The sequence below is a fragment of the Lagopus muta genome, chromosome 2 (assembly GCF_023343835.1).
Source record: "Lagopus muta isolate bLagMut1 chromosome 2, bLagMut1 primary, whole genome shotgun sequence".
Lineage (NCBI taxonomy): Eukaryota > Metazoa > Chordata > Aves > Galliformes > Phasianidae > Lagopus > Lagopus muta.
In genome coordinates this window covers 43,398,923-43,543,101 of record NC_064434.1, presented here as the reverse complement: position 1 = coordinate 43,543,101, position 144,179 = coordinate 43,398,923, and the positions used below count along the sequence as shown (strand labels likewise).

At 45.0% G+C, this 144,179-nt stretch overlaps 1 protein-coding gene and 1 long non-coding RNA gene across 2 annotated transcripts; one reads left to right on the top strand and one right to left on the bottom strand.

The window, feature by feature from the left end:
• The first annotated feature begins 3,043 nt into the window (after window positions 1–3,043).
• LOC125689903 (uncharacterized) lies at window positions 3,044–4,993 on the top strand. The gene is made up of 2 exons (XR_007375448.1): window positions 3,044–3,663; window positions 4,318–4,993. It is a non-coding gene; the product is annotated as an uncharacterized LOC125689903 (long non-coding RNA).
• A 42,568-nt stretch (window positions 4,994–47,561) lies between these two features.
• On the bottom strand, window positions 47,562–132,359 carry FOXO3 (forkhead box O3). Its single transcript, XM_048937635.1, has 3 exons — window positions 131,584–132,359; window positions 63,171–64,602; window positions 47,562–51,432 (listed from the first exon to the last, which is right to left on the bottom strand). Exons 1-2 carry the CDS (start codon window positions 132,163–132,165, stop codon window positions 63,205–63,207), a joined length of 1,980 nt encoding a protein of 659 aa, XP_048793592.1. The 5' UTR covers window positions 132,166–132,359; the 3' UTR covers window positions 47,562–51,432; window positions 63,171–63,204.
• Between the last annotated feature and the right edge of the window lie 11,820 nt (window positions 132,360–144,179).

Genomic DNA, 144,179 nt, shown 5'->3' with positions numbered 1-144,179 from the left:
TTGTGTGCACCTTCGCTTCCCCATGTCCCTGTTTACTCAGCCCTAATTGCAACTTTTGTATGTCCAGTGAAACTCCAGAGGTGAGCTGCTGTAACACAACTTCCAGTGAGTCTGCTTTACACAGTGACATAGTACTGTTTATCATTCTGTATGCCCTTTTTTAAGCATATATTTTATTTTTTTTAATGACGCTCCACATTCAGTCAGGTTATCAGTCAACTGTCCCTATGGCCCTCTTTGAACTGAAGTAAGCACTTCTGCATCATCCACCTTCCTTCCAGTGTTTGCTTCCTCTTACCTAGGAGACGGCAATCTTGTCTGCAATTATTTTTTCCTTTTTTATTCATCATGTTATTTAGGCCTTTTCTCTCCAGACCCTTCTTGAACTGGCAGTGTAGGAGTGAAAGATGGAGACTGCTGCAACCCTTGCTCTTCTTTAGAGTTATGTGACAAGATCTGGAAAAAAAAAAAAATACTGATCAAAATTTGAACACATTAAGACTTTGTTTAGCTTAAAAAGGAGAACTGATGGCACACGTGCCATTCTTCAAAATATGAAAAAGCTACTGTAAAAGGAAGGGAACAACTGTTCAGTACGTTGATACAAAAAGAAAAAAATTGAGTCAAACTTTCACCTAAGGAGGCAGAAGTGTACTAAGTTGAATACAGTAAGAAATATCCAGGGAGGTTCCCTCCTGGAAATCTTCTTTGAATATTCATGAGGAAAGAGATGGGGAGACTGGGTCTTACTACATGGTAGCAAAATCAAAGGACCAAGCAGATGAACTCTTCACATTTCTTTCTGTCCCCTAGGACTATGCCACAGAAGTGTATAAATGCGATTTTGAAAAATGAATCATGTTCCGCATGGCAGCTAAGGGTAAATGCCTCCCTTTTCTTTTCTTCCCCTGAAATGCTCTGTCCATAAGGTTAGTAAAGAAATTCTTTCCAATTCATATCTGATCATGAGATTAATTCCACGCATGTCAGAAAGATACAGGAACCAAGAGTCTAGATGAGTCTGCAGGACCACCATGAATACCCTGCCCATTTCTTGCTAGCACTGATCTGACATTCTAGAGAAAGGTGGCACTTCCAAATCACTCTAGAAATAATCAGCGTTACTACAGGAAAAAAAAATCAATCAAAAACAACAGGAATCATTTCTTTATGACAGATCCCTGGCACTAACACTGTTCAGTTTAGTACTGCCATGTGTTCAGCCCACTGCACCAGAGCACTGCTTTTATGGAACCATTTCCACTGGTCACCAGACCATGTGTTTGTCTGCAGCCACATCACTGCCATTTTCAAGCAACCAAAATGCCTGCACACACAAGCCAAAATCTATGCTCCCTGTGTATGTGCACCTACAGATTCAGAAACGTTTGCAGCCTGTCACCTGCTGTTTATGCATGCTTCTAGCATGAGGGACATGACAGTGCAGGGTGGGAGATGCTTGCAATTTGGTCACATCGTGGTTCAGTTTGGGTTACACAAAAGAGAAAAAACTGTGCAACAATCAGGGATGCAAGGAGGATTACAGGCATCAGGTGAGATAGCTGTTTTAATTCAACTTCTCAGCCTTTTTTAGGCTGAACAAAATGAGCTCCAGGACAGGTCTTCAGCATAGAATCATAGAATCCGCAGGTTGGAAAAGACCTTAAAGATCATCAAGTCCAACCGTGACCTAACCATACTAACCCTAACTAACAACCCTCCACTAAATCATGTCCCTGAACGTACTGAAGCGCAGAACAAATTACAAGACATTTTCTGCCAAGACAGACCAGTGCATTTGGATTTTGTTTTTGCTTATTTTCTTGTTGTAACATCACACAGTTTCAACTCCATCTGTGACTGCAGTGCTGAAAGAACAATAGAACGCAGAACACTTGCAGCTAGAATCATCCAAGTTTTAGCTTCCACAAGTCCTCTTTGCAACCCACAGAGCAGGGTCTGTCAGTAACAGGAGTCAGAAATGCAAAGAAGTTGGCCAGGTGGGCATACCACACTGGTACACTTTGTGGCCTAAGAGTACCAAGCATGCACCTTTCTTTAAACCACCATGATCACTTGAGACCTTCCATTCACAGCAGTCCTTCAGGATCAAAACCAGACAAATCTCCAGCTGATGGGATGTGTTACATGAGGCAGAGCTCAGGAAAAAAGCAGCATGGAGCTGTCAGGGGAAGGGGTTAGGAAGAGGTTCTTCAGAAGAAGGCAGCGGGCACAGAAACAGGCTGCCCTGGGCAGTGGGCACAACCCCGAGTGTCGGAGTTCAAGAAGCGTTTGGACAAAGCTCTCAGACACACATTTGACTTCCGCGTAGTCTTGTGCGGAGCCAAGAGCTAGACTCGATGCTGCCTGTGGGTCCCTTTCAACTTGGGGCCTTCTGTCACTCCACGAAGGTCCATGCGCTACACCACGGAGGCCATGGGGAGGCACTGGATGTCACTCAGAGCAACGCAAAGGTACTTTAAGGTAACCCCTCCCCCAAACAGTCGCACGAGTAGTTGCAACGCAAGCTGCAGCCCTTTCGCCCTCCGTCTAAGAGGTTTTCCGACGTGTCTTATCACAGAACTCCTACAGTCGGCGAGCCCACCGCCTCAGGCCTCAACGCTCACTGCGCCAACGCCCCACGCTTAACCCCCGCGCTCCAGCGTCCCCCCAAGCGAGCCAACGCCGCCGCGGATCAGCGGGGAGCGCGGGAAGGAGCGGTGGGAGGCTGACCGCTTTTCCTCACGCGGGGCCACTCCGGCAGGTGCGGGGAGCTGCTCACCTCCCCTCAGCACCGGCCGCCCACTGACGAACGCGGCCTGACAGGCGCGGCCCCCAGCAGCCCCCCTGCTCCGCCAACCGCCGCCCCCGCTGACATCACCGAGCTGGATTTAAATAGCTCCACAGCCCCGTGCCTCCCGGATACAGCGCTCCCCATTGGCGGAGCGGGCAGCCAATGGCACCGCTTCGCGACGCGCTCTCCACCAATGGCCGCCGCGCGCCTCCCCTGTCGCTAAGGGAGGGAAATACAGCGCGGGGCGCGGGCTGTCAGGTGCGCCCGGCACGCCGCCCGCCCGCCGGTGCGGCAGCCGCGGGCGGGAAGCGGGGAGATGGTTGTTTTGTTGGTTGTTTTTTTTCCTTCTTTCCCTTAATCCTTCCGCATGTCCTCCCCTCCCCTCCCACCCTCCGCTTTTTTTTTTTCCGTTTAACTTTTTTTTTTTTTTTTTTTTTTTTTTTTCCTGCTGGCTGAGGGAGGGAGGGGGTCTGCTGACAGCGGAGATTTTGCGCGTGGGGCCACGGCAGCCGCGCCCGTGGCTTCCCCCCCACGCCTCACCCCGCGCCGAGGGGAGCCACGGGGCTGACGAGCGGCCACGGAGGACGCCTGCGGCCGCCGGGGAGCTCCGCCGCCCTGAGCCGGAGCGGGCCGGGACGGGCTGCCCGGCCGCCGCAGCCGAGGAGGTAACGCCGCTGTGGGAGCTGCCGGAAGCGGGAGGCACAGCGGCCGCTTCCCGCCCTTCCCGCCGCCGTGAGAGGAGCGCCCGCGGAGCCCGCCCTGAGGGCCGAGCGCTGCGCCGGGCCCCGAGCTGAGGGCTGTGGAGAGGATCCCGCCCGCCTGGCTGGTAGCGGGCTCCCAGAGAGAGTGTCTGCCCTGCCGGCACAGCAGTGCGTAAAACATTTCTCCTTCCTGCTTCTCCCTGCGCATTTCTGTGGCTTGTCTCGTCCCCCTACCAACGGTGTCTTCACACACTACCTAAACATCCCACATTCCTCAGTGCGCACCTCATAAGGCAGCGAGCAGAGCGGGGCTGAGGCAGTTGGGGATTTCATCATGGATTCTGGCTGTGCTGTGCTGTGGGAGGAGATGCTGAACTTTGTGCCTCCTCGCTGCTCGTCTCCCCCTTCATCCCCAAACCCAGAGCAGGGCTTACGTCACAGTTCTGTGGGGAGATGTTTTTCTGAGATAAAAATTTCTATGCGACCAGAAACATTATTGTAGGAGAAGCTGTGAATACACTGGAGAGGCCCTGGTAAAATAAAATAAAATAAAAATCTGAAGAACGCCCCCCAAAAAAACCTTGAAATAGGAAATCTGAAGTGCATGCCATTTATGTCTTGGTGATATAATGAAGTTTGTGTTAGGGTTTCTTTTACTGTGGGAAAGGGGAGAGTGCAATGAGAAATCTTCCTTTCCCCCCTGCATCCCCCCCCCCGTATCCCTCTCCCTCCTCCCCCCCGTATTTCTGTTTCCCCCTTACCTGCTCTCCCAATCGGTGAGGATGAGGATTATGAAGTCTTGTTTCCCTTCTGTTGTTGCAGGATGCCTTGGGTGATTCAGAAATGAGCAGTGGGAGTGCTTGGTGATTTTCACAGGAGGAAGACAGCAGCCAGCAAGGCCCCGGCTCCCTGCCATCTTGAGCCCTTCCTGGTGATTTGCAGCAGCACAGATAAGTACGGAGCACTGAGGACTGAAGTCAGCGTTTGGACCTGACTTTATTTTAGTATAAATGACCACATGAGATTCATACCAATGAAGATATAGGAGTAAAATAGCAGAAGTACATAAATGCCTCTTCTAAAAGTGCAGTTTCGAGTATTTAAGGTTAATGAGATAGATAGAAAAGAGTCCTCTTCACGTGTGTTTATGTTTACATGTCCTAACAGAAAGTGACGCATTATCTTACATACCAGGTGTGTTTTGGATGAATCTCTATCACCCTATTGATATCAGGGGAACTGAATTGATTTAAATTAGTGAAGGAACTAACCCAGCTAAGTTTTAAATAATTGCAATAATATTCTCTGTCTCTTTCAGTCAGATTTGCCCTTCGTGTTTAGTTGTTTCATAATCCTGCAGCTCTCCATTTCATCTTTACAAGACCAGAATCTCTATTTTCCTGTGAACAGGGAAAAAAACCCACCACCGTAAAAGGCAGTCCTTTTATATTCCAATCTTTATTTCCTTGTTTAAATAAACTTAGGGCACAAAAGCTCATCCTGTTTTGTTTTTTTTTTTAAATAGGCCAATTTAGTTTCATTTACTTACACCGATATTTTATACAGCAAAAAGCTCTCAGAAGGAGAACGTGTTCAATGCACCAGAACCCTTTTAGGGTTTTGATAAAAGGCATGATATCACGAGTAACATCTCCACTTCTGTTATTTTTTTTTATATAGTAGCAACAAGATTGAATCACCATTTTTAGCTATTCTTCAGCAGAACTCGTAATCTATCAATGTGTCAGCTCAACAGCAGTTTTCTCTTCACACTAATGTGAACCAGAAGGTCCAGCTATCGTAGATTTTGACAATTTTATCTGAGATTGCATACATTGCAGAATTTTGAAGAAAATGAATTGTAGGACCTACTGTGTTTTTCTAAGCACGTACAAAACGTAAAACACGTCCTCGAAAACATTTTAAACTCATTTTACAGGATCACATTCCTAAGTTAGGTGTTTCATAAGCGTTAGGTTATAAGCACTCTGAAATAACAAGTGTAAAATCATATGTGGGTCCCCATATCTTTTTAAATGTCTCAGATTGCCCTCTATGTTGTTACATAATGCACCATAAAGAAATACATGCCTTCATTCTCTTTAAATCGCTCTGGCATGGATAGTGCTAAGCCTTCCTTCAAGTCCTTGTTATGCAAGTCCTTGCTACTGTTAATAGCTGTCAGCTCAGCGTGGTTAGTTAAAAAACAAGGTAACCACAGTTTTTGTGAAGCTCATTGCATTGCTGGAATTCACACTGACTCAGTTCCAGGTGCTTTGTTCCCTTTCTCAGCTATAAATTGAATTATTATGAGCAAACAGGTTTTTCTCCATTAGAAGAAAGTCCCATTCATTCCACTGCATCACAAGCTAATCTGCTTTTTGTTTAGTTGTGCCTATAAGTGTATTGTGTTATGAGTATCTGGATGTACTTCTGCAGTGTTAAATTGCAGTGAAATAGACCAGAATACAGTAATATTTTGAAAGTTTGTAAAAAAATAAAAATAAAAAAAAATGCAGACATATAACTAAGTTCTGAAAAATACCTAGCACAGTAAAAATTCATGACCAGTCTAACAGTTATTAGGTAACAAATAATCCATATAGGCACTAAGCAATATTATGTAAAGTGAAATCTGTGTTACACAGTATAAGCAGCATTCAAGTGAAATTCAGGCAATGTGTAAAGAACAGAAAAAAATAATTTTTACAGCTATGATGTTACAATTTTCTGTATTTCTTTACTTGGGAAGTGGAATTTTCCTCATCCTTTTGTAAAGGCACAGAATTAATAACAAGCACTTTAAAGAATCAGGTGCTTTGCCTGCTATTTGCTCTTTTATTTTTCCCCTCTGTCAAACTGATCATTTGCGGAAGAAAATCAGGAGAAACCGAGAAGGGTTTGCCAGTATCTTGGAGATCTTTCCAAGTAGCCTCTTCTTTAACAAGGCCTCAGATTTAAAGATACTGAAACAGGAATATCTCAACATTCATAATACTGCCTACATTAAGAAAAATTTTGCTCTCAGTTTATACTCGTGTGGGTATGCAGGTAGCAATTCAGTCAAGCATCACCAGGAAAGGACACTTCTTTCATATTCTAGTAACTGATCTATTAGTTTAACAATCCTCTGTGTCATTTTCCCTATTTTTTTTTTCCTTTTTGTTACTCTTGGAAATTTGGGGTGCTAGCTTATTTGTTGCTTTCCCTTCTCCTGCTAGCACCCATTTTAAAAGGCTCAGCTCTATTCTGCTCAGGTTGTGTTCTGACACATGGAAAATTTTTATATTCTTTTTGCAAGCAGTAGGGTGGTGAGAGAGAGGTCTGCACTATAAAATAGCAAACCTACTAAACTGTACTCAGTGGGAGATTAAATAAGAAAGAAGAGAATGGCCGAGGCAAGTCGTTTGTCGCAGGTGTTCATGCAGTCCTGTTTTTGGTTTTAAGCTGGATTCATCAAACGTGCTAAAGAGTAATTTTTGCCTGATATGAAGTTTCTATCCAAGGAGACCAAGTGGGTTCAGTTTAAACTGTGATTTGAAAATGTAAGGAAATGTTACCAGTCAGACACAGGAAAGTCGGGCTGTTTTTACAATCTTAATTCAATAGTAAGCAAAATGTATCGGAATTAAATTGCTGTGTAATGTAGTTACATTAGTTACAAAATCCCTTTGTGTACTAAGTACAAATATTTTACCATAACTGTCAGAATTCCATAGATGATAAAGGGTGCTTATGCTGTCAGAGGGTAAGCATGAAATGCCGACGTGATAACGTCTGATACCCAAATGGTGTATGCTGCTTTTGCAGTATTTCCTAAGTTTACAACGGAACTTCAGTAATAAAACTTAGTGAAAATGCATGAGATAAGCATGAATGTAATACGTGTTGGTTTTTATTTTTTAGATAGGCTGGTTATCGTATTTAATAGAGTAGAACACAAATGAGAAGGCCCAGAAATAAAAGCACTTTAAAAAGGGGATTTTGAAAAATTCACCATGTCAAACTCTTTCTTAGTTCTTACTAGTTTCTATCTCTTTTAACATATTTTCCCCTTTTTAAAGTTCATTTCTGTCTCTATTCGGTCAAAAATTCTGCACCCTTTTCCCAAAAGGGGAAGCATGCTATGGTTACAAATGCCTTCTGTTGATTGAAGCAGAATGATTTTTTTTCTTTTCCCAAATGAATATATATGTATGAATTTGCTAAACTTTTCCAGCTATGTTTACGTATGTTATTTCTGAGAAATGATGAGGGATGCCCGACTTACTGCAGCATACTACGATGTAGTAACTGTAGTCGAGCATTTTTCTTATTTGTAATCAAATATACAGAATTGTCAGCGTATTTGCTTTTAAGTACCTGGAAGCTGAATTAGAAACAGGATTTTTAATACAATGAATTTGACATTTCAGTCTGCGCTTGCTTTTTTCTTTTCTAAATGAGCGCTGATTATCAGAAAAATCGAGGCTTACATAATCATGCCATACATTTTTCTGCTCTTCTTTCTCTTCCTCCACTTTAGCCATCATTTCCCTCTGAAAAATGAAAATTTTTGAATAGAGAATTACTATGACATACTAATTATATACACATTTTCATGGGACTGCATAACCAGGCTATTTGTATGTATTTAGTAAAAGAAGGCCGTCAACAAAATATTACAACCTTGAGATGGCTAAACTTTAAAATTACAGTAATCATTAAATACAGCATTATCTTGTTGATGTGCCTGTCTGTGTACCACTGAGTCATTTTTCTTCCCTTGGAGAAGAAGGGTGCTTCTATTTATTCCTTCTTCAAGATAACAGAAATAAGAACGTCCTACCCCATTTTTTTTTTAATCGTCACAAAGCTGATTCTCCTTCATAAAGAAGCTGGTTTTAATATTCAGTTTTCAGAGGATGAGAAGCAATTGCTGTGGACAAATATATAGCAAATGAATTGAAGCTCTGTCCTGCTAGAACAATTACAAATTGAATTAATTACAAAGAACAATATTAAAATTTTAGCTAAATATGTTAACATGAACTCCTGCCCATAGGTGGCAGTCAGCTTTCACTATAGTAGAGATGCCAAACTTTTGGCTCATGATATTCATACTTATGCTGATGTAATTTTAATGGAGCATGCATATGTGTGTGTACAGAAGTATGCAGATCTCTGCATTGGGAGAGTGGGGAGAGGTAAAATTAACCCCCAGATTAATTATTGAGTATGAGTATTCTTTTACTATATACAAGCAAAGTAAATTCTCATTTTTTTGAGAGAAGTTCCAAGCAAAAACACACAATTTTTTATCAGTCTTGCTGATACTCACCTAAAAGAAGTAAAGAACACTCAGAAATGAGCAAACTTGCCTCTGCAAATTGAGTGGAAAGGCAAGTATGTGGCCAGCCTTAGACAGCATGACCTCATGCTATGCCCAGTCCTCCAAGCTACATTCCTATTTCATAGTTCTTTGTCTGTAAATTACAGAAGTGCTGGAATGATGATGTTGTATCCCAGAAATCCCAGCAATACATTTGGCAGATCCAGAAAAGATACTGGGAGCGAATGCATCCTCTCTGACATGGAGAGCTAGCAGCCTGCAATTCTCTTTCCCTTTGCAGAGCTTCCTTAGACACCCGTGGCAGCACTGCACAAGGGGAAGATGCTGCCAATGAGAGCAAAGACCCACTCAATTTTGCACTCAGCTTTTTTAGGGCTTTACATGGTTTATGAGTATTTCCTTTTGCAATGGAACTAAAGAGGCACTTGAGACCCCACCAAAACTGAAGGGGATAGAAGAAGCTAATAAGGTCTCAGTTTAAACCAAACAGAACTGGTGAAACTACATGTGACATACTAAGACAACAGAGCTCTCATGCGAAAGGAAGGCTGAAAATTAAAATTCCTGAGGAGGTAAAATCATATTCTTTTTACTGTTACAGCTACACTAGGGTACTTCTTAAAGATTAATCTAATTATACGTCAAGGTAGCCCACTGTATGCATTTCACAGAGGTCAGGAAGTAGCATTTTAAAAAATGAAAAGTGTGAAAAATATACAATTATTTGTTGCTACCAGAGTGTTCTACTGCTATGCAAGATTAAGGGCTCAGAATTGAACAGAATGGTGCAGTATTATTAAAACAGAAGGCCTGATTCTCCTTTTGCAAAAAAGGCAACTATACACACTGTTGTATAAGCTGAAGCAGTCGGTCTGATTTCATAGTTGAACAGGGTATTTTGAAGTGTATGCAACCATTACATGGCTAATTAGATACTTGCATATGCACAGCCCCATTTGCTCCCCCAACTACAATAATTATGAGGATTGCACTCCACGTTAATTTACACTCTTGTGTAACAGAATTGAATACAAGATAGCAGGTGGTGATAAACTGGCTGGTGGCAAATGTGTAAATTTGATATGCATTTTGAAAATCAAAGCTTTCATACTCAGTGCTGATCTTGACATGGAAAAGATGGGTGAAGAACTCCTCAGCCATCAATTCTGATCCCAGCTATTGCAGACAGCCATGTTGTACTGTGCCAGTTATCTGCAGAGGTATCAAACTCCATCTTGAAAGTACCTTTGTCATAAGGTTGCTCCTAATTTCCATTCCTCTAAATGGTTACAGAGTTCTGATAACAAGTAGTCAAAATCAGCTGATGCCCTTGTGTTCTGTAAACATCTTTGAATTCAGTGTAAATAACCTTTCTCTCTCCCTAAGGATAAAGCCCCTTCGATCTGTCACTCCTTGGGCATTCATAGATTGCTTTATTTTCACTGTTGACTGCCATAACCTTGTCAGCCTCAACTTTGCCCAAACAGCAGTGCTACACCTGACACAGAAGAGGATGCCTTTCCCCAGCCAATCTTTTAACCTTTCTTTGCACCTTTTACACTTGCAATAAATCTTTTTTAAGATGCAAGATTAGAAGTATGCATAGTACTCCATAGAAAATCTTCTCAGGATCTTTTGAGTAGCATTAACACCTTCCTATCCCTGCTGGAACTAATATTTTGATATTTAAAAACTCAAGTTATTCTTTGCAGACCTGCATGCTATCAGTGTCTCAAAGGCCTTAAGGACTGATTGAGACACCTGCTTTACTTTTTTTTTTCTTTTTATGGATACTGATAGCAAAATTCTTGTTATTCATTCCTAGTTTACAACCTTGAACTTTACACCATTACTGGTATTGCATGACAAGGGTGTCAAAAGACTTTTTATAAGAAGGGTGTCATCAGTTTCATCCAGGCCTCAGGCTTCCTGTGAGTTTTCTAGCACGTCCAGATTTGTTCTCTACCCTTTGCACAGCTATGGACGTGAGATAGTACACGCACCTGATATAGCGCAGGGCCTTGCAGACGAGCTAGCTTGGCTCATGAAGCAGAGTTGCCTCTAGTATTACATTACCTCAGGCACATCACAGTATGTTATTTCAGGTAAGTCTTCAGAAAGTCGTGCAGTACTTCTGACTCAGTGCCATACCCTGGCTTCATTTGACAGCTCTGGGAGCAAGAGACCAAATTTTGAAGGTTTTTCCTCCAGAATCAACAGAGATGGACTTTATTTTGCATTGTATTTTTCCTGTTGAACTTGTACTTTGATCTCCAGTTTACAGGTTATGCCTGTAAGAGTGAAGGTGGATCAGGATGCACAAGAGTTAAGCGGCACTCTTGAATAACTTGTAAAAACATGAATTATATTACGCTAGAGAATTTTGTCTGTTGTTCATAAAACAAAGGGCAGAAAACTCATATTATAAGCCTGATTCAGTGTCCTGGAACTTGGCACACACCAAACCCAGCAAAAGCTCCTAAGCGTGTTATTTCCATTGTAAAGATAAACCCCACTGGTCAAGTTTTCTTAGCTGCAGTGCATGCACAGAAATATATCAAACAGAATTAGGTTTTGTGCTCTTAGTTGTATGAAATTCCCCCTTTGCTAACAGTGCCTGAGATTTATGTCACCACCTGATCATACACTTAATTCCTACGTTAAGGTACTCAGTGAAAATAGTTAATAGTCTATCTAGGATCGTTCTCTAAGGAAGTCCAATAGAAGCCTGCCATTAGCTTGATAGTTCTTCAAAACCACTTGACAGACTTCCATTCGTTATTAGGGTTCATTTAGTAGTTGCTATCATCCGTGGCTGATTATTTTTTTTCAAACTAATATGCTAAAAATATTTCCCTGAAATCTGGTCAGATTAGGTCAACTTGTTGCCTTGATGTGGAAAGGTAGGTTATTTATTTTTTTATTTTTATTTTTTAATGTTTGGCTAATGTGGCATAATCAATTCTTAGGAAAGCTTTGTGACATTTTTCTTATTTTACATCGATCCTCTTTTATCCTATGCTTCCTTGATCCAATTTCTTGATGGGCAGTCTCAGTTTTTCTGGTTTTGTTTTGCTTTTCCCTAATATTGTGAATCAGTAGCTTTGGTTACATCTAAAATGCTATTTGAGATGGCTGCTTTTCTACTTGGATGCGAAGACTTATCTATGCAAGTTTTCCCACTCAGAAATTAAGAAAGTGGAAATAGGACTAATTTTTTGTGGTTTCACCTCTATCTGAAGGATTCACAGAGATGCTCACTCACAGAGATGGTGGTGAAATATGGATTTGCTTGGAAATTTGAGCATGTAGCTGAAAAGGCCAACAAAAATGAAGGCCTCTAAATCCTGCGGTTTGCTATGCCGGGATTTTTGTACTGCACTTCTAGTCCAGCCAAGGGCTGGTCATATATTGGAGATTTTATAAGTCTTCAAAAGAAAGTGAGCATGGCTACATGGCTGTAAGATTGCATCAAGTTAAAAATAAAACATTTTATAAAAACCTTCAGTTACATCCAAGAGAAGAAAACAGAAAAAAACATCTATCTGATGGGCTATATATACATGTATGTAAAAACAGGATGAAATGCATCGAAAGATGGGCTTGAGAAAACTTTTATTAGCCAACATGGTACATAGTTTAGCCATGGCTCTAGAGAAAGTTAAAGGTAACTACACTTTTAGACTTGTACAAAATCACTGTACAAATGAGTAAGTGTAACTCTGGGAAAGAAACAAGCAGCTTTCGTAAAATGGAAACAGTGCCCCCAAAAGTTCCTCTGTATGGGGAGAGGAGATCTGGTTCAAACACCTACAGGGAATTAAAATAAGATGTTCAACATCTTTTAGTAAAGCATCCCAAAGAAATGAGTGAAGTTCCCATTGATGAGCGCATGCTCTCATGTGCCCAGGAGACACATGAAAAGACAGTAAGTATAGGACATAAACAATTGCTCTCTTTTCACAGTGATGGCAGACAGCTAGCAGACTCCTTGCCTGCTGTTAAGCAGCATTCTCAAAAATATTTGGGAAAGGGGCATTAATAAAAGCTGCAAAGTTTACAGACCTCACAAAGGCCAGAGGAAGGTGGAGATATGATAAGTGTTGCCTTGAAAACATCCCTGTGCTGCCCAGAATTACAAAGAAAGGGAACAAATTTAAAAATAAACAAACAAAAGCATGGTCACGGTGCTATGTAAATCTTTTCTAAGCACTTTCTAAGCACTAGGTGTGTTTCTGCCTTTAGCATACATGCATAGCAGTGGGCATGTTTAAAAACATAGGACAATCAAAGCTAGAAAGCTAACTTCAGAACCTGCCGTACCAGGTGAAAACAACACTTTGCTCCACAGCCTTCTCCCCAGGCTTCAGAAGGGCCAAGAGGAAAAAAAAAAACAACATGAGAGAAGGCATCCCTGAAAACATGCTATGCAGTAATGAAGGTGGACTGTAGAACAGCATGTTTATGCTTTGACCTGTGAATGTCTTCCCCCCTATTATCCTCTTAGATCAAATCTACTAATAATTGTAAAGTAGTTGCAATAGCATACTGAAAATTGTTAGTCAGCAGGGAAGAGCTTTATCGCCAGAATTGTAACTCACACATGCAAAACTTGGGGTGAAAAAGAAGTGGCAGCAGGCTTTGCTAGTGTAGTTTCACAGATGAGGCAATTGGGAGTACCTTGATGGCCAGGATTAATCTTGTGATTAATCACAGTGTCACAGAATCATCACAGAATGGCTTGGTTTAGAAGGGACCTTAGAGCTCATGCAGTTCCAACCCCTTGCCACAACCAGGGCTGCCACCCCCCAGCTCAGCTACCCAGGGCCCCATCCATTCTGGCCTTGAGTGCCTCCAGGGATGGGGCACCCACAGCTTCTCTGGGCAGCTGTGCCAGCGCCTCGCTGCCTTCTGAGTAAAGAGCTGCTTCCCAATACCTAAGCTAAATCTCCCCTCTTTCAGTTTAAAACCATTCCCCCTTGCCCTATCACTGTCAGAACGTGTAAAAAGTCAGTCCCCCTCCTTAGTGATTATAAACACCCTTTAAGTACTGGAAGTCTGCTGTGAGGTGTTCCCAGAACCTTCTCTTTTCCAAGCTGAAAAAGCTCAGCTTCCTTAGCCTGTCTTCATGGGAGATGTTTTCCAGCCCTCTGGGCATCTCCATGTTCCTTCTCTGGTCCCACTTCAACAACTCTCCATGCCTTTCTTTACTGACCCCTGTGATCAGTACCTCTGTCTCAACTGTACTGGTGAAACATGCTAACAGCACAAGTTGTGAGTCACAGTCGCTACAGAAGAAGACCAAACTGTCTTTTTAAGGGGACAGTTGTGGTGATGAAAAGCAGATAAAAACGTACGTAGGTTATTCTTAAAATAATGTCTTCTGTGTATTTCCCTGGAAACTACGACTAAGAGCACAGTAACATTACTCGATAGAGCAAATTCTCAGCTTCAAAACCTTATTTTTCAACATAGTCACCACCATTAGCTGTGCATTTCTGCCAGTGATGAACAAGAGCTTGCATGCTGCACTCATAAAAATCAGCACCTCTACTGCCATATCTCCAACATCTACCTCTGCCATCGTGTGTCAACATAAGAGACATTACTTTCAGAGCAGCCCTCATATTTAAAGAGGCTGCCTGCACACGAGGGAGCTATGAAGAATTTCATCACCAGCTGGGAGCTTACACACTGGGCTCTACAGACAGACATGAGAATCTGAGAAGGTCACATAGTGACCCACAGGCCACCAGTGGGATATAGATGGAAAAGAAACAAAGTTTTTGGATATAACAAGTACGGATGAGAGATCTTCAGTACCAGATCTCATCTGCAGCAGCATTCGTTGTTCTGGTCACCTGAACTCAGGAAATGTCAAACAACCAAACACAGAAAGAGCTGTTCAGGACAACACAGAGCTTGTCTTAGAAAAACTAATTAAAAAGGGTTTTGGTCATCAACCCAGGAAAAGAAGGACATGGGGTGGGAGGGGAAGGGGGATGTTTTCAATACAAGTGAAAAAATTAAAGACAGGAAAAGCTGGTACTTAAAAAGCATAAGCATGACTAAAATTGAAAGTAGACACTTTTCAGTTCTGTGAAGGAGAAAGCTTTAAGAACTGCTTTTCAATAGGAGTAACGTTAAAAGAAATTGCTTTTAAATCAAGACTAAGTTAATGAATGGGATTATCTGACCTGGTTGTCTGTCCCAGGGGTGATCTTCACGCTTTGTTCTGCACTACTTAGGGTTGCAATCCAAACCTTTCTCCCCCTTTGCCCCAACGGGCTCTCCCTCTCATAGCTTTCCTCTCCCTTACTGCTCAGGCACCAGTGAGAAGCAGGGATGGGCACGCTGAGCAGAGCCTTCTTGAAACACAGGGAGAGATGATGGAACCAGTGTTCTGCCAACAGGTTAGCTGTATGCATGATGAATGCTAGCATTTTTAACCACTGTACAGTGGCAGCAAGCATTTTTAAGCACAGTGATCAATTTTGTCCTCTAGCATCCTGTTGAACATCAGTAAATATGTTATTAGGAGGCTTGATAGTGTGTTTCTTTGTAATCAAGGCCAAGATGTAGCCAGATACTCATCTTAATCTCTCCGAGCATATTTCTAATGATTTTTTACAGTGCCAGGAACAAAGGTCCCTGGTCTGAAGAGGGACACCTGCATGATAAAAGCAAATTACAATAAATAATATTGTGTTTATGATGTCAAATTGTCACATAAAGACAGTGGTAAAAGCTTGTAGTATAGGCTACTGCTAGAATCCTATTACTAAAATTGCTTGCTTTAAATCACTCTCAAGGTGCAAGATAGCATGTTCATTTGTAGACAATGCTTTCTCTTGAACATTTATATTTATATTTAACACCTTATTTATATTCTAGCAAGAAACCACTCACTACTGAGAGGAACTGTATTTTGAAATAACTCCATTGTATTGCAATATTTTTTATTATTGTCCTGTCCCATAAAGATATAGATAAACTTCCTTTCTGCTCAGTGAAAGTATGGGAAAAGATCAAAGCTCTAAACCTGGTGCAGAGTTGCAAGTAGGAGGAAAGAAATACTTACATCTACTGGCTCCTTGACTGCTTAGTCCTCTACTGCTTGGAGTAATTAGCCCATACTTCTACACTGTCAACTTTCTGATCATCTCTGCTGCAGGGACTTTGGTGCATACAATTAGACTATTCCAGTTTTTATTGTATTCATTTTAATTCTTCTGAATTTCCTACTGAACCTGAGAAATTCGCTGAGTTCTATCATATAGGTAGGCAACTCACAGCAATGTGTGCTGCAGAAATGGAGTTTTCATTGAAATTTATGCTTCTAGTCAACCTCACTAGACCGCTGAAGCATTTTGGCTTCCTTTGACCCATAGATTTGCTGGTGCTTTTTAAAATGGTTGAAACATTGGTGGAATCCTGGCTCCACTGCAGCAGTGCATAACATGCAGGCAGCTGCACTGAAATGAGCCCCACATGTCTGAAACTCAAATGAAAGCAGTTTGGGTAGCAGAATTGGCTTCCTGCAGTCTTCTCAACTTTTAACCTTAGAAAGCTATGTGATGAAGATGGAGGGAAAAAAAAAGCAAACATTTAACACCTTGTACAATGTAATCACAAAACTTTCCATTAATAATGAGACAATTATTAACTCATGTCCAGCCTTTTTAAAATTCTGTATTTACTATCATTGAAAGCACACAGGTTTTAGTCTGGGGGGGGCGGGGGGGGCATAGCATTGCACCTGAAAAAAACAAACAAACAAACAGTGCAACAGTTTTGCAGACAACTTGCTAATTTATTAGCAAGGTATTAGCAGCACTTGAAGTAACATACGATAGTCTAATTTCCAGTAAATCATTATTATCAACTATGAAGTAAATTCTCAATTAATTAGTAAAATCTTTGGACACTCATCTTCACTTTGCAGATCATTTCCCCATTTTAAGGAGACTGCAACATGTAAAATCTTCATTACTGCAATAACACACACACAAAAAAAAAAAAAAAAAAAAGGAAGGAATTGTTTTAGCAACAGTGATCCTTCCAGTGGAGTCCTGGAGGAGCCTGGAGACCCACAGACCAGAGCAGGACTCACATCACCCTACCCCAGCACCATGACCAGTTATGAATCTGGCGCATGCTGCCTTGACATTCCTTAACTTCCAGCTGGGTTCAGTGCAACTTGCAGGAAAACACCCCAACCCTCCTTTTGTACCAGGAAGCAAAAATGAATGAATTCTACAGACTGCAAAATCCAGAGTTCTGATTTGAAGGGTGCCACTTTCAAACTCTGGGGCATGGCCATAGAGATAAAAGCAGGGAGGGAAGAACGCAGCAATCTTCAGGATGTGTGGCATCATTATTCTTAGAACCTGTGGCAGCCTTTCACACTGCTCCTACCACATTTGATTTCAGCTTGAGCAATACCTTCTTTTTTTTTTTTTAGGGCAGAGAAATATTTTCCAAATTGCCTGAACATCACAGTATTTTTTAAAAGGTGTAATTTTCACCTCTTCCATTGACTACCTTTTGGGCAAGTCAGTAGCTCTCTTTTCCCTCATGCATTTGTCTGTGCCATAGGATAACTGTATTTGCCTGCTATCATGAAGTGCTGGAGGGTCCTGCAATTTACGTAGCTTCTGATTGTAGCTTATCTTGATAGAGGACTGTATCTCGGATACAAATATATTAATTTCCCTCCTGGAGAAGGATATTTTCTGGAAATAAAAGCCCATTTCTAATCATGCAGGGAAATGAGGGCAGCACAACACATCCAAGGCAAGATAAAATACTTGCAGTTTTAATATAAGATGCATGTGTAAGGATGTTGACTTAGCTTTTTGGAAGTCAAGGAAATATCAAAAGTGTTGATGTTCTTTGACTCAAATTATATGAAATCCCATTTCTAGTGGAAAACAAACAAAATATGACCCACCAGACCTGTTGCATATCTCAAAACACATTGCTACCTGTACAGCTTCTGGGAGATCTATATGTTAGCAACTGCGTATATAAAGGTAATTCTGTGGTGGAAGGTTTCCTAAATCAGGTTTCTCTATGGTGTAGTTTTCCAAAATGCTGTGTAGTTGGAAAGAAGACATTGGTTTCTTCTCAGACATGCAGGTACCCGACTGCACACAGACAAAATAAAGGGGTTTATCCCAGAACCATGCAATTATTGAATCATAGAGGCCTAGAATGGTTTGGGAGGGACTTCAAAGCCCACCCAGTTCCAACGCCGTGCCTTGGGCAGGACTGCTACCCACCAGATCAGGCTGCCCAGGGCCTGTCTAGCCTGGCCTGATGAAAGCACATGCCTTCCAACCTGCTGCTGGATTTTAACACCTTCGCTTAACAATGGATTTCATCATTTATAGCCTCACTGACCATGCCACAAGGGAATGGCTCACACTCCACACATCAGGGCATAGAACAAGGCATGAATGACTGAGATAAAGGAAGAGGCCAGGTCCTCCAGAGGCAGGACTGATCAGCCAGGGTCACCCACAGGCTGCTTATCTCCAGTGCCCTCCTTTGGAGGCAGATCTTGGCCTGTACAGACAGGCTGACCCTGAGTCCTCCATACTCCTCACACCTGCAAGCTCCCCAGCTGCCAAAAGCAACACATTTGTAAAATGCTTTTTGCCTGGGTAGCAGAGCAGTGAAAACTACCTCCCAGACTGCGTGTTGAAAATCCCAACAGATCCACCCTTGTTTGCAGCAATACTCCTCTCACTTCTTAACGTATTCATCCAAAGCAACCACCAAAATCCGTTAGTGCAGATCTGCTAGCAAAAAACCTTGGATTCATCTCACTTGTCTTTAAACACATACAGTACATACCTGCTGTCTGAAATCCCATTGGTGAGAGGAATAACTGCTTTTGTACCACCTCAGTCACCTCAGGGTCACCTCAGTCCCAAGTAGCAACCTGCAGCAGGTCACACTGCTTGTGCTTGGAGAGCCCATTTTCCCATTGACTGAAGGGAGGCTGTAGGATTTGCTCAGGTTACAAGTGTTCTGATGAGATACATCACAGATTTTTTTGTTCAATGGTTTCATTCTGTCTCATTTGCATCTGCTCTTTCTCACTATCACCAATGGAGTTGCACAAGCACCCTTAAAGTTTTGGTTCATTACTTCAGTATATTAATGAACCCTTATTTTTTTGCCTATATTATAATGCCCAAAAGCTGGTTTGGGGCACAAATACAAACATCCTTTTTATCAGATCTGCTTTCTCATCAGGGATACAAGAAGATTTCACTGGGTGCTGAACATATTTTATTCATTTCATAGATTTTAGTTTGCATCTGACAGAGCTATTTGTTTTGCTGGATTCTCAAAACTTCTGCAAAGAAGAAACAGTGCCTCAGGCACATCTTTCCAACAAACAAGCAAATGAACACAAGGGCTGGATCTCCAACACAGTGCTACTCTGCTGGCAGCAGCAGAATTGGGCCTCTTTGCACAAGCAAAAGAGGACACAGCCAGAGCTGCTGCAGCAACATCACTGCAGGTGAAAAGCAAAGGCAACATTTCCAGGATTTGGTCTGAAAAAGGATGCCTGCTGATCTGAGCACACACTGGCAGAACCTGGGGGTTGGGGCAAGTTCTGGTGATGTGAATTAAACGCCCTTTTATTCCCTTCTGCGGCTTAGCTATCCTTATTTCAGGGCTGTTGTGTAACTTCTACAGAGAAGGGAAAGAGCATTTGTTTCCTCAGATGCGCGCACACACACACACACACACACACACACACACACACACACCAGTCCCTACTTTATATGCAAGGAAAATCAGGGTAAGCCTGAGAGAAACAAGAGGAAAGTGAACGGCATTAACTACGAATGAACAGGACAGTCCTTACAAGGATAATTTTCTCCTTTTAAATCTGGTGCCCATATTAAAAGCTCTCCCCACAGCACGTGCAGGACTGATAGTTACTCAGCTGACAGCACAAACTAAGAGCAACCCTGGCACCAATGCAGAGGCAATATTTACAAAAGGATGAACTATTTCCAAACAATGTCTCCAATGTACTAAGCACAAACAGGCTTTTCTTCAGCAGCAAGCATGCATGTTGTTTCGTTCCAATGATTTTGTTCATCTACAAATGTATTCATTGTGGACAATGCAAGGAAAATGTCATTCTCTATTTATATCCAAGTTTCCTTTTGTCCTCTTTACAGCATCTCAGGGCGACGATGCAGAGGAGAGCCCTGCTCTAAGCCCATGCTGTTCTGCTCCCCATCTCCTCCTGAAGCCCTGGCAGTGCATAGTAGCAGAGGGTTAACAGGCTCTCTGAAGCAGATTTTTTCTGAGGAACAAAGATTGGTTTCTCTCCCTCCACTTTCCAGCAGAGAAGACCCGAGTCTTGCCTCTTGCTCCATCACTCAGAGCGCATAATGGCCTTGGCAGCGCAGGATGTGGTGGTAGCAGCATTCTGAGCTGCGTAAGTGGATGCACCTGGCACATCAGCATGAATAGGCTGTGTTAAGGCAATTCTCCCACAGTAATGTATGAAACCATCCACTTCATGAGCAGCCTCTCGTGATAAAGGCTGCCTTTCTGCCGGCTTGGATAAGTTCCCCACTATGGTCAAAACAGAATAATGGAAGACTTTGAAAGAAGAGCCCTTGCACGGAAAATAATTAATCTAGTAGTGGAGGAACAGGGAGAAAGATTTAGGGACACTTGAAAACAAAAAACAAACCCCAGAGTCCTGTGACTAAACTGAAGACTGGATACAGGCTTGCACTGTGTTTTTGTCCTGAAACAAATAACCTACCATGAAAGCACCACTCTTGGGCAGGTCGACCACTCTTTGGATAGAAAATGGGAACTTTATTTTAAATGACAGTTTAGGAAACATTTTTGCCTTTCGTGTATCCTGTGTTTTTCTCTAAGGTGGAAATTTCCAGTACTCTCAAGTACAGCATTCCACTATGATAAGTCTCAATTTATTGGCAAACTGATAAGCATCATTTTAGTGTATCTTAGTACATATTAAAAAAAAAAAAAGCAACTGATAGAAGTCCTTACTTCTACAATTAAAATTACTTCCAGTTGGAAGCTCAACATTAAACAGAGTTTGCCTCTAACAGATTTCTGCAATCTTTCCAACTATGTGTACACAAAGAAAATATTCATACATGCCTTGGATGTAACAGTGAAATGAATGTAATGCATCCCACATGTTCTAAGAAATTGAAGAACCTATATTTCTAAAGGATATTTGACTGCTGGTGGAAGACTCCCGAGGTTTGTATGCTCACTTGAACGCATCTCCCATTAACAAAGATCCCTTCAGCACAAGACTCACATCCAAGTAACTGTCAAGTATCAAAACATGCACTGATGCTTACCGACTTTGTAATAAATAAATAAATAAATAGCTTCCCTCCCCCCCACCATGAAATATCTCAATATCTTAAGCAATTTTGTTCTCTGAAAGAAAAGTTTATTTGAGAACTAGAAAATATTTCTAAATTATTTTTTTCTAACCATAATGCATTTTAGATAAAGGTTATATATAACACCAAATAGATGAGCTCTTCTTGTAATTCGTATTCTAATAATGCATGATTTCATATGCTTTAGCACACAAAAGATTAGATAGCTTTAAAATTGGAGCAGTCAAACTTTTAGCACAGCATGAGATGAAGATAAGGAGTATTCAGTCACTGAAAACATCTTTTCTTCATCACTTTCTCATCCTTAAAGAATTTCAAAACTGCAATTGAGCAATTCTTAACTACTGCACAAAAATAACTTCTATGAGCTGGAAAACATTTCAAGAGCTTTCAAGTTTATGGTATAAAGATAAATTGCCATGCGAAGACATGCCTTATCAATCCCATGAATTGAAGGCTAACAGAAGTTTGTAATTCTGACATCTCAACAGATGATTAAAATCCCCAAGAGACTGAAAGCTATGCATAGCCCTTGAGATTAAACTATTGTCTATTATGGGTGCTGCTATATATGCTTTATATATGATTTTTAGCTGGCAACAATCAGTCATTCTCATTTCTCACTAGTTTTCAGAGCATCTGTCAAAGTTATTACTACTACCTCTAAATAAGGATAGTATTGAAATTCAAACTATTAAGTTGTAAATCAGTTTACTATTTTTTTCCAGGTATTCCTAACGTTGCTTCATTATATTATTGGAAACACTCAGAAAAACAACAGATTAGTCCCCTTTAAGATAATGGAAAGCCTTTGGAAGGTTTTGGGAGGTTTAATATGATTTAAGGCTCCAGTGAGCAGAGGGAAAAATATGCTCTTTTCAGCAAAGATTTTAAAACTGTTTTCTCAATTTACAAAGAGCTTTGCTATGTACTTATCAATATGGAAGACTTACCCTGCCAAGAAGTATTGTGTTATCTGAGGGCAAGTCTTGGAAAATACTACTCAGCATGTTCTCTTAATCAGATGATATACAATGAATGATTATAGCTAACGATACTGTACACTTTTGTTGTTTTTCCTGCAACTGGTATTACTGATTCTTGTGATTTCACATTTCTTAGCAACAACGAAGTTTAACTTCTGTTATTGGAAGCTCTGCTAGGATTATTTTCACAGTCTGCTCAATTTGTCTGCTCTTACATCTGACAATACACCATAAGCAATTGAGAAACATTTTCTGCACAAACTACATTAAGCCTCACGGCAATTACTGTTGTCTTGACTGATCCATTCAAAACCATTTCTGCACTAAATCTGAAAGCCTAGAGCTCTTTCTTCTATGTACCTTGCCATGTGGAAGACATGTTGCCACTGCAGACATGGTCACAATCCAGGCACAGGTGTAACTCAAAATCACATCAACTGTAATTTTTACCCAGAGAGGTGGTGGAGTCACCATCCCTGGAGGTGTTCAGGAAACGTGTGGATGTGGCACTGACAGATGTATTTAATGAGCATGTGGGGATGGGCTGGTGGTTGGACTAGGTGATCTTAGAGGTCTTTTCCAACTTTACTATTCTATGACTCAATGTCAGGTTATGATCACTCTATTTCTCCTTTCTACTGGATCAGCATACCTCAAGTACCATACTATTATTTACAGACAATATTGAACCAATTGCAAGAGCACAGATCAACATTTTTAGGTACCAAAATTTTGAGCATGAGGTGATCCTATCTGCAACTCTTCTGGGTTGACCACCTCTAGTCTGGGCATTTAATGTGTCTCTCTTTGCATTTTGTCAATAGTTTAGTCAATTTGTCAACTCCGGAACCAATAAAATCATAGCATCAACCAAAGTTGGAAAAGACCTCTAAGATCATTTAGTCCAATCATCCACCTGCTACCAACATTGCTCACTGCTGCTCACTGGTCCCTTAGTATCAGCTCCTTGGCTTATAGGTGTGGAATAGACACAACATCTAAAGTGATAAGACCATTTGGGAAATAAGATTTCAGCCAAGATGACTGAGGTCCAGCATTCTCAGAAATACTGCTGGGAGAGCAAATACTTTGCCCTTTTCATAGTAGCTATTATATCTTTATTTTATTTCGGAGAAATACTGTGATTTCCAGCATCTGCTTAGCATCTAGGGCAGCCTGTTCCCTGCCTTTAAGAATCTGCCCCTCCATTTCTACCCATCCCATTCTGCTTCAATCTACAGAGACTGTTCCTTCTTGCAATCCTATTCTACTGCCATACAACACTTCTATGACGCACTCAGCTGCTCCAAATATCCTGCTTTGACACTACTCCTGTTTGCACACCTCAGAGCCTCATAAGGTTTCTCATATCCTTTCAAGCCCTAGCACAAGGGATGGGATAGCTAGTACATTTCAAAACCTTCCACCAACCACAACATTGACTGAAATTTGCAATAAAACATGTTACTAAAGTTTTTGTTACATGGTGATGCCTCAAACCTGAAGCCTTGCTTATTACATCTATTTTGAGAAGGATGCATCTATAGATGCTCAGAAGTGGTGAGAAGCAGGATATCTGAGTACTTGGAAGCATTAAATATTTGATGCTGCGAAAGAAGCAAACTCACACAACACACAAATTAAGGGGATGCTTGTACTGGAGCATTGTACCACTATAATGAGACGGAAAGCACAGCAATGACAGTGGGATAGCAAGGTCCTAGGCTGCAGCAGGAGAGAACAAACCTAAGTGCATCAGTTGTGGACAGAGAAATAAAAGAAGAAAAAAAAAAAACCCGTTTACCTTTGGAAGGCCTCAGGTAGGCAAGGATCTCCAACAAGATACCCTCATCTCCTCTGCCAACCCTTAAATGAGGTCTGGGAAGGGGTGGATCCTGGCCCCACCCCTTTTGGTCAGTCAGGTGCACTGCATACACCTGAGCTCCCCTAGGTTAGACCTGCCTTCCATCAGATGCTCAATCACTGTTTCAAGCCATGACTTAGCACTTCTGCTACAGGCAGCGTGAGCATTTGTTACTTATTTCATAATTCAATGTATATTTTAATTAGAAAGTTACTTCATGCAGCTGCAGTCATTTTGCAGGAAAGAAATCTCACTGAGCTGGCTGGCTGTAAAGACAAATGCTGCACAAGTGAATACTCTGTGTGTGAAATGAAGTATTTCTTTTGTGACTGTAAGCTCTGGAAATGTTGTTTGGGATCATTGGCAAAAACTAAATGACCTCAGTATGGTCCACTGCCCAGTGGCCAAGGACTTAAGAAGCTCCTGACTGGGCTGGCTCTGTGTGTAAGAATCACATGTGTGCCACAGTCCTACCACTTAAGAGCACTGCATCTTGAATTTCTGTCACCATGTCATACATTCACAGATTTGGAACAAACATTTCTTGCATACAGGGGGACTGGGAGAAAGAGCCAAGCAGATCTCCCTGTTTAACCATTTGAGATGATTGTGCTTCTGCGGCCGAACAGAATCATAGTGGTGATGAACAAGTAGCTAAAAGAGGGAATAAAATGCTGGGCAAATGTTGGTAGCTGATAGTTTCCATAAATTTGGCAGCCATCTTCAGTATAACCATCCAGAATGGGTTTAGGGAGTTATCAGACCTAACCTCTTTTCACCATGACTGGGATATCCAAATTTCTGAAAGGAATAAATCTCATCAGGTTTTAGTGTTCCTGCAGCCACTTGCTCTCCCCTCAGAACAAGATAATTTGCTGATTAAATTTTCATTTCTTTCAGTGGATTTCTGAGAAATCAAGATTCTACTTTGTAACTCACCATAATAATTCAGACAATTCACTGAAATGGGGCTTCCACATACTGGAGGACTTCACACCTTCTAGGCCAACCAGTCTTGGTTTACTTCTTGTGCAAAACCTCCTGTAGGACAGCATTTTACTTCACCCCCTTAGTGACATTAAATGGGATAACAAAATTGCTTCCACCTTCTTTATATCAGTAATTACATAAAGGTAGGTTAGAGCACATGGTTTTAATTTAGCCTTTAATGGTTTTATTTGGCAGGGAAAAAAAACCTACTGCTCACTAACCTTGAATTAGCAGCTGACCTCTGAATTAGTCAGCCTTTTTCTTGTAAATGCGTTTTGTCGAGTATAAACACGAACCATCTATTTACATAACGTTAGTGACAGCCAAATGATTTCTTACCAGCATTAGTGATGGAAATCCCAAACACTCCTTCATTGCTGGAGAATGGTTTATAACTCATGAGAATTATCTCTGCACCAGGCTACTAAAAAGAGAAAAGGCCAAAAGCTGTAGGATTTCTATAGCATTTTACCAAGGATCTAAGGAATAGCTTCACAGGACATGTCAGATGGCAGCAACTAGCACCAGCTGCTAGTGGGGCCCCACATGCACACCACTGCATTTCGTGCACTTTGGAGCTGATGGTGATGTCTTATGGGTTTTCAGTTCTGTTTCACATCCAGGGAAAATGAAAGTCATTGAGCACTGTTTTAAGGTGCCCACGTTTCTTTGGCTGTTGGCTTTATTGCTTTTAAGTACAAAATTCAATAATACGGACATGTTAAGTATGAGGAAGAGAAAATCTGAAAAAGAAATAAAGCACTTATGTAGGTTATCTTGCAGGCCATAGAGATGATTAACAGTTTCTAAGAGGCGAAACAGTGACGTTCTGAGCCTTGGTTCATTTTAGCTTATTTTTACTCACTATAAAGAGAGGGCATTTTGTGGATGCCATTGCCTTTTTGTTGTTTTTACTGTTGAATAAACAGCAGAACATCCTCTTTTCTTCTGAAACTCTTTTTCCAGAAGGTAATTTTTTTTTATTATTGCAATGAGTGCATACTATAGCAGAGCACTTCTACTTTGCTCCGCATTTATTGGCATGCCCTGCTGTAATGTGCCTTAGTAAGTCTCTAAATTAAGGTAATATTTTTCATGCTTTCAGCAACAGCAGGACAGCACTCAGCTCTTTGCTGCGTGTTACTATCAACTCCCCCGTGACTGAGTTCCAGCTCTGGGCACTGACTGTGTGCTAGGGCCCAGTTCTGGCAGCAGATTTCAGCGCTTGTTTTTCTGGCTGTGTTTGCCCTGCCTGATTCATGGTGGGAGGCATGAAGGCTCAGCAGAACAGAAGGGAAGAGCACGACAATTCCAGCTATCTTCAAACCATGGCTTATGACTTGTTCCCAAGCTAGAATAAAGGGACTTCTGTTCAACACCAAGGGTAAGAAGAGCATTTCCTGGGCAGAAGGGTATCAGCAGTGCCTTCAGTAGGTCCAAATAAGAAAAGCACCTGAAGACATCCTAGATGGCCACTTTAGGCAGCATGGAGCCATTCCCCAGAGTTGGACACAAATCTATCACCACCAAAACAAAGCAAACATCTTCTGCCTTCAGAGAAAGAGGATGGTGAATCCCAGCTGAGAACCCAACCCATTCCTCCTATCACGACAAATGGCCTGAGGTGTCCAGCAGTGCCCACATTCCATGAGCTTTGATGCCCATGGATGTACCCCTGCCTCCCCAAGAAAGCTGGGGCTATATAACTTGTCTCTCTTTCCTTTGAAGGTCCTCACTGTGCAGCAGGAAGTCTGTCCTGCAAATAAATCAGCTGCTTCCAGGACCAGAAGCCAGAGGGAGTGATCACAGGCATTCACCATGCCTATATGTATGCATTTTGGTCACTGGGATCAAACACAAAAGCAGTGCCACTTCACAAATGGGAAAGTAATCCCTTCACTCCATTTTAGGATGACTTTCCATCAATGTAACACTGTGAGGTTGACACATGGCACACCTGACAGGAAATAAAATATAATTGGCTATTGCTCTTCTGCATGCAGTTCTTGAGCTACAGAAGGAAGTTTGCAAGTTGCACGCTCCTCTTCTGCTAGAAGAGTTCCTTCTCCAAAGGAAAAGAGTTGAATGAAAATTTTAATGTGGTTAAAACATGATGCAGCTGGAAAAAATACTGAGGCCTTTGCCTGGCCTATCAAAAACATTTCTGCATACAATAGGCTTAGCTTATGTTTCAGGACAAATTACAGATCGCTGAAAAAAATCTTCTCTAGGTTGTTAATGATGCACACACGGGGCGCTAAAAGCTCTTGTCCTCTGTACATGGTTTGCATTGTGCACAAAACTGAAGTGCTCTTCTTGCTCTGGTTTCCAGTGATAAGATCCCTTCTCAGATCCCTAGAAGGCACCGGTTACATTCTTATTTTTTTTGTATACATGAAGAAAATGAGAAATCTTAGCATGAGTCTCTCAGTCTCAGTCACCAACACTACCCATGACAGGACATTTTAGGTGGCATATCAGGTTTTTTAAGCATAGGAAGTGACACCTGGTCCCCATGGCAGGTGGTAGCAGGCAAGCAGGGCACTGCCGGCATGCTGTTCTCCCCAGCTCTGAGGGCAGTGCCTCCTCCCAGCAGCCCTCAGGCTGCCAAACGGGCTGCCCTGTGCCTCTCTTTTGCTCCTCCAGGTTATGGAACTTTGTGTTATCCACCAGCCCTGAGATGGGAATGGGAAACACTTTATTTATCTATGCTCCTGTTGTCTCTAGATACCTCTGTCTGGATTCATTCTGGCGTAGTTTAACATGCCTGCCAAGTATTTCTTTTAAATACTAAGTGCCTTTCTGTTGCTAGGTGGAAATTTTTCTGACTTTCAGATAAAAAGTGACTAATGGGATACATTTCATAATACATCATCAAGTACAGTACATGTTCTTAACATATCTCAGTGCCCTTTAAATATTATCAACCTGCACAGTAAGGATGGAGTAGTGTGTAAATTAGGCTTAATAAAGAAAGTAGGAGGAAATCTTTGTTCTTTGTTAATAACATTTTATAAGTTTAACAAGGTTTGTTGTGCTAAGGAGATGTGGTTAAAGCGTGTTGGAATATGGCAGGAACAAACAAGTATCTATCACCAAATGTTAAGTGATGGGACAGAGGTGACAGGGGCAGGTGCAGAATGTTTGTAGGTTTTGCACGTGGCAATCTTAGAGGAGCAGTTCTGTCCCTGAGACAGGGACAATCTGTCCTCCCTTGCATTAGTCCTTGTGTCTTTGGGAACAGCAAAGTCCTGCAGACTTCTGTCCAAGGAGTTGAATGACAAGCTCCATGCAGCGCCTGCATAGAGGGGACTGGCTGGAGGCTGGCATTAAACAACTCCTTGGAATAGCTTAGATGCAAATCAAGGAGAAAAGTGATTTCAATCAGTAAATGCAATTGCCATTTTTGTCTTTCAAGGTTCTAACAAGCTGCTAAGAAAACTCTCTACTACCGACAGCCACTCTCAGCCTGGTTAGGTATTTCAGCCACCTTTCCAGGCTCACGAGTCCCAGAACAAATAAGATTTGCATTCCTCCTGGCTGCGCTCAGCACAGCATGTGAGGTGTGGCAGTGGCCCTGCGTTCCTAGAGAGGGCAGGAGCCAGAACAGCACTGGGTGTCCACGTACAGTTGTGCTGCTGCCCTCCAGCACCCCACGGGCTGACAATTTCAGTGTGTGCATGCGGCAAATCTGTGTCACAAAGGTTTGTGATAAAAGTGTAATGATATGGTTTGGAAGGAACCTCTGGAGCACGTATGGTCCAATTCCCTGCTCGGAGCTGGACCAGCTTCTGCATTAATTAAAGCTCCTCAGCACCTTGTTCAAGTGAATTTTGAATATCTCCAAGGGTGGAGGTTTTGTTTCTATGCATCCTCTAATTCCAAAGAAACGATTCACTTAGTGTTTAAAAAAAGGGTTGTCTGACAGTGTAGGAATCTTTTCAATGGCAAAGTTTTGTTTTTCTTTGAATTTCATCTGAGTAATGAAGAGCAATAAAAGAAATCATCATTTACACTGATGTAGAAATAAAAGCGTAGATAAAGCCAAATCCCATAATTACTTTTAACAGACAAAAATGAAGCTCTTATGACATGCTGACTGTGGAAAATATATTTCTGGGTATGAATTTGGATATACAAAAAATACATTAAAAATGTTTCCTTGAAAAAAAAATCTACCACGTAAAGTAAATTAAAGTAAAATAAAGTAAATTAAACACACTAAGTAGTTCTGTGGCTTTTTAATTTTTAACCTTACACATCCTTGGCAAAACTGTGTACATATCAGTGGATTCAGACTGACTGAAAACCTGCATCAGGAAGAGGGGGCTACACAGAAGAAAGATTTCTTTGCTCCACATTTTTTTAAATGTTGCTAAATCTATTTTTTAAAGTCATTGAAAAATTCATATTGAATTTTTTGAGGGTTTATCATAAGAAACTAAACATCTCAGACCACTCTTAAATGCTATTTCAAACAAGAGAATCTAAATGAGATGATGCCAAACATCCCATCCTTTCTAATTCAAGATCTACAACTCTTAATACAAATCCTTCTTTGTTGTTTTCTGTTTCTAACTAAGACATTTTAGTTTTCCTCAGGAAATTCCTCTAGAGAAAAACTGACACCCTCTAAGCCAAAAACCATTGCTGGTTTCAGCTGCAACCCATCGATGCAACTGGCTCTGTTGAAGATTGCAGCATCACAGAATCACAAAAGGGCTGAGGTTGGAAGAGACCTTTGGAGGCCATTTGCTCTAACCTCTGCTTCAGCAGGGACACCGAGAGCAGATGAGATTCCCCTGAGGAGCCACAGAAAGTGTAAATAATATAAGGGAAGTCTGCACTTCTGTCTGTATCAGGTGTATTGCCCACACATGTTTAGAAAGACGGGTAAGTACAAAATGTTTCATCTGTGTGGGCACCCCATCACATTTACACCTATAGTATTGCCAACAAAAACCCCAACAGATAACTTGGGTTTAACCTCCGAGAAACAAAAAGATGCAGTTTGATCCACCTTTCCCAGTAGCTTTTCTACACAAGTTCCCTCTTCCATACCCATTCCACTCCAAAAACTCTGAGGAATAAGAGTTGAACTGTCCAGTTCAACACGAAGACCAGTCCAAATCATTGTGGGAGAGAAACAACGCACAGGATTAGGGCCACTCCATGGAAGAGGTGAAGATCCATGCTGGATTAAATCCATGACTGCCGTGAGCTGTCCCAGCTCCACTGGCTGTTTAAGCAAAACAGTTTTCACAGACCCAGCGTGCCACTCATCAGCACTCTGATTTGGGGGCTGCAAACAGAAATGGCAGCACAGACCACGGACCAGCTTGCAGACCAGGCTGCAGACCAGGCCACTCCACTTCACGCGGCGGTAGGGTGGGAAAGGTTCACGTGCCAAGCTCCTGTGGCAAAAGCAACAAAATAGGTTTTATGTGTGCATGTGTTGCATAATTCAGGATCCAAACTTAATCCAAAATATTTGGACGGCCTCCTGCCCCACGCTTGCTCAGTGGAGCTGGAGACGCGTGCCAAGTGCAGCACCAAGCAGCTGTGGAGCCCGCAACAGCCTGGCTCCCAGGCTTCAGGCCCTGCACCTGCACAGAGGCACAATCCAGGGCCTGTGCGAGTCAAAGGGACCCTGTTTTTTCCACCAGCTCTGGAGGCAGCTGAGGCTTGCCTTGGTGAAAGCAAAGCAGGGGATGGCTTTCAGCCCATGTGCCGGTTCCAGGGCTCCTTGCCCACTCCGCTCGCCTCTCCCAACACAGCTCTCCAGGTCATTCATTTCTCACAGCATTTCTTCCATTGGCCACTGGGAAGCGTTTGGCAAATAGCTGCTGTTTCAGGGATAAGAAGTCACCGTAACCACCCTAGCAGTGAAATGGGTACACATGCAGTCTTTGTACACAACTGTAAATTGTTCATTTGCCTTTCAGTACTGTTTACAGCCCAAGACTTCATTTTACCTGCATCATTAACAATTACCAGTCATTGTTCCATTCGGATTAACTTCTCTCTGACAATCTGTATGGCCCATAAACCCAACTCTGAAAGGAGTACCTTCCCACAGAGAACAAACTGGAATATGAATAATCAGTTTAATAACTGCAATTGACTTAGCTTCTCAACACCAGCACATTCACTGAAAGGCTGCCAGTGTTCCTGGTGGGACAACCTGCTCTGCCCCAGGTTGCTCTCACGAGAGGCGTGGAGCCCTCCTGGCTCTTGTTTCCAAACCTGCAAATGCTGTACTGGTCTTACACAACCTCTCTAGGCCTCCACTTCTCATTCTTGTGGTTTAGCATGGGCATTCATCTCTTTCTTATTTGCTCCTTTCTCGTGCTCTCCTTTCCCTCTCTCCTCTCTCATTATAAAGGCAGCAGTGACAGAGACAGCACTAGTTCCTAGGGAAGCCAAAGAAATTCAGAAAGATAAAAGATGACTCCTCAGCCAGTGGTCCTAAGCATCTTCCCTTGCACAGCTGAGTATTTGGGTAGCCAGCCAGGGCCGAAAGCCATTTCTTAGCAACTATCTGGGTCTTATCCTATGGCCTCAGCCACAGCCCCCCTCAGCAAACAGCCTCACAGCCTCAGGCTGTAGTTGCCTCATGTCCAGCTCTGCTCCTACCTGTTTGCTTAGGCTTAAGCTGAGGACCTCCTGCAAATTCCCTTTTCCACCGCACATGCAGAAGAACAAAACAATTTTTGGCATGGCAGCAGCCAGTGCCTTCCCATGTCCTCCTGCAAAGGGATCTCAGCTCTTCCCTGCAGCCTACTCTGCAGCCGCATGTTACTGATGCATCTTTCCCAAAGGAGAGGTGGGAAGGGAGGGGTGAGGATATATGTTGGCACTAATACTTCCTCACTTCAACTGGGAATAGATGCAACATAAGGAACAAGCTGGCAAGGCACAATTGTTTTGTGACCATTAAATGCTGATTTTTCTTTCTCCACAGTTATTTTCTCAACTGATTCACTCCCTGTTAATAGCAATAGCCGCCTTTGATACCAGTTTTCACCTGTGTGACTTTTTGTCTTTTACTTGAATGTCAGCCTCCTTTTATTGCGGCTGCTCTCGAGGTGCCCTGTTCATCCTGCCTGGCCTCCAGTCCACCCCTGTGCCCACCACACGTCACAGCCCTGCGCTGCCACAATTCATCAGCACGATGCTCACATGGGTCAGAAGCACACCACTAATGAAAATGCTAAAACAAAATTGGTCCCAGACCTCCTCTTTGGAGAACTCTGCCACGTACCTTCTAGCCTGGCATTTCCACTCTCAGCTCTATTGTCTCCTCTTACCAAGAACGTAATCCTCTGCTCATGTGTTTTGTCTCTGGCAACATCAATTGTTTCACAATTGACATCATAGCAAATACATTAAAGTAGCCTAGATAAAGGAAATCTGGCAGATATCACCTGTCTGGAAAAGTAATTGTTTTATCAAAGAGAACGATCGAGTGAGTCTGGTACGATGTACCTTACGTTGCATTTATCCCATTTTTTATGCGCCTTTGCATTTTTAATTAACCTGCCAGGCTTGTTCCAAAGCTTTGCATGCCAGTGAGGTCAGAGGTACAAGGACTACAGCTGGCTGGATTATTTTTTAACCCCGTGCAACCTAACACGTTGTTATGGATTTCCCACCACCACACAGTGCCTCGTTGGCTCAAAGGATTTAAAGAAATTGTTGCCATCAAATGGCAACAACACCTCTGATGCTGGTCTTCCCATAGCCTCCACCTTCCCAGCAGACTCAGAGCAGTGCTGGGAGATCTGCTTCCCCCATGGTAGCAATTCCATTTCCATATTCTTGTTCACATTAACTAGTCTGCTTTTGCCCCTAGGATTTGTCTTCCTAAAATGAGAGCAGAGGTAAAATACTCCTTTGATTTTAGGCCATGCCTAGATTATCTTTAATCTCATTTACTGCACAGCAGTCTGACTCTGCTTTTCTCTTATGTTTGAAGTTTTCCCAGTTTTCTTTGGAACACTTCAAAATTTCCAGCTCAGGTTTACTTTTGACTGTCTCCGCTCTATACTTGTATTTCGTGACTTTCAGTTGATCAAATTCTTTGCTGCTTGGCATTCAGTGCTGTGCCTTGCAGAGGGCGCATGTAGGATTCTTCCCTGCCTGCTCTAAGCTCAAACTTCTGCTTTCTCCACCTGAGCTAGCTTTGCCAGCCACCATCACCTCACTCCAACAGTTTGCCCACTGGAAAACTCTCTGATGCATACTCACTTGTGTTTACTCCCCTGTTTGCTTCAGACAGTGAGATGCATTCAGTTCCAAGCTCTTGACTACGACTAGATCCACAGTAACTTCACTGCACCTCAGAACAGCACCATCTTCTACCGGCTCACTGATGAACACCATTCCAATGATGAAGCATCATCGAAACAGGCAGTCTGCCCAGATTGGAAAGGCATTGAATATTTTCCAAAAGCGTTTTTATTTCAGCCAAAACCATTGAACAGCACCCAAAGGAGCAGAGTCAAAGCTCATTTCTGACTACTCAGCTTTGTTTCTGTTGAATTCACAAAGTGCAAAAGTTTCCCAAAGAAATACTGCCAGAAGCTTTTAGGCTGGGCAGCCCATGGCTGCTGTGGTGGTGCACATGACAGGGTGTCAGGAGAATGGGCTGGAGACAAACATCCCTGTCCTTTCCAAGCAGGTCCCAGCATTCCGGCTTCCTGTCAGTTAGGGCTGCTGGCTTTTCTTCTTCTGAATCAATCCCTCTTCTGCAATTTTGATATCAAACCATGTGTCAGAGGACCATGTAGTAGTTTCAGCCCAAAAGAGTTGCAGGTGCACCTTGAAAACACCTGAGAGCTGAAGGAGCTCTGGAGTCAGCCTGTGCATGGTACTGCGTGGCCTATCAGATGCTATAGGATAGCACCAAAAAAAAGTGTGAGAGGTTGTAGTGTCGAACCCTGGCCTCAGCAGATGAGCTTTAGTAGACCCAGATGCGTGTGTCTTGTTTTACATTTGGCGGCTGGATGTGAAACAACAACATTGTGAAATATCGTGGATCTACCAAGTGTCGGTGTTGCCTTCTGGTCGGATCAAGTCATGCTGATTTTGCTTGACTGCCTGTCTGGATGAAAGACAAAAACAAACAGACGGGACCAGGACTTGTCTGCCAACTACTTTATCTTCCTGCGTTTCCACTGTGCCCATTGCAGCAGTGTCTGGGCCATAGGTACGACTCTTTGCAAAACAGGAAGGCCATGGTTCATCAGCTCAACAGATGAGCTCTAAATTAAGTAGCATGGCCTTCCCAGGCAGCCTACCTGAGCTGTACGCTAGGTCGGGGAAGCACTAATGGAGGTTGCTGGAGCAGTCAATGGTAGGGCAATGCCACAGATTGCACTGGGGGAGACTAGCTGGGACCTGAGACCTGGAGGCAAAAAGGCTGCTGGGGAATAGAACACCAAAGACATTGGTAGCAGCATACACACAAAGAAGGCCAGTGCATAAATAGCCTGATCTTTTTGTTCCAGTGAAACTTATAAGAATTAAGAGTCAAGAAGAAACTTGAAATGCATGACTACACCTGGCAGAGCCAAGCAGACCTGTTGACATCTATGGGGCCTGAAGGAGTTTCTGCTTTGTGATCCTTCATGTCACCTGAGAGAGCAGCCTCTGGAGGGGTCCTGCTGCCAGCACTGTTCACGTGCAGAGGTCAGTCACTGCAGGTAAATGAGTGAAAGCATCCCATTGTTAGTGGGACTTTTCAAGCACACCCACAGCATAGTGAAGCACTCTTCCTTGGCTGAGAATCTTGCAGCTGAAGAGAGAAACCTCAGGAAAATCAGTAATCTGATTGTAGTTAGTTGAAAACAAAAAGCTGACATGTAAAGCCCAAATAGTAGACAAGGTGTCAGAGCATAACCCTTGCAAATATAGCCCAGAAATTTGTCAGTAAAAGAAAAGCAAAAGAAAACAGAATGAGAGAGATGAGCCAGCGGCAGGGCAGTTCACCTCCAGGTCAGCTTCCCTCTACACATGTATCAGCATTCACCTTGGCAGAAAACCTACCCAAAGTTGTGCTTGTTCAAAGGAAAAGGTTTGCCATCAGCCCCTGGGGGCTTTGCACCCTCCAGCCTTGGCAGCCTTGATAAAGCATCGCTTCCTGTGAAGAAGTGAAATGTTTGATGGTCGCCTGAGGCGTGGGGTAGCACCATTTATTAATTTTTTTATAGCTCTTCATCTTGGAGACTTACAAAAATTATATCTGAATATTATCTGTAACATAAGTAGACCATAAACCCTCCCTAATGTTTACTTCTCATCTCTGTAGTAAAGATCTGGTTTTCTCATGCTGGAGATATGGACTAAGCCTGGAGGAGGTCTGGGACTGCCCCAGCATTGCCCAACCTTCAGCCAGCCTGTGCTCCCCTGTGTCTGGGATCCACAGCTGATACACGTGTCCCAGGGCAGACAGAAACAGGATGGGTTTTTAAGGATGATTTGTTGCTGTGGGGATTAGTAATGCGATTTGGTAGGCAACTTTGAGTTCAGTGGGTTGTGTAGTACAGGGTTGACAGCAGGCTACAGAGAGCTGGAAAAGCAGTGATCCAGCAGGCTTCTTCTCAGATGAGGAATGAATCAATAGGATGCAACTTTATCTGTAACTCCCTCCACTTTGTCTTGGAAATCCCTGGAAAATGAGGAGCTCAAGGCACATGCCTGAATCTTCAGTCTCTGTTTTCAGGTGTCCAGGGACACCAAGGGTGAGTAAAGAGGCACATTCATCCCATACAACTACTTATCCCAATTCATAGCACTCTTCCACATCAGCATTCCTCCCCATGCCTTGCACGTATCTGTAGCCCCCAAAGCAAGTCTGGAAGCATAATCCAAGTTAGCATTATAACCCTTCCTATGCAGCTTAGTTATTAGCTACCACGGAGCAATTAAGAGCTAACAAGTCTATCAGAGACAACTGGCGTCATCTGGTTACTTTCTTCAGGCTCCCAGGGACATTTGGCTGGACTCCTGGATGGCTATTATCCTCTCCCTGTCACAGAGTATTCTATGGTGGGAACTCTATGGACAACTGCTCTGCAGTCCCACGTTGAGTGCTTCCCATGCTTGTATTTCTTAAAGCTGGGAGCCATGATGTTATAAGCCATGCCACTGCCCAAGCATATCTTTAGTGTCCTAAAGAGCTGTGAGCCTGCAGAAGAAGCCAAAAATATCCATCTTTTTATTCTGAGGTAGCACAGTGCCTGGCACAGCTATTTTTGGTCCGTGACTCAGGACACAACTGTGTTAGAGATAAATAAAATGAAGAAGTAGAACTTCTTTGGGCTCTTCGACGCTTGTATTCCGACAACATTTAACATTACATAAAGCTTAAGCTTATGGTTGTTGTTTTGACTCATCTGTTTGTCAATCGTTTCATTTTAATCAATATTTATTTAACTTACCACCTAGACAAAAGCTCTCTAATTTCTTCATCTGATTAAATTGATGTTTCCAGACTGAATGAGGCTGGACTGAATAAGACAGTACAAATTGGACAGGCGTTCTTCATCTTCAGGTTGCATCTCTTCCAACAAGCTCTGTAAGTATCACACGGCCACGGCACATCTTGCGCATCACAGACGAGCCGAGGCTGCTCCTAGCTGTATGCCTCAGGACAAGGAGCCAAGAAACACAGCAAAACAGTGTTGACACAACAATTAGCATATTGATTCTAAATGCAAATTTCCTCTCGATACATTGTGAAACACTTCACAGCTTCAGAGGACCTCAGAGGAGCCTGAAGAGTCCTACAGACACCACCAGGATTAAATGCGCATTTTCAGTTGTGATACTAAAATATAATTCTGAGTGAAGGATTGTAGGAAGAGACGTGCAGGTTGAGTAGACAAAAATGTGTATCTGATACTCTCCTCCTGTCCAAACACCATATTACATTCCTGAAGGAGACTTTGAGCTATACATATTTCAGGCCTTTTTGCTTTTTCTTTGGAGGAAATGGTCTCTATGTTGTCAGGCACTAATGCTACCATAGTCTTTTGATGAAAAACAGCAGCTTGCAAGCATATTCAGGTACTTGAGATAAGTACTTTTGGGAAGACCAGAAAGAAAAGGCTATGTAAGAACTCAGCCACTTCTAAAGAGCTCCAGGGAAAAGGGACAAGGAAGAAATGTCATCTTCTGCAAAGGCACTCAGGTCAACTCAGGGCTTGTTTAAGCTTGGTTTTCTATGGAAGCAAACTATACAAGGTCAGATACAGCCCATACAGAAGCTCTTGAAACTGTGGGCTGGTTTCAGTCAAGCATGACAAGAAATGACAGTCTCTGCAATAGCCCAATTCCTGTGAGTTTTTCATGAAAATGTTACCCTTGCATGCATAGGGAAGAGAGGTCTTCTATATGCACTCTTTCACTAGACAGCAGGAGAATGAATGAGAGCAGAAAATGGCCTTACAAATGTCTCCAGCACCAAGCTTTGTCCTAAAGGTTCAGCCTGCACTGGAGCAGGAGGACATGGTTCCCTGATGCTTGTTCCCAATGGCAGAGAGACAGGCAGCTGCAGACTGAATGATGGGTACACCTGCTCAAAGGCCCAGAGCTTGGCCTTCCAGGACACACATCCCAGACCAAGGGTCCTTGCCCCAGCTTGTCCACACATTGGCTTTGGGATCAGCCTCTTTATCCCCTGACTTGAGTGGCACCAGCTGAAATGGCTTTTGTTCCCATCAAAGAGCAACTCAGCTCTGCACTCTGCACCCCAGTAACTCTGGATGTTCATGAGAGCAGCGAGCCTTGGAAGCTGCCCAGAATTGCAGGCTTCCTGCACACAGAAAAAAAAAATTAAAAAAAAATAGGGTCTTTGAAACTCAAGGTGTCTGAGTAGGTTCAATAGCTTTTCATAGACTTAATAAAAGGTTAATCAAATCGTCTGAAATGAAAGCACACTTGGCATTCCTGTTCCTGGGTTGGCAGGAATGTGGAATCCCGATGCACTTTCCTACAATTCATGTTATTATTTGGTAGAAACCTTGAGTACAATCCTATGGGGGTCATAAAAAAAACACCTGAAGCCCAAAAGGCTGCATGGCAAGAACTGAGATAGAAAATTGCCCTTTTCCTACCTGTGAACATCATTCATGCAATTAGTCCTTTATCAAAAGTAATTTACCCACGTTTCTCATACAAACTAAAGGCAAGTTCAAGAAGGTTCCTTTAATATGAAGGCATCTTTTACCCCAGCTTTTGCTCCTGTGCTCATGCCCTGCTTCCAGCATGCATGTTTTGGGGAAAGATCTACCTGTATACATACGACACACTATGCTGCTAAATACACACTGCTCCAGGAAGTAATGGTGTAGCTTTGCCTTAATCCTATACTGCATTGCTGGGAGACATGATAGAATAAAATGCTGGTAAAGCATTCCTTGGCAGCTGCAGGACTTCTGTAGGAAAAAAAAACCTGGAGAGACACTCCCATGGTGCCTGCTGCAAAAAGGAAAGCTTTGGGATTCAGACTGCTGAGGAGCTGGGAGATGGACATCCATCTGACTTCTGAACAAAGGATACCTGTCTCTAACAGATACATCCCCATCAGTTGTTGGTACAGCTACACATGCCTTTTCAGTCTTCATTGCATGCATCAGCAATCCCTTTAATGGCTTTCATTGGGTTATTTCGAATTCACAGGTTGCTGTACTTGCTCTAGGATTCCCAGAAAGTTAAAAAACAATGTAAACAAGTGTTTTCAAAACTGTTTGCATCTTTCTTTGTCCCCACTCCTCTGAGGAGTAGACATGGGACCAGGCTGTCCTTCACCTGCTGCTCCTGGTCATGGCCAAAGGACGGAGAAATAGTGTCGGCAAAAACAGATGGATGAAGAATATTGCAGAACACTGATGAAATCCTCCCCCTTGGGATTTTGGATTTAGGAACTAGGCAGATGGTAGGGCAGACATGTGGCATTGCTCTACATGAAGGCAGGCTTGCCCCAGGGAACAAGTCTGTGTTGTACAAATGCCTCTCAGGCATACTTTACACTGGGTGAGCAAGGTTGCAAGCAGTTTTCATGGCACTTGTGGAAACTGTAGGCTCTTCTGCTTCTGTTCTGCTTAGCACAACCCTTGTGGGGTTTGTTCAGGTGTTGCTTTATCAAGGCCACTTCAGGGATGTGACAAGGAACGGACAATGAAGCTTGTCTGCAGAGAGGGAATCCATTCCCAGGGGCCTCCAGCCCAGGCAAGTCCCACTGTCATTCTTCCATCTCCCCAGTCTCCATTCCACCTCAGCAGCCCCATCATTCAATGCCCTTCACAGTGGCTGCTGGGGATACAGGGCAGGCAAGGAGATTCCTGCAGGAGTCCCCAGGGGCTGGGCTTTGGTGGCACCGCATTGCAAGGCTGAGAGGTCAGGCAGGAAGATGAAATCTCTGCGTATAGCTTCTGTTGCAAGACAGAAACTGTGCAAGGCATGCTTGCTACCTATGAAAAATTATCCAGAGAGAAGGTTTCTCTCTTGTGAAAGGCACTTCTTGATCATCCCACAGGAACAGCCCTCACCCTCACAGTGCTGCCACTGCACAGATTCCCATTTCTGCCTTTGATATGCTTAGACATTTTTAGAAACCTCTCCAGGCTGCTCTCAAGCCATATTATCCTGGATGCTTTTCCTAAAATGCACAATTTCTATTAGAGGAAAAGGAACCCCAAAAGCCAACCCCAGCTTCATGGCATTGATAGAAATTACTAAGGTTTGATTGGGGCTTATCATATATAGTTTTAGCTAATCTAGAGTCCATCTTTATGCTCAGAGTATGTATATATGCATTATTATTCTTTAATGTACTGCTCAGAGGCATTACTGACACATGCAATGCTGAAACTTCGCAGATCTTACCTTTAAATATTTAATCTCCACGTGCACAAAAGCAGAGCAGTTAATGCTTACCTGGCCACGTCGCTTCCCTATTTCCAACATCATTCACCAGTGCCTGCAGAATTACTACAGATAAGGATCATCCCTCAGTTAAATAAACATACATACGCTTCTTGTAGGAAAGGAGGAAAGATGTATTTTCCTACTGCCCTTAAGAATTTTGCCATGAGTGCAAGAGCAGGCTGGGTTTGGTCCAGTGTGCCGAACAACCTTTACTAGAGAACTGATTCCCCATGTTGTAGACTCTAGCTTGCATCCAGTTGAACATGAAAGCAATTTCTTGACACAAAGCCTTTTCACGCCCTTTGCACAACCATAATTTGAAAGGTGTAAATTGCTGAACAAGTCAGCGTGGAGACATTTACATAGATATGACTGCAGGTCACCACGTGCCCTCAGCACAGAACTGCCCTGTTCCTTGCTGCTTCGGGGCGCTTAGCGGCCATAGACCCAATTGGTCAGCTTGGCATTCTCCCCTTTCAAAACCTCTGGCTTGGATTTATGCAAACCACCACAGCAGTCCACAAAAACCCACATTTATTTCCGGCGAATGTCTTTTTACTGGGGAAAAGGAGCAGATCCCCGCAGCCAGCCAACCTGTTGGACTCTTACTGTTCTTCTTGGGGAGTGACCTCAGCGTGACTGGAGAACCGGCTCGTCAGAAGCCGCACACATCACTGGTTACACAAGGCCTATGAAGCACGACAGTGTCATCACCACACCTCTATTTTTTAAAAAGACACTTCCTTCTGCTCTTAGGTTGGGTCCAGTTATTCACGGGGAGCACTCTGCCCTGTATGAGGAAACAGCGGATCCTTCTCCTCCTTTAAAGCTGTAACAAAGTTTTCCTCAGCGATTTCCCACCGAACTGATATCTTCCCAGTAAAACACGACATCTCTTTTATACCTTCAGCTATGAACGGAAGGCAGTGTATGTGCATAATGGTGAAATCACACTGCCTCCACTGAGACCAGACTTGAGGGAATCACAAAATCATCACAGGATGACTGAGGTTGGCACAGGCCCCTGGGACCTCTGCCCCAGCAGGAACACCCACTGCAGGGTGCCCAGGGCCACGTCAGGTGGTTTTGGAGATCCCCAAGGAGGAGACACCGCAGCCTCTGGGCAGCCTGTGCCAGCGCTCTGCCATCTGCACAGCACAGCTCAGTGCTCTGAGAGAGCCTCCTGTGCTTCAGTTTGTGCCCGTGGCCTCTGATCCTGTTGTTTGCTCTGTTTTCCTCCTGAGATTTGGGATACAATCATTCAAAATACCAGTGTGAGCACAAGGGAGTAAGAAACCAATTTATCGCGGTTTGGAAGAAACTGCTCTAATTTAAGGGACACATCAAGAAAGTTGTAGACAAAACAGCAACAACGACAGTGAGACTCCTTTTTCAGGTCCTTTTTCCAAGCACGTGCTCTGGGCAGAGCAGCCAGATAGGATCTGCAGCACCATAAATCAATTTGCTGCAAAGCGAGAAGAGAAACGGATTGTGAAACGAACTGTAAAATAAACATCTAATGTAAACATGGAAAATGCGGTGGTTTGTTTTTTCTGTCTGGGAGCCCAACTCCAGCCCCAGTTATTGGCTGGCTGTGCTGCATCCTCCTACAGCCTTGGGTTTTCTGATAAGAAATTGCTCACCCAAAAGCTGCCCCATCACGATTTCTCATCCCAGCCCAACCCATGGAGCTTTCCACTCATGGCATCTCCTGATCCAGCCCATCCTCCTGCTGGGAGGGCTGACATGTCCTCAGCAGAAGAAGCTGGCCTGCGCCAGAACAGTCCTGACCTTTATCTTCTGTGTTTCTACTTTTGACCACAAAGAAGAAAGCTGCAGGGCAGGGGCTCTCCTCACAGTTTGCGCTCTACCCAGAAAAAGGAGAACGTGACTTCTGCTTGAGATTTGCCCGGGGAATGAGTGAGGTCAACACGCAGTTTCTCAGGGGCAAAGGGAAAGGCTGGAAGGCAGGAGGAAACTGAACTCCTCCAGCTGCTCAGCAGACAGCTGGGTCCCATCGGTACCTCTCTGTGGTGTGGGGCACACCCTGGCTCCTGTGTCAATGCACCGAGACAACATTGCTCAATGCTTGCTGCTCTCAGCCCAGGTGGAGAGATAATGATTTTGTACATAGAGACCTGTGCCTCAGGCAGGAAAGGGCAGAAGACTCTTCACTTTTTTTTTCTTCTTCTTCTTGTTTTGTTTTGTTTCTAAAGAGGTTTTAGGTCTATGAGGGAAGTTATAGCAGCACAAGGTTGGGAGAGACTGTCGGATCCAGTGTGTCTCAGCTCTGAGGCGGGAGCAAGGGAAATCCACGCAGACATTTTTCTCCCCAGAACACCCTTAAAAAAGAAGAGTCCACACCTCTAGGAAATGTTTCAATTATCCACCTAGCGAGGAGAAATAGCCAACTTTTAGTGCAAATGAAACGCAGCATTATGACCTCTCCTTAGTGGAAAGGATGGTTTTAGCAGCCTGTGACACAAAGAGAAGTTTGTGTCTCCTCTCCATCTGTTCTGACATACAATCAGCCTTTTCCTGTAGGTTCCCATTCTCTCTTTGAATGTATCTCCTATTCCACCAGTCAAAGCCACCATTGAAAATTGCTGAATAGAAATGGGACCTAGACAGATGTCCCTTGATATGGCTATGATGCACAGAGGGGAACACCTGTGGCTCTTCAGAGAGGCAATCCTGTGCAATGACCGTATGCCCGCTTCTCTAACTGCAAGAGAGATTCAGGTTAGATGTTAGGCAGAAACTCTTTACTCAGAGGGTGGTGAGGTGCTGGCACAGCTGCCCAGTGAAACTGTGGTGCCCCATCCCTGGAGGTGCTCAAGGCCAGGTTGGATGGGGCCCTGGGCAGCTGAGCTGAGGGGTGACAGCCCTGCCCACAGCAGAGATTGGAACTGGGTGGGCTTTGAGGCCGTCCAACCCAAACTGTTCTGTGACTCTCCAAATCTGTGGAAAAAAACCTTCTCTCTCTGTTTGAGGGCCCTGCGTGTCCCACGGCTGCTGGGCTCATGACGCAGCCACAGGCAGAAACTGCTGACAACTACTGGCCCCACAGCCATGGGCACGCAGCCAGTGCTGGGCTGGGCAGGCTGCATGGAGACCACGGGGTGAATGTGGCAGGAGATTAGGCTGAGGGCAGGAGGATGGGACAGGTGGGAGCAGAGATAGCGTGCGGGGCCCTGCTTTGGAAGCATGTGAGAGCTGATAGCTGTTCATGTGTCTTGGTTGACGGAGGACTGGTCCCCACCTCCAAGTTCACCTCCTGTGGTTCTATCAGGAGGAAGGCAAAGGCTGAGGGATGACACATGTCCCAAACCCCTGTGGCACAGAGCAGGGAAATCCCCATGGGATAGGGACTTAGAGCTGATTCCAGAGGCATAACACAACACACTGCTGACTGGTGCAGCACAGCCCTGCCCTTGGACATGCCGAGTTTGGGAGTATAGTGCTTAAATGCAAACAAGGCACTTTGGCAGCTTATCATAATGGAGATTTCAGATAAGAGCAGTCGGAAGAATGAAATTCTACTCTACTCACTGCTGAATAAATCTTCATGCAGACTTCCATCCAAGTGCCATATTCAACCCACTTTTACTCCTTGAACAGCTGAGACCCCTGGCTCACAGGTGATGTCCAAGGCAAGGGCATCAAGACCAAAGAGAAGTGTGTGTTTGTACAGAGGTGTTAGAAAGTCACCTCTGCCTGGTCTTTCCTCAACCATGGGCTCACCCAACCTTCCTGCGTGATAAATCTGACCTCCAAGTTAGTCCTGGAATGCTGAACACGCATCTATAGTAGGCTGCCAATTATAGAGGAAAAGAAACAGATAAGAGTTTTGTTTGCCTCCAAAGGAGGTGATCAGGATGAAATGTTCAAATTCTCTTAACCTTCAAGAGAAGTTATCAGATTTTTGACTCGCTGAAATCAAGATAACCAGAGGTTGCCAATTTTATTTAATGTATTATGGAACAGGGTTGCAAATGGTAGTGTTGCCCACGAGCAGATGTAGATGGTTGCTGTGAATCAAGTCTGCACAGAGCTACATCTCAACATCCATTTCTCGCAGAGAGGCTCAGCAGAGCACCAACAAAGACACTTCCAGCAGGAGAGAGGCGCTCCTTTTTCCCATTCCTTTGGCTGCAAGGTTTGCTCTGAAGAGCTGCGCTCTGTCACTTTGTGCAGCCCTACCTGCTGAGAGTGCCGCAGCTCACGCTCAGCTCCACATCTCCCAGCTTTAGCAGACCCTTAAGTACCGCCGAATTTACACCGGACCTGCAGCATGCTGTGTGAAATAATAACACTTAAGGTTTGCCCAAATGAAAGAAGTCGCTGATGTAGCCAGACCAGCAAACTCTGCCTTCACACTGAGACGTATTTTTTTAGCAGTGAAAAAAGGATTGCTTCGTGCCAGCAGTGCTGGAATGCAGGGATTGTGCTGGCAAGCAGCTCCTGCCAGACAACTGTGTCTGCACTGGGATTCTCGCTTCTATAAAAACACCATTAAAATTAATCATACCCACAACCGGTATCACTGTCCCCACAAACATTTTATTATTATTTGGCATTCGAGAAGCAGGGAATGTAATGAAAGCAGAGAGTTTTTTAAAAAAGTAAATCTTTTCAAAGAGAGCCTTCTGGAGATCAGAAATGAGGAAGCCCACTTTCATGTATTGCCATATTTACCATTCCTGTATGCTCACGTGGAATCATAGAATCATGGGATCATTTGAGTTGGAGGAGACTCTTGAAGGCCATATAGTACAACTGCCCTGCAATGAACAAGGACACTTACAGCTACATCAGGGTGCCCCATCCTGCCTGACCTTGAATGTCTCCAAGGAAGAGCATCCACCGTATCTATGGGCAGCCTGTTCCAGTGCCTCACCACCCTTACTGAAAAAATAATCTAAATCTCCCTTCAGTTTGTCTGAAGCCATTCCCCCTTGTCCTATCACAACAGACTCTGCTGAAGAGCCCGTCCCCTTTCTTCTTAAAGCTTTCCTTTAGATACTGAAACATCTCTTTCAATTTCACTGCACACACAGAAAAACCCCCTCTCAGGTGCACTCCACGAGGCAGCCAGGTGGGAGCTCCCACTCCATGCATTGGTGAGGATGGGCCAAACTGCACAGTGACAGCACTCTGTGCCCCACACCTGGCTCTCTCCAGCCACCCCACTCCTGCAGCTGGAGCCCCAGAAGCAGAGGCAGCAGAGCAGAGCAGGTAGCTGTCTGCCCAGGAGGACAGCTGGGCTCCGAAAGCCACTGTTGTTCATAAACTCCTCAGGCACCCTGGAGTTTTGAGAAGATTTTTAAGGGATGAAATTCTTCTTTTACTGTTTTCCCCCAACTTTATTCGAGCACGAGATGCAGGTTTCTTTAAACTCACACATCATTTAGGCCAACTGCTATTGCCGAATTGAGATGTTTTATCTCGGTTTCCAGATTCAATCTTTTCCTTGATATGTCATCAAAGCATCAACTATTACAAACAGGAGGCGCTTTGTTCTGAAAAGCAAATGTTGTGGCACATGGAAAGCTACGAGTGTTGTCATTCTGAAAAGAAAATCCAAGCAGAAAATGAAAAGAAAAAAAACAACCCAGAATGAAGTTTCAGAATTTTATCAGAAAACTGTGAAGTTTTCTAAAGATTAAAAAACTACAGCATCAAAAACAACAATTTTTTTTGTTGTTGTTCTAATGGAATTTTCTGTGCTCCACTTTTATATGATAAAAAGAGCAGAAGCAAAATCTCCCTGGCTCTGCTGGGCACAGAAGCAATGAGGTAGCACTGGGATGACTCTGGTCTATCTGCTTCATCTGCCCTGGGCTCCACTTCGCCCAAGACAGCCTCCCTTTGGAAAGCAAGGCATCAGGCACCACGACTCCAGCAGAAAAAGAGGCAGACTCCCAGATGTGCTTATCTCAAGCTTCTTGAAAGCACCCCTCGCTTCCTTGGCAGCAGTAGCCAAACACCAGCTGCAAAACGTTGTGTTCCCTGGTCTGGTTTAACCAGCAACTCAGCACATGCGGTGGGAGCTCCCAAAATAGCTCCGGGTTGCCTCATTAGTCTCGGCAGCAGCTCAAAAGACCTTTGGTTTTCTGGGACTTGGAGAAGTTCAAGACGTTGGAGCTTATTTTGAAAGTATTTTGTAAGATAAGGATGAAATATTCCATGGCCGGGTGAACCGCAGGTCACCGTCAAGGCGTTGCACAACGCAACCAAGGAGGCTCAGCACAAAACTTGCACAGGATTTGATCTGCTTGCTGCTTCCCTGACCTAAATTCGGATCAAAGCGGAGGCCCTCCCATGTTGGCAGCTCACTGGGCTGAAGGCTTTCATCAAGTGTCCTAAATGCCAAGGGAGTCACGCCAAGGAGGAGGACAACACAGGTCCTTCGCTGCCAGCAAAATAGGTCCATTTCCCAGGAGCTAGAGCACAGTTCATCCCAGTAAATGGCTATTTTCTGGCTGCATCTCCCTGCTGCACAAAAAACCTACTCTTTCTTGGAATCATCATCTGCTTTTGAAAAACGACTTCCAAAACCATACACATCTGTGGCTTCCCATCAGGGCAGGGGAGCAGTGCTTGCTGATGTGTCTCATGTTTCTCATCACGCTCTCCTGCGCCTTGGCCAGCACTGTCAATACGGCTTTCTGCTGAGTCAGGCTGCTGGTTTTCTTATCCCAAATCGCAAACGGATGGTTTCAAGTATTCCAGACATATTTCAAACACAGTTTGAAACCCAGCCAAGCCCAGGGGGACACAACTCTTCTGGCTGTCTTGCAGCTGGGCTGGTTTTCTCCTGGGAAGAGTGAGCTGGGCTGCAAGAGAGAAATGCAATATCATCCCAGGGGACACCCACCAGTGACAGGCTGACCCAGGCAAGATGTCAGAAGGACTTTCTCTATCAGGCAGGGTTTGGTCTCACCTTCCTCACCTGGCACCTTTGCTGCTCTGCTGCTCCACGCTCACCTCTTTGCCGAGGGATCCCATCCCCACTTGCTCCCCTATCTCCCTCACCCATTGCTCACACACCAGGTCCCATTGTGCAACATTCCCCGCCTCGGCAGCTGCTCTAGAATGGATGGTTTTGTTAACTCCCTGTAGCATGCTGTCTGCAGTGGAAGGGATGCTAAGTCACTGGCAACCCTCTTGGAAATGCCTCTGCAGAGCCACAGGACCTCATGCGTGCCTTATGGACGCATGCCACCCAGGGGTTCCCTCCCAGCCCCCTTTCCAGGTCCTGCATTTAGATGTCCGTCACACAACAAAACAGCAAAGGCAAATCTGCAACGTAGAGATCCATTATGCTTTATTTACATGCGTCACCATCTCTTTTACAAACTAGATTACAATTTAAAATGGAATACACAAGGCAATATCTACTAACACCAAGTGGAGTAAGCACTGCGTCTCTACTTCATTTGGAAAGGGGCAGGTTTTGCTCCAAAACAAATTTCCTTCCAATCTCTGTGTAGTAAGGTAATATATTCATCCAGGGCAGCATCTTTTTTTTTTTTTTTTTTTTTTAATTTTTTAAAATTATTTTATAAAATCCTCAGTAAGACTGCAACATGAGAGTGTCTGCTTTCAAATGAAAGTACAAGATAGCCCAAATGAAAAGTATAAACTGTTCAGCTCTTCGGTATGTAAAGACGGCCATGCGCGCTAAGGCTGTGGATTTAATATTCTTCCAATTTACATGGCTTGAAACAAAAACAGATAAAACAGTTTTACAGATACTGTATACATATTTTTTCCAATCATGCAACTTTTTTTAAAAAAAGTTAAACATGTGAAGCCAAATGTACAATCCATTTTTCCAACCCATAGGAACAAAATGTATCTGGTCCCCCTTCGCATCTGTTGGCAACTCCTAATGAATATTGTGTACGAAAAACAATTACAGGACACTGATTGCCAAGCAATGACGTCATTTGAGAGAAATACATGATCTAAAAGGTTGTATTTTTTGAATCAGTGGCACAGAAATTTCTGGAGTTAGGCGGTGGCCAACCATCCAATTATTCTCATGAGAAAAAAAATTACCAAATTGTTAAATAAACCCAAAAAACTATGACTAAGAACTGCATCAATGCCACCTTTTTAGACCTTTTGTAAAGCGTTTGTTTAAACGACACCGGTGTAATTGTTCTGGGCCTTCATCTGCTTTACGTGCTTTCAGAAGGAAAACTATGCAGAAGAACGTTCAGAAACTCAAAGGCCAAAGTTTTCAAAAGGTGGCTTCCCCCAGTTAACTATTATTTTAAGCCTTACTTTGACACCTACACAAGTGACCCTTGAGTTCAACAAGACGCAGTTATTTTTCAGCACCTCTGGACACGAGAGCAATTTTTAGGCACCTCAGCGTGCGGACGAGGTGGCCCTGGGGGGCAGCAGGCACCTCTGCTGATTTGAGAAGCGCCAGCCCCAATGACACCACATCCATGTCCCAGACTTTCGATGCCTGACGTGAGGCACTTCAGTTTGAAAGTTTTGGCCGCAAAAACGAGCAACAGAAACCAAACCAAACTGAAGAGGTTGTCCAAGTCCATCCCTCTTCAGCTGGTGCTGAGATAGTCTCCAGCATAGGGGCCCAACGTGGCCTAGATACGCCAATGGAAATGCTCTCCTTGACATTGCTGGGAGGTAGATTAAGCCTTTCAGTTGCTAATGCTTTTAATTAAAAAAAAAAGCAAACCTTCTCTGCCATTGACTGGCTGTCTCTGAATCAATTGTCTCCATTTTCTGAACAGAGCGGACTGTTTTTCTGTCTATTTATGCCAGTGTGAGCTAGCTCTGAGTTCGATGTAACAAGGCTGCCCTGGCAGAGCACAAATTGCCGCAGGCTGTTTTGGACTAAGGGGCCTTCCCTTGCACTGGACAACAACTGCATCCACGCAAAGGAACAAAACTGAACAATGGGTTTTTGTCAACTCAGCCATCCACCACCACATCAACACCGGTGCTGCCCACACGTACCACACACCTGGCAGGTGGCATTTGGAAAGGCCCTGGGCCTCACTGCGGACATCACCTGTTCATGGAGCTCTGCTGGTGGCCAAATCCTCAGGGTATGGGGACAGCCACCACAGAGGTGCCTGGGGAAGGAGCATCAGAGGACAGGCCTTTGGTGTGCACTCACATTTTGGGGTCCGCCAGGAGGCTTGCAGGGAAGCCCTTGACTTAACTTTTGTTAAGAAGCGTCTGCAGTTGGACTGATAAGCAAAGTGACACCTAGGCCTGGTGTCCTGTGGCATGCCAGTGTCTGCTAACAACCAGCCTCCTTGAATATGGAGATGGGCAGCAAGTGTCAGCTACCTCCCGGGGATTTAATCGCCTAGTCCCTATGCTGGCAAATAGACCAAGTGAGTGTGAAAATAAAAGTCTCCTTCTTTTTAGAAACGAGAATGATAAACCCTTGGCTACTTGGAAAAGTTGATATGCTACAGGGCAACAACAACCACAGCTGCACAGAGTTTACACAGTCATAAGTGCGGGGTGAAACCAAGAGGTGCATCTTTACGAGAACACTGTGAGCATGAAGGGGTTACGTTACGAAACAAAACTTCCATCACACGGGGAGCTGTTATTTCACCAATATCACCTTGGGGACCCGGAAAGTGAGGAGCGAGGAAGGACCCACGAGCGCTCGCATGGGTGTGCATGACTGTGCGTGTGCAGTGGCAGTGGCGAGAGGGAGTCACTCCACATTGCATGGTACACGGACCGGTGGCAACTCATGCACTGAAACTTTGGGTTAAAATGCTAGTTGGTTTTCCTAACATCCATGCATAATGATCCATTTCTGTACATAATAAAATATATTTATATATTTATATGCATAATGCCTTTATGCAAAGAAAAAAGCTTCATATATCACTTTGGAGAATTATGTATACACTGTCCTATTCAGAACGTCTTCATACCAAGTTCTTATGTACCACTGGTGTTTTCCCCTCTTTTTTTGTATCCCTCCCCCCAAGATACTAATAAAAAGTAATCAAACTTTCCAGATTATAGAGAGGATCTATACAGCACCATACCTTTTATTCATTATTATTATTATTCATTTTACAAAAGAAAATCTTAAGAAGCAAAATATATAAAACTGCCTTGTCTTTCAGTGTCATTAATCCTGTTACAATCTATGCTCATATGAAAAGCCATTTGCATGACATTGTCACCTTACCATTCCCTCTCTTGCTGCTTTTTCTGCAATGGATTATATACAATGAGAAGGAAAAAAATCATCAAGGATATGTCAAAAAAAAAAAGAAAAGAAAAAGGATCACTGATGCAATTACACACACTGCAATAATCTGCGCCTGGACACCCAGTGCTGCTGCCACTGCAATCGACTTGCTGATGCACACAGCCCATTCGCTCGCCTTTCCTGCAAAGGACAGTGTTTCCCTTTATTTTTGCTTCTCAGACAGCTCATTACAGGTGGTTTTACGCTCAGCATGTCTGGCAGCAGAGGGGCAGCTCAGCCTAACAGTTCTCACCATGCTATTTGCGGCAGCCCTGCTAACATAAGGCAGGAGGTGAGCCCGCTCCAGTGGGCAGCAAGCAGGATCCCATGGCAGCGAAGGCAGCAGCACCTGTGGTCAGTCCATCCTCACCAGCACCAGCCGGGAGGTCTGCCTCGCTGGTTTCCCTGGCTTTGCAATCAACTCTGGCTTGATGCTTACAGAAAAACGGGGCCGTACCATTAAGTTTAAGGAAAGAATGAGAAAGAAACAAACGAACCAACCCAACAAGCAAAAGGACCAAACGAATCACCTCTCTCTGGAATTTGGTAGGTTGGTTGGTATCATGAACGGTGTCTATCTGGAGAGCCCTGACATCTGAGCAACGTTGGGTTATGATCATTTCCTTGCATGTATGCAGTGTTTCAGATTCCCCACTGAGAGAAAGCAAAAATGGTCAAAAATCTACGGAAATCAAACTGGAGGTTGCAGGGAGGAGGGTGGGCAGACAGGGAGAACCTCCAAAACAAAAAGCCAACTTAAAACATCCCATAAACCATTAATATATTGAAACACCACATACTCATTGACAAGTAACTACTGTAAAGGCTACACAGTGTGTTCTCAACAGGATGGTGCTGAACATTGTCTCCACAGCAGGTGCTTGGCCATCCCAGAAAAGGAAGATTTTGCATACTTCAAAATGAGTTCAATTCCAAAGAAAAAGAAAAGAGAAAAAAAAAAGGAGGATCTTCACTCAGATAAGGGGCCTTTTAACAGTCTGCTTTGATAGGAGAATAACGCAGGGTTCACAAACGTCATAAGCTGTAAACAGTATCACTGTCCACTTGCTGACAGCAGATTTGGCAAAGGGTTCTCTCTCTACATCTCGTGTCAGTTTGAGGGCCTGGAAAGAAAGAAGAAAAAGAAGAAAAGACAGTGAGATTGCTACATGAAGGGAAAAAAAAACCCTACAAAACAACAACAAAAAGCCAACTGAGCAAAGCTCCAAACCCAGTTTACATTGACAAGCAATTTTAATTTGTTTTCATCCAGAAGCTTCGAGTGCATAGCAAAGGATAAGTTTACACCAATATCCCTCACGAAAACGTTTATCTCTTGCCACAGTCTGTGTGTCTTTTCTTTTCTGGCTAATGGCAATGTCTAATTAAAGAAGCATCGTCTACTTGCCATGCATATTTCCAGGTGAAGCATGGAAGGATCCTTCACCTTCTGGAGACTTTTCATGATCACCCTCTCCATCACCTTGAGCTCTCACCATCACCGAGAGGCTGGACAAATCTGTCAGTATGTGACAAACGCCAGCCCTGAATGACAGCCAAAGAATGCTGCTCAAAAGCAGCAGCAAGGAGCCACCAATTTTGGATTGGACTGTTCTCCATGAAACATGAACATTTCAACACGTCAAAGGTCAGGTTTTTAAAGGTGGGCAGAGGCTTAAGGATACAGGTAGGCACCTCAAAGTGTTTTTGAAAAATATGTACATTTAAACATTCCCATGAAATCCTTTCATATTCCTTTAGGAATCTCACATGGTAGCCATCTGTATTGCTTAGCATGTGACTCCTCAAAGAGCCAGCTTCTGAACCCTGGGCTCAGCCCCCATCACCTAAAGCCTTTTGAGGACTTTCCCTGAGATGAACGACTCATGTTTTTCTACTGTGCAAGAAGCAGAGGACCCTTGCTGAAACCACAGAGTAATCTGAGTCAATTACAGGAATGTTTTTTCTCTCTGGAAAGCCTGGTATCAGCCACCCTCAGGAAAAACCATGGATTTAGGGGGACTGCTGGATTAATCTGGGAGAGCAGCTCCTGCGAGGGAAATCTCCCAGCGTTACAAAAAGGCTCTTGTGAGATGACTCCATTACTGCACAGACTATTCTGAGGCTTCTCCTTTTTAAGGTTCCAGACACTGATCCTATGATAACATTTTATTAAAATGATCTATTCTGATAATGCTAAATGATTGATGGAAATTTAATCATTTTGTCTGATGGTTATTAGAGCAACAGTGTGACAGCTGCTCCCTGCGCCATTAGGGGAGAACTTCATTCAGAGTGGCTTAGGGAACAGACAGATTGCGTTTTTCACCCAAACAAAATTTGGCTTTAGCCTTAATTACGTGCAGGGTTTTGGGGTAGACTGTTTTATGAATAAAGGGATTTCCGACTGGATCAACATATTGATTTCTTCGTTTCCAAAGAGTAAATTAATGCTAGCCCTTTGCTAATGTGACTGCCTGGCAACAATTCCATTTGGTGTGTGTGTCTCCATGGCCACAGCAAGGTCACCAGGAAATCCCCGGTTACCAGACAGGCCTGGTAACTCCCAGTGTAAGCCAGCAGTGGATTTTTTTGTGGAACAAATGAACAGCTGCCCTTTGCAGGGCCGTGCTCCCCTACTTCTCACTGCAGCCACGGCACTGAGGCTGGAAACTGGTGGCTTCCCAACGTGGCAGCTAACTGAGCTCATCGGAAGGATGGGTTCAGCACTGTGCACTGCAGCGGCAAGATGGGCAGGTCCTACAGGGCAGCCAGCTAAGCTAAGCACGGGCTGAACTTGAGTCCTGCTGACTTCAGATGGAGCTTATTATTAAAAGGAAAGGAGTACAGGAACTCTGAAGTACCAGAGTAGTGCTTACTATTTGAATTAAAAATGTACGTAGGATAGTGTCCTATGAAATACGTGACAAAATATTCCTGTGTGATGAGAAATAAAAGTGAAGGACAGATGTTCACAAGCATAACCTGTGTAAGTGGCACTGCCTGATGTTACCTTCTGAGGACACCAGTCCCTCAGACTGCACAAACGTCCAGGAGACTGAGGCTTAACCCAGGGAAATGCACAGCAGAGGTGGAACTCACTCATAGCAGAACCGAAACACGTTCAGTTCTCACTGTTCTGTTTACACAGACTTTGCAAAGGGATTTAAAAATGGAAAGAAGCAGATCAAAGTCTTAACCACTGCACCTTTAAATTACCCCATTTCAGCCCGTAATAGACCCACACACTCTCACTTTCTGTTTCACCACAAAAAGCCTCTGTCAACCTGGTGATAGTCGCCCGCTATTACGCAGCAATGAAAGCCACATCAGGCAGGGATGTGAAAATTCCAGCTACATTCCATACACGAGTGGTCCTCCACCACAACCACCCAGTTCTCTCCCACCCCAGCTCCAGCATCTCCAGCCACCACTAGGATTTCTCCTGCTCCCAATGGCTGCTGGAAAAGCTCAGTGTCCACAACGTCACCCCCAATCTGCAGAGAGCAGCGCTCAAAAGCAGAGTGATGGCAACAGCTGGAGGCTGTGCAGCTCTCATAACAGAGGTTGGGCTCTGTGGCTCACAGGCACGCGCTGGAAATAGGGGCAATTCCACTGCTTTGATCCCTTGGGTACTGAACACTGGACATCACAAGAAGCACATCTGCTGGACATCACAAGAAGCCAAAGGTCTTTATGAAACTACAGCTTATGGAACCACACATGCATGCGGTTGGTGAAAATGAACACTTTAAAAGAGAAACAGAAAAAGCATTAAATTAGGAGTAGCTCAAGATGAACTCTTGCTTTATCACTTCCCACAGACATTCTGAGCTTTAGATGCTAAATCTGCTTATCCTATTCTGTGGAAGAGCATAAAACAAAACCCGAAGATTTCTGTATTACTCAGTTCCTCAGTTTGTAAGCAGTTATGTGGGAGATAAGATGTTCACATTCTGTCCCTTCCTACACCCTCCTATCCTCTACTTTGCTACCGACCTGCTACAAATGCTACCCTTGCTTTACTCTGTTCTACCTGTTAGTTGTGGTTTCCCACTCCACCATCACATTTCCTAAGCTCTGTTTCATACCACATCTCCACCACCTAAGGGGAAAGTGTTCTTCCAAGCCCTACAGCATTTAGTGGACCATTACAGAAGCTCTGAAGGATCATCTGCTCCATTTTGTTTTCTCCCTGTGCCAATTACACAGCATTAGAAATTTCTTCAGGTTGCAAAGGCGATGGATGCAGTGATGCTCCTCAAGGGCAAGGTACAGATGATGTACACTGCTGGTATGTTTATCAGTAAGCCACATAACAAAGTTCTGCAAAAAGAAAAGTGATGTACTCCTTCACATTATCATAGTTCTAGGAACTGCACCATCAACACAGCGCTCCTCCATAAAGAAGCCTACTGAGTACCTCCTCATTTGGCTGGGAGGCTTGATGAATGGACTGCATCCTGAAAAACACTACCAAAGCCTGTAAAACAAGCATTTTTCCTGGGTACCACTCAGCAGGGACAGGAAATCCCAATAATGCCTTTCACAAGTAGCAGGCCACAGATTCAGGATGGAAACGTTGTGAAGGAAATGCGTGTCCTTCAGTGACAAATGTGCATTTGATTTGGTGCCACTGACCCCTGTTTCTGTCATCACCCTCAGCAGTACAGCTTCTCTAAAATGGAGTAGGCTCAAAAAGGAACACTGCAGGAATGATTTCAGCTTTTTCCTTAAGTGAATATTCGGCCATAGGTTTTCACAGCTCAACACTGAAGAAAATATTTGTTAGAATTGAACGAGGAAAATAACTGCTGTGGCTTTCTATAATGACAAAGTTGCAGAGCGACATTTTTCATAAATCACAGAATGGTTTGGGTTGGAAGGGACCCTAAAGATCATCCAGTTCCACATGGGCAATGCTGCCACCCACTAGACCAGGCTGCACCATGCCCCATCCAGACTGACCTTGAATACTTCCCAAGACCTCCACAACTTCTCTGGACAAGAGAAGAACGAAAAATAGGAATGCTGACTCTGTGGTGGTACCTTTTAGGCTTAGCATGTGCTGCACAGGAGTGGCACTGTGCCAAAATGCAGTGCCGAAGTCAGGATGTGAAGTCTAAGGGAAAGAAAAGAGCTGGCATCTTCACGCAATTTCTTCCGAAGGTCTGAACATCCAGTCATGTTGCAACTTCACTTTTTCTCTTTGAATTGTGCTCAGAAAAAAAAAAAATCCTGGTTCAGACTGGTGGGCAGAGAGCAAGAGCAGAAAAATGGAAAGACTGAAAAAGCAGCCCAGAACTAGGGCATATGGGAGCTAAAAATTTGCTGCACTGGTATTGCACAGGCATGTAAAGCACAAAAGTGTATCTTTTCCTTCTGTTGCTGCCTTCTCACTCCAGAACACATTGCAAACCATAGCAGACAACCAAATAATTTGGAAGTAAATGTAACTGAAGATGTCAGATCATTCTTTCTCCCTGTGTCAGTTCTGCAATAAAAGGCTTGCTAAGGACTGTAGTGAGGTGCCATAACTCAGATTGGGTATTAGGAAAAAATTCTTCTCAGAAAGCGCAGTGAGGCAGTGGCACAGGCTGCCCAAGGAGGTGGTGGAGTCACCATCCCTGGAGGTGTTCAAGATATATGGAAATGTGGTACTGACAGATGTGGATAGTGGGCATGGTGGGCATGGGCTGCTGGTTGGATTAGGTGGTCCTAGTGGTCTTTCTCAACCTTAATGATCCTGTGGATCTACAACTAACGATGTGTTATCCTGATGGACCTTCCTCTACCTTCTCTTCCTTTGCAGAGGCCAATGCTGTTTGTCATGTCTGCAATGCCACTGCTGTTTGCTCCTGAACAATAAGCAACTTGCAGCACCACAGAAATTCACAACTTTGCCAGATGCCAAAGCCTGTCTTTTCATTTCGTACAGAGTAAGCCTCTGTGAAGATTTAAACCAGACTGCACAGCATAAATGACCATCTCTATATAACTCACCACTCAAGTCATCTAAATCTACATTTACCTTGCCATGCACTTTATAATTTGTCTGTTTGACAATGGGGTAAAACAGAAGAAACAGAAGAAATCTTATTCTTTCCTTGTTCTATTTTTTCTGTAGAACACAGATCAAATGTAATCAAATCATTACTAGATTATCATCTTTTTATGCATGTGAACAGGTTAAAAAAAAAAGCTGAATTTTCACAACCGTTGATAAAGCTTTAGAAAAACTTCTTACAGAAACACAGAAAAATCTAGGCTGTGAGGGGAACTTTTGAACATCATTTGGACCAATCTTCTGTTGAACCTTAGGTTCGGTTACTCAGGACCCTGTCAGGGCACACCTGGGCTATTTCCAGTAACAGAGTCCACCACTCCTCTGGTCAGTTCACTTCACCTTGTAGGTGGGCAAGGTTCCTTCTACCCATTTTACAAGATGGGTACAAAAAGAGACATCCAGAGAGAAACTGGTTCACCCATATTCACACATTTGAAAAGAAAAACAGATTGGGGTTTTCCTTACGTACTGGGACCTGATACTAAACAACCTAATTCACAGGAAATTCTGCACTTGCTTGCAAGAGGAGCAGGCTCATACAGACGACACTACATATGCCACTGTGTTGTTGCCCATACAAAAAGACCATATGCTGCGACACTTGTTTTTACACCTCCAGATATGTCACTGCGCAGTGATGCTGGCTTTCCTGCACAAGCACTGCTGATAGCCAATTGGCTTTGAGAACCATTGCATCAGGCTGGATTCAAACCTCTGCCCTAGCCAATGAAGAAGAGATTAGATACAAGGCATCATCTCCTCAAATGTCTCCATGCTTCCTACCAATATTTTATGGTAAATTTTATCCTGTCTTCCCTTCACGTGTCTGAGGAGGTCTCCTGAAGGACCTGTGCTCAACACAGCACATTTAAGCAAGATGCTGTTGGACTAGTGCAAGTTGGACGATGGAGGCAAAAAATGCTTGCTAAATTGCCTGAATAACAATGCTTTCTATGAGTACTTGAGAACACTGATACAGATACCTCTACTGTTCAAAGAAAAAGATGGATAACTGCTGTGCACAGGAGTGTACAACACAAAAATGGAGGAGGTATTTGCCCATGCTTTTGCATCTGGAGAACAAGTGTTGGTCTCGGAACTGCAGAGTAAAGGATACCTACCTGCCAGGAAACATCCTGAATTGCAGGTTCACAGCACCGTGGGTTCCTGCTATCTACTCTTTTTCTGAGTGTCCTCATAGAGTGTTTATTTTTCTCTGCCAACTACAGGCCAATAATGCTCATATGGATCATTCATAAAGATTGTCACCAAGTTGTCATAAGAAAGAACCTCCTCTATCATAACTTAGGAGAGTCAGAATAAGGCAAGAGAGGGAAGGCATTTCCTCAAAACCAGATCTCTATGTTTGTACAAAACAATTATCTATGGAAGCTGGAAGAAGCCGTTCGCAAAAGGAATCAGCGCAGGGAAAAACAAGAGGCAAGATCTCTAAAACAGCTGAAAAAGTGCATGATCACATGCTGTTCTCCACAGCATCCTCCAGGAAACTGTCCTTTTTCCCCCTCAGCAATCGCAGACAACCATTGCCATAGCAGCCTCCTTTAGCTGAGCCACACCTCCGTCCTCTTACTGCTCAACAGATGTCTGCTCTGCCAGGCTCCAGCAACGGCTGCCCCGTGTGGTAATCTGAGCGGAAAAGCTGATTAAATGGCCCCACAAACCAGACTAAGGCAGAGCGGTCCCACCACCCAACTGCTGGTACCTGATTTAATGGGGCCAGTGTCCCCATGTGCCTCACAGAGGCTCGATCGGGGGCAACTTTGATGCGACGCCCTGCTGGAGACATGCTCTTCACCACCAGCACGAAGCCTCAGAGAGGCTGTGAGCATCCATCCTTCCCCTATGGACCAGGCAATAAAGGCTGGCTATTAACCCACTGCACCATGCAGCTACGTGCTTTCCCTCTGCCCACATCGTACCTGCGCTCTCTGCCTGTCAGGAACATAAGACTCAAGGCTCTCTGGTTGTCAGTTCATCACTGCGGCTGAGCACTGAGCACTATGAAAAAAAGATCCTGACCTTTCCTCAGCTGCATGACGCTATGCTTCTAAAAAGAACCCCTTAGGATGCGCTTCTTCAAGAAAATATGCTTTTTAGGGGGCCATCCATCAAAAGACAGATGGGAAAAAACAAACCACCTGTAAGCATTCCAGCTATCAGGCAACAGCACAATATGGCACCAACGCTGATCCACAGCTCTGAACAATCACAACAGCTCATTCACATGAAAAAGACAATTTGCAGAGACTCGTTCTGTAATAAAACCCGAGTGCTGCTGATGCAGGGAGGAAAGCACTGGGGAGACCAGTTGATGCGGGCTGTTCTAAAAATATCAGTTTGTGCTGTCATCTGGTGAGAGTATGTCATCCTGTAATCTTGGCATCTGCAGGGACAGCAAGTTTCTGCCTAATTATTGCTGCTGAATCACATGACAAAGCATGAGGCACTGAAATATATATATATATCTGTCACAAAAACAGAAGAACACCCAAACCACACGACCAGACCAATATCTTGGCTTCAGCCATCCTTCGCTCACAACACAAGTCTGTGGACAGAATTCTGTCTGTTTATAGACCTTTTCCCTCAGCTAATAAAACCCTAAGCCAAGAGTTTAGCAAAGCACTTCCAGAGGAGCAAGGGACTCACAGCATCCATACTTTGGCTCCCACTGCCTTCACTACAGCTGAGCACCGGCTCAGTAGGCATCATCCTGACTCACCTGGCCAGGCCTGGGAATCCTGCTACACAGGGCTGCCACAGGTGACACAGAGCTTCTGAAGCTGAGCTGGGAGCTGCAGGGACTGAAGCCCAGCTGTGTGTGAGGTGGCAGCAGCAGAGGCAGCTTTCTGTGCAAGGGAAAGCTGAAGCATCCTCGCAAGCATGGGACCAGCCCTCGAGGAGTGAGGAGCCTGCTTGGGGCAAGTCTTCCTTGGAGATAATGAGACCCCTGTTCTCAGTGCAACACAGAGTTTTCCACACAGATATTTTTGTTTAAAGGCTGAGCTTGGTGTGAGTGATGTTTGACCAGTCACAGAACCACCTTTCAAAACCTAGGCTGGCTGAAACAACACTGAAACGCTAAAACATGCCACCTCCTTAACCACTAACCTGTTACAAATGGAGCAGAAGAATTTGCTCCTCTTGAATTTCCTTCCTTCAAGGTTAAAGCCCCATCTTGACTCCACACAGGAAACCTGCCAGCCCTGCCCAAGACCTTATTTACTGAAGCTAAGAGAGGAGGAAGCAGGGCCATGGCCCTGAAGCCATGGGGGCTCTCAGGCAGCAGCCTCACTAGCTGCAGTCTCCATTGGTCAGCTCTAACAGGAGAAATGGTTTCTGGAAAAGAATAAAAACCATCTTCCTCATGGTATGTTGTCTAGTCAGGGTGCCCTGATTCCACTGGGACAGACTGCACCCAAAGAGAGATCTCTTCATGTGGAATAACCTTTTAAGATGTACTTTTACTCAGTGTTGCTATCCTCAGAACTACGGATTTGTCTTCAGTATGAATTTCATCCAGAAACAGGCTGAATGGAAATTAATAAAACAGCAAGCCGTCCAAACAGATATGGACTAGTGAAATACACAGGCACTTTACTATCTTTCTTGAGAATTTGCTTTATCAGAGATGTTACCCACCAAATTCTGTGAACAAATTCAGGACATTTCTATTAGTGGCTTGCGTGCTTTACTGCCATAGTAAGATGACTTGGGACTTCAGTGATTCTTGGGTTGAACGAGTGGCTCTAAATGCTCTGTGCTGTATTTTGCTTCTATTTCCAAACAAGTCAGCGTGGCTTCACACAACTCTGCTGCAGTGCCCAGAGGGATCCAGCTAAATGGCACATTAAAACCTCTCCCAGAAGATGCAGCTCGATGAGTTTTGCAGGCAGCAAAACCAGCTCAAGAAGTTCCTGCCTTATTTGCATGGAGCCGCCCTACACCCCTTCCAAGCCTTGGCAGCACAGCTGGCTGTGGAGCTCTCCTGTAAGCTGGATCACTGAAGGAACAGAGGTAAATAGAGCTTCTTTGGGGAGTTCTGACACCACAGGAGATGCTGCTAAAGTGATCGCTGATCACCAGCTCATGACATTCCAGGCAGCTGTGAAACTTCCCCATTGCCCTCCCCATCAGTTTGCTTGAGGTTACTCTTAGCAAACACCAAATCCCTTCAGCTCCCCTGGCTGAGATGGACACAGAGCTTAGCACCACGTGATGGGAACACTAACAGAACGGGATGTAAAAACACCGGGTATCCTGGAGAGAGGTTAGGGAATAGCGAGTAGGTGACCTCCAGCGGTCCCTTTCAAACCCTTATGATTCTGTGATTTGTGTATTGACAAGCAAGCAGAAAGAACAACCAATGATTATCTGTGTGGGTGGAGGGCAGATACAGTGCTCTCGGGAAGTAAGCGCAGGTAGGGGAATAGAGGCCTCAACTAGCTTAACAGGGGGAATTATGGCTGTGTGAATGAGGTAAGAACAAAAGTATACTGATTTCTCCTTTATTTTGTGCAAGAGGAAAAGCCAACCAACCAAATTTTGTTATGAGCACCAATTAAGGCCTGCTGAAAGGCTGGAAATGGCGAGCCTCGCAGGCAAAGAGCCAACACAGTGAGAGCTGGTGAACATGCAAAGGCTTATGTGCAGCCAATGGTTACAGACACCCAACTCATCATGGTGGCATAGTCTGCATAGGCTTTTGCCTTCCCCAGTGAACAGAATGTAGCTGATTTTCTTTTAAAGCGGAAGACGCTGACACAGGTGACTGGTCAATAATTCACTGAGGAGAGCCATCTCCTCAACAACTCCATCCCCCAAAATGAGGCTTCTCACCCACACATGTATGGGTTCCTCTACTCTAAGGCACACCCTGGGAAGGACTGGGGTGGCCATACTCTCCCTGTGCGGCACAGGATAGAGTCAAGAGGCAGTGGGGAACTGCTGCAAGGAGGTGGCTGATACTGCACCTCCCTGCTGCTTCTGGGTCTCCCCACCACCTTCTATCTACACACAGCACATGACTGTACTGAAACAGGAGCTTGCCTTATTGTGTGTCATGCAAAGCTGTCAATTACATCTCTTTTTTTAAGCATATTGTACTGCTGGATGCTTCACCTCGGACAAAAATGGGTTTCTAAATTCCAACAGCTCACACGCTTGGAGGAGGAGACAACAAAGGTGACCTGACGCGAGGTTCTGCTTTATGGTTCATGAATCACTTTTCTTTTTTTCCCCTTTTCTTTCTTAAATGATCGAGCACTGGAACTGAAAAAACAGAAGAACTCAGCTGGCACCCTAGCCTTGCCACAATGCACAGACAGTGGAATGCAGCATCCTCTACAGCCCACCTCCCAACCTCACCCCGCAGTGCTCTCCTTTCCAGAGTGATGTGAAAGAATCAGAAGAAATCATTTGCCTGGAAGAGAAAGTACTCCAAACACACAGGGAGATATTCAGGAGGCTCACCACTGCTGTTCACATACTGCAAAGCTTCCCCCTGAACATTTAACTGTGAAACAAAGGATGAAAACTCAATTAAAGATTAAAGGGTCACCCACTAGCAAAGTCAAAAGACATGGATTCTTTCTTTCCATCCCTCTCTCAGAAAAGAAGAAAGTTGGAAGTAAGCTGCAAAATGAATGAATGCCTGAATGAACGATACTCTGCACACTGTTCTGAAGTTTGCAGAATACCTTCAATAATTTATAGCCAACCTTTTATCCTACTATATTTTGAAATCTACTCCCTTATACTAATAAAATAAACAAAGGAGAAAGGGCACTTTGTATGGAACTTATTCCTTGAGTCAGTGAATGTGTGTCTAAGCAGGCAGAGACGTATGGGTGGGAGCCTGCAGAATCACAAAGGATGGCAGAAGCAAAGTTTACAGGCTCAGATGCCTCCACTTGCAGATAAGTACTGAAAAAAAACCACAGCAATCTGGAGAAAAATAATGTGAGGTAGGTAACATTTGAAAAGAACCTATGTCAGAACCCAAATCTAGAGATATTCTCTCGGTGAAGTCCAAAAGGAAATGATACCTACTCTGGTCCTGTGGGGGACCAACCATTTTTGCAAAGTTCCAGCACTTAAAACAGGATGTTCCTGCAACCAGGATCCCACTTTTGTTACTTCAAAATATAATTCCTTGATTTGCTACCTTCTTTTTTTTTTTAGCAAGAATTACATTAAAAAATAAAAATAAAAACAAGCAATTGCACTAGCATTACCATACACAGCAGCAAACTATTTTAGTCCAGCTCTGTGACATACACTTGGCTTAGTGTATGTCACAGTGGTGCAAGCACTGATCTTGCAAACTCTTACTTCTCCCAGCAGTAGTATTTCTCCAGTGACCACAAAGCCCCTTCCTCATCCCTGTGTAACACAGCTTAGCTACGTGTGGCACTGGCTGCAGAGAGGAATCCATTTGTTGCGACTTCAAAGAAGACAAACCGGAGCTCTCTGATTCCTAAAACCCACAAATATTCCACCTTTGTTTTCCTGATTTGTCATTAACATTTCTTACGTCCAAATTAAGAGGGACACAGCATCAGATGCGTGCTGACCGTGCTACAGCTGAACATTTTATAGCTTAGCCTAATTTCCCTCCACACCTCCCAGTTTTTCTTGGTAGCGCCTGCTGCATACCAAAACATAGCAAGCCATTGCATGCCAAATTAGTATTATTAGTATGCGCTAACAATTAAGTGGTTGGTCCAAACTCCAATAAAACCAAGCATTTTACCACATCTACAGGGCACTGACCTGTTTGCCCATTTTCCCTGTCCTCAAAGATCCTTCAGCCTGGTACCCAACTTTGTGATGAAGCCTGTTTAGCACCAGTGAAGTTCCCCACATTCAGACTGACAACGTTCTGTGCTGAGATGAGGGAATCAAAGTTAAAATCCAGCCCATCTGCATCCATGAGTTCACTGCGGATGATGGACTCCATGTCACACTCCAAGCTCCCATTGAAAATATCCAGGTCTAAGTCACTTGGGAATTTCTCGTGTCCCATGACCGGAAGGTTCATGCTAGAGGAATACAAAGAGGAGCCTGAGAGAGGGTCAGAAAGTGTTTGCATAGACTGATTGACAGGCGACTGCTGATGTTTGGATCCCAAGCTGTTGGAGTCATTCAAGCCTATGTTACTGATGGAATTGGACAAGGCACGGCTGCCGCTAAGAGGAGAGCTGTGAGACTGGTGCTGGTGATGGGGCAGGCTCTGATTGACCAGACCGCCCTGACTGGACTGCGCAGCAAACGACATCATGGGGTCATTGCGGAGCATTATGTTCCTGCGGGAGTTCTGGGCGGACACAGCTGTGCTGGCCTGGGACATGAGCGGGTCAGACTGTGTCATCATGACATCGCTGTGACTAAGTGCATCTGAGGCGAGCAGATCCTGCAGCGTCTGGTTGTTGTAATGAGAAATGGAAGAGAAGGTAGCCTGCTTGTTCTCCTGAATAGTCTGCATGGGCGACTGGCGGAGGGAATTCAGGGACGACGGCCCAAACACGGCGTTGTTGAAACTACTCGAGGGGGAGCCCAGCCCTGAACCTTTGGAACCATATGGAAAACTGGAGCTTCTCTGCATTATTCCTCCTGTGGGCGACTGCTGGGAGGAAGGGAGTGTTATATTGTCCAAGAGGTCGTCCATGAGGTTATCTGTCAGTCCATCGTTCAAATTCATTGTCCCAGCCATATCAGTCAACCTAGGCAACTCCACAGTGCATGGTTTGTTTACCGAGGGGGACAAGCTCGAAGGACTACTGTACAGCATGGGAGAAAGTGGAGCGTCATCATCTTGAACATCATCCAGCTCGGTGCTCGCCAAAATTGGCGACAAGCGGCCACTTATTGTACTGGCGTTTGAATTTGTCCGGGAGCGAAAATCTGTCCAGGCATCCAGCTCATCACTGCTGCGGGAAGTCGGGCTCCCCGGCCACTTGGAGAGCTGCGAAGGGCTGTCCTCACTCGCCTCCTGGGCAGTCTGCAGGGCTGCCTTTTTCTTCGCCGCCCGCCCTCTGCTCTTTGTGTACTTGTTGCTGTTGTCCATGGACACGGCGCGTCTCCGGGGCGCCTTACCAACTTTTCCACCATCCGGATTGATCATCCACCAGGAGCTCTTCCCAGTGCCTTCGTTCTGTACCCTGATGAATCGGCTGTGGAGTGACAAGTTGTGCCGGATTGAATTCTGCAGGAAAGGAAGAAAACAACATGTCAAGAGCAGCACTCCTTTTGCTACCCCAAATCTCAATCGCAACACCAGCATCACAGGAAAATGACATGAATCAAAGTGCTGGGCCCTCCTGGACATCACCGTGTTTTCTTGGGTAATGGAAATGGGAAGGCCGGAGCGTGAGAGCACCTTGCCAGCGTGCTGATAGTCAGCAAGTGCCATGCCTGCACTAGCTGGGCATTCCTGCTACCTACCCTTATACCCCAGAAGCTGCATCCTAAGGAACAGAGCTTGTAAAGGAGCTAGAAGAGACAGCTGGGAACATCAGAACAAGGGAATAGAATGTCTAGCTCCTCTTTGCCAAGAACCCCCCTTCCCTGGGATATGGATGAAACCAGAGGCTGTTGCTCATGCCCTTAAGTCAGTCAACAGTACCTGACTTGAGGGAGCTGCACTTCTCCCCTTTCAACTCAGGATAAACCTCTACATTATCAGCAATCTTACCATCAGCTCCATGAAACAAAACGTGCAAAGTCATTGCCGAAGTCTGACTCGAGCGGTAGTCACGCTCACTGCAGTCCTGGCAAATGTCTTTTTAATTCTTCATCGGCATGTGTGTTTGTGTATTTATTCTAATTCTTGAGCAAACTGCATGTGCTGCTGCTCCTCTCCCACAGGCACACTGTGCATAAGCTGTGCTTTCTCTCTGATGAGGCACACCAGAATTACGCCTGTACCACGGCAGCCAGCCAGCTGTCCCCACACTATGGTATCCTCACAGTTCTTCAAAACGTGACATGACACAGCACACAGTGATACACTTGTCCCTGTAAGCTGCTGTATGAGGCCACACACAGTTGTACGCCCCACGCTGCACATGGGGAGGTGCATTCGCAGCCTTGCTGAAGTCAGCAACATCCCCAGTCTGAAAGCCACACCAGTGATCATCACCCCAAACCAAGTGGCAGAGAAACCCAGCCCACAGCAGCCCTAATGAAACCACACCAGATTTATACAGAATAACTGAAATGAAAATCCCACTCTGCTCAACCTACTGCTGCTGGGCTTAAAATACAGCTCAAAAAAGGACACGTAAGTAGTACTGGCTACTGAAATGCTTCCGGAGGACTGGACTTTCTTTCTCATGTGTAAGGCAAATATTTTTGGAGTGATGCCATATCCTTTTGACATAAGTGTTACGCTATTCCTGCACGTTAAAGATGATCAAGTTTAAAAAGTTGAACGAGGGTTTTTGTTTTGTTTTGTTTTTCCTTTTTCAGTTTTGGCAAATATTAGCTATAGAGGATAAAATTACATTTGTTCTACCAGCATGCTTTAAAAGCATAAAGTCAACAGGATCATAGCACTGCCAATCCATCTGGCATAAGCATCCTTCATTTACAAAGCACTGAAGAAATTCCAGGTTTAAACGGACAAAGAATGTGTCAATCAACAAATCATTCGCAAGCATCTCAATGCTTGTAGCGCTGGGATAAATGGATGTTTGACATAAGTGAACTGGAGACACACTGGATGTATAAAGAAAAACAGCCCAGCTTTTTTTTTAAACAATTCTCGGTATAAGATGCCTTTTTCCCGCTAAGTGTTGTGGTTTTTGTCAGATTGTGAAATGGAAAACACGCCTGAAATTCTTCTCACACGCAGACAGCAGACGCATTTGCGATTATCACTTAATGAAAAGAGAAATCACATTGACTACAGTTCAAAATAGCAACTGCTTTGTTTTAAACAATTTGCACAGAACAGCAGACAAGGCTTCGCAGACATACTCGAGACAAGTTTGGGTTAGCGTTTCAGCTGTAAACTTGTCTACTTCCAAGAGACTATAATGTCATTATAGTACGTTGGACTGAGGTGCAGCATCATAGTTCTTCAGTCTAAGGAGAGGAAGAGCCTTTTATTGTTTAGCTGTTGACATTTTAAACGATATTTTGAGCCTGGTAGAAGTCTGCTTCTAATTTCAAACAATCAGGCACCACTGCTGACTTTCTCAGGTTCTTCCCAAGTGCCTGGAGACTGCTGACTGTTTTATTTTGTTGTTTTTAAATCTTTCCCGATATTCCAGTTTGTGCTGCTTCAATTCAGGCAGATTTTATATCCATCCATTGTGGCAACTGTATGTGAAAATATGGGGATCTCTCCCAGTGGCAGGATTACCACAACCAGAGCTAGAACACCACACCAAACACTGTGATGCACTCAACCTAAAAATGCTGGATATAAGAATAAACAGCACAGTGATAGTTACAAATGAAAATACATATATATATCTCTCAAAAAACAGAGAAGAAACACCTGAGGTGGGACACACAGCCTGCCATATAGCTTCAAACATAAAAACAATCAGCCAAGCGCCATCAGCTAACTTTGCAGCTTTTGGTCTTCTCATGAATTTCTGCTGCACTGTTCTAACATCTGGTCTAAAACCAGACAAAATCCTAAATGGCCAGTTGGTAAAACTGTAAAATTGAACAGCATTTCAGGATGAGGGCTCTTCTATGTGTGCATATGTATGCACGTGTGTAATTTTCTTATTACAGTATCTTTTCGCTCACTGTTGGTATTACAAAAATAATAGAAGAGTGTAATAATACTTTTGCACTGAAAATTGGTGGTTATGAAAAATCCAAGCAGTTTGTTTTCCTTTACATTATGCAATATGCCATTTATGCTCCAGCTTCTGTTTTTCTTTACTTTTCTCCTGTAGGAAGACTGTTTTCCTAAGCATAATTATGGGCCAATTTATTTCTGTGTACCTCATCTCCACCCTCTGTTCAAACAGTGCCTTAAAACCCACTTCTTTCATACAGCCTCCCATGCTGACCTCTTCAGCAACAGTATCTCAGTTTTTGGTTTCTCCATGTGTTGGGTGTCCTGCCAAATCAAATTATGGCTGGATCCTGTTATCCTTCCACATATGAACTTTGTAGAGAAATCACTGAGACTCAGAATTCACAGGAGTGAAAGCTGTTGGGCTGGGCTACAGGGCTGCAATCTGGAAGGAAATAATTGGGCTTTCTACCTGTTTCTGAACCATCAGAGAATGTTCATGACCTGCTTAAAATATAGGACAATCCTGTGGGACAGTTTTTTCTCACAGGGATGTGCATTAGGAACTGCCCTGCGACACACCACAGAGGAACTGGAGAAGCAGTGAAAGTACAGTTTGTGATTTGGACCCCACTGCTCAAATTAATGGGGATTTGTCTCCAGCTTACTTGAAAGAAAGATTAGGCCGTAATGACTGAAACAAAACACATTTTTCCATGCCAAAATACAACAAGAAACTTTAAAAGATCCATAGAGGAACGCCCATGAATCTCTCCTGGAGATCATATGGGACAGATGCTAGCCAGGCCACAGACACCTTGGAAAGAGCTCAGATACCAGTGATGGCTACAACATGAGGACAGTACAAGAGCAGAGCAGAAAAGAAATATGATGAGCTCCTCCCTTTATTAGCGTTACTATTTATATTCGACTTGAAGTAAGCTGCATGCCCTACCAAGACTGTGATTCTTGCAGATAAGATCAAGAGCATACCATACGGTGCCCAGCTGGGTCCCAGCCCCTCTTGAAGGGGTCCTGCAGAAAGGAGTTATTGTTCCTGAAGACAAGGAAGACCCAGAACAGAGGAACACATGACATGGGGCAGATGTGGCACGAGTAGAGGATGCTGTATGAAGGCAATGTGGCTATGCTCAGCTGCCAGCTGCTGAGAGGTTACTGCAAATTCTCATTTAAAAAAAAACATACATCTGTGCAGAGTATTAGATGCCACTAACAGATGTCAGGTGGTGTGCAAGGCTGAAAGGAAGATAGACAGGCAGGAGTGTCCCTGCTGGGGAGGAAGAAAGCTGAACATGAAGGGGGCAGAGCAGGCAGAAAGGGGAAAGGAGAAGACTAAGATGTCTGGAGAAGGGGACAGCAGTGAGGTGGAGAGGAGAACATCCATGCACAGCAGAAGGGGAAGGTGTCAGGGAAAGGCATGACAAGGCTGAGCGATGGTATCAGTAGGATGGGCAGTGGAGAAAGGGATGGCAGAGAAGTGGCAAGAGGGCAGGATGGCAGGGACCTGCCTTGGCCTCCCCCTGCCATGGGCGCTGAGAAATCACAGGGTAAGACTTCTCCCAGACAGCTTTTGGGGTGAGGAAACCAAGCCACCAAGCCCTGAGTGGAAGGCATTATGAGAAAGGGTGCTGGCATGCCCACCACCTCTCTTGGTATTTTGGTACACATGTGAACATATAAGCTCCCTGAGACGACATTCAAACACTTCCAAGGCGCCAGATACCCGGTTTGGTGCAAACTTATAAATGAGTCTCTTGGAAAAGCTTAGTCCATGCGTTATTTCAGTATACAACTGTGGCCAGGCCAAAACAGCAAATGTTCAAGCCTTCAAAACAGAGAAAATCCCCCTCATTCCTCCTGCCCATGTCTGCTTCAGCCTCTTCCAAACTGTGTTTACCTTGTGGAGCCCGGCCATTAACTGAGACACCAGCTGCAAGTGCTTCCACTGCAACACAGAGTCTTTTTTGTCTGGGAGCAACATGTGGTATCAATTTATCATTCTCAACAACGCCACAAGGAATCTACTCACTTTAAAAATAAAAAGAGAGTTGTGTAACTTAACTCTTAAAAGCCCCTGCTTTAAGGAAAAGAAAAAAAAAAAGAAAAAAAAAAGCTGAAGATTAGCAAGATGAGGTGCAGCTGGTGGCTGCTGGGTCCAAGTTACACACTGCTGTTTTCATTTTGGTATTCTGCAGTGAGTGGTTAATTTGTTATTTCAGATACAGGCTCCTAAACTGTAAGATCACTTCTACAAATCAAGAGCAGTGGTTTATTTTAACAATGGGGATACTGCGAAATGATGAGAGAAAAACAAACTCTATCTGTGGACCCGTAACTGCTGCTAACGCTCACTTGGGAGAACTATATTTTACACTTTATAAACATATTTAACACTCTGACTTCACCATATGAAGTTGTCTGGTGACCACGCAGTAGGGCAAGGCTCAAATCTAACGCCACTGGGGAGAAGCCATGGAAATAACAACTCCAGCTTACGGCAAGCTTTCCAATGGCCCCACTTGCTTCTTTGACTTTGATTTCCAGCCTTCAGCACCATTCTCAAAACTCTGTAGCACAATTCTGTTATGGGGATGAATAACCGTCCAGAGGACCTTCACCAAAAATTAGTCATTTTCTTTAAGAAAAGCAAAATGAACCAAACTACATTCTTTGTATTCAGTGGTCACTAAAATATAAGGTTGTGAATAATCAATACATTTTGCCCATCCATCCTGTCCAGTACTTATGCCTTCCCATGAAGTAACTCAACATTTGCTTCAGCTACCGTTTTTACATTTTGCTTGCTTTAAAATCCTCCATTAGGTTCAGTTGCAAGGAAAGAAGAGAACAGATACAGTGACTTCAAAATGATGAATAGTTAAAACTGACTGTTGTATGCATTTATATTGAAACTTTTGGCAGAAGGCATCTGTGAGTCTGGACAAGGAGACTTTCAGCCAGTACTCCTCTATTGGTTCTACATAGTCTTTGCTACATTGCCCTGTAAGGCTCAGCACGCTCTTCTCAAGGCACATAAACACCCCCAACCCAAAGTGGTCTCTGAACTTTTCACCATTGCCATACGTTTTTGCAAACCAGAAAAAAATATGTAACATAATGAAGTAGTGAAGGTGCTCCGTAAATGCAGAAAAATTGAGAATTAAAACATAAGGAAAGTCTGTTCACAGTATCTATCCAGCCATGCTGTACCAATGTACAACTTTTAATTGCCTCGTTTTCCACACACAGCCAAATATGAAACAAACCAAAATGTGTATTTTGGTTTGTTGTATTTTCCCTAAATTATGAAAGTTGTAGTGGAAAATAGCATTAAGCAAATTACACCCAAAAAGTGGCATCACTTCTGACACCCAAACATTGTTGATGCTCACTATCTGGTATCACCTATGAGTTTTCAGGGCAACCTGCACACATGGCAGATGTTGGGCAGAAGCAGAGTCACACAGGGGACATCCAGCAGCCCTCTGTGACTGGCTCACAGAGGTCACTGCATGGAGAGCATTGAGAGAGAAAGTGGGGATGACACCAACTCAGCCCTGACACTGCACAGCATCAGATGTTGCCAGGGACCTCTGGGCCCATTCAGCCCAACCCCTACTCCAGCAGGGATGCCCACAGCAGGGTGCCCAGGCCCACATCCAGGCAGCTTCTGAAGTTTTTCATGAAGGAGTCTTTACAACCTCTGTGGGCACTTCTAGGAAGCTGTGTCACCAAGCATATCCTGCTACTAGAAAAGGGGAAAAAACCTGTTGGTTTAGGACCCCCAAAAAATCAGTTTGATATCTGAAGGGTGGCTCTGTGGTATTCCCTTCCTCATTCTCTCTTTGATGGAGTATTTCTGATCTTGATGGCAGTGGAACATCTATAGGAGACTCTTGTTGTAATGAGTCCTCTGTACCCACTCCCACCTCCTAGAAGAGCTGGAAGCAGCGAGGGACATCAGAGCTTGTTGGGAGAGCACTAAGCCCAGTGAAGAGTTATACTCTGAAAGGTATTATACTCAGATAGGCAAGCATGGATACATCTCCCCCTTATCCAAACTAAGAACTCTGCACTGTGCTAAATTATGACACAAGAATTCAATCAGAGGAGGGAAAAGAAACCCTGAGGATGTACGCCTCATACCTGGGGCTATTCCCTCGCTTGAGAGCAAGCAGCATGCCCCCAAAGGAGGTGGGAGCCTTCCCTTCCAAACAAAAAGGCATCTCAACACATGAAGCTGAGGGAACTTAGTCACTGCATTAAATGCTTTTGCTAAAAGAAAAAAAAGGAAGTATAATTAAAACAACTGCTGCCTCACTCTTTGCAAACACTAATATTGCAAATCACTATGCTGACGTAAATAAAGCTCAGCTGAAAATATCTTCTGCCTGGAAATTGTCTCAGAGCATCACACTTCCAGTTAGCAGAAAAATCTCCAGTTATTTTATAGTCAGACGTCTATAGACCACAGGAGGACTCTAATAAATAACATTTGTTTTGCTTTGAGCTGATCACACTGGTTGCAGTTTATTTTTTTCCACTGGGCACTGGGAGAAGGGAAACAAGAGAATGAGGAAAATGCTGGAAGCTGCCAAGAAAGAACAAGGTCCGAGGATGAAAAGTGTAACCAACTTCATAAAGAGCAATGGCAATAGCCATGCAGCATGTATTCATATATTTTAATGTATTTTTATAAATTTGAAGCTGCCTCAGCAACCTCCTCTCCAGCTGTTTTTGCTCTGGGAGTGCTGGGCAGAACATTCCCTTCCTACAGCCCAACCCATGTAAGCTGATATATAAGCATTTGACTCCATATACAAAGCTGATAAGTAAGCATTTGTCTCTGTACACAATGCGGATGCTTCTCCACATTAGAATGGAGTTTAGGGACCCAGAGCCACACAGCAGCATCAGGAGTTGCTAAAGGCACCTTGTCAAGAGCCCTCTTTTTCATCCTCTTCCACCTGCTTTGTACCACGTCTGCACAAAATTCAGAAGCACAATTAATTTCAATCAAAGGACTGAACTTAATTAAGAGCAGGAATTTACTTTCAGGCATTATCTTGCAAGGTGCTGAATTTGTGAAAATCCCAGGGTGCATCAGTGCAGGCTTGACTGCGACACGAATACAGTCAGTGAAACTCAAAAAAACCACTGCCACTGTTTTTTAAGTGACTTTAAGCTCAAGGAGTTGCATACAAAAAAGCCAGGATAAACACATACAGCCAGACCTTTGCAGAGCCAGATCAAAACAGTTAGGATCTCTGTTCATGAGCAGAGTCACCAGCAGATAATATCTTTCCTCTCTCTTTTTCTTTAATGGCAGACCCCAGAATTTCAAACATTCCCACTGTAGTGACTCCGGAAAGAGCACCACTCTGCATCTGTAGAGTACCTCCGATGGGGAATCACAGTGCTTTTCCTCTGTTCCTCCAGGAGCCCCAGGAGATGTGCAACAACACACACGCCATCAACCCAAACTGTCCAAGCAGAAACTCTCACAAAAATAGCTGCTGCTTTTACTGCACACCCAACCCAGCAGTCCTGAAGCTAGTGGCAGAGCTCTCACAAACCTGACTGGTCACTGTGTTAGACCTCAATGGAAACGATGCGATTTCACTGTGAGGCTGGCACCCTGAAGTCTTTGGGTTTGTTTTTCTTGACTAGAAGAAGAAATTTTCCCTCCGCTTTGCATTTCTTAGATACAAAGATCCCACCAAAAGCTTCATATAGTGTTTTGGAAGCCAGAGTGTTGAAGCTTTATTTTTGCTCACTTGCAGCATATGGCCGTTACTATACATTGACTATTTAGAAACATGTACGGGCGTTCTTGCATGCCTTTATAAATACATGTGAGTGATGCCACTGATTATAATAATACACTAAAAATAGCAGCTTCCCATGGAAGATGACAAAAGCTTGTCAATGCTGATTCACCTATTCTAAGTCTGTATTTATACAAATGTAGTGGTGCTAAAAGCCACCTGGCCATGGGCCTGGACACCCTGCTTGGGCAGGGGTTGGACCCAGAGCTCCCTGCCAACTTCAATCCTTCTGTGAAGCTTTGAGAAGTTTTTGGTGGTTATGTGCTGACTTTTTTAACACTTGCTAGGCCTGGGAAACAGAACTGAATTCCCAGTAAATCCCACTGCACAGTGGCAGAGGAGCAAGGTCGAGGATCGTGCTGCAAAGCCTCTGAGGGCTCCTGCCTTACTCAAGTGCATCACCGCCCTGCACGCGGCTCCGCAAAGTGCCAGTTCTGAGGTGGCCCGACTCTGAACTGATGGATCGCTATGTGCATGGGCTGTGTTAATCATAAGTGCTGAGCTGCAGCTATTTTATTGCAAATCTGGTGACAGTTATGGCTAACATGCAACTGACAGAGGAACGTATCTGATACACTGACTGACCGAGTTTGATCAGGCCCAAGTAAGCCCTTCCAAAGCTGGCACAGGCACACAGGACCTTCTCGTAAAAACAAGCCTTCAAACTATCTCCAAAGCAGCCCTGGGCATCTCTGTTATGTGACTAATCTGAAACAGGACCTCTCTCCTCTGCTATTTTAAGCATGCAATTCGTTTATTATTGAACCAGAAGATACTATCAGATTAAAAACAAATAAGTGCATTTTAAAATACGATGCACTCCAACCAGCATGGCAAGGGACTGAGGCTCCTGCTCTACAGCCCCAGGCACTGAGCAGGTTGGGGATGCTCCTGCAGGTGATCACCCAAGGGTCTGATCCTGACCTGTAGGACACAAGTCCTTGTGACCCATGGAGATGCCAGGCTCACAGAGCCACAGTCCCCAGATCTGGGGGCAGTTCCCTGCCACAATGCAGGGATGGGTGCAGATTAAGACCCGGGAACAGAGTGGGGGGAAAAAAAAAGTGTCTGCTCTTCCCAAGCATGGCAGCTATCTTGCTAGAAGTAAATACATGACCTGCGTGCTCCTCAGAGCATAATGGAAGCCATCAAACATTAATATCTTTGGAAAGTAGTGAGTAATCAGTATTCCTTTAGAGGCATTCTGACAACAGTTCTAATTTGATCCCAACTATAAGCTGGAGAACACATCGGTCCCTTCTTACCTTTTCATTTGCTGAGCTGGTGGGTGACAGCCCTGCCTGTGGTAGGGGGTTGGGTGGGCCCTCAGGTCCCTTCCAACCCAATCCATTGTATAATTCTATAATTCTGTATTTGAAAAATCCCACAGACTTGCCTTCTGCAAATACAAACTAAGCTCATGCCTAACATTAACTGAGTGGACAAAAACATCCACCTTCTCACTAGTTGTAGATCTGCAGAGCAACATGGGTTCCTTTCAGCACTTCCTGTTCAGCCTATTGTATCATCTCACTTCCATAGGGAAGGCATGGCATTAGGACAGCCTCAAAACAGCCCTCCCCACAAACTCAAGCAGCGGTACAGGGTTCCAGCTTTCACACTGCAGTGTCCTGCCTGCATTCTTCCAGATGACAGCATTTTTATATTTTCCCTATGGAGACAATCTTTTGACAACTTTAAAATTTAATTCACCTCACCCACCTTGGGCATGCTTTGGGCATGGCAGCATCTTGGGAGTTGTTCAGAGCCTGCCTTTGCTAACTCTCAGCTCTTCTTCCACCCCTCAGATGCATCTTAGCCTCACCTCGCTCCATTTATGAACAGCTTGAACCAAACCGCAGCTCGCTTGGATGACTTGCACGTTACTGGTTTTACTGGATTTCTTTAATTTATTTTCTGTTCACTGCAGGGGCAAAATACACCTCAGGAGCTGACAAAAGGAAAGATGACACCTACTATGCTGCCAATGAATCAGCCCTTTGCTACAGCAAGCAGGACATTCCTGTTTCACACGTAACTGGCAATAGCACCATCCCATCAACCTCAAAACTGAGGTAAATTCAAAGGCGTGATAGACTTCTTTTTTTTTTTTTTAAATACATTTACCTATTCTGAGAAAACCTCCACTGCTGCCATTGCTACAACCCCAGTCATCAGTGCTTAATATTGAGCCTAACAATAGACAGTGTCCACACTTTCCAGCACTTCCCCATGCTTTCTGAGCTCTCCACCCAATACCAGAGCCTTAACAGCAGAAGGATGAGTGCAGCTTTTCATGTTCCCAATTTGAACCTGCACTCATGAGTCATGCCTTCTGAAGTCAATGTCAGGGCCTCTGCACTGTACCATTCAGGAGGCACATGGTACCAGTCTTCAGAGGCAGCTGTGGAGCCAGGAGGGCAATGGGTTTTGAGACCTCTTTTGCAAAGTTTGAGGTACGAGGACAAGAATTACCCACCCTGCAGTTTGCAGTCTGGTTGAGCTCCTGTAGTGGAAAGGGCTAGCACAAGAAGAAGATAACTGCATTGGAAACTTTGCAGGCAGACTGGGAAGTCTTAATTCAGTAAAAACACTACAGAACATAAAGTCAAATTGTTTGGGGTTATTTGCTAGAGTAAACCAGCCTTGCATCACCTATCCTTCAGGATGAGCATTGAGGTGATCTCTCAGTACCCTAAGACAGTGTCACTTCACAAACTTCCCTCGTGCTGGAAAATATTAAGTACTGACTTGTTGAATCAAATTCCATGCTTCTTGGGGTTGCAGTAGCTGCACACACTCTGAGATGTCCCCTTAATCCATGCAGATCTCTAACAGCACCAAACAGGAAGGCCAGTGTCTACTTTCCCAAAAAATTGGTCCCAGCCTTGGATGGGTGCATGTGCCACAACCAGCCTTTGGGGGAAAACAGTGAGTTAGGTTAGTGAGTTTGGTTAGGAGTTGTGTTCCTTGAAAATAAGTTCTTTTGTAACATCTACATGGCCAAGGCATGGGTGGATTTTAAAGGACAATGCTAAGAATGACAGTGCTGTTGTTCATTGGTGTTTGCTCTATGACACTATTCACACTATTCACAGCTCAAGAATGCCAGGCCTCCAAAGCATGCCAGGTACCATTTTCATAATAAAGGTACCGAAGAAAACTACCAGCTGAGCAGATGAGGACAGAAGGAAAAGGAGCATTAGCAAATGGTTATGAGGGATACTTGGAATCACACAACAACCTAAGATGGAAGGTACCCACAAGGACCACTGAGTCCAACTCTTGGCTCCACACAGACTGCCCAAAATTCAAACCCTACGTCTGAGACTGTTGTCCAAATGCTTCCTGAACTCTGGCAGCTTTGGGCTGTGCCCACTGCCCTGGGCAGCCTGTGCAGGGCCCAGCCACCCTCTGGTGAAGAACCTTTTCCTGATATTCAATCTTAACCTCTTTTTGGGAAAGGGAGATAATCTTCTACCAGGCATCTGAGCAAAGTGCATGTCTACATGTAACTACAGCTCTAGTAATACTTATTAGCACGAGCTGATATACAAAGAACAGAGCAAGCTAACACAAAATTCTGCCTTTTTCCCCCTTTTCATACACAGACTAGAGCTTAGCAGACACAGAGTATAGAGAAACATACAAATTGAGCCAGGCTGCTTTTTGGTTAGGACTAACAATGTTTACTCATTGGGGAATTACATCTTTATCAGAGCTGATGGAAACTCATTTTGCTCGTAGGATCTAACCCTGCACCCTGTTGCAAAGAGATTCTCACCTACAAAGCCTTTGCAGGTCTGTAAACATATACTCTGTAAGCTGCTTTACTGGACTGAATTGAAACACCCTCAACATGTAGGGTTAGATGTGTGCACATCTTCACTAGACTTTGCCTTACTGGAATGGGAAAACAAGAGGAGACAGACAGACAGACACACAAAGGCTTTCAATCTATTCAATAGGCAAGTTTCAAAGCTTGCAAAAGTTAATGAAAACCTTTCAGTAGTTTTGCATCAGGCTCCATTTTGAGGTGAAAATAGACCATATTAATTATTTTCAGCAGAAATGGGTTCCCAGTACCATCTAACCACAGTTGTAACCCCAGTGGTCCTTCGGAAGTGGAGTGACAGCTGAGTCACTAATGTTAAAACAGGAATGAGAAAAGGAAAATGAGAAAGAAACTAGGCTGCTTCCCCTGAGGAGCTAAATACAGTATTTAATGGCACCTTTTTATAAGGTTAACAAATCAGGTGCTTCAACTATGAATTGCCATCATCACAAGTACAATAGGATGACCCTGCACAACCCATCTCTGTCAAGGCTATTCCCTCTTGTGACACACAGTGATGGGGTGGCAGCCTCTCAGCCTGCTTGAGGACGCTCAGCAACAGCCACAGAAAGCTGTAGCAGGACAAACGGCCACGCTGCCAGCAGCAAGGGGAGGAAGCGGAAGGAACAGATGGGGGGCTTGTGTTTCCCTGCACCTGCAGAAGCTTGCCCTCACCACCAGCTGCTGTCCTTGTGGCACTCTGCTGGCACGGGCTGCAGTGGTTGGGTTTCTCCTCTTTAACGAACAGTGAGGAACAGCCCCCCCACATCCCAACACCCTCACATAAGAATGTCAGAAGCAATTAAGGCAGGAGGCCACAAAACCTTTGAGCTGCGTGCAACAGGGCACACTCCCCCCAACGCTGCAGAAGCGCAAGGCACCAAACACTTTTCATTTCTCAGCAGCCTGCTGCTCACAAGCTGTGTTTTAGCAGGGTGGTTTCACACAGGCACACACTAAAAGACAGCAGGGAAGACCACCTTCTTCAGGGTTCTACAGAGGAAAATGTCTACGGAAGGAGAAACTGAAGATAGGGCAATCCTCTTTGCCCAGCCCTGCACCCAGCACTCTCTGTCCTCTTCACCGCTCTAACAGTCACTTGGGCTTCAGACCCCAAAGGGGGAATAGTAGCACTGCAAGTTCTGAGATTCAAGGGGATTGAAAAGAGGGAAAAAGGGGCAACTGTTTGTTACAGCCCCCCAGGAACAGGAATCGGTCTGTGTGCCAGGGGGCTGGAGTCCATCATTTGAATTTCAAAGGCTCTCAGGAAAGGCTACCTCAAAACGCTTTCCCAAGCTGCTTTGAATGAGCTGCAGTTTAGTACCCTTTTTTCCTTCTCCTCTTCTTTTGGCACTTTGTTGTTTTTCTTTTTCCCTCAGTGAAAGGCAAAGCCTATTAACTCCACTATTTACAAGCACTTACAGGTCACTTAGCTCTGGGTGGTCACTGTGTATTGCACAGCGCACAAGTCCCTGCGACCTGTGGCACCCAGAGCAACTCAGTGCCACAGGTCGCAGCAGGGCTTTGGCATGCCAGGCAGCAAACAGAGCATGCTTTCTTCTGTCGTGCCCTTCTCCCTTCCCACTCCCCTTCCAGGATTACGGCCAGAACCTGATACAATGCTGTTTGCCACCAACACGCCTTTCAAAAACAAAAGGAAGCATTGTACAGAAACAGGATCGTATCTCAGGCTGCTGGCGATCCAACGCCCCAGTGCACCAAGTCGAAGCTGGCTCGTTCCGATGAGCACAACAAAGACAAAACCTGCGAGTAATCCGTCCTATGGGCACACAGCCCAGGGACAGCTGCCAAGGTGCTCCGGCATGACCCGGCGCACTGGGGACACCGAGTTTGTCCTGCTGTTGGGCCTCCAGCACAAGGCATGGGGTGGAGGTCAGCTCAGGACCAACAGCAAGAGGCAGCCCCACTCCTGCAGCTCTGTCCCCACGGGGCAGGGCTGGCGGCTCCCAATGGGGCTAGGCTGTCTGCAAGTCCTCAAGAGAGACCAACAGGGGTCAGCAGGAAAGGCCCTCGTGGAGCCTTCTGCAGGAGCAGAAGTGGTAACAGCTGTGAGGCCGACATCACACCGCTCCTTCAGAATGGTTCTAGGAGATGGCCTCAGGAACAGGGTAGCTCAGAGCCCTGTGGGACATAATCCACTGGTTCTCACAGCTGTCCCAACAAGTAAGGCAGCAAAGAAAGGCCTGGGACACACGTCAGCAGGTATCAGATGCATGACAGGCACTGGTAAGAAGAGCTTCCCTGCCTCAGGAACGGTGGGGAGTATCGTCTTCCACCCAGTACATAGCAACAGTTGCTAGCATCGGCAGATGCATCGGCGGGATGCAGTGCAAGACATCGCTGTGACATCATCTGATTATCACCTCACTTTCTTCATATTCAATTGAATTCCAATAAGGAATTATTTTTAGAATTGCTACAGACAAAAGCCATGAAAACATATATATTACAGATTGGGCTGGAGATGGCCAGGGGCTGCATTTCTAGCAGACAGAGGCTTAACAAGGCCCAATATTTGGAAGCAGAAACCCCAGCAGAAGTAACACGTATACATTATCAATGAGGGTAACCAACAGTCTGAAAAATGTGCTTAAAGGCACAGCAGATTCCTCACTGCCTAAAGTTTCTACCTTTAAGAACAGATATTTGTCTGAATGGTGGGGTGCAGCTGACGCTGAATTTGGGATTTGCTGTTGGAAGAGCTGCTGGGAGCTCCAAAACTCTCACTCTAAAGTCCAGCCCTCAGGTCCTCAGATGCTGCTGCCCTGCATCACTGAGAGCTCTCAGCTAACTGCTCTGGCCTCTGATCTCAGGCATGCTCTGGTGTTTTCTTCAATTTGCTGAGGGCTATGGGCTGGAGACTATCAGGGAGGCCTGGTGTGGGACATCACCCATGCTTATTGCAGCCATCCTGGCAAATAGCATTGTATCAGCAGTGCAGCAATGCCTCAGTGCTCATGCAGTCACAGGTACTGGTATTTACAAAAAACGGCTGCTTTTTACATCCCTTACTTTGAATATTTGATCTCCCCTATGAATTTTAATGGACTGTGTTACTGTCTCGTGGTTTTTTAGCTTGTCATTTAATATGCTTGTACAGTGACAGACTAATGAAGTACTGAGTGATGTAAAGAGCTGGGTGGTATGTCACAACAACACGTTTTGTAAAATAACAGAGCTAAGCTTTATCTACTTCCATAGCAAAGATGGATTCCCCGCTCCGCCCGCCCCAGATGACAGAAAAAAATATATATATCTGTTTTGAGCAAAAAAGAAGGGGAGGTAAAAAGCAAGACAGGAACAGAACTGCACCATCAGGTTTCCATTTTTACTGCAAATCTCACAATCGAAATGAAGACCTGAGATTAACACACCATTCCGAGTACACAGCTCCATGCTGACACCGGCGAATGACTTTTCCTGCTGATTTGACTGCCACAACTCACCACATCATGACATGACCGCTAAGAGCCGGCCCACAGCTCCCACCAGTAGGCTTTTGTAGAGCCTCAGCTCCACAGCAACATGCTATCAGCGGGACCACATGCGTCCACGAGAGATAGCAAAAGCCAGAGGAAGCCCCTATCCAGCCAACCAAACAGCTTGGCAGACAAGAAGTGACATGTGGTCAGAGAGATCCCGGAAGAGACACAGTGAAGCGTCTGAATTTCAGAGGCTGCTGCCCCATGTACCGCAGATATGGGAGGCGAGCCAGCAGCCACAGGTTCCCCATGACACCATGCCCTGGTCTGCTGCAGAGATGACAGTCACAAGGGAACAACCATACCCAGTGTGAAGATAGGCTTCCTTGATGCATCTCTACCAAGGGGGTTTATGCGTGAGAGGCCCGGAATAAGTACTTTGGTAAGATGAAAAGAAGGAGAAAATGGAAGGCAAAAGGCAGGCCAGCAAGTAACATGAGTATCTGAAAATATATTGGTGGGATAGGTGGGCAATAAATCACAAATCATCTGGAGATTTATTGGAGGCTGGCTGCCAGTGGGGCTCAGCAGCTCCTTTTTCTGGAGTAGGAAAGGCAAGCAAGCGCAAGGGGAAAGACTGAGCTCTTGTTTACTAGGAAAGCAGATTCCTGAAACCCTGGAATGCACAACAGACTGCACAGGAAAGTGCTCAGTATGCCCTGGCCTCACAGAACATTGGATCTTCAGCTGATGGCTGCACTGCCACCCAAGGCCATAGACACTTCATACCAAAGATACTGCATCCCTTGTCCCTCTCTGAAGATGCCTGCGAGGACACCATGGGCAACACTCAGGGTCCCTGAGGCCTGCCCGCAGCATCACAGAACATCTTCCTATAATTCATCACTAACAGAAGAGAAGCAGCACGGTGTTTTCCAAACCTGATGCACGTAGGGACATATGACTCCGCTCGCCCCATTCCACACCACCACATGGTCTGGGAGCTGTTGGGAAGTGGAGATTCCTGCAGACTGGCAAGCAGGTGTCTGCTCCCAGTGAACAGCTCCCAAACAACTGCCTCCTTTCTGCCTGGAGAGGTTTTCTTTAACTGTTTACAGTTCCTTTGATCTGATCCTTCTCAGCACTAGCAAAACAAACTGGAGCTGAGGAGGTAGGATCTTCCCAGTTAATAGCTTCAGCATTGTATCTTAATCCCCCCTGAGGCATCTTCCCAGAGTCGTTTTACCAGCAGCCACTCTCTTGCCTGGTTGCTTTCAAAAAGACTTTGCTATTAGACCTACTCTGCAGAGCCTCACAGCAAACAGCCCAGAAACGGGGTGGAATGCCTACCCATGCCCTATAGGAGAGGGGAACCATGCTGGGAGAGAGGATGAGTTAAAGAAGGACAGAGAACAAGAAGAGCAGTGATGTCCAATGTTGGGCACCCTGGATGCCAAAGCTGGTGGTTGAGGCTCTCCATGCCCCCCCTCAGTCGTCCTAAATTGAGACTTGCAGCAGAGCACCCCCAAATACAATTCACCCTGCTGCTCTCTGGCAGCAGAAGTATCTGAAGTCAGACAGGGACAATTTCCTCCTCTTCTTTCCAATTATTTATTTTTCTTTGGCTTCTCCCTTTCTGTAGCTGAGACCACAAGCACTGTGGCAAGCTGTTCTCACCTTTGTACAGCCCCAGAGAAATAAACCAAATAATAACAGTGCAGAGAAAGGGGGGAACTTCACTGAATTCTATGATGTTTTTATTAAAGTGACTGGAGGCACAACACTTCTGCCTCAAATGAGGGGAAAGCAGGCAGGGGAAGAGGCACCGCATAATTCACCTGAACCCATAGAAGAGTTGCTACAGACTCTTTTTCTCACCGTTTTCAAGCAAAGGACTTGCCTCAAAGAATAAAGGTTTCTTCACCAATAAAGAGTATAATAGCCACAATTTTTAGCCTTAGAGAATAAACAATTTAATCTTTTTTAATATTTTTTTTTACTTCTGAAAAAAACAATCACTAGCTCCTCACTGTGGTACTTGTACAGTAATTAAACAGGCACCAGATGACAAGATAACAAGCTGATAAACCTCAATTCAATGAAGAAGTGTCTCTAGCCTAGTTTAAAGCAGAAACTTTCCTATTCAGCTCCAAGAAAAAGAAATTTTCTTTTTTTTTTCTATTTCAGCAGAAATAGATAGACCTTTCTTCCCTCTTCATTTAGGAAGAAAACCACCAGCATGTGATACAGCCTCAAGGCCACAGCTTTTAGAACGAAAGGCCAATTGGGATAGTTGTTCCTGAGGAGTCTGCTTGACTGCAAGAAGGGGACACACCAAGTCACAGGCAGCCCACCGCTCTCCCTACAGCCACAGCTGCCTTCTGTTCCTCTGAGCGGCAGGGGGGTTTCAGGGATGTGGCAAAGGGGGAAGTGGTGAAGAATTACAGAGACATTGCTGCAGTTTTTGTGCTGAATGTGCTCCTGCACAGCAGTTCCTTCAGAAGGCAACACTCTCTGGCCATTGGGAAGGCCAGGCTACGGGCTGAGCAAACAGAATCTCCCATTTCTCTTCTGAGAAGGTAGTAAAGCAGGCTGGAAGCAATGTACCAAGTAGAAGACTAACGGGAACAAAAAGCCAACATTTTACCACAAAATCAGAAAAACTTGAAAAAAAAACCCACAACTTTCTGTGAAAATGTTTTAATAGGTTACCTTCATGTGGACGACTCCCCAGTCTCGCCAACTGACTCACCCTGTGAACTGCCCCACAGTCCGCCTGCCTGCCAGCTCCTGGTTAAACTTGAACATCTTGTGACTGAAATGAATGCATCAAAGGGTAAAACGCCGCGAGGTAATAAGGCTTTCTTTGTCTGACATCTCCAGATGCTCCACCTCTCACTCTAGCTCCTGCCTATCCTCCAAGTCTGCATCCCCATGCTCCTGACTTTCAGAACTGATACAAAATGGGTAGGCTCAGTCTTTGCTTTTGTGAAGCAGATAAAACCCACTCCCCGTTTGCAAAGCACTGCTTTCACAGAAGCTCAATTTTGGCTGCTCCTGTGATGGTTTTCAGAGCCCTGGTCCCTGTCCTGGTGCCATCCCAGCAGAGGTGCTCCTGCCTCACAGGGTTCTGTGCTTCTAACGTCCCCCTTTCGGTCTACTTACAGCTGTAGTGAAAGGATTTAAAAAAATAAATTAGTGTATGTCTTACTTCTCCAGTTTTCCTCCCCAGAACAGGAACACCTTCTATCTAGGAGGTGACAATCTAGCTTAAATCATTTTTCCTGCGCTCACTAAAACCATTTTAAAACCAGCAGTAAGGACCAAAACAAACATCCCAGCAAATGTAATGTGTGTTACTCAGTGACGATAAACATTATACACCCACCCTGACTTTTTACTTGATGTGGCTGGAAACTGCTATGTAAGGTGGAAAAAGTAAGGCAGACTGCTTTCATTTTTGACATCTGTAGAAGAGTTAAGGCTCCCACAGCAGTGATTAACTCTGGCTCCTCATGCTGCCACAGCTTCTGTGTGAAGGAGCCTTGAGGTCTAAATCTTGAGGGGAAGAGAGAGGCTTCATCCTCCAGCCCCTACCTGCTGCCGTGCTGCCTAAGCAGAGGGAGCTCCTTTTCCTCGCCTGCCACAGCAGAGCTCGGCAAGGCAAAGCCCTGTCTAGCCAACAAAGCTCTTTACCACCAATATCCTCATTAAACACAGCCTTATCAGAGTCCGGTTTCTGCAGTTTTAAGCAGTCAAGAATTAACTCAGTCAATATTTACAATTTCAAGCCAGGATTAGAGGCCAGAGCCAAGGGCAAGCTGCAACATGGGCACCCAGTGCCGCATTTCCAGACCGCGCTCTGCCTCCTGCCCTACCCATAGAATGGAGCAGTCCATCCCAACATGGCTGCAGGACCATGGCCTCTCTGAGCCCCCAACAGTTGGGCACAGTGTGAGCCTCACCCCACCACCTGTCAGTCGAGGTCCTGGTGGAGACCTTGATCCTGCTGCAAACTCCTGGCGGGAGTGCTGCTTTCCACTAAAGACATACAGAAACAGTGAAAGGAAATCTCTATAAACAGGCAGAATGATATGAAATTACAGACTATGCCTTCTGTATGCTTCCACTGGTGTTCTTAGAGAGCCTCGTAAAGGGCTAGAGGAAAGGTTAGAAAGAGCCATAGGAATAAAGGAGAAGGAAGCCAATTTTGATCCTCCCTTCAGCTGTACTTTGTACAAGCTTCTTAGCCAAATTACAGCTCTGGCTCAAAAACCAAAACATGCATTATTTGTTGTACATTAATCTATGTATCAAAATCATCAATACTAATGACTGTATGAGGTTTCACTGCCAATTTCCCTGGACTTCTGTGTGCCACTCAGCAAAGCAGAAGTACACAGATTTTGGTATACGCCTAAGCTACGATGAATTTTCAACCCTTCCCTTTCTACTGAGTTTACTTTACAAAAGATATTGAGTAGGTAAACTTGTTACTGAGTCTTGTTATAAAAATGGAGAAAATACTTCTATTGCTTTTGGCATAAAGTGCAAAAAGTTAGCTTTCTGCTTGAGCAAAAGCCTGAGAAATGAACAATGCACACAGCACACATTGTTCTACAAGTGCGTGTGAGCAGGCCACATGCCAGCTGAGCGCTGTGGATGTCATGCCAAGGCAGAGGGGCACACAAGGAAGGGAGGTGGGGAGTGACCGTGCCGATTGATGTCTCACTGATCCACATCTGGGGGGGTCTGCACCTCGAGAAACAAATAACTACGGAAAAACAAATAAAAAGCACAACAGAGCCTGGGTTCTGTCCAGGATCCGTGTGTGATCAAGGCTGCTGGAAACCCAGCTACAGAGAGTGGAACAGAAACTCAGTTTGTTGCACGAACAATTCTAAATTATCAAATGTTTCAACTAGCCACAGTTTAAACATTACAGCATCTAGGGAAAATTAAGGTTTTATGGTGCTTATACTCCAGTAAGAATTAGCTAGTGTAAAGACAGGAACAGGTCTGAGAGGGGACATGCAGCCAGCACTACATGAAATACTTTCAGTTTCACTGTGAAATCACACAGTGGTGTTGTAAGAGACAAACTGGAAAAGGTCTGATGCTCAGAGAGTGGTCAGAAGGAACAGCCATTGCGTGCAGAGCACAGGGACAGCCCAGCTCTAGGCATCCCCTCCTGCACAACCCTATGTGCAGCCCATGTGTGAAGGGAGGAAGCACCAGGCAGCCAGCAGAAAGCCACAGCGTCTTGCTGCAGTGTAGACACAGGACTGCAGAGCAGCCCTGGCAAAGCCCCCCAGCACTTCTGGCTTTATTTCATTGAGTGTGCATGCTAAGAGCTCAGACAAGACAAGGCCATCACCCCCAAAGAGCACACACTGCTTATTCATCTTTTTCCAAATGAAAAGGAGAAGCTTTCAGCAAGCCAAAACCCGTGGGGAGATTTTCAGTCCCCAGAGGCAGTAGCAGGTGCCTTGATTCCTACTCAAGTCAGCAGAAATCAGGTGCCTAGCTCATTTGTGCCTCTGAAATCCCCTCGGTAATAGCTTAATGCAACAAAAGGGAGAAGCAAACGGGTTTTGTCTATGGGCTGCTTCTCAAACAAAGAATACAAATTGCATGTGACAGGCTGCTGCGAAAGCCGGGCTCTGTTTGTCTACGTGCAAGTGGAAGAGTGAACGGAGAAGTATGCAAACTTTAGAAGGGCATATTGCTGCCAGTCATTTTCAGTAACACAAATAAAAGCCATCTCAGGAATCCCACAGGCCCCATTACACAAGGCTCCTTGGTGGGAGCAGCCTGCAGGTTGGGAGAGCAGGAACTGCACCCCTGGGGAGTCAGTGGAACATCTTCACAGGGAATCAATGCAACCAGGCACCTCCAGTTTCACAGATTTTTAAAGATTTGGTTCATCTCTCTAAAGAGACAAAAGAACAAAATACGGAACTTGGATCCAAATCTGAATTCGCCTGTGTAGGCTGCTTGGGCAGGTCAGGCATCTATCAACTAAAAAACTCATCCTGACGTTGCTGGTTTCCAAATGGCTCTTTTGATCACTTCATGAGCACTGCAGTTGAATTTTTTTGTTCCCCCTATTCAACTTCCCCAGATCTCCGTGGATGATAAATGCTAAAGTCAGTAAACATACTGGGATTTGATGTGGGTTTTGTTTTTTTTTGTTATTTTTTTCACTTCATAAAAATCTTTGAAGCAGCACCAGCACTGGGCAGTACTGGAGAAAGCTATTCTCACACTAGGGAGAAACAAGCAGCCAGGTCCTGGTATGCTGCTACACCAGTCAGTAAGAGCCAGCCAGCACCTTGCTCCTATGTTAGCATTTAAAAGAGGTCGAGGCTTTCAGAGGGACCTCAGACAATTAGATGCTCCAGGCCCACTGAATTTCATTTAGCTTTGTGTACTTACTTTCTTCAGGTTCTAAAATCAGACCTATCAAGTACACCTATAATCATACTTAAGTTTGAAAATGCCTTTTTGCTTTTGTCTGTATGCAAGTCTTTATTCAGGAGCATCTTTTGTGGGTATGATTAACTTCAAACGTGCTTAAGTATTTCTTGAAGTAAACACAACTTAAGCATATTTAGATTTAAGCAGGTGCTTGCCTGCTGTTCTGAAGAAAGATGAACTTAATTACACATCTATGTGTTTTTCTAAACGGAGCCTTTTACACTGCTTGCGTCTTTTCTTCCTTGTGATTCTTTTCTTTTTCTTAATGCTAAATTCTCACTACAGAGTTTATAAACTCAGTTATTTTTAGCTCCCTGTAATACTCAGACTACGATGTGTGAGTACAGATTATACTAACTTATTTTTAACGTTTTAATTTTCATCTGAAGGAAACCATTTGCACATGCCCAGCTTCGACACAAATTTAAGCAGTCTATGATTAGCGCTAATTGCTGGATATGCCGTATCACCGTGTAATATGCTGATCTTCTGAAGCCTTTAGTGGCAATCTTTAATAATCTGTCTCTAAACCGAGGCATGAACTCGGCTTCTCTGCATGTTTTGTCTGACTGAATTTGACTTGTTAATCTTCCCAGGAGCTGTGCTCAAAGAGCAGTAACATTTAAAGATCAGCGTTAAGATAGACATACCTGGATTCATCTCAATGGAAGTCAGTAATGCCAACTCTCACATTCTAAGCAATGCTGAGATGAAAGATAGGCATTCAGGTGCCTCCTGACAAAGAGTGGGAAGCATGAGGCCTGCTGCCAGCAGCGCTGATGGTAACTGGTCCGAGGCCATCTCACTTTTTACCCCAGAGCATGTTCCAGTGGTATCACACATGCACTGACTAGCCAACACTGGGGACCGTGCCTGGCAGTGTCACAGGGGTAACAAAACCACGTTGCCCAGCAGTTATTTATGAGGCCTCCTTTGGTCCTCCCAATCTGTTCCAGAGTCTTACTGCATTTATACGCTGCATTACAGCACTCAGTTCAGCCCATTCACACCTATACGGGCCATCCTCCTCCATCACTATGAACCTGCCTTGCCTCCTGTACACGGTGCTGGCCATGCTCAACTTACTGGGCTTCTGTAAGCCAAGAGCAATTTAAGTACATGACTAGCAAACTCTATGGCCAACTGCAGGATCAGTTGAACTAGCCAAACTGTGCTCAAAATAGGTCACTTCTGTGTTATCAAATGTACTTACTCCAACTACAATCACAGAAAAACACTTTAAAGTGGAGAAAAAAAATACAGTAAGAAACAGAGAGGAGGGAAAAGACATAACGTGAATGTTATTGTCTTACTCCTTCAGAAGGCTATACACAGGTCCTATCCGCAGGATAAGGAATAGGCTTTAAAGTGAACTTGGCTTTTATCGTGTATTAAGAGGCTGCAAGAGATTGCATTAAGTTTTCTAGTACTTTGATGAACATTTGTACTAGACATTAGGAGGAAATTCTTCACTGCCCAGAGAAGCTGTGGATGCCCCATCCCTAGAGGCTCCTTCAAGGCCAGGTTGGATGGGCAGCCCACAGCAGCAGGTTAGAACAGGATGGGCTTCAAGGTCCCTTCCAATCCATGCCATAGATTCTATGACTCTATGATCTGAAACAAAACTACAGAATAAAGCATTCAAAAACTGCCACGGTAGCCTCTTCCAAAGCCAGCCAGGCTTGTATTAAAGACATCCCAACTTGTGTCTTGCATTAATGAAGCAGATTGGCAAAACATGAGAAAATGCCAAGAGCAGTAGAGGACATCCTTCCTTGTACAAAGCAGCCAGCAGGCTGTGAATTCTTCCCAGGGTCCTACAGACAGAACTTCTTGCAGTCCACTGCAAGTTTGACTCTTTCTCTTATGTGAAAAAACAAATGCAACTTAGTCCCTTTGGAAGTAATACAGGTTCACCTTGGAAGCTAAGATTCATACTACTTGGAATGAGACAACCAAGCAAAGTAGTGCCACAATGAGCAGTAGAACTCCTGATGTGTAGCATGCAAACTGAAAGACAAGGCCAGGTTGGATGGGGCCCTGGGCAGCCTGGTCTAGTATTAAATGGGAAGGCTGGTGGTCCTGCATCTGGCAGGGGGGTTGGAGATTCATGATCCTTGAGGTCCCTTCCAACCCTGGCCATTCTGTTATTCTGTGATTTCATGTCAATCAAATGGCATTCACCCTTCACTCCTTTCTTAAGGCACTCTCTAAAGAAGTGATAAACGCTACTGAAGAAAACAAGACTCTCATTTTCTTTGCACCATGGTTCCTTCTGCAAGGTGTCTTCTTCGTGTAAACAGATTGGTTTTGTAAATGGAAAACACGCAAAAAAAAACCTGTTCTGATTTCTTGTTTGTATTATTTCAATTGAGAAATACAAGATTCATAGACAATGGCTCTAATGCAGAAAGGGACCGTGACACCATACAAAGCCATAATGAGACTAATCCTTCCATCTCCTCCTAATCCCTTCTGAGAATGAAGGCAAGATACTTACTACTTTTACCAGCATTATCTGACCTCCCCCTCTGACTGCCAGTTACAGTAATACAGTACGTACTGTTCAGAGCCGCTGAGTCAAAGAAAAAATAGCTCTGGTAATTAGAAAACAAACAAACAAAAATAGACTCTTTCTCTCCCTCCCCTCCTCCTCAAATCAAGCAACACCACACGCTGTGAATCACACCACAGCCATCATATGTCCATATCAGAAGCCCTGTACTTGCTATTTCTTCATCTGTGCATGTGAAGAAGAGAAAAATCTTTCACCACATTAGTTATCATAAAATACCCGCTGAATCAATCATTTATCTTAGTGAGGCAGGGTGTCTCAAGATGTTGATTTCTGATCATGAACTGCAGATTTTTGGAGGAGGAAGCATTAACCAGAGAGCAGTCACACTGTGTGTTTGATCCTAGTATTTGCTGACTTAGGAGCAGCTTGTTTTTTGTAACTTGTTCGGTTTTAAAATGCGAATGGTGATGCTGAATTTAGTTTTATTTTTACAGGACAACCGAGTAATACAACATACTACGTAACATATACACTCTTTCTTTCTTTGTACCTTCATTTGGAACGTAAATGCTAACACAATAATAGGACTCCTAAAAGCCTCTCTTGGACAGAAACTGAAAACAAACCACATGCAAGCATGTGCACTACTGCATGACTACACCATGAGCACAGCTGCATGGTGCTGCAAAAACAGACTGCACGCTCGTCAGTGACACACCTCCCCCCTGCAGCACTGCAAACAGTGGATGAAAAACTGTCACCATTTAAATAACACCAGAAAAGCTAGATTCCATTTACAGTAACTTTTCAAAACCAGCATTAAATGCAATCAAAAAGCCTCCAAGCTACACAAGGATGCATACTTCCAGATACAGATATCCTATTGCTGCGCTGAAAGGCACTGGCAGAATGGAAAACACATTCACTTCCACCAAGTGCTGCCAGAGTATTTCTCTCTAAAGAAAGCAAATGGCTGAATAATCAACTGCAAATGACTTCTGGGTCACAGAAGCAGGCGGAGAGGTTGAAACCTTGAACTACTGCTGCTGATGTATAGTATCTTTATCTCCCTGCTCCCCATGGCACATAGTTGCTGGTTATCTCACAGGATGAATGACCCGCCTGCAATGAATTATGCCTGCTTATCTTCCAGACAGGGCATATACTAAGTCATTAAGTCATCTAAGAGCATAAACCCAAGGGAATTACTAAATGAATGGGAAATCCTGCCTCACTCTTAGCCATTGTGTCAGACTTCTGAGTGCTGCTGATGCAAGAGCAGTGGGCTAGGGGCTTGAAGACCTCTTACCCGCTGGCCTGCCCACCTGCTTTCTGCTCTTCACTTTTTCTGTATGGTGCTGTCATCACAGGGCCCACTTCCTTCAGAGCCAAGTCCCTCTGAGCACGGAGTCTTTAAAAACACAAAGTGACCTGCTGCTACAAACAGCCAACATGAGAGGAGCAAAGAGCTCACAGGCATTGCATTCTCTCCGGGATATAATGGGTTTTGTCTACATGAAAGAGTGCACTTCTTCTGAAGAGCAGTCCATTTTTTTTTTAATTAAAATACATTGATTTAGTGACAGAATTTACGATAGAGTATCTGACAAGCCCACTGACCTTCACACATACACACAAACGACTGAGGCTTGATACAGCCAGAGAAGCTGATTCTCATTCGAGACAATAAAACACTTAAAACATTTAGCGCACCAACTCCAGCAAAAAAGTGGAGAACCCTCCTAAGCAAAGCATAGCAAAAGCACAGTCAGATAACACCCAGGGAGTCTAAGGGAATAAATAACACCTCTATATATAGTGGAAAGAGCACATCTGACAGAGGGTCACCCATGTTTGTTTTTCTTTACAGCATCACTAAGCTCTGGCTCATCATCTGCCTGAGATGCTCCATGTACTATTCCAGCTCCCACTGCTGTTTGCACTGAGCAACTCATATAATAGTTAAATACCTCCTTCCAAATATTCTCAGCACCTACAAAGGAAAGAGGCACAGCAGCATTTTTATCAAAAAGGAATTACACCAGCCCCTCCAGATGTTGCTATGCTGTTAGCACCCAGTCTCCAAAGCTGTTTTGCGAAAGCTGCAGCTCAGGTTTGATCACAGTTTCCACATCTGCAGCATAGCAAACATCCCAGCCAGCATTTCACCAAAGTCAGAAAGGCGAGGCATGGGGCAGCATCCTCCGCACTTCACCACACCTGAACAGTGCTGAACCTGGACATCCACCTGCATGATCTCTATCAGGAAGGAAAATAAGCAGGCTCCTTCAGGAAATAAGAAGCCTGTCAGAACAGTGGTTTGCTCCTTTGCAAAACTGCAAAGCAATCTCTGACCTTTGCCTGTCAGTATCCCCAGTATACCTGCAGAAACGATGCCTACTGTCATTTTAGCACTTCTCTGAAAACTAAAATAATAGAATGAAAAAAAAAAGAAAAAGGACAAATAAAAAAAAAAAGTTCAAGTCTTTTGCTTCACTTACAGACTTTACTTAAAGAACACCCCTCTCAGCCTGGTCACCATGACAGGCTTCCCTGAATGCTACCAGATAAAAAATAAAACCTAATCCTTGCTTGAACGTTCTTGGGACAGTGCCAGGATATTTATATCTTTCCAGGGCAGAACTCAAACTAGGCCTCATGCTATCACTTGTGCCAAGAAAAGTCTTGCTAGGACATGGAAGGAGGAAATTGCTCTCGTTTCCATGTGGACATCAGAAAACTTTGTCCAAAAACAGAGGACACCACACAGAAGGTCAGGGAGAAATCAGATTTTTGTTTGGAAAGCATGGGCTTCTCACAACGCGCTGCTCACAACTTTCTGTAGGACAGTACACACTTATTGTCATTCTTCTGCATTTTTTTTTTTTTTTTTAAAGTTGAGACATTCTACATGAGTTTAAAAAAGAAAACAAAACCCTTAAGTATTCCACATTTTGTTTTCAAACAGTATTTTACACCCCAAAATGTGACAGGCATCTCCGGAAACGAGATTTTAATCTCATCTTCCTATGCACAGTGGTTTATATAAGGACTTAATTTTCCTTCTCTTATATAACACCTATTTTTTCACACTGTGCCTCCAGCCACTACTACAAACAAGGAGTTAAACTGCATGATGGTGAAAAGATTTCATTAACAGATGAGCTTCTTAGCTTGTGAGCAGCCTGCTAAAGGAAAAATAAAAGCAACAGATTTTCGGGTTTTGTAGACAAGGACAGAAAGGACTCCCTTGTTAGCTTCTATTTATGGTCCCACAGCAGATGACCTGAATCTCCTCCATACTCATCCCCTTCTACAGAGCCTATAGCTTAGATTATTCACTTCTTAATGAAAGCACCACCTGCCAGATGGACAAGAGAATAATTACATTACACTTACATTAATAAAATACATATGAGCCCCATTTGCTGCACACAGAGCAGTGCTTTATGTCTGGATCCATATACAGTAGTGAGACACGCTGAAAGGGGATTTTCCTCACTGTATTTTATGATAATGAAGATCAAGATCCGATTCATGCAATTACCTGGAGCAAATACACTTGATGTGGGAAAGGCAACTCTCAGTAACACACTGCCTGCCACATCTCATAGGTGAGGCTTTAGCCATTCCACCCATAAGGCACTGCCATTCCCACCTGAAACCCTGAGCAGGAACGGAGATAACACCAGGACTTACACAGAAGTAAACTCCATTGGGTGTCACACAGAGGGAGGGACCTTATCTGAACTTGATAAAAACACTTTGGATTTAATTTTAGGGGTGAGCAAAAGTTCAAACCAATTAAGCCCCCATATCCCTACTATTACTGACAGCATTGACCAACCGCATGTCCTGTCCTGGTGGTGTGTCTCGGACAGCATTTCCACCTCTCTGCTAAAAGCCTCATCAGTCATGTTTCTGGGAAACAGAGATAGAGAATTAGAAAACAAAACTGAATGGGAGATGTAGCACATAATAGATTCATCATTAAAAAGATCACCACAGATTGAGCCGCTCTCTGCATGGCCAGTGCTGCTGCATTTGTGTTGAAGTACAGCAAATTGATTCCACCTCCCCTAGAACATTCTGAGCTATTCTGACCACTTTTATCTGGGAGAGCAACAAGACCCACTTGCACCTTCTGCTGGTTGAGTCCATTTCCCATTTCTCCCAGGAGAGGTGACCTCTTCAACAAAAGAACACATTCAGAACAACAACACTTCAGAAGTTTAACCTCCAGAAAGAAATTCTACTAAGATCAAAATGTCAGTGATGCCGTTCTTTCCGTCTGTCCTGCTACTTTAAAGGTTTCTCCAAGTTTCCCCGCAAAGGGCTACTAAGGTTTTTCCAACCTATTCCAGCTTTCTTGGTTCTTGTTCCCTAGATGAAATACAACTTTAAAAGTTCTTGTGATTCCATCCTCACAGATGCTTGAGGAAACTACTGTTTGGTACTATAGAAAACTGAAATTCTGCCATTCAGTTCAGCAGTATCTGCATCTCCTCAGTTACAGTCCTAGTTGCAGGCTGAAAGAACAGGAGCATGGCCTTTAGTGTCCCCCTAGTTCTCTCTCTTTTATTGGGAAAAAGTTTCCCCTTCAAGAGATCAAGAAGCACAGAATGACTTGGGTTACTAAAAGGTCATTTAATTTCAAGTGCCCTGCTATGGGCAGGGTTGCTATCCACTAGACCAAGCTGCTCAGGGCCCCATCCAACCCAGCTATCATGATCTAGGGAAGTAAAAACAGTGGAGGAAGCTCACAGCCAACACAAACCAATGGTGTAGAAGCCTCATCCTTCTGACTAACTACTGCACGTAGATTTCCCCTGAAGGAAGAAAACACCTCCACCAGTTTGCTGGAGACCTGAATTTCAGCCCCAGCCAGACAGCAGTCCTCGTCTCACCAGAAGACAGCCTCCAGCACTGGATGGCTTCCATCAGGATCCCATTAAGTCTGTGCATCTGCAGCATGCTCAGATTTTGCCAGAGCGACGTGTGTCTTTGGAGCAGACTTTGACGCTGTGTTTGTTTCTGGCTTCGAAATGGCTTTCATGGCCCTTAAGTAAAGCCTGTTTTCTGGAAACCCAATAATTTCTTAAACATGTTCATCACAAATGCATCCCTGTTACCTGGCAAACACTCTTGAAGCTACCAAATGCTCATAGCTTTTGTTTTTACTTTTGAGACAACAGGCTGTTTCTCTGAAGAAATCTGTTGTTTAGGACACGTACTTTGGTGCTCAGGATTCTTTCTTTTCTATCACAGCAATGTACATCAGCCTCAGCTCTTGATGCGTTCCTGAGTCTAAGCAGACGTGAAGTGTCACAGACATGGACTAATGCCTGTGTCATGAAACCAGAAATTATGTCAGAACCCAAGACCTGCAGAAAAGAAACCCCTTGCACAGTGCACAGCACAGGTAGCCCGTGTCATAGATCATCCATGATCCCAAGCAATTCCTCATGTTCTGGGCAAAAGTGGGGTATAGATCTAAATTCCCAAATGCAGCAATGTTTACTGCACTAGCTCAGTGATTCACTGAGAACAGGATGTACCCAATTATTCTATGTATTTTTCTGATCATATTTCATACACTTCAGTTGCACAAGTAGAGAAACACATTCTTTCTTGCTTGTCCATTAAAATTCATTTTAAGAAAGGCCATCTGACTTCAACAATAAAATCACAAATTGGCTATATGCATGTTGTTTTTTTTTTTTGCTTTTGTTATTGTTGTAACCATGGAATCAAAAAATTCAGCAGCTGAGTAGATGTATTCCAGGATACAATTGCTTTCCTTTTCATCTCAACCTGCTGAGAAAAGTTTTGCTTTTAACATAAGATACTGGTTTTGTTCCAAACCCAAAAATTAAAACCAGCAGTTCTGAGGACACCAATATCTAAGCCAACAGTATTTGGCTCCCTAACATAAAAATTAGCAGAATTGTTATTACTGAAAACAAACCATTAAATCTTTCCAGGATAAATAAAAACTTAGAATTCTGACTATCAGTTCATAAACAATACTTCTAATGTAGCTTGTTTGAACATCACACCACAGATGAAACAGATGTACAAGGGCTGCTCTGAAAGTAATACCTCCTATTTTATTTTGTTGGCCTGCTCCATCAGAGGTGGATGTCGGTGGTATGGCAGTAGAGGTTGAACCCTCCTGACAACATTCCACTATATTTCATTGATGTGCAGCAGGGGAACACTCTAGCAAAATGGCATCTGACATGGATGTGCATATGAAGCAAAACGAGTGTCATGGAATTCCTCCACACAGAAACAGTTCGTTCATTGACATTTGTTGAACGTCGATGGAGACCAACCAGTAGATATGAGCACAGAGAGCAGTGGCAACAGCAGGTCATTTTCTTGGTTGCATGTATCCACAAGCACAGCACGCAGGCTCTTATTCATTGCTAGTGAAAATACACAGCTAATAGTGGTAGCTGTTGAAAAACAGTGTTCTGTAGCTGAGAAATTGTTACAGCGCTTTTTGAATCTGTTGCAGTTTCCATGGAAGTAAATAAGAGGCATTACTTTTGGAGCAACCCACGTCATTTTAACATCTTTAACACTAGTTCCACTACCTTCGCTGGCCAGAAACAACTTTTCCTTTCCATGATGGGTTGCTACAAGTACTCATAACTATTTGTATTGCAGCTGAAATATCAAGATAACATAGCCAACAACCAAGCTGACCTCTTGACAAGCATGTCCAATACTTGAGGGTAGCCACACAAAATTACTTTAAGAATGAAACTTGTTGTTTGTTGTGAAAGTAGCAAAGATAACAGCGTGAAATATGAATGCTCTGCGGGGTCCCCATCTCCCACTGCAACACGCACACAATGTTTACAAGAATCACAGTAGTTAGGGAACATGATGAAGGCGTTCAGCTGCAATAAATCAGTTTTCACCTAGAGAGCTCAAACCACTGCAGCAGGAGATGCAGCCAGACTTGCAGCTCCCATCACTGCCAGGGAAGCAGAGGCAACCCACACGCCTTAAGTCTATGGCTGTGATCACCCTGCCTAGTGTCAATACAGGAGCCTCCACAGCAACTGCTTTCACCCACTATCCTCTCCCAGCACACAGGTAGCACAGCAAAGCAGGCAGCTCCAACCCTCCGGCACAGAGCTGTCTGGACAGTCCCTGTATCTCTGCTTGCACAGGAGAGCCCTCCACCCTATTTTTCTTGAACAGCCATTTATTATGTTACCAATTCACTTTATCCACTAAATTTCACAAAGAAGGCACAAATTTCAGCTCCCAAATGATGAACTGGCAAGGCAGGCCAGAATTCTGGTTTAGTAGAGTAGACAGTACAGGGTGGGTTTTATTCTCTGGTCCAGCTCTTATCTGCTCTTTTTTGACTGTAGTTGCATTTCCATCATAGAAAGTATGCTAGATGCAGTTCCCTCCTGCAGAGACTAAGCTGCACTGAGACATTAGGATCTGAAAAACACAGAATCTGAAGCATGCTGGCCAGTTTGAAGCTGCCCTGCACTTGAAGGCACTGAGTGTCACCTCGCCACTTGTGTGTGAAGTCACTCATTTACCTTTGCAAGCTCACTCACAAGAGACATAAGAGTAAGGAAGACCAAATTAAAACTCTAAGCCCATTAATCACACTCACATGACTTCAGATAATACAATGTGCACCATATGCTTATGTAGGTCTTGCCTTGGGCCATAATCTAGATTATGGAATCCTCTTCACAACAAGTAGGGCTGCAGGGAGAAAGAAATTACAGAATCGAGGAGGGATAGACATGGGTCATGTGAATTCATTCCCTCTATAAGAGGCAGTTATGTAAGGACTTCATACCTGAGCTCAAATGGGCTGATTAACATTCCTGAAACGAAACTCATCAATTCTTCACATTAAATGAGGCCAAAACTGATGGCACATACCCACTCTTTGACACGTTAAATGCCCTGAAGTGGAGTTCAAATGGATCATTGCAGCTTCACAAAGTTCCCTCTGAAGAACTGCCAAAGGAGCAAAGTTATGTGAAATACCACTTCATCATTCCTATGGTAGCAGCAACGTGCAATCACACAAATGGCAGTGAAAGAATGCAGCTGAAGTAGTTCCTTTGACCTACTGCAACACATCAAGAAAGCTCTTCAGCCTGGCTGCTGGATTGCAGGCAGTTAAGCATCACAGTAATTTCATGTTTGTATCTGCAGATAATGTTGTATGGAATTCTAAGACTGGCAGCAATACAAATTCTGAAAAAAAAATAATGAAGAGAAAATTGGACCTACTTGAATTACATTCTTTCTATGCTAAATTAATCCAAATTCTGTTCAGTGTGTGCAGTATTTCACATGGAAAAAAAAGTAACTTGGAGGGGGAAAATGAGCCACGTGAAGATATGCAAAGAGTTAAAATCCAATGCATCATGAGATGAGTAATTTTATCAGGTCTATAGTTTAAAGTCAGTTTCTTTCAAAAAAGAAAAAAAGCCACCCTTCCAACAGACTACAGCCTGACACAAGTGGTTCTGGATAAATGGTTACAGTGCACAGCTACCCTAGACTGCCATCCTAAAATGTGCCTGTCTGAAAGGCTGGACTAGGGAAGACCCGGCATTTTTTAACCTCCCTTTCAACAACAGAAAGCTTTATGATGGAGACACAGGAACATGAAGATGCTGAAGGAAGTGTATTTTATTTACCTCAGCAATTTACACAATTAATCCGCTTCCAATACACATGTATGAAAGCATTAACCTGCTGACATCCCAATATATTTTTTAATAATACTTGCCATGTAAAAATGCGGAAGCCTTCTGTGTCAGCTTTCATTTGTGACAATTAAAATAGATGGACATTTCAACTGAGCCCAAGCACTGACGGTTTGGGGACTTCTGCTGCTTTTGCAGTCTGGGAAAGAGAACCTTCAAGCCTTTGCTGAGCTTGAAAACATTAGCAGCATCTGTTGCCAGTTCATACCAGTACTTTTGTGCATATGCAGCTTCATACAAATCAAAGCCTCATTGCCTCTGCCAAAGGAAAGGACAACCTTTTCCTTTCGCATGTTGCCAGTGAACTCCTTCAGACAGAGAACATTTATGTAAGTGTTCCTGTGCAACCGATGCTTTGGGCACAGCCTCCAGCAGAACATCCCCATGCTCTGCACCGTCTGGGCGATGCTACAAGCACAGCCCTTGGCCCCAGGTTCTGCAGAGGTGTCAGAAACACGGTCACCTCCTAACTTGGCTTGCACCACCACTGTGCCTTTCAATTCTATTACTCAGTGGGGGGGAACATCAAAAGATAGATGTGCACTTGAAGAAATTACAAAATTTGTTCCACTTACGTGTGGAAACAAATCTGACGCAGCCCCATATGGCTCTAGAGTCTCTAGCGATGGACACAAAGCATGGGTGAGACAGAGAAGAGCAAGAGGTGATCCTGAACATGCACATTTTCAGGGTGCATGCCTTGCACCACCTCCTGTAGCTGACCCACAGAATTCTGCACCTCTGCAGGACTCGGGCAGCAGTGGTGAGAGGACAGATCCAGATGGGAGCTGTCCCTAGCATCCTTCAGTGTTCAGTGTGCCCTCAAACAGCTGTAGCTTTCACATACAGAGTGCACAGATCTTATTTTATTTCCCAGAATCCTTTTGCTTGACGACTGTGGAAAGTTTGTTTCTAGGTGATACAACAGTGTTAATTCACGCAACTCCGCCTCACAGAAATAGCAGGACACTTAAATGACTTGGTTTTCATGGAAGCCTCTTACCTGACAAGCAGCTTTAATGAACATAGTAGAAAATGTCTTTATCTTCATTAAAGACCTGCTATCCGCTCAAAAAGCCATTAGCTTAATGAAATGATGAAAGAAAAAAGAAAGGAAAGGTGAAAAAGAAAGAGAGGGGGCAGGACTGGAGTCAAGAATTGCCCAGATGCAATGTGTATTTGCAGTCCTAGGTTGTTTATACCCAGGTGGAAAGCCCAGATTGATGCTGGTTTTTAGAAAGTATCATTTTCTTACCTGAAGACACCACACCATGTATTGAAATGCAGAATGGGAACAACTGGTAGTGCAGAGTTTCCTCAAGAGCACAATTCAAGCCAGCAAAGATCTAAACCAAGACCTGGAGGACCCTCCAGATGGGATGGAGCCCTGGGCAACCTGGTCTAGTGGGTGACAACCCTGCCCCCAGCAGGGGGTTGAAACTGGAAGGTCTTAAGGGTCATTTCCAATCCAACCATAGATTCTATGATTCTCTTTCTCCACTTGCCTGGGGGGCATGCACCTGCCCTCCAGCTGGGTGCCTGCAGGACGCAGCAGCATCAAGAGCAGCTGTGGGGCTGGAGACTGTAAAGGGATCCACGTATACTCACAGCCGAGCTGGGCTCAAGCCTGTGGACAGGCACCATCCTGGACTGGGAGTACAGGCACAAGCCGTAGCTTTTATGAACAGGCTGGTGCTTTCTCTATAAATTCTAGCACGCGCTGTAGAAAGAACACAATGATTCTTTTAATAGTGGCTGCCCCTCCCAGCCAGTCTTGTTAACAAAATGCAAAGGCGCCCTCTTAAGCGACCTTCTTCGGGTATCTTCCCCTCCAGCCAACAGCAGGCAGCCACTAAAAATAGTTAAAGGTAAAAGCTGCTCCACGAAGGTCCTAAGGAAGACAGCAGCGTCGCATGCCTGGAAGGAATCATTTGTCCACAGCATCTCAAGGATTCAAGACAGAGATAGGCAGACATAACTGGCTTAATGCTCCTTCCCCTCTTCCCCTCCCCTTTCTCGGAAATGGCATGACACTGGGACACTGCCCCAAGTAGCATGACTTTAAATGCCTCTCTCCTCCAGGAATGCTTTCAATGTAGGCCACTCTATTTATGACAGTCTTCCATAACCAGAGGATGAAAGAACAGCACTTGCAAGACACGACTGCTTGGTTCTCACTCCATCTTCAGGCAATACCAACAATAGGCCTGCTTACAACTAATCCATTTATTCAGCTTACCTGCTGCACTCCTAGCCCTTCCTAAGGGCAGCCTCATTGAGATTACCCGCTTCCAAGCAACCCGTAGTGACCTCCTGGTACCGTGAGCTTGGAAAGCCATGCCTTTGGGACAAGGCAGAAGAGACCCAAAATGCTTGCAAAGCTGCCGCTGGCCTGCCATATGAAAAGCCATGTATGCCTTCCCCTCTGGAGGGACATGACAGACAACGCTGTCACCACCAGTGGATGCAAGCACTTTCCTGTGCATGTTTAACCTCCAAGACCCAGCAGCCAGAAATGACCCAAAAGTAGCCCTCCTATGCTGAGGAAACAAATTCACAGTACAGGCCTACACTCCTCTGTGCTCCTCTTCCTTCAGAAGGGTCACAGCTCCAGTATCTGCCTACACAAACCACCACTAGATACTAACCTTCTGGCCAGGGAAACAGTGGCCAAGGTGAGCATTTGAGGCAACTGTGGAAAGAGTCAGTGCTTTACAAATGCAGCGATCAACCTGAAATGCACAAGGCTGAATTCTCCAGTGAGCATACAGCAGAGCAGGAAACTGGATCAAGAATACAGAGAAAGGAATGGAGGCCCTATGGTGTATTCACTTAAAACACTCAGCGTAGCTAAGTGTAGGTAAAGAAATCTGTCTTTCCTAAAAGATGGCTAGAGAGAGAAGTGGAGATTTTGGAACTCTGATTTAAGACTCATGTTCTATTAAAATGTCACACAGAAATCCACAAATCTTCCCATTACAAAGATACTACCAACAGAGCCGTGGATCAAGACTCAAACACTACAAAGCATTTTTGCAAACACCTTTCGGGAGGCACTGAAATGGGTCAACAAAACCTTTACAGAGGAAGGTGCAGAAAGGGAACACACAGCTTCACATCTGTGTGTAAATAGGTCCCCTCACACAGCCCTCTCTATCCACCCGAAAGCTGGGTGCCTACACAGAGCTGGGGTTCACATCTGCCTCAGCTGGCAGCAAGCTGGGCGCAAGGACAGAGAAATAAATGGGATTGCAGAGAATTCCATTATTTCAAAAAGCTTAGTGTCCATAATAGGGAAAAAAAAAAAAAAAAACAACAACAAAGTGTGAGCAATACTTCAGTGAGTGATATTAAGAACAATGAAGGGCAACTACAATACAACCCTGAACGACTCAGTGATCCTTACAGGTCCCTTCCAACTCAGGATATTCTGTAATTCCATGGTAAGACACATCTCTCAGGAAATACAGGAATGCAATTTATTAAGGTTATCTAAGAGAAGACAGAGGTGACCCAGCCATATCTACCTTCACTAAGTGGAGATCTCTGATAGCAGACATCAACTGAAGTTAGCATATGAAAAGAGAATGAAAGAAAAAAAGAAAAAACACACACACACACACACACACACACAAAAAAAAAAGTCTTGATAAATTCATGGCAGAAATGCAATACCCAACTCCTTACAAAAAAAAAAAAAAAAAAAAGGAGTTAACCACTGCCAACTTCCAAGAGCTTTACAATCTGAAGTCTTTAAATCAGGACTGGATGCCTTTAAGGACCCTCAAGCTCAGCCAGAATTTATCTGCTTCATGCAGGAATTATTAGATTAAATTTGGTGTTGTATATGTTACAAAGACTTCAGACAGTAAGCATAATAGGTCCCTCCAGCTTTAAAATCTATTAATTCCAGCCTGTATGTGCTAGGAACTCTATTACATTCATAGCTAGCAAAACCTATAGAAATATTATCACATTATTACAAAACATAGGCCGAAGAAGAAAGAGTTTAAATGTCAGAGAGTGTCACAAAAGACTACTTCTTGCATGGTAAGAAAAAGGCTCACTAATTTAAAAAAGGAAAAAAGTACTTTACAAAATTCACCTAGACCTACGGCCATTTCCCCTCATATTATTTCAAAGGTAACACAATTCTTTTAACAGCATTTCTTCATTAATGCTTAGTATCAATAACTATCATAAAATGTGTTTGTCTATTTTCTGCACATGAATAGAAGAAAAAAAAAAATAGAGGGTGGAAAATTCTCTTTTCAAAGCCAACACCTGGACCTTCGTTGATAAGAAGTCCTCTCTTAATGCACGCTTTGTTCCAGCATGGAGACAAAAAAATTCTTAGAGAATAAAACACTTGGAGTTAAAGCAGCAATTTCCATTATTAGTATCCACAGACGTTAGCAGCTAATTTCTTTTGGTAAGGGCTCATCCTGCACTCTGACTGGCCTGGACAAGGACTTTGCACTGCTTGGTGCTGTAGTGGGCAATGCTTGCCCTCTCAGCCTATCTGGACCAAGCTGTCTCTTCTCCACATCTTGGAGAAAGGCAAGTAGGTGAGGGGAATTTTTCAGGAGCCACCACAGCACTTTGCACCCTTTGACATCCCTCCCCCTTCACGAAGGCAATCAGCTTCCACCCCTTCTTGCCAAGGCTGCACGGGAAGTGCCTACTTACACTCATGACTCGATCAATCAGAGCTGCTGCTACACAAAATGAAGTAGAGATGGCTCCATCATATTTCTACATTAATGTCACTTCACTTAATCCGACCTCTTTATTATACTCAATCACCAGGCAAGGTTTTCAAATTTGCAGCTAATTATTCGTAGAAAGATTTTCCGGGTGATTTTTTTTTTTCCTAACAAAACTGAAAAAAGGACTATTCTGTCTTTTTTGAGAACAGGCTTTTTCTTAGTAATAAAAAGGATCATATGACAATAGTTTTGCAGCGTATCGTGCAAGCTCTGTTGGAGTCAATCCAATTTCTATACAAGTACTGCCATTTTGACAACAAAGCAGCCTTATTGAAACAGGCAGGCTTCATCTTAATTCTGGCACTACTGAACGGAGAGCACACACTACCCAGGGAACAATGAACCAAGAAAAGGGTTACAAATCTCTAGTGACAACTGCACGCAAAGAAAGAGAAGATACATTATGATAGCATTGTTTGCTCGACTCCGTCAGAAGACCACTTTCAAACAAAGATCGCTTTTTGCATTGAAAACCAAAAGCTCCTTCCAGATTTTGCACGTGTGTCTTCCTGCCCTACCACCAGGCTAGTGGCACCCCCTTTACTCCAGTCGGGAATGCTGAAGCAGCTCCAAATCTTAGGCAAAGGTGAGAGGAAAGACTGTCTCACCTTCTCACTTTCTTCCCTCAACTCTCAGGACCACTTTCATGATCGGAGCACAGAGTGGGACTACAGTACTGCTCTATATACAATATTTGTCCTTTAATTGATTTACATTACTTAGTTCTCAGTAAAATTTAACTTCCAAATTCCTGGAATTCAGTTTAGTCCAGGAATTACTGCCTTGCCTTTGCCACTCCCAAGGACCACAGGTCATTTCACCCAGACCAGTTCCCAGCTGACTGTGCCCATACCACGTGTCTTGGTTTAGCATTACATGCAGCTGTAGAAATATATACTAAATGAGATGGGTAACAAATTGATTTTCAATAATGCTTGTGTTAAATCCCTTAAAAAAATAAATAAATAGAATAAAATAAAATAAAAGCCACTCCTTTCCTAGCACTTCCTTCCAACACAAATTTGGAGCAGAAGCAAACAATGTAAATCCACACAGAGGGAAAAAAAAGATTTCAAGGAAGCATAAGATAATTTGGGGCCACCTTCTTTATGACAGCAATGCTAACACTGCTGTGTGTGACATTATTTAGGTGAAGGTGTGCTTCCGGGCATGAGAGGATGATCGCTCCAGGCTCAGCTCTCACTTGCAGGAAAGCTTGTTCACTTTGCTTTATTTTGCCTGGAAGAGAGACTCAGACCATCCATGGGTGAGCAAACTTGTGAATCAAGGCAATTTTAACAGTTTGCAACAGTTCTAGAAAATAAGGCAATGTGTATTTGTCCTGACCGAGGTGATTACAGTTCTTCCCATGACTCACTTATTGGTAAGTGCAAGGACACAGACACCCATATAGACATGCATACACATACGAAGATAGGACAAAACCTTGTGAAACCTGAGAAACAGGCCAGCTCAGTCCATGAGCTTCAGTGTAACGAGTTTCTTAAAACCTTTCAGGTATTTACTCTGGCAAATACAACCTGATAATACAGGTATTTGTAATATAAATCAAATACAGGTGTGTGCATGTCTTTTTTTAATTAAAGCAATTACAATCTTTTGAATACTTGAATATAAAGCTTTGGTTGGCAATTCTGGGAAGAAGCTCAGGAAAATACTAGCTTCAAAGACACCTGGAGAAACAGCAGCTCATTACAAAACGGGTGGCATCTACTTAGGGATTTTTCAAGGACAGCAGAAGCAGGCTTTTGCTCATAACTCCACCAAAAAACAACGGGAGCTAGGAGACCAAGTCTTTCAGCACCCCTGACAGTCTCCTCATTGCTGCCCCAATGGAAACACCACAAAGCATGCATGACTACTTAAATTCAAGAAATTAAATTTCTATCACACCCGGTTTCAGAAACCTACTAATGTCACACTGAAGCATACTAAGCATTCCCAGGAAAAAAGGGACAGAGTCAAAAGCAGGATGGGCACCACTCACGTGCCCAGTGTACAAGATGGAAGATCTGCCACTTCCTTTTCCTTATTAACACATACTTTTAAATTCTTACTTGGCAAAAGAGATTTTTTTTTTTTTCTAGCAAAGGAAAAAAAAACAAAAAACAGTGTTTTGGCAAGAAACATAGAACACAAGTTTAATCTTCCTGGACTAAATCTTCAAGCCTGGATGGTGCGAATGAAAATACGTGATGGGAGTTTTTCTCTCTGTGAATAATTGCATGGGAAGGAGATGAAGCAAGTTACAGACCTAATGAGCAGATTTGCTCAGGTCAGCCATTCTGCTGCCTGCTGAGGAGAGCACACACAGCCTTTGTTTTCTTTTGACAAAACAAGATTACTGCTCAAGTGTCATCTGGGACTGAGTCCATGGCCTACAACCACCACTTCTCACTCGTCTCTGAATGGAGAAATTATGAGCCCCGAAAGCTGGGAAATTTTATTTTGAGAACATGAGAAAGAGTTCCACACTAAGAAGTCCAGCCACCTGAGGCACTCAGAGAAGCCCTGGAGCTAGAATGGATGGGGTTCTCCCACCAAAAATAAATTACAGTATGAAATGCAAAAGGCACCTTAAGGCAGTAATCACCAATCTGCTAGTAAAGGCAAGGGTTGTTTAGGTTTAAGAAGTTGCTAATCCAGCTACATGGAGATGTCAGTCCTCCACTGAACACTTTGCGTGAAGACCACAGCTACAGCTGGCTGACTTAAATACAAGAGTACATCTTCCTGGTCATCAGACCAACAGCTCAGAGTGCTTAGAATGTGGACACAGTCCCCTGCCAGAGGGGTGGGCATTAAAACGACAGATGAGGTCTCCAGCAGCCCTTAAGAATCCCTGCACGATTTCCACCTTTTTATATTGGAAAGTACATCAGTACCAAACTGATTTGGGTCCAGCGACTCCGAATACTCTTAGAAAAGCCTCCAAGCAGCTCTCATGTCCACTGTTAAATAAAACTGCAATTATCCCAAGAGTACATCACAAGCATTTTCCTCTGTAACTGAGAAAGCTGTTCAGATCACTGAGTAGAGAAAATGCCCATCCCTTCAGCTTTAGAAATAAACAAACTAAAAAGTATGGTTTTGGTAATCCAAATCTACTGACTTGCTTCCAAATGCTCCTGACCAAAGCTCTGAGTGAAGCAACAGAACAGTGAACAGAAGCACCTCACTCACTGCTGTTAAACATATTCAAACCCACAGGTGATCCCTTTGATAAAATACACCAGTTCTTAGACTAAGTTCTACTTTGCTGCTTGTAAATTCTAAAACACAGAAAATTAAGGAAGGATGAAGTGATTTAAGAAGAACATTCAGAGTAGAGGGTTACAAACACCATCCTGCAAGAAGAGGAATATAGAAAGCTGTGGAGCAAGACCTTTGTTCCTTCATTCATGTGCCAGATTTGCAATTGAGAAATGCAGTGCAATTCAAAATATTCAACAAAGAATTTGTACACTCTGATTATGAGTTTCTTAAGATCATATTTAAATAATCAGATTAACAATGAAAAAAAAAGAAAGAAACACAGCTTTGGGTTATTTGGTGATCTTTTTACTTAAAGAATCATGGAAAGCACAGATAAATTTCCAGATCAGTAATACTGGAAATCTCCTTTGTCTGGTTCAGGAATTACAGAAAGGAGAAGAAGAACAGAGGGGAGGAAGGAGGAGAAAAAAAAAGAAAAAAGAAAAAAAAAAGGCATTAAGAAATATCTGGACTACTAAAAGGAACTTCTAAAAGTGAAAGAAACAGCCCTTATAAATCTTCTGCATCTGACTTTCTTTACAGTGCTCTAAATTCACTCCAAGCTAGGGAAACTTAACATATTTATAAAAGAGATGCTAAGGAAATAAATAAGACGAGCTTCCTTACGTTTCCCAAGTGAGGGGAGGTCGCTCTCTAAAACAATGTAAAATATGGTACTAATTTTTGTCGGCTTGTCGTAACACACTAACTGTCTGAGCTACGTTCCAACAACACAGACTGGAAACAATAAGAGTCAGACTCCCAAATGACTTTCTTCACGAGCAGAGAGGCTACCAACACAGACAAGCAGACCGCTGAGCCTTTCAACACTAAGTGAGCTAGCTTTTGTGCTGCCTTAATGTGACTTTGTCCTTACACAGAAGTATCCTGCATGGCTGCAGAACTGCTCTGAGTTAGAGTGATGTCCTTTGGTCCCCAAGATACGTGTTCGTGGCAATTCTCCCTAAGTTCCCATTTGGAGAAGTGGATGCTTCTGGAAAGAGCAATTTGTTGATGGTATTTCTAAAGCACAGCCTAAAGCCTCTCCCCTTACCAAGCCGTACTGACTGATGAAACAACTGTCAGGCTAAGACAAGAGATTGTAAAATGATGCCTGAACAAGCGAAACATATCAGTAAATTCTTACACTGTTCTGAAAAGTTCATGTTGATCCTTAAGACCCCATGGAAAAACAAAGTCGTAGTCTAAACTTAATGTCATAATTATGTCTTTAACTCCATTTTCATTCTCTCTTTTCTGAGTCAAATGGTTCAGATGAATATCCTGCATGAAATTACAGCGTTAAGGAATATTAGGTATACGTTTGAATTGTCTGGCATAATCCTGCCTCTGTGTTTGGATAAAATCAGAACAACAATTACTATGCAACTACAAATTAATTTCCTCTTTTTCTTGATTAGAATCCAAGTGGCTTATGTCAACCAGCAAACTGACCACTGTGCGCACAGGGCTAATGAAACAACCAAACACAAAAATAATCACTAGCAACAAAGAAACAGCAGAGGTTACTGGAGGGTGCACAAACTTAACCACTGAGAACTATCTAAAATAAGAAAGGGGTTTAAAAACTTGTTCCCAAGTTGAACCAATTAAGCCTGAATTTTGAAATGATTTCTGGTTAGGAGGAACCATTTCACCAATAGCGTTAGGTAGTGATGTAATTACTAGTGCATCTTCATTCTGGTATGAAGGGGTAGCTCCTCACCAAAAGAGTGATCCAGTGAGAACAGCAACCCACTCATATGCTACAGAAAAATGATGCACAGAAGGCACCGCACATTTACAACAGAAAAAAAAAAAAAAAACAATCTATTGCAAAAGAAACATTTGGATTTGAGTTATGTTTGGGACACTGTACCAAACAGAGCCTGTTGGTAAGGTAGCTCTGGCAGGAAAGTGTTCCTGTCTGTGGAACTTGCCAAGCAGGAGCATTCCCTTATGCTAAAATGCCCGAGACACAGCCCATGTCTAGCAGTTCTTTCCTGAGAATGAAAATATGTCCAAGAGGTCAAATGACTGTACTGAGAAGAAAGGAAAAGGCTGCCTTGAGGAAGAGCTCTGCAGCGAACAGAACGGACACTAAGGCTAGTTTCTCCCCATCCCAAGCAGCAGAAATTAGGATCCACGTGCTGGGTAACAGGTTTCATGGAAGTCTGCATGTCTCCATGAACAGACACACCGAACAGCAGATTCAAAGTTGAAAACACCATAGCCCAATCTGCATCCAGCTCAGTCATCCTAGGTTTTAAGTTACTTGGTTGGTTGGTGACCAGAAAACACAGCTAATGAAGGCAGTAGAATTAGCCAAATGCCAGTAAGACAGCAGCACAGGAGGGAGTGGTAAGCCCCATCAAAGGCTAAAAGACAACCCTCAGGCTACACCTACAGCAGTTAATGTAAGACACCAGGGACTTCTCTGCCCCTGAAACAAACCAGAGACCACAGCATAGTTCACACCTATACAGCTCACTGCTCTTACTCCTCCCCAGACAACCCCCTGGTCAAAGTGACCTTTGGGGACCGTTTCCAGCAGGGGCTGGAGCCTTAACCCTGTCAGGGGTCTGACAGGGAAAAGCCTGGCAGCAGAACCAGGACATCAACAGCACTTGACCATATCCCTGCAGGTGAGGGCAGAGCTGCAGCCTCCACGGCCTCCTGTGTGGGAGTCCACTTCTATATACCTCCATTTAATAATAAATCTTAAAAAATACAAATAAATGAGGAGCTGTGGTTTCTTTGGGGAGTCACTGAGGCTGATGGAGACACCACGGTCAAGCACTGAGCCCTCAGTGAGCCCCATGCTCTATGCCATGAAAGCCATCCATGCCCTGCCACCGGAGGGAGGAGATCCACAAACCACATGCCGTGAAGACATAAACATCCTCCATTTTCAAATGGCCTGGTCAGATCACCCTATATGATGTAACGCTTGCAAGATCACGTACACAGTTGCCTCTAAACCTCTGGATTTAAATTTTGCTGGCCTGACATGCAGGAAGTCAGGAAAGCTCCAGAAATAGGCAGTCTCCAAGAGAAATCACCGGCGTAACATGGAAGGGGCTGGGGGAAGAGTGGAACACCTTCAGTTTTCGGTTGTCTTGCAGAATAATGAACAATCTTAATTGCTTCATGTATTAGAGACAATAACAAAAGAAATATTTTCTTCTGAAAGGTTGAGGTTTGCTTTCTCCACATGGCTAGCAGGAAAAAAAAAAAAAAAAAAAAAAAAAAAAAAAAAAAAAAAGAAGAAAACAAAAAAGAGGAAGAGAATTCTTAAAATGCCCTTGACTCTGGTGTGCCATGTTGATGGGCCTCACACCAAGGCCTGGCGGTCCCCAGCTCTCAAGTTGAAACATGCCCCTGAGGACAAAACAGTAGTGGGACTGGGGTACAAACTACCTGCCAGCCCAGCTTCTCCTGGTCCTGGAAACAGGACAGACAGAAAAAGCTGTCCTGGCAGCCCATGAGAAGAAAAGAGATAGGAGCTAATTATTATTTTGCCATCATAAACCTTGTGGCACTGACTGAATTTCACATTTTAAACACATTTTAAACACAGAAGGACTCAAGTTCACTAAGGTGAGTGGTAATGGCAGAGTGAAATATTTCCTTGGCTTCATCTGATAGCTTGTAGAGCCAATATCTGGAGAGGAAGCCTAGCCTCAAACAAAAGCTGCTTCAGGAGCACACCACTCCAGAGATTTCTGAGTGAACACAAGAAGACACCTGCATTCTCACTTCCTAAAGCCTGGCCGTCATCTCTCCTTTGCAAATGCACCACCCCACCTGGTGACTGCCAGACCCTCACTCCTAGCAAGTGCTGTGTAACCTTGCTGAAGCTAAGCCTACCCAACCCATGCTGCTCTACCTGGTGTCCCACCCCACAGCTGCCAGCAGCAACCAGCCATCACCCCACGGCGCAATTGCTGCTCCAAAATAGGAGGAGAGTTTCTTATCTGAAGCATCATCAACTCTGCAGTGGGGCTCGAGAGAGACATGCAATAAAAAACAGGGTGGTAACTGTAAATAGCCAGGATCTTTTTGGCTGCATGGAGCCCTTTTGGAGCCATGAGACAAGGCAAGGCTGCTGCCCAAGGAACCTGAAATCTATTTTGGACTGATAATGACAGAGCGTCACACAAACACTTGTGAAACAAATGGGCACAGAAGTAGAAAAGCCAGGAGCGAAGGGGGAAAAAGATCACATTAAAGGATTAAAAGACAAAACAAAAACTTTTCATCCTCACAAAATCATGAGGGGGGTTTGAGTCCATTCAGTCATGGCATTTTCACACCACCTTTGTTTAGGTAAATAAATTGCTTTAATAAACTCTGTTAGACCTCTCAAGCCATTTGTTAAACGCAAGCTAATTGCAGAACATGGAGGTGACAGTCTTACTGAGAACTTCTTTTCCTTTAGAGAGCTTTGTCACTTGCTGCTAAAAAACAGCTTTGCGCTTTGTACCAAGACTGCCTCAAAAGAACAGCTTCGCTCTTTCAGAAGAACATAAGCTCTAACCTGTGACCCTTTCAGAATCAATTTTCAAAAATCTAAATAGTAAAACTTGCTAGCTAACAGCCAAAGCAGTTTATATTTATCTACGAGACAAATGAAGATTTTCTGATCTTGTCTTTCAACAGAAGTGCCAAGTGAGTCCTCAAATATGCACCAACCACCCCTGCAACCTGCAGAAGGCACCAGACCCTCTGGAAAGCACACTCTGAGCTTGCTGCTTCTCTGCCACTGAAGGAACAAAAATGAAAACTTCAATACACTTGAAGAATAGAGGCAACACAGTCCCAGCAGTCAGGAAGAACATCAGGAAAAAGGTGACAAGCTTTTCCATCTGTAAATGAGCCACTTCAGGAACTGAAGACGGACCTCTGTGGTACTGTGGCTTGAGAAAAGCAAAAATCTGCACAGAAACAAATAAAAGATCACATTGACCAAACTAACAGACATTATACCTGCTGCATAGCTTGGCTTCATGCTACAGATCACATCTTCAGCCTTTTAAAAGATCTCAGACACTGAGGGAAATACTTGGGTTAGGTTTGCTTTTGTCAAAAACCACACAGAGTGTGGCAATAGGACCGGTGATAGGAAAGAGCCTTTCATTTTCTGTGCATCAGATCAAAATCCCACCCAGGTCAGCTGCTGCTTGCTGTCTGATAGCTGTTAAAAGGCCCCTGTGAAATGAGCTGGCTGTTTTAATCCAGTTTCAAGTGGATTGTGCTTAGATCCCAAGGTGGTAAAAGCTTTAGCAATCAAGTAGACAGGCACATGCCCTTAATGTAAAACTCAGTACATCCAGCACTAATCAGCAGCCGTACAGGAGAAAAGCCAGGAACCGAGAGGAGGCAGGAAATCCAGTTACCCACTCCATTCCTAGAAATGATTCAGCCAGACTGGACTTAAAGCAAGCGGGCACAAGCACAGCAAGTAGTTTGTGTTTGTAGCTATGTTTTATGAATAAGTATTTCTGCTCACGAACTCTTGATCTTTCTTCCCATAAAATGCTGTTGCAAAAGCCAACTCACATTTTCCACATGCACGGAAAAGTATCTGCTACCCATTCAATTCCTTAAACAAACACGTACACTTATTCACCAGTTTTCTCTCTTTTCTTTCTTTTTTTTTCTTTTTCCTGTGTTTGCTTAGGGTTTGTTTTTTTTTTTTTTTTTTTTCCTCAGATCTTTCCTTTCAGTATTACAGAATCCTTTCTGCCTGTGCCATAGTCAGCTTTGGGAGGACAGCATACAACGTCAGGATGATGCATTAAGAAGTACTGGGAGTTCTGTTTGCAAATACCTTTAAGAATGTTTTTCTTTCCTGCACTTTTGCAGAACAGTTGACAAGTGAATGAGAAGTCAGAAAACACATTTTCTGAGCTGTAATTAAAAAAAAAAAAAAACAAAAAAAAACAAAAAAAAAAACACAAACCTCTTAAATCTCTTAAAATGCAGCAAATAGGAGCTCTGGAGAGGCAAGGTGAAGGGAACATTTTAGAAATTAGACACATGCAGTACTATGTGTTAATTTCAAAAATGTTCCTCAAGTTATGTCCAAACACTGGCTTGAAAATCAAGCATTTGTCAAGAGTGCTGAAGCCTTCAGCCCATGCAATGCGGCTCCGGCGGCATGGAGTAAATGGAAATGGCAAGAAGTTATACCAGAGGAGGTTTAGGTTGGATATTAGGAGAAACTTTTTCTCTCAGAGGGTGGTCAGGCACTGGAATGGCTGCCCAGGGAGGTGGTGGAGTCGCCATCCCTGGCAGTGTTCAAGAGGCGCCTGGATGAGGAGCTACGAGAGATGGTTTAGCAGCTTGTGGCACTGATAGGAATGGGAGGGTGGTTGGACTAGATGATCTTGCAGGTCGTTTCCAACCTTGTGATTCTGTGATTCTGTGAGTACATACCACGCTGTCACAGAACGTGCTGCTCTGTCCTGTCCCGGTGTCAGCAGCATTGCATCACTGCCTCAGAAACCACACAGCTGCCTTGCTGTCTTGTTTTTCATTTGTGTGATAGCAAATTTCAGCGCAGCAAATATTTGAGCGTGTGCCGAGCACAGGGCAGTTGCAGTACATACCACTCATCGGCCACACAGAACCCATTTATCACCAACTTCACCACTGTAGCCTGATTTTTAGGACACTTCTTGTTCCCCCTCATGGATACGTTTGGAGAAATAACCCTGTCTCCACCTCAGAGGTGCCATGATTAAGCTTAAAGATTGGCAGCCATGTTATTGACTGTTGTTACTCCCTTAGGCCTCCAGGATTACTGCTTTCACTGGCCACTACCAGCACACTGGCAGGATCCGCAGCACCACTGCAAATGGGCTCTCAAGTGGCTCCTGCGATCCCCAACAAACACTGGATTCTGCTAAAAGGCAACTGGCAATTCTCAGCAGCAAAACATGGGCAACTTTTCTCGGTATTGATACAGACACTGAATTAGGTGGGATCAATATGCACACACCAGGCTACTGAGAAGCATCTGCATCTGCCACCACACTTGAGTTGCCTATGCTGCTTTCAAAGAACATCACTACGCAGAGATCAGATCCAGAATTTTCCTCTTCCAGTTTTGCCCATTACTTATCTGCAGCAAACCTGCCAGGTCACACTCTTGAGGAAGGCAAGGGGAAAAAAGTCAGAGCTACCCACACCCACTGCATACTGCTCCATAATCTAGCCAAGGGCAACAGGGAGCATGAAAACATCCTACCAAAATTTACAAAAAAAAACATCGTAGCTACTTTCAAAAGATTTCAAAGATAAAACCCCCTTTCTTCTCTATTTTGGAAGCGCAGGAAGAGCCCAGTTGGGGTGAGGTTTCAGGAACAACAAGGTTTCCCAAATGACAAGCACACACAGCCCCCTGCAGATCTCTCCAGAGCACTTTCGCTTAGTTTTGACAACTAAATGCTTTAACATAAGACCATCAGCATCGGCTGCACTTGCAAAGACTCCAGCTGAAACCTGCAAGGTACATATTTGTTCAGCCAGATTCGTTTTATTATCTTTTCCCTTTCTCTTCACCACAGCAAGAGTAACAATTTAATTAGATGGGGGAAAAAAAAGTCTGTATTATTTGTAACTATGGCAAAATACATTATTTTCAGCTAAAGAACTCTTCCGAAGGAAACTGTGCCCAGACCAACGTTCACGTACAACTTCCTGAATTTGTGATTCAGACCCAAATTTCAGAGACCAGACTAATTTAGGTTTTGATCTTTCTGACCTCAGAGCATACACAAGTGCCTCGGGTTTGGTGCCTGCGGCTTTGCTGCTTCCTAATCCCACAGATCTGCAACCCAACAGGTCCATCAGCCCAAAACCAGCAGCACCTCAGAAAACACAACCTTTGAAGAAGACAGCAGAAAAACAGAGCTGTCAGCCTTGTGCACATCCCAGGGAAACCCAAGGCAGACCATCTTGTTTGCAAACCAATGCCACCATTGCAGCCTGCCCTGTGCTCTGCTGGGCAGACAGACAACACCCACAGGCTCCAGGCTGCCATTCCTCAGCAGCAGCAATTTTTTTTTTTTTTTTTAAACTTAGACTATATTTGACTTTGCTGTCAAGTATTTCAATGCAGCTGCTATTCTCAGGTTCTCCCAGAATACACACAGTAGGTACTGTACTACTGCACATATAAACATCTACCTTCCTACCGCAGCTATTTATGATTAACATAACTTTCCTCCGTTTCTGATTTCATTTCCTCTCCTCTGGCCCCATTCTACACTGCAGAGGAGACACTTCCAAAAACATACCCAGAACCAACTTTTAGCAAGAAATAAAGAAATTAAATTTTTGCCTAGTTAGAAATTTAAAATGTTAAGTCTAGCTTTGCTTGGGAGTTACAATTTCAAACAGGAAATTACCTTTGCCCTTTTATGGTTTAAGGAAAATAGGAGTGAAAAATCAACAGTGGGGTAAGGTGGTGGAGGAGAGCACCTCTCACTCACTTGTGTTGGTTCCAGTCTGCTGGATTTATTGTCTCACTTACAGGGTTCTGCACTGGCCTTGTCTGTTCTGGAGATCTGACCCATCCAGAGGAAGAGACACACCTCTGCCTCAGTCACACCAAACTTTCAAATCAGCTTCAAGAAGCAGCTCTCTGTTGCCCTCAGCCAAGCAGGATGTTCAGACAGACATTCCCAGACTCTGGTCCTCATCCAAAACCTCCTTAGAGGTACCTGTTCTACTCAAAGAGATCTTGCTGTCAGCACATGCATCTTTCCATAGCTGTATTCAAGCCCCAAACTTATTTTCTTCCTGTTGTTTTTGCATGATCCATAACTTGATCACAACATTAGCTATGAAACTTTTGGAGGGCCAAAAACTACCCCTCCTAGCCCTCAGAATATTGTCTTCTGGACACAGCCCTGCAGCCTCATGCCTCTGCTAGGACCTCCCTTTTTAACTTTGCAGAAGAAGCAATGTAACTGAACAGGGGAAATGTTGGAGACAAAAGTGGAATTTATGACTGGATGCTCTATACACCTCTGTATGTCAGTAAATCATCAGGGTTGGGGGGTGATAGGAACAATCCTGTGCTACTGCTCCTCTCTCTGCAGCACACTGCTGGAGAGGTCAGGCTGCGTGGAGTCCTTTGGGCATCTGCCCATATGAAATAACCGCTAGATCTGTAGCCAGAGCAAATCCCCCTCCTCTGCCCTGCAAGATCACACTAACACGAAAGGCTCATTCTTGTTACCTCTCCTACCTTGTTCCTACCTTATTATACACTACACATTAGAAAACACGGAAAGCAAACAAAAATTGCAAAGAGTGCACAGAAAAGCCTTGATGCAGCAGAGATAGGACAGATTTCCCAGTTCACTTTTCCACCTCTTCACTCGTTCCATCAGACGCTAAGTGGTAAATAAAGCTCCTTATAACCACACGGGCTGACAGTTTTTACCTGGAGTAAGCTTCAGTATGCGACGTGCAGCATGGGAAATTAAGTCATTTAAACTCCTCCACCCTCCACAAACGCATAGGGAAACCTCAGCTAGCAGCCAGCACTCTGTTACGTGGTTTTCCAACCTACAAACCAACCCGCAGCATGTCCTGCTGCAGAGACACTTATCTGCACTTCAAATACGTGCATCTGAATTATTTAAGTGTGCAGAAAGCACACAGTGTAAAAGAAAATGACTTCCACACTGCACAGAGTCGCACGGCAGAACTCCCCACTCCAAAAGCCAAAGCTGCAGCCAACAGCAGCTGAGGCACAGCAGGAATACTCCAGCACTATGGCTCTACAAAACTGTAAATGATTACAGAATAACGCCATGCAATCAAAGAACAAAATGTGTGCTGCAGATTAATCACTTTCCAAGACTGGAAAGGAAAGATAGGATTGAGAGATAAATCTGGCTGCAGTGTTTATGCAAGCATATCATGCTCCTAAGGACTGAATGTCCCAGAACGTACGGAGGAAGTAAACAATGTGCCGGCGCTCGCAGCTCCAAATACGCCAGCTCAGGCAGGACGCCCAACTTTCAGTTATGAAACAGCACCTTCGCAGCTCTCCCAATTGCTGCCTGCATCGCTGCTACCCGGGAAAATCTGAAACAAAGACCCAGAGAGAGCCTGCGCTCTTCCTCAGAGTTCCACGCTCTCCCTCAGGGCCCTGCCACCATTCCCAGAGGCCCCCAGATTCTCTCTCCTGCCATGCAGTGTCAGCAGCCCCGGCACACACTGGCAGGCAGAGGCTGCAAGTGCTTCTTGTCAGGATTTACTTCTGGACGCACACGCCGGCAACTCACATTCTCAGTGTCCCTCCAGCATATAAGCAGCCAAAAGCAGCATGATTAAGTGCTGCCAGCCTTCATGCATTCCTCGTTTTTGTGTAAACATGTTTACATTTGTAACTCCTGACTGGCTTAATACTGCATAGGCATTTTGAGGAAAACTCTAGGAGCACTTGAATTAAACGCAGCGCTTTGGCAGTCAATTACAAAGGAAGTAAATAGCAGACAGCCTGGATTAGGGGGGCTGCATTTCTACAGAGAAAAGTTTTCTGGTGACTGCAGCCACCATGCAAGCAAGGGCAAACACAAACAGTGCAACAGTTTGATCATCCTGTGAAAAACACCATGCTGTGCTGTTACACGGGCTGAAAAGAAAATTAGAGAAGTGACCCCAAAGCTGAAAGATCACACCCAAAGCTGGCTCTACTCTTTCAGGCCAAAACACGCGGTTGATGGAGCAGTGTCATGGTGTATCTCTTGTCCCCTGCAAAGCAGCATATTCAGAAGCCATGAGGTCACAAGTTAAAAGTATCTCAGAGTAATGACTGCCCCCAGCATCTGACCACAGCCTAGATCCAGCCCTGGGGCTGCCCGCGTCACCAGGAACCCCTGTCTGCAAATCCACCCCCCCCTCCCATATGTTTGGGGTGGGCCTAGCCCACAGCAGCTCACATTGCCGAAGTACCAAGTCCCCACACCACAATTCACCTCCACATTACAAAATAAGAGCTACGACATCTCTGCATACATAGCTCCCATTGCCACTGGGTGCTCAGAAGCACCATGCAGTGCCACACAGCAGTCCCTCACGTGCACAGGGATTCCACACAAACTGCTAACAATTTTCTGAAGATGGCAGTGACATACAGCACCAGGGTACGTATCACAACAGCACTGCACACAGGGAACTCACACCGCAGAAAGCATCTACGTAAGGTCCTTCCTCCCTGCAAGTATCTGGCTCTCTATTACAGCCAATTGACAATAATCTACTAATAACAAGACTGATGTAGCTGCAAGAATCCCCTAAAGTGAAATCCTGCCAGTGCTAGTAATGGATCCAGCAACGCGTACCAGGTCAATGGCACAGGCATCTCCAATTCTTGGGAACATTACATCCAGTCTAATTCCCTCCCAAGGTCACAACCATCAAAAAATCCCAGTACCTCGTGACCCAGAGATCTGTGACTAAACAGCTGTTATCAATAGCCCAGGAAACCCAAGCACGCTGTCTGAAACCTATAGCTGCTGCCTGCGAACCCCTCAGCTTCCCTAGTCTCTGCAACAGCTTGTGGAAGAGTGGTAGAGAATAAACGGTACATTTCTCTTGCAGGAGCTTTGCCAGATTTGCTTTTGCATTGTTTATTGCAATGCCTGTTTGTATGCACTTTATTGCTGTGGAAGAAGGCCAGCCTGTTACCTGATTAAAGTTCCGTCGTAATAAAGTTCAAAACTAGGGGCTCATAAACTGTGTGCTCTGTGCCCGAGTTCTTTGAAAAGTCAGTACAGGGTTATTCCCACTATTACAGGAGCTGCTCTAACACCAGCTCCGCATTAAACTGTCTCCTGGCTATGAGAGAAGCCAGGTGATGCTTATCAGAATCAAAGACAAAGCACAAAGTTCGCAGCAGAGGCAGAAGATGCAAGAAGCTACAAAAGAAAAGGTTCTATCTTTTTAAACCAAATATGCTGAGTCAGAGGGCACCCAACAGAGGATGCAGGATATGTACACAGTACTTGCATTGTATACTTTCACATCATACAATCTATGGCATATCAGAGATTATTATCAGTGAGGAACTTGCAACGTCATCAGAAGGGAAGGAAGAAGAATCAGCCCCTCATCACAGAAATCACAATTACTCCAAGTTTCATTAAGTATAACAAAAGCTTTTCAGGAGCTGATGCTTAACTTCTCCCTCTTTGGAAGACCAAAGGCAATCAGCCAACGCAGGTCACTGAGCTAGCAGGCATCAGCAAAACAATCAACCAGGTGGGGACCATTGGGTAGCTGATAAAATGGGTGATGAGCTTATTATGACCTTGTGGCTGCTTGTCCTAGTGCAGGAAGGTCAGAGAGGAGCCAGAGAGTGCTCTCAGCCCACAATCACAACCCAGTCATACAGATGGAAAACAACCTTCAAGTCTCTCCCAATAAGATCTCGCAGTTTTCTGCCCAAAACAGCAAGCATTTTAAGGACTGCTCAGCAGAGCCCTGAGGTGCACCGTCTCAGACACTGTTAGCTGTCTCAGTAAGGCACGCCACAGTGGAGATGCAAATCTCCCTAAGGCTGGATCATCACGTACACCAATGAGCAATCCCTATTTACACAGTATCAGCAGAGTGAATAACACTACCTGAATGACTAAGGATTTGCACACTGACAGCACCAGCACTGCTTACCCAAGGCTGGATTAGTTTAAGAAAATATACAAAATTGTAAATTATAGGTGGTGCTGTGAGCCCCACCTACACCTTGCATTGTCCAACACTTCCTATTATAAAACCCTGTTCCCAGTTGCTAATAGCCTTGCAAACCTGAACTGAAAGTACGACTGGAAATAGGGCAAGCAGCCTGGGATAGGGAAGACACTGAAAGTAGGAAGTCCTGGGACGGGGAAGAAGCATGGAACCAGGAGGTGGACAAAAAACTTTGCCAGCTGGACAAAGAGAGCTGATCTGGAAGGCAGGGAGGCAAGAGATGACAGGAAAAGAGGGATGTATAGAGCAGGGCTGGGAAGAGCAAGTAAGGAGGATTGAGACAGGAGGCTGCAGGGCTGGTGCTAGCTAGGAGCACAGGGGATGGTGGGGAGGTGATGGTACAGAACAGCATGCATGGAAAGGGCATATCTCCTTACTAAGAGCTGAGCAACAAGCATGGAGCAGGGCCCATACAGAAAGCATTGGGAATGAACTGCAACTCTGACACCCCCTGAAGCATGCAGCCCACCATCTTGAAGCTGGGGGAGGACAGTGTGCTGCTAACGATGGTGTCACAGGGAACAAGAGAGTACATTTCAAGTGAGAGGAGCAACTCTCACATTTTCAACTTCAACAGAGCATTGGCTTTTATATTTAAACATTTTTCGGTACAGACTTTGGCATAAATGAAGTATACTGCCATTTAGCACTTGTGTGGAACACTTCACCGAGTGATCAGAACAACCTACACGGCTACTCGTGCAACCTTGGACTATCCACAGAAATATCCCAGCTATTCAAGCTACATTAAATCTGACTTTCTTGTTCCCTCTCTGCTCCTGGAAAATGGGGAAGGCGTGTGACTGCTGCTGTTGGCACCCACCTGCCGTATCACGTTGCCTCTAGGGAGAAAGCTGCAGGCTCAACCACGTCCGTCCCTACAAGGGGAATTGGTGCTTGGTGACTTGTGAGTGCTTCCCACAGAAAATAAGGAAGCCATCATCTCTCAGCCCATGCAGAGCTCTAAGAAAGCAACTGTCATCCAAATGAAAATGTCAAACCAGAAACCAGGCACTCGAGACTGGATAAATTTAGTAAGAGGTCATGATTCAACTACAATAGAAGGAAATCCACACTTAATTTCTCCAGCAATTGTTATCATAGTGCTCAAGTAAACCATTCTTCCTTCAGGCTGAGAGTACACCAAATCCACATCATTTCTCAATTTGCTACTTTATTTTTTTTTCCTCTTTCCTTTAACTAGAGAAAACTGTCATATTACAAACTTAGTAAGAGCCTCAATCAAAATTAAAATAAATAAATCAATAAAGACATGTGAATAGATATTGCCATGGTTAAATCCAGACGCAGATGTTGGGAAAACCCAAAGTGAACATTTCTCCTGGCCAAAACAGTGCTCTCTTCACTACATATACTCTTGGATCCAGCACCTGCAAGAGACGCTACAGCTCACCTTGTCCAAAATGGAAAAGAATCTGACGACACACACACGTTTTGGAGGCTTGTCTGCACTTATCTGAGTACTCCGCAGCACTGCTGTGCCAATTCCAAATTACTGCGAGTTTAAGAAGTGTGCCAAACTCTTGTCAGAACAAATCCTTCAGCTAAGATTTTCCTTTTTAAAGGAAAAAAAAAAAAGAAGAAAAAGAAGATGGAAAGAAAAGGAAAAAAGGGAAAAAAAAAAAAATATATCGACTACTTTTTTTCCTGCTTTCATTTTTCAGCACCATAGGATCAACACTGGCTGTTCAGTTGATAATACCCCTCTTTATTTCAAGTTATTTTTCTTCTTTCACCACCCACATTCATCTGGGACTTATTCAGTATTATCCTGCCTGACACCGGTCCAAAACAGCAAACAATTTCAGTAACTACACAATAAGCAGAGCATATCCTAACAGAGGCACTTCGTCATCCAGGAATCCCCTTATGTAACATCCAGCTCTGTATTGGAAATAATGTGGAAAAACTTGCAACGAGGTTAGGTAGAGTCCTGTCTCCAACACAACTTCTTCCTGCAATCAGGACTGAATTTTACAAGCAAGGAAACACTTCTGTACTTTGAGTTTCTGTCTCCAGAAAGAGGTGGAGATTTATGCCCTTTCTGCTTCTAAATTAGACCTCTTCAGCGCCCCATTTTATATTCTTCCTGACAGGTCCCTATTTTGTATTAAAAACCCGCTGTCATCGTGCTGCATAGCAAAAGACCTTTCCAGACGAAAGAGAAACAACTCCCGCCATGGAGTGAAGCGGCAAGAGGTAACTTCCTCAGTTCAGACTGTGTGGCTGAAATACCTCACCCAGCAACACAGTTATTTCCAGCAGGGTTTGATAAAATGGTAATTCACTGTCCAGAAAAGTCAACAACATTAACCATATTACACTGAGAAAGTCAAAATAGGTCATTCAAACAGCATTATTCCCCTTTCTTTTCAAACACGATGCAAAGCGGTTAAGTAGTCTCTTTTGCAATTAGCATCACCTTTGCCTCCTCAGTGCCCAAAACACACTGGCCCCACAGAGCTGCCCTCACCACGATCCCTCACCATCATTACTTCTCAGCAAACACACCTGGCTGAAATCCTGTCCTCATCGATCCCAGCCACCACTCTGATCCGTGGCTTCCCAGCCCTATCACCCCAGACCACAGCCACCTCTTTCTGCAGGCTGCTGCTGTCAGCCTCCAGACAGGACGGCTGCTGCCCAGAGGAGCCTCAGGAAGGTGGGCTGCAAGGATCTCCCCAGGGAATGGCGGGTGCGAGAGAGCTTTCCTGGATGTGAGAAGTCTGACATATGTTTCCAGTGCATTTTAATTTAGAAAAATGTTGGAAAGATTTTATTTATGTTTCTAATTAGGTAAACAGTATGCTTCCTCCACCTGCTCCAAGCTACCCCACCAGGCCCAGTACACATCAGATGCCGACAAACACACGTCAGGTTGATTTACTTCCCACTGCTAGTTCTCAGTGCCCTTCCTCCTCCAAGCCCCCTGTGCCACTACCTTATGGCCCAAATGCTTTCCTTCTCTTTTTCAATGTAAAACGGCCTTACTATTCATTTCCTACTATCTTTGTAAGCATGCAACTCTCTTTCTAGAAGCCTTCTGAAAAACAGCTCTTCGTAAGAGATTTTTTTCCCCTACCTCAAGTGTGCAAACCTCCTTGTACATTTTAATCAGAAATATTTTCACCATGCAGGAACTAGGTTGTAGGAGCAGCGGGGCAAGAAATAAATCAGCTTGGGGAAGCTGAGAATCACAGTCACCATAATGATGGAAATAATAGCACTGGGTTTGCAGGTTTCAGCTGCTAGACAAACGAGGCTGGATACCTCTGGCCCAAGCCATTCAGAGCTCTGACACCATTTCCATTTTCAAATCTAAGATTTTAGATGTGGCCTACTTATCTGGGTCACATATATGGTTCAGGCTGTGCAAAAGTAGAAGCAGCCTGCACAAGATTCCCAAAGCGTTCAAGATCTTTTACAGGTTCTTAGTGGCAGCATCACCCTTGGTGGCAGCCTCACTCTTGGCATCAAGGCTATGCTTCTCCAAAGCACAAACAGCTGCCTCCTTCCACAGGACATGATGAATACTTAAAGAACCACCGCTCACTCTGAAACCTGACATAGCAGACAAACGGTTTTGAGTTCTCTTGTACAGCGAAGCTTTTAAACCTAACAGATCGTGTTGCACAAAACAAGGACACCGGTTTCACAAGTCTCAGCTTACACTGCATCTCAGGACATGACTTGAACTGGTATCACCAACTCCTACAAATTCCTGGAAAAAAAATTATCTGAACATTTGCTAAGGCCCAGGGTTTTGAAGAGCAAATAATAAGTTATAGGCTTTCAGGAAACCACATCACTGTTCTCAGAGCAAAACCAATCAGCAAAAAAAAGGTGATAACATGAGAGTCTGTGAAAGCCTCACACAAAGACACTCTTTGTTTAGCAGTGTTCTCGCTTATCAGAAGCCAATTTTATGTACTAAGCATATCTAGAACTTCATATACGAAACTGATAAATCCTCCATGAAGTACGAGCAAATATATTTGCCCAAGATAGGGTTCACTGCCTTACTTTACCAATACCCTCAAAGTCACACAGTTTTGATTTAGATTCAGTCCCACATTTTAAGGTATGTTTACATTATAGATTTTATGTGAGAAGGTGGGGCTCCCTTCGGTTGTAACCCATCTTTGGAAAGCTGAAATATCTGTCTGAAGAGCCAGCATGGAGAGTAAATAACAAATACAGAAGGTTTTAAGAGTGCCGACATGTACCAAGATAATTTGGTCATAAAATAGCTTTGGTTAGAAGGGACTTCAAAGTACTTCCAATCCCCATATTCTAGACTGAGTCCACACTCTAGACTTGACAAAGTAAATATGACACTGCAGGTAATGTCTTAAAATTACTTATTTAAAATAATTTTTTTTTTTATTCTTCTTCAGTCTATTTCAGGAAAAAAAAAATATCAGAAAGCACTAATTTATATCGACAAGTAGTCTTAACAATTCCATTGCTGGCTCTTCAGACCAGGAAAACGCTCTGTATTAGAATATTACCAGGTAATGGAAATGCTTATAAACAGAACTTTGTTTACTTAAGTGCAAGCAAAATTGTTACTAACACTGCCTGGCCTCGCACAGTGCTCAGGGGGAGCCCAGGTCCAACTGCAGCCAGGGCTATAAGCACTGCTGGCTCCATTCTTACTGACACTGATGAAATATATGCAGGCACTGCAGGGGAGCCCTGCTTGGAAGACCCCATCACGCTGCTCTGAAGTGGACTTACGTAGGGACAAGATTCGGGCCCTGCTCTCATCCGCCCCTACTGTACTGTCACAAACCAGGCTACACCCATGCAAAATGACTCGTGCCCCCTCTATGAACTGCTCTGCAGCACACCAAGGTGAGACACGTGCGTGCCTGTGTTGCGGTGCGCCTCTACCTGCTCTCCCACAGCAGGCTGAACCCTGTCCTCCCAGCCTCCTTGTTTATCTGCTGGCCTCCCACCCCTCTGGGGCCACGATAAGCAGATGCCACCTCCCCTGTCGACACGCTGGCACCCAGCCCAGTTCTGCCCTTTGGCTTGTCATGTGGCTGGGGAACCAGCAAACCAACCAAAAACTTTTTTTCCCTCAGACTGTGCTGCACACATCTGTTGGTCACAACCCCAGATGTCTCCATGGACCCACAAAGAGCTGGAAGCCTGAAAAAAAAAACCAGGATGCAGGCCTGTTCAAAGTGCCAGGGTGTGAGCAAGCAAAACACAAAGCACGAAGGATGAAGGTAACCCCAGTGGTGCCAGCCGACAAAACCCACACCCTGGGCAACTCTCCTCCCTCCCCTTGTGATTCCAAAGTTCTCAGCGGGGTTTTGTCAGCAGACCTCAGCACAGACCCACCCTCCTGGGCAGGGGCTACAGGGACACACAGTGGCATGACTCAGTGATTTACCCCGCTGAAACATGCCCACCAGCCCCAGGGCGCGTCACAGCCTGGGATGATGGCACTGATAAGAGCTTCACACCCTCACCAGCAGCTTCTTGACTGCAATTCAATGCTGTCCAGGATGACACGGGCTGCAGAGGCATCAACACAAGCCTTAGGTGCTGCCTGCCATCCACCTCACTGTTATTGCCCCCAGCCATCCTCCAGTGCCTCCCTCACACTCCCATAACTCACACCAAGCTTCAGCCTCACCAGCAAGGGAGAAATTAAATGAAACAGAAGTGTGAAAAAAAGAAAAGAATACCTTGGCAAATGAATGCGTTCAAGTGAGAACACCACATTTCATAATTCAGCTCGCAAGTACATTATATGTTTTGATCAAGCAAGTAATTAATTCCATTCGTTACTGCAAGTCTGTTATAGAAACCCATCTCCACATCTATCAGTACAAGTCTCCAGGAAGGCCTTTTTTTTTTTTTTTAAACCAGTGAAACTGTACAAAGGTGTCTTATTTCAGTAGAAATCCTTAAATAGCCTTTATTTTTAAATCAGCTCTAGTGAACAGATTAAGAAAATTGCACCAAAGTCCAAGCAGCATTACCACTGAGACACCAGCACTGTTAACTCCTGACCCGCCTCCAAATCTGCAGAGCAACGCTACAAGCAAGGCAAATGTGCCAGGGCATAGCCCAGAGAAAGAACTCTGGCTTTTCACAGCAAGACCAGCTCCTCCCAAACCTCATTTCAAGGCCCAACATCAGGGGCACCATCATGGCTAAAAACAATGACAACGTGACAATAGTTTTCTCTTCCAGGCAGCTCCTTCAAACATCACCAAACGGTTAGGGCAGAGCACTAACATGATCACTCATTTCTCTGCTTCTTCCCAACTCCTGACGGTGCCCCGAAATGGCCATCCTGCAGCCCCATCACCTCTGACCCCATCCTGTGACAACTCCTGCCCAAGGCATTACCCAGGAGACAAAGTAGCTGACTGAAAAGACTTCACCCACTGTTGCTCAAGGCCATGCTCCACTCCAGCGGCAGCCAGCTCTCAATGGCTGCAGGAACGTAGAGGTAGGTCCAACGTACAAACCTGGAGGAGCCCTCCCTGCAGGCCAGCCCCAACTCCTGCCAACAGCCTCGCAGAGCTGAGCTCTTCCCAAACATTGAGCTGGGACCGCATCACTGCAGTCCTCCAGGTTTCTGCATGGCCACCGAAAGGAAAACCCCAAGTTCTGTGGAACAAAATGAAATCTCTCTCATCCTGTTGTTTAACTTCCTACAGTTTGCACTCTTGGTCTGGCGTTAGAAAGAGTCGTTCACCAGAACACAACGTTCTTTGCTTCAAGACAACACTCAAGGCGTCCCTGTTAAGGCACTTGTTGCAATTGTCACGTAAGGCCACCTCCAGGATTTCTGGATCTCTGTCAGCAGCCATTTAACCACTCCCTGCCTCAAGCCTTCTGCACACCCTCCCAAAGACTCAGACTTCTCCACACTGAGGGTGACAGAGCACTGGAACAGGCTGCCCAGAGACGTTGTGGAGTCTCCTTCTCTGGAGATGTTCAAGACCTGCCTGGATGCCGACCTGTGCGACCTGCTGTAGGGAACCTGCTTTGGCAGGGGAGTTGGACTCGATCTCTGGAGGTCCCTTCCAACCCCTATGATTCTGTGATTCTGTCCACACCTGACAGAGCTTCTGAAGAGACAACTGGTCCACCCTGGGGCTCACAGACACAGCACTGCAGCAAAGTTCCTCCTGCTTCTCCAGGTAAGCTCATGTGCTATTCCTCAGTGCTGAGGCTCTGATGGCCTATCAGGTCTATAGCAGCACACGCAGTTGGGTTTTGGCAAGTTGAGAAGCAGAGTTCTTTATTCATCTCCCTCAACTGGAGAAGCAAGGGCTGAACCTACAGCTAGCAAAAAACACTTTGAAACATGCTGACTTGCTTGAAAAGCTAAGCCAATGTCAAATAAATGTCACATACACATGGCTAAGGAGCTGGGGGCTGTCAGCGTTGCAATGGTATCCCACCATGCGCAACTGAAGCACAAGAAAGCTGGCATGGCCATGCAAAGAATCATGGGATAACCCATCTTGGCTTTGTCTGAAGCAAGTCAGAACAAAACATCTCACTCTGAAGGAAAATCCCCCTTCTGTAGACAAGCCACTTTTTAATAATAAGTGCTAAATGGACTATTCAAGCAGGTAATTAATGTTAATTAACATATGTCAGGTCATAAATTGGTTAAACGCACCTCGTTTTCCAAGCTTGGTGTGTGGCAATGCTCAGGAAATTGTAGTAAAGAACAGTCCAAGTTTGTAGAAGTAGAAAAAAAAAAAAAAAACTGAATAAAAGGTTAAGCTTAATCCTCACTGAACTCACAACGTGCTGAGTCAGCACTACTGAAAACCAAATGATGGTGCACGTTATTTCAACGTTTTATTTTCTGCTACTGAACCACTGCACTGTGCACATGTTGCCATCCCCAAGAAAAGCCACATCAAAAAAGCAGCAGCTTGTTCGGCGCCGTGCTATCGGCAGCCTCCACACTCTCTGCAGGACATGACCCCAGTTAGTGCTGCTGGGGCTCCTTTCCCACATGAGCTTGGGAATGGCAGCATTTGGGCGCTCAGAGCTCACCCTCCTGCGGGCAGATCAAGCCTTGAAACCTTGAGGGCTGTACGCCTTTAAAGGTAATGTACAGCTGCTATTTTACAGCCTTGCCCTGGGGCACTTCTTCTGTGACAGAGATAGCAGGAAAGCCTTTCCAAAACTGGGAGAGAAAAGAGAACACGCAGGGTTTTAGTCTGGGCAGCAGCTTGCATTTGGGAGCACTTTTGGTTTCTCCCCTGGCAAGATGCCACCATACAACAACCCACTGCAATTGCACTGCAAGCACAAAACAAACCTCACAAAGACTTTCAGTGTCACCACAGAAGCAGCTGGCTGCTCAAACCTTGCAGGCCACCTTTAGGAGCCTGCCACCTACAGAAATCACCTGGCTGCTTATCCTGAGACACCCCTTGTTCCTGGTAGTCCCTTCTTGCACGACCGTTTCAGATAGCCTGTTGTTTTTGAAGAGCTCATTTGAACACCGATTCCAGCACTTCCCAAGCAAGCCTACCTGACCGTGATGCTACCTTGCAGATTCACTGGAGATTTCCCAGTCTAAGTTTATCAGAACTCGTGACTCTACCTACAGCTGATGACTCTCACCAAGGCATGTGCTCATATCTGCATTTTTCAAGTCCTTAAGCAGAAGTGCTCCTCACTGAGGCACTGCAGGGGGGAGGGGAACATCAGCACCTCTCGGAGGCTGCCCAGTACCTCCTTCTCCTCTCACAGAAGTTTCTTACCTGCACAAGCAGGGGAAAAATGAGATGTTTGATATATGCTTCCCATATAAAATAATAACGTGCACTAATATCTACACACGACTTCTACGTGAGAGTTTAAAAAGCCATTTATTACTGTGATGCTAAACTACACTCCTCTTCTATGCAAGCAGCTTGTTCCCTAGCATTTCAGATTTTGGAACTGAATTCTGCATCTGTTTCGCTCAGCATGAAATTCACTTACAAACGTTACCGAGCATTTTGTTGAAGTACAAGCATAAGGCTTTGATCAGGTAAGGTGCTTAAGCAATAAGTTTAAGGACATGAGTAATCCCAGCAAAGTCCCAAGGAACTCTCCGCATGCTTAAACCCATGGCTAGATCAAAACTTGAAATAATCAGACTACAGTTTGCAACCTAAGCCCTTCTGCATGGACAAATAAGGCAGCTCAAAATTAGGGAAAAGAAAAAAAGTAAAAACATAATAGAAGGATGGAAAAAAAATACCCATGCTAGCAATCTACTGGGAAATATGGTGTGTTTTTTTTTTTAAACAAAAAAAGCATCAGAAAAACAAAGCTAATGCAAATTCCAGTTTTACACTACTGCTCCTGGTAACACAGCAATTTGCTATTCTGAGGAGGGAGAAATAAGAAGAACAGAGAGCAGCGTTGCTTCCTTCCCACATCCTTTGCAAAAAAAAAAAAATGATAAAGAACGTCCCACACATCTTCATATCAGCATCTGGCTAACAGATTTAGGCATGTGCCTGCATCACTGCTAAATTTCTCAATAACCTGTGCGTTTGCTGCACTGGAGGAATTGCAGTGCTTCAGCACACATCCGTCAATAAAACAAGGTAATGAAAGAGGCAGTGTTTGCATACAAAGTCTCTAAAAAATCTACCTGCCAAAGTAAATAAGCCAGCAGTTAGTACTTATCCCTCATGAGGAAGATGCAACAGCAGCAGTAAAAACAAGTGAAACAGGTGTAAAACAAACAGGCTTCTGGTATAACACCAAACCTAAGTTGGCTGTACCAAGATTTGGGAGTTATTGGTACCTGCATACGAGGGACCCATTCACAGCCCTGCGATACAGCTCAGTAGAGAGGAGAGCAGTCCCCCTAGTGTACTCTTCCTGCAGAAAAGGCTGTGTTTCACAAGAGAGTGCTGCGAGAAACTACAAAACAGTGTTACTGGAAACGATACGGGAACACTTCAACACGCCGCAGTGAAACCAGGCACCTCTGCTACGCACACAGGGCTGCTTTGGTTTTCTGCTTCAGGATTATTGAAGGAAAGCAAGCTGAAACGTTGTTTTTCCAAGTGTTTAGCACGCAGCAAGTCAGCACAGAAGTTTTGCAATTGCAGGCTGTGGATAGGGTAACAGATGCCTGAATTCAGGAGCAGAGACAGACAAGCCGTCGAGGAACTGCGTGGAGGCGCGTGCAATACTCATCCTATGCCGCACAGCCAGCTGACACCTTTTCCCCAGCTCCAGTGATAAGAAATTTAAACGCTGACTCCTCACAGCAATCCCAGGCAGTCAGCAGATACGGGAGCACGCACCTCACCCCTCCCTGGCCATTCGCCGGGCCACACTGACAGCAGTGTGGGGCAACGGTTGCAGGCTGGCATCCTGCTGGCACTGGGGCAGGCTGGAGCTGCATGCACGGGGCGAGCCTTATCAGAGTTAGCGGAAGCATAATATATGCCTTCCTAACCACATCTGAAACATTCGCTTCTGCTTTAATGCCCCAGGCAAAAATAATAATAATAATAATGTCTAGTCGAACGATAGTCGCAACTTTAATTTATAGCTCTTAAAATAATTGTTTTGAGGAGTGTAATCCCAGCTATGCGTATGGATTATGGTCTTCACTACATCTCACTGGAAACAGCACTAGAATTTCATGTATAACAATACCTAGGATAACAAAGCAAGGTATCCTCTTCTCTTTGTTTAAAATGACTTTTCCCTCTCAAGGCTGGAGAAGAATATTGTTAAAGTGCGCTTGCAGCCTTCCAAGATAAACCTGGTTGTGTGAAATTAAGATAAAATCCTTTTGATGCAGAGTTATTTTCTGTTCACTTAAAATCTCAGGTTAAAACCTGGAAAAAAAAAAGTCTGGTGCGAGATGCTGACATTGGCTCCCAAAGAGTTGTGTTCATTACCTGAGAGGGAAACACAGATGATAATAACATATAATGTGTTTGAGCATTGGGAGGCTAAGATGGAGTCTCTATTTAAGAGCAGTGCCTCTGCACAAATTCATTTACTTTCCAGGCAGCTGAAATATCCCTCTTCCCAATACACATGCAGGGACTCAAGTGGCTCCTGCCCTGCTCAGCTGCCCACGGTCAGCTGCTGGCCTCCCTTCACCCCACATCTCACTGTCTAAGCATGGCCCAGCTCCACAGACGGCCCCTGAAGGGGGAGGGATGTCCTGCACCTACGTGCTTCTGCACTGATAAAGGTCACCCTAAAGGCTGCACAGGGACTTCTGAGCTAAATCATATGAGATAAATCCCAAGGGATCCAAGTTTTTAACACTGTAATTAGCTCCAAGTACCAGCTAATGCTGCTCAGGAAAGGAATCAATATCAAATTAACAGGATAAGTTGTCAGAAAAAATTGTGACTGTATTAAGCACGCTGATCAATGCAAACACTTGGTGCTACGGCCCAGGTCCTGCTGCTGAGGCAACGAGAGCTCTGCCACGCATTCAGCCCAAGCAGCACAGCCCTGCTGCCCGTCCTCTGGAGCAGCAACACAGAGTTCACTGAAAATTCAACACAGCTGATAAAGGAGCAGCGTTTGCCACAGCAGCTGGCAGCGAGAGCCTCGGTTCAGTGTGCAGTACCAACCGGGGAAGGCCATACTGGCACCTTGAGATTTAACCCTTCACCATACTCCACGCTCACCGTCACAAAACACCTAGTGCCTAGCTCAGCCCCAACACTGCAGAATCCGTGCGTTTCAGAGCCATGCATTAGCCCCTGATAAACTTTGCACTCCTGTCTTACTGAGCCCAAAGTATGGCATCTCAATGCTCTCCGCATAGCGCCTCGCTTGGAGCTTAGCTGCAGGTCAGTCCTACTCCAGAACTACGAGGGGAGGCAGAGCCACCAACAACACAGCCAGAGTTGCTTCAATCTGCAGTATTCCTGACTGGTTCGTGCAGAAGTTACCCCGATGCAAGGCAGAGAGATTCAAAGTAGAAACCAAACCTCTGTGCAGCACAAAAAGACTTCTGCACACTCACCCTTAACAGTCCCATCCCTTAGCAGCAGCTGCGATCCCCTGTACACCCCAGCAACGTTCTGGAGCACCCCCATATCTGTATGGCTGCACATCAGCCCCACGGGGCCGACAGACGGCCATAAGAAAGAGGCCCAAAGCAGTGGGTCAGGGAGTACCCACCTCACACCTCACTCACAGCAGGTAGGTTTTGCTGGGCCTCACTCTGCCACACTGGGTTGGTCAGCAGCACGGCAGTGACCTCAGTGCAGCCTGCCATGATGCGGGCTGGTATCACCCCAATGGACACGATGGATGGAGATGTGTGGGGGGCATACGGGCTGGCAGCACCAAGTCATCACTCCCACAGCCCTGTCAGCTCCATATGAAGACCTAGCCTTGGGCTTCCCTCCACCACCTTCAGGAACAGGAGAGCACCAGGGCTTTTTCAGAGGAAAACGCAAGCCGATCTGCACGCGAGCTGCAGGCTGGCACTGCGCGAGAGCAACTCTGCTTAATTCTATCACGAGTCACAAGGTCCCTACAACTCGTAAAAAACAAAAATGAAAAGCCTTTAAGAACACTGCCTTCTGCCTTTTCCTTCCCTGCTTACTCCACTGCACCAGACAGCAGCCGAGCAACGAAAGTTCCCTCTTTTCCAACCCTTTTCCCCTTCACTGCGGACAGACGGCACCCCGTCCCCTCACCTTCCATCCGGCCGAGCTGTTGTTGTCGCCCTTGTCCTTGAAGTAGGGCACGCAGCGCACCATCCAGTCGTAGATCTGCGAGAGGGTGAGCCGCTTCTCGGGGGAGCTCTCGATGGCGCGGGTGATGAGGTCGGCGTACGAGAGGTTGCCCCACGCGTTGCGCCGCGACGAGCACTTCCTCGGCGCCGCCGCTGCGGGGCCGCCGCCGCTCAGCCCCCCGCCGCCCGCCACCGCCGCTCCTCCCGGCGCCGGCCCGGGCCCCTCCGGGCCGCCTCCGGGCAGCGGGGCCGGCGGCCGCGCCGCCTCCTCGGGGCCGCCGGCGGCCGCCGCTTCGCCGCCCGCGGGGGCCGCGCCGCCGACGGCCATGGCCGCACCGCCCCCCTCCTCGTCGTCGTCCTCCTCCTCGGGGATCATGGAGGCGGCGTCGGCGGGCGGCTCGCCGGCGGGCTTGGCGGGGCTGGCCTGCAGCTCGGGCCTCTGCAGCGGCCAGGTGCAAGAGCGGGGGCGGCTCTGCGGCTCGAACTCGGGGTCCAACTCCACGTCCAGGGGCGAGAGCGGCCCGGGGGGCGACGCCTCTGCCATCTTGGCCTCCCTCGGGGGCGGCTGCGGCGGCGGCGGCGGGGCGCTGCGACGGGGCGGGCGACTGCCGGCCCCGCTCCTCCTCCGCCGCCGCCTGCTCGGTGCCGCCGGGAGCCTAGCGGGCGGGCATGCCGCTCCCCGCGGGCACGAAGCGAAGGGGCAGAGCCGGCAAAAATAACAAACGGAGAGCGAAAAACGCGATTAAATCGGGCGGAGCGCCGGAGCGCGGTGCCGGGGCGCGCTCGGCGGTGCGAGTGTGCGTTTGTTTATGTTCCTTCACTCCATGCGGGCGCTCCGGCCGTGTCCGCGCCGTAGCCGGCCGTGGGGGCCGGAGAGTACCTTCCCTTCCTCGGGGGTCCTGCGCTCGTCCCTAGGCGGCACCGAGGAGTCCCTCCTTCTTCGGGACGCCCCGAGGGGAGCGCCGATTCCTGCGCGCCGCTCGCCGTCACTTCGCGGTGCCCCCGAGCCCCGCGGCACCTCCTCGCCAGAAGGAAAAAAAAAATGTAATAATAATGATAAAAATCCTTTTTCTCGCAGGGAAAAAGAGAGCACGAGAGGGACGGAGCTCTCCAACAGGTCCGGGCGCTCTAAGCCCTCCCTCGGGCTGCCGAAGCGAACGGGTTTTGTTCCAGCAGCACCGCCGCGCTCATAACCTCCGTGCTCATAACCCCCGTGCTCCTGCCGCTGCCATCTTGACAGTTCCCTCCGCTCGAGTCACCGAAAAACCGCGGGCGGGGGGCGGTGGAGACAGAGCCGACGGCCGCCCCCACGCCAACGGAAAGCCAGAGCCCAGCGCCCGGCAGCGGCGGCGCTGGCGTTGGTGGCGGTGCTAGTGGTGCTACTGCTGTTGCTGCTGCGCGGCTCCGCTCCGCCCGCTCTGCGCCTGGGGCTCGGCGGAGCCTTCCCTTTAAAGGCGACGCGGGGGGAGGCGGCGAGCCGAGCGGCCCGGCTGCCGCAGCCCGCCCCAGCTGCCCGTGGCCCTGCCGGCCGCCAGCTCGCACATCACTCCTCCTCCTCTCCACAACACAAAGTTATAGCCGCGCGCAGAGAGCCGCAACCTAACCCGCCGCGCCGCGCAGCCCGCCCACGGGCGGAGCCGAGCGGGGCCTCCCACACAGGGCGGGGAGAGGGGAGCGGAGCGCGGCCGGGCCCCAGCGCCCCTCCGCTGCGCGTCTCGGCCGCCGGGGAGAGCGGGGACAGCGGGGACAGCGGCACGGAGCTGCTGCCTGTTCCCTCGTGCGTTTAAGCAACACGAGTGATTTCACTACTCCATACATTGAGTTTTTGTCACGTTCGCCCGATTGCATCCCATCTGCAGATAGCTCCGGTTGTCGCAGTGGAGCAATAGTGCACCTCCTAACTGGGCTGTAAATGTGCGTACGAGTTTTCTTGCAGGTATTACCTCTGGAGTCCAGTTTACCTGGCCTGTTTTTGGCGCTGCGTTCAGCCAGCAGGGTGGAGAGCGCTCAGCCAGTGCCCACGTGAAGGCCATCACCCCACTGCGTTCTCCGCCCCTGACAGAAGGGCCTCTGAAGCTTAAGGATGTCGCTAATGACAGGTTGGGTAAAGGGGTGACCCACAAACCAGGAACACAGCACTCTCAACACAAATGTCATTACAAAGCACAGTGTGTGCCTATCAGCTCTTGCCCAGCTTTATGTCAACCTCAGCCACGGACCAGATTCAGTACAAAACATGTGGACTCAGGTTAAAGCATGTGTGCTTCTGAAGCATTTCCACATAGAATTATTATCTAGATCAAAGTCACAACTGAAGACCGCGCAAGGCTGTGAGTGATGAGGCTTCCTCAAACACCACGAGGAGCCCAAGCAGGCCAGGTGCTGGCTGTCACCACCACCAAGGCTTTCCCCAAACCTGTGCACAGGGGCAGCATTTCCTCGGGTCCCAAGGTTTCACGTCGCACAGTTCCATACCATGCTTTGACCTTGGGCTGGGTTACAAGCTGAAGACCTAGTCCTAAATGATATTATCATCTTCATTTATTTATTTAATTGGCATCGCATTGCTGCACAGGCACTGCCATTACGTCTCATTGTGCTAGGTGAAGGCCCCGCACGTGGTCAGAAATGCTCTACTCCCTGCCAGAATTGCAGCCTAAGTAAGACAGGCCAGGGCAGGAGAAAGGAAATAAGTAAGTAGTAACCCTATTAAGGAGATGATGGACTGAGGCACCAAGCAATTACATGACTCTGCTGAGGTCATACAGGAAGCCCGTGTCAGAACTGAGAAATAAAACCAGATCTTCTGGGTGCCAGCCCTGGCCCTTTGCTGCAAGATTCTCTTTCCTCTTCAAAATGCACTGGTGCCTCAGCCAGACAGCCTTTTACTGCATAAGTTACAGTATCTGTTCTCCGTGCTTCCACACAGTGAAAAAGAACGAGGAACCCGTTATCATCACTGTTCTGTGGCTGGGAACACTGCAAGAGGTATAAAAAGTGATTCAAATTGAATCTAAAGCCTGCACTATTTCCAGCCTCTTCCTTTAAGTACCTTAATGCCCCGAGGGTGGGATTTTCAAAAAGCTCGGTTTATGGGAGTTTTATCGCTGACTTCAACAGGAATAAAGCTAGGCCAGCCCTGAGGCCATCTGACAGTCTCACTCACTGTGCCTACTTAGGCTGAGAGTACTGTGTCTTCCTCTGCAACATATTTCAAAACCTTGGGTAGATATACATGTATCTTGCACAGTGGATGAGGCAGCCACCTTCTCACTGAGAGGGCTGCATGCCATTTGCTTCCTTGGACGGAAGATGGAGTTTGGTGACTTCTGCACAGCCATCTCCCTTCCTTGAGCCACAGAAGGACTTGCTGATGAAGTGATATGGCTGGGTTAATTTTTCCTCCACAAAGTGCAGGACTGCTCCAGAGAGGCCATTGTCAGAGGTGAAACTGAAGTGAGGTGTTCTTCAGGGTTCATAAAAGGGTGGGAAAAAAATAGAGGAAATAAGGGGAACGGTGATGATGAAAGGAAGAAAAACTCAAATATTTTATGAATATTAAGTGCTCGTACTCCAAGGGATGATCTGATTCAGAGGATCTACATAAAAATGTATGTGTGGGCAAACTATTTTACACATTTTTAAATTATGTATTCCTGAATTCCTCTAAAAGCTGTTCTTCTCCATGCCATAGGCAGTACCTGATACGGATCCAGTGGGGTCATGATTCCTTTGCAGCTGAGTCATTTCTGTGGGTTATCTCGGTCACACACATTCACCACCCATGAGATGCGGGGCCTATGGCGTACTGCCTAGGGGAAGGTAGCAGTCATACGACAGAGCTCTGGAGGGGAATCCTTACAAGTGATTATTTTGTTGAAATTAACTGTTTTAAGCTCTTACATTCTGCTACATCAGCTCATTTTTTCTTTTGAGTCTTCCATGTTGTTGACACAGAAAGCCAGCTTCTCCTGAGGTGACAGTGTACCAGTTTCTAGCAGTAACCCAGATCTGATCGCTCCTTCCTTCTGCCATAACCTACATTCTCCCTCGGCTGGTAGCTGGAGAAGTGCAGGTCACTTTTCTGGCTTTACCTCTTTACAAAGGCTTTCTAATGCAGCAGCACAGGTGTACAGTTGGAGGTAGAGCTAAAGGTGCTTTGAGGAGGGGGTTGGTCCTGGAACTTATCGTTATCAACATCTACTGTAAAGCGTAAGACAATGTTGTTGCAGTTACCTTAAAACAATGGCCACATTGTCTACACTGACTTCACACAACCAAGTGTATAGCAAGTTCCTTTGTAAGCTACTGGGCTTTGAAGCCAGTTCTCCAATGGGTTTGTGCTCACTGCAATAACCTCTCCTGCCCCTCCCATCTGCCCTATTCTTTTTTCTTCCCTCAGTTCCCTAATGCCCTTTAAACACAGGCAAAGGGCAGAAGAGTTTTGTGCACAACTCTCACAAGTTGTGAGAGCAACTTGTGTGCTGATTAGAAAGAAATGTCACCTAGAAGCCAGCCAACATCCTACTTTGAGACTTTAAACTTTCTGCCCAATTTGGCTAAAGCTGACCATTGGGTTCCAAAGTTATAAAGGGGAGATTGGCTGACTGGCAGAGAGGCAGAGCAAACATTCATATCATGCCATGGAGACAAAAGGGGGCTTGCCAAAGACGGTTACAGAGTTCCAACTATAAATGAACAGCAATTTAAGGATCGGCTGAGGTTGGACTTCAGCCTGTGAACTTGCTGATCAGTGAGAAAAGAGGGAAGGAAGAGAAATGCAGCAGAAGAAGGAAACAGTGACATTAGTGCTCTCTCCTCAAGTGATCTTGATGACTTGGGGACCAGACCTAAGACTGGTTTGGCACCAAAACTTGTGCACCCATTGCCAAGGAACTCTTGATCCATTTCTGTATGTGTGCAGTGCCTACAGATTTTCACATTCAAGAACAGGTTCACCTTTTGGAAAAAGCTAGGTTTATAACTTAAACTTCCAAATAAAAAGTGGGAAAATTCAACCCAATCATTTCACATTGTTATTAAAGCAGCCTCACACCTCCTGCATTGCCAGGGCCCACCAAAGAGCAGTGCCTTGTATACCAGCAGGCTCCCAGCTTCTCATGGAGGGTTTCTAACTGGGTGCCATGCTTTCAGTAACAACCACACGTAAGCACACAAGCCTTGCCAGCTCCCGCCGCTTAATGTTCAGGTCCTGCAATACTGGTGCCTTCCTGAAGTCCTGAAAGCCCCATTAAAGGAGCATCTCAGCTGCCATTTTAAACCCACAGCCAAGCTCCTAACACTCTGTGGATGCAGCCCAAGTATGCTTTCAGGGCCAAAAAGAAAGCAGGAAAAGAAGTCTTTTTTAAAACCTTTTAAACCTGATTTAAAGCCAATCCTATGCTACTCAAAAACTCGCATAGTAAATTCTGTACACTTCAGAGTAGAAGCAATTACTGAGTTTGTATTAGTGTGATGAGACGAATCAAAGCGCTCAGCTCCGGCTTCCTTTTTGTATTATTTCTTTTTTAAACATTCAGCTTTGAGGGAATGGAAGGATTTAGTCTCAGCAGCAGCAGTTCCAGCTCACGACAGAAGACAGCACTCAATCGCTTCGCCCTCCCCCGCCAGGACACCCTCACCCACAAACACACGGTCAGGACATCTCCATACGGCCAATGGGACTGCCCCGCAGCCGACCCCTTGTGCAAGCCGCGCACACCGCCTCTTGCCCCATAAGGAGTTAATTACACCCGCTTATTACATAATTATCCCACCCCTGTAATTTAACGCCGTCCTTTGCCCACACAGCGGAGCGCGGCCGCCGGCCCCGCCCGAGGAGCCCGCAGCAGGGTTACCTCAGCGGCCGCCACACTGCAGGCCCGCAGCCCGCCCCAGGACACGCCCCCTCGCGTAGCCCCGCCCCCTCGCATAGCCCCGCCTCTCGCCGCGACCCGCCCGCACCAAGCTTGGCTGCGGCGTGCAAACAGATGATGTCATGCTCTAGAGCCGCGCGTGACCGCCGGGGCCCGCCCTCGTCGCCCATTGGTCGGCGCCGTTCGGCCGTCAGGACAGCGGCGCTCTCCATTGGCTGGCGCCTTCGCCCCGCCACCGCCTCCTGGAAAATAATAAACAATCGAGTAAGCAGCAGGGCGGGTGGGGGTTCGTGTGCGAGTGAGGCTGTTGCTGGGTTCGTGCCTCGGCTAGACGGCCGTTCAACGGGCGGCGGCTGGGGGCTGACAGGTGCCCCTGAGGCGGCTGTCTCCAAGCGCTGCCGCAGAGCGGGTGCCACCTGGGTCCCCATTCACTGAGCAGCGCTAAGTAACTGCCGTCTCCTCGACTCCTACCACGGTGGCGTTAGTCAGGGATGGTTGAGGGGACTGCGGGCTGCCCGAGGGCTCGCTGCCTGGCTGGGGGTCGCGGCCTGGCTGCCTCCGAGGAGAACAAAATCTATCTAAAGGCTGCTTCAGCTCTTCTGGAGAATTAATGATTTCCTCCTGTAGGACGCTGCTGGAGGGAGGAGTCCAAGCACCCGCCTCCTTGCGTTGTGCCTCTCCAACAGTGTGTGTTGGTCCTTCTCCCAGATCATTGCTCCCTAACACGTGTTCGATGCAAGGCACATATAAGCAAAAAGGGGCCTAATGCCAGGGGGTCCCTCCCCTCCCCAAGGCAATGTTATTGCTGCTAGGTCACAGCCTCCACATTGGCTGGCAGAAGCCCCAGTCACCCACCCTGTCCCTCAGGCAGCAGTATGAGTTCAGCAGACTGGCTGGCAATGGTTGGGCAAGCCACCTCCTGCTCAGTGAGATGCTTCTCTGGCAGGCTGGGGAGATGCATCTAAACCCCCACTGGGCCAGAGATCATAGAAGCATTGGGGTTGGAAGAGACATCTAGTCTCATCAAGTCCAGTCATCAGCCCATCACCACTGTGCCCGCTAAGCCACACGCCTCGGTGCTGCATATACCCATATACCCTGTTCTTGAACACCTCCAGGGGCAGTGATTCCATCACATCGCTGAGATGACCCCACACCTCTTGGTGCATGGTGTGGGGGGAGGAAGATCACCGGGGGGGGGGGGGGGGAAGGAAGGCTTCAAAGGAGCTGGTGAAGTGCTAAGCGAGAGCAGCCATCGTTCTGCATGTGGTGGAGGAAGTGGCTGATAAGCTTGCAGCTGGCCCTCTCTCTGCCTGCCAGAGGAGCTCAGAGGCTGCTTACTCAGGAGTTGCCTCCAGTTGGTGTGGGGGGTGACATTTTCCAAGCATCCTGGCTGTGCTGAAGTGAGTGGTGGGTACTTCCTGCCCACTGCTCCACCTGGGAAGAGCAGTGGCAGTAGGAATGTGGCACTACAGCCTGCTGGCATGTGTTGGGTGCGCTCAGAGGAGCTCATCCTGCACAGGAATGTGTTTGAGCACTCAGTTCTGAGCAGGGATGAGAGGGAGGAGATATGGGGCTGCCAAGCATGGGATGGCTCTGGGTATGCCCAAAGCAGAATGTTCCACATCTTCACATGCAGACAGACTGAAAATAGAGGACCCCAGGATTGGTCAGCAACAGTAGGAACTTTTGGGGTGATGGATCTGGGCTTGAATGCCTCAGCTGAGCCCAAGTCCTGAGTATAAAAAGCCTCATGTGGTTCATGTGAGTGTCACTTAAGTGTGCTTGGGGCATGCAATTACAGCTAACTGCCCTGCAAACTCCTCCTGGCATGTGAAAAATTGAATTTTCTTGTCCACATGCACCCTCCCCTGCCCTGCAGGATCCTCTCCTTCAGTCTGGCAAACCTCTGCGTGAGAGACACATGGCTAAAATCACTCACTGCCACTGTGCCTTGGAGAGCTGATGACATTGAGTGAAACTTGTTTTTTTTTTTTTCTTTTTTTGGTGTACCATTTTTGTGAGCGCGTGTAATTGAATACACACTGAGAAATGATCTGCTGAAGAGCCTGCTTTTTCTAAATGCAGTAGCTACTCTTCATAATAGGCATATTAAACATAAAATGTATCAAGGTAGAGCTATTATAAGCCTTGTTTTTACCAAAATGGATTTTATTTTTTTTTCCATGGAACTAACATGGAAAGCTGGGGAGAAACCTGTAGCTGAAGTCTGACATGTCCAAATACAAGAAGCCTAAAGAGGAACACAGACTGTTCAGTTTGTTCACAGTGGCTTTGTGACCTGTGTCCTTGTAGGAATGATGACACAAGCTTTTTTTTTTTTTTTAAAGAAGAAATTAACTGCCTTGGCTGATTGCACCCTCGCCAGGACACCATTTGACTGCGAAAGTTGTTGGTGCACCCAAATTTCTCAGCTGGGGAACATTTCTGAAGTGAGAGTGTCCCCATAGCCGTGGGTTGGAAAAGCTATTTAAAATTCCTTCTAATTGGAAAATTAAATGCTGTAGCTTTAAAACAGTGGTGCACCGCTTTGAAAAATTAAGACCATATGAAATCATTTATTACTTTTCAATATGTATTCAGTCTCTGGTGCAATTTTATGTACCCGCTAATGCATAAAATCTTTTGGAGCAAGAATAAAGTACCACAAAGCATGATTTAATGCCACGGGGTCACCAAATCTGTTTTGCATTACTGGATGTTTCAATCCGCTGTAAAGAAGGGGATGTCCCTGACCCAGTGGAACAATGACAGGGCAGTTGGAGGGAAGCCCATAAATCTGAAACACTTTGGCAACATACTGCACTCATCAAACAAAACTTTTTAAAAGCCACTGGGGATTTGGGCATGTAAGAGATACAGTTAGGAAGAAAATTAAGCTAAGTAGCATAAAAATTAAATCATACTAATAACACAATACCTGGTTGCAGCTTACAAAGTCCTAACGAATCACATTTTCACGTAGTACAGGCCCACATAGGCATGTGACTGCAGGAGAAAATAAGAGCAAGTAATCCGGGAGCACACAAAAGTACTTTTGTTTACAGTGCTGCAGTAACTGGAAGTGCCTATTCTTGAGCTTATTCACAAACACTTCTGGGTCTTTCTTGCAGAAATCCTATCCAAACACTTTTGTTGTGACCCCATTAGCAGAGGACTTTTGGCCTCGGTTCTTTTCATGCACCTACTGCAACTCTTCTCTCCAGGTTCAGTCTCACAGTCTCAGCTCTCACAGATCTTCTTTCAGGGGGCTGAGCGAGGGCTCAGCCACGTGCTTGTTGCCGAGTTGCTGAGCAGAAACCGTGGGGCAGCCTTTGCTCTTAGGGTCACTGTGAGCATTATCCTTTCTCCAGTTCTGTAAGGACTGACACCAAGGGGTTGAGCCCAATGAGTTGGCCCTGTGTGGTTCCTGCCAGCAGGTGCAGCGCTCTGCAGGAGGGGGGGGAGATCTCTGAGCCTCGGTCGTGGAGCTGGGAGCAGTGTAACTGGTTGCCACTATATATTTGTAATTTATAACCAGCAAGTAATCTGCTTAATCTGCAACATTCCTGCAGCACCAAAGCTTGTTCATCATTCTTTGCACATTGGATAATTGATAGTAGCCATTTCAAATCACTCTTTTTTTTTTCTTCTTTTCTTTTTTAAATAGAGTATGCATACTTCTGGCTTGACACTGTGGCCTCTCCCTCCTGCTTAAATTTAAGCATCAAAATTCCTCAGGCAAAACGAATCTGGCAGAATGAATGCATAATTTGGTTAAGACAGATACCAGAAGAAGTAGTTACTGCCCATGATTAACTTTTATTCAGATCCTACATCACTGCTGTTGTAAAATCTTAGGAAGTCTTCTCAAAAGTTCTTTCAAACTTTTCTGAGAGCAGTTCTCCATGCAGGTATGTAATCCTACTTCACTGTGTTCAGTATGAGTGATAGCTCTGCTCTTTGCCCATAGGTGGCACTGGTGTTACACTGCTGAAAAAGCCCCCAGCCTACGAATTGAGACTATGGTGGCAATGAGAAGAAAAAAAAACCCTGTCTTTTTCACTATGACAGTGGTGCTGGGGACTGCTCTACTTGCAGGAATGGAACTTGGAGCTCACCGTGTGGGAAGAGATACCAAGGCGATAAGGCAGCGTATTTCTATACTCGATGTCAGGATTTGTTCTGTAAAACCGACCCTTATGATACCCTGAAAATGAGAAACGTTGTACCAGAGAGCAGAGCAGGAAGCATGAAATGATGTAACATATGCTGCTTCTGCTTATGAAGTACCTTTTTTTTTTTTTCTTTTTTAAACTCCAAGTTTGTGATTCAGCATTTTCTGCTGCTGCCAGAATACGAAGGGGAAAACTCTGCAGAAAAAGTTTCACAGAATCACGGAACTGTAGAGGCTGGAAGGGATCTCTAGAGATTATCAAGTCCAACCCCCTTGCCATAGCAGGCTCCCTACAGCAGGCTGCACAGGTTCACGTCCAGATGGGGTTTTGAACATCTCCAGAGATGGAGACTCCACAACCTCTCTGGGCAGCCTGTTCCAGTGCTCCATCACCCTCACTGTGAAGAAGTGTTTGCCATCAAGTATTTTTGTTCCCGTCTACAGAGGCATAGAGGGGATTATCTTTTCCCCAAATCATTCTTCCCTCAATTTTGTGATCTGAGAACCTTGGAAATAAATGCAGAAAAAGAAGCATTTAGGCACAGCCTGGGTACTGAACTGTTCAGCTACTGATAATGAAAGTGAAATGCCATGGACTTTGTTGGAGTTAGATGACCAGGCTGCTGCTGTTTTGGCTCTGGCAAATGATCCTTTGAGTTTAATGACAGTGTGACAGGCCGGCTCTATTGAGATACTGGTGCTGAGCAAATATTTGATTCAGGATGTCTGGCCTGGGGATGCCTTGGGTTAGAGCACCAGCCTTGTGAGGTTCCTAGCCTGGCATGCCAGGCTTCAGTCTCTACTGAATGATGATGATGTGCAGTCTCAGACACAAGCCCTTCCCTCTGAGCTTATGCAAAAACGCCTTTACAGTCAGTGGCAGTTTTGTAAGAGAAGCCCTGACTTCACAACCTTCTACTTTTGAGGCAGTGGTATGGTTGCAAAATACCTCCTCTCCCTGTAAGCTCTCCTTTAAATGTAAGGATTTTCCACCGACTTCTCTCTTAGTCTGTTTTCTTGCTGAGATACATGAGGCTGCACCAAGAGGCCAGATACACCTGCTGGGGACTCTGCAGACATCTTGCCTCTATCTTGCCTCTCTGGAATAAGTGTGAGCCCTCAGACCATCCTTGTGTAAGGAGAAGGATGCAAAAGTATGGACGCAGCCACTCATGCTTTGAAGGGGAAGAAGGTTCAGTGGCTGCTCTGTGCCAGTCAGATGATTTGCTCCTGCAGATGCGGTCTTGGCGTGCCTCAGGTGACGTGTGCTCTGGGTGCTACCCTTTGTAGCAACAGCATCAGTTTCCCATATCAAATCACATCTCAGTGAACAAGCAGGGAGACAACCTTGTCATACTTCCTCTGTACCTGCTGAGATGGCAGCACCAGTGAGGGTAACTGATGGCTGCTTTTCAATTACTCCAAATGGCAGGCAGAAGTTAGATCACTTGCATCTGCATGAGATTTTGAATAGATTGTAAGAGTCCGAAGGGAGAAGCAACTGGGTACAAGCACGCACTGTATTAGCAAGACCAGCACTGGGATGGCTCGTGTTTTTAAACTGATATTGAAAAATTGGCAGTGAAACATTAGAGCCACACAAAATGATTCAGAGCCTGAAGAAAATGCTTTGCAATTAGAGACTTGCAGCATTCACTCACTCTAGCTTATCAAAAAAAGACTGAGCAGGGAATTGATTACGACGGCTAAGGAACTTCACTGGGAGAAATATATCAGGTACTGAAAGGCTCTTTAATCTAGTAAATTATGAGAATATGTATCAGGAAGCTGAAACCAGATAAATTCATATGAAAAACTGAGAGCAAATTTATTAGAATGAAGGTGATTAATCACTGTAACAAGCTGTCAGGGCAGCTGGCACATTTTACAGATGTGCCCAAGCCAAGACAGGCACGTTTCTCATGGATGTGCTCTCACTGCATTTAAAAGCATGAATGACACTGTAGTCAAGGTAAGCAGGCGAGATTTGAAGGGCTGTGATATACAAGAGGTCTGACTAACAGTTCCCAGAGGATCCACAGAGATCTAATGGTTCCCATCTGTGCTCACCCTCTAAGAGACTGAGAAAATAGCACTTAACAGAGAGTGGAAGGGAAGGGAAAGATCGAAATGACAGCCCTGTCCCTGGCACACTAATGTACCCTCTGTATCTAGGAGGATTGCACCCTTCGCCTTTTCAGGTCTTCATTAATATATTTTCAACACCAATTTCGACACTAGTTTTTCTCCAGTCCACCGCCAGCACTCTGTGCTGATTGTGTCAGTGTTTCTCACCTCACTGGAGTGTGAATAAAAAACTGTGATGCTGAGCTGCTCGTACGGTAGCTTGGAAAAGTAGTTTCCTATTTTGTTTGTTGTTACTTCATCCACTTGAGCTTCATGGTCACCTGTCCTCCACACCTCCTAATTCCCTTACCACCCATTTCCTTTTATCTCCTTTGCCACCAGGTTCTGTACAGCATCAATAGTCTCTGGTGCAGTACA

Bases quoted from the DNA above. Each gene is read 5' to 3' on its own strand.
- FOXO3 (XM_048937635.1), bottom strand. From the start codon at position 132,165: ATGGCAGAGGCGTCGCCCCCCGGGCCGCTCTCGCCCCTGGACGTGGAG. The intron at 64,603-131,583 runs GTGAGGGGACGG...CCTTTCCTGCAG, and splicing joins ACAGCTCGGCCGGATGGAAG to AATTCAATCCGGCACAACTT.